Source organism: Peromyscus leucopus, chromosome 17 (genome assembly GCF_004664715.2).
Source record: "Peromyscus leucopus breed LL Stock chromosome 17, UCI_PerLeu_2.1, whole genome shotgun sequence".
NCBI classification, from domain to species: domain Eukaryota; kingdom Metazoa; phylum Chordata; class Mammalia; order Rodentia; family Cricetidae; genus Peromyscus; species Peromyscus leucopus.
In genome coordinates, this window is record NC_051077.1 from 25,965,972 (window position 1) to 26,082,235 (window position 116,264).

The window sequence follows — 116,264 nt, forward strand, 5'->3', positions numbered from 1 at the left end:
GTAAAGCAAGCTCAGATCTCACTAGGAACCTTTGTGGGCCTCCACAATTTCCCACCCACATTTTACAGATAGCTTCTTCATCTTATTTCCTCTTACATAGAACTCCTAGAGATACTATTATTCTTGAGATAATATACCCCTACCCACCCCCAAGAATTACTAAAGCACTTTCTGCCTACATCATTTATTTGGCATAGTCAGATATTACTAATATCAAACTGATTCATTTCCTTAGGGTATGACTTTATATGTACCAGCTAAATTTTTGGAAGTCAGGATAACTTTACAAGTTTTCAGCTTTTTCCCCTAGTCTTTCCCTACAAAAATCGGTGATGCTGGTATTTTAGTTTGAGGAAAGTTTTTAAAATATGCAGTATTTTTATTAAAATTTTTTGCGAGTTTCATGCAATTTTGCAATTTATTTTGATCACATTTGCACACATCTTCACTCCTTCTCCAGGTCCTCTAAGATCTGCCCTCCACTTCTCCTAATTTATATCCTCTTTGAAAAAAAAAAAAGAAAAAAAAAAAAGCCCACAGGATCCAAGTTCAAATTCAGTGTAGGTAACTTAGTGAGACCCAGATCCAAATGAAAAGTAAACAGAGGCCTAAAGATACAGGTCAGTGGTAGAGTGCTTGTCTAGCATGTCGTAAAGCCCTGGGTTCAATAGCAACTACCAGGCTGGATATGTAGCTCAGTTGAGAGAAAGTATGCCCAGCATACATGAAACCTTAGGTTTGATTTCCAGCAATGCATACCCCGCATTCAAGAGGCAGAAGGATCTGAAGTCAGAGAGAGTTGAGGCCAGCTTTAGATACATAAGACATTGCCTCAAAAATGAAATAAAATGAATACACAAGGGGCATGACATTGACAGTAAACCCGGACCCCGTAGTGAATCGCAGTGGGCTGGAAGAGTTTTATTATTATGAACTGTGTTCTGAGATACTTGTACTATTTTGTAAACTATTTTGTTGGTAATTGAGGGGAACAATTTATTGAGGAAACCCAGAAGCCTATTCTTTCCTATTTACATATCTTAAATTAAAAACATCATCCCATAACAACGAACTGTCTAAAAATATCCTTGAGCGGAACTAAAATTGACAGGTAAAATCTAACTTTGGAGCCTGGCATATTGAAAGCCCTGCTAGTTTATTGAATCTTTGTGCTGTTTTAAAGCCATTATCTGTCCATTTACTAACCTTAATACAGCTGTTAACAAGAATATAAAAAAGGAATTTGAAGACAACGGGGTTCAGAGAAAACTTCGTGAGATTAAACCCTGCTTAAAACCACCTGTTTCTACCAACCAAGAAGCGGGACAGCGTTCCAAGTGGGGACGATCGTTGAAAATACGATTCTTCCACCGACTATTCACATATGACACGCGCGCGGGTAGCAAATTTTAATTCCTGTGGGTTTAATCTCCTTGTTAAAATCAGGGGTTCGACTGTTAAGGGCCCGAGAGTTGCGTGGCAGGATCGTGGGTAGGAATGGACTACTACAGGAGAGATCCAAGGCTTTACTAGCTCTTCCATCTCCATCTGGAGCTGACGGCCTCCAGCTGGTCCAGAGAATTTAAAGCACTCAAAATACTCCGGCCCAGGCCTTCCAGCCTCCATCCAGCGGACCCGCTGAGAAGGGCGCACAGCATACTGGGATTTGTAGTTCGATACATCCCTTTGGCTACCCGGAGGAGTGTGGCATTCTGGGATGTGTAGTTTCAGGCGGTTCGTTCCGGGCCGGAGCCTCACGTGACGACGCCCGTCCTGCGCGCCTTTGGGTTCGCACTGCGGCTCCAGCCAGCCCGGGCCGGGCGAGTTCTCGCTCCCCCCCACCCCCGGGCTGCGCGGCCGTTGCCGAGGAGACGGCGCACGTCCCGCCGAGCGTTGTCCTCTCCCTCCCCACCACCTCCCCACCCCCCACCCTCCCCCCTCCGCTCCCTCTGCGGTTCCCCCGCCCCTCTTCTCCCACCACAATGAGGTCCTAAGATGGCGGTGGCTGCGGCGGTTGGCGCCCGGGAGAAGCTGATGTAGAGGAGGGCGGCCACTGGGCTCGCAGTCGGCAGTCCGGGCAGTCCGGGCATTCGTGGGCCCTCCCTGCCGCGGTCTTCGAGGAAGAACCGCTGCTGGGTGGCGGCGGCGGCTCCTTGCGTTACGGGGGGTGGCGGCGGCCACTCCGCCCTTGGCAGGAGGGGCGGCTTTCGTTTGCAGGTAAATACATGCCTGGCGCGTCTGCGGCCCTGGGCCGCGGCGGGCGGGAGAGCAGGGTGGTGCGGCGGCGCCGGGGGTCGTGCCGGACCGGGCCACGCCTGTCCCTTTGGGGTCCCGGGGGTCCCCTTGGCTGCGCAATGCTCGCCGCCCACCCCCACCCCCCCAGCTTGGCTGACACCGTCTCTGGTGAGCATCTGGGGACGCGCTGGCGCCTGCATCCTCTTGTCGCCTGCGCTCTCGTCCACCCGAGGACTCCCCCCACCCCCCCAACCCCCCCCTGGCGCGGTGCCCTGGTTGCTGCTGGAGCCCGTGCCCTTTGCAGGGTGGAGGGGGGCAAAGAGCCGACTGGCTGGCTGTCGTTGGGGGTTGATTGAGTTCCGAAAGCAGCAGGGCCTTGGCGGCCTGAGGCCTAGTGACCGCCCGCCCTCCCTCCCATCCCGCCCCACCCGCCAAATTCCATTCGGTGAGCCCCCCACCCCACCCCTTCCACCTCCCGCGGCCCCGAAGCCTGGGTGCACAGCGTCTGCGGCCGCCCGGGGATCCGCGGCAGTGTGTGCTGTGTGTCGCTGGTGTCCCCGGAGCAGCCAGGCCCCGGCCGGGGGGAGGCGTTCCTGACGCCAGCTTCTCGCCCAGGGCAGGTTAATTGAAGGACCCTTCTCTCCGCGCCCCTCCCGCGCGGCCCCTTTCGCCTATCCCTTCCTGCCGATCCAGTTTCGTCGGATCTGAAATCGGGGGGCGAGGGTGGGGGTGGGGGTGGGGGGTGGGAGCCAAGAGGTGTCCGGTGGGATTCAGACAGCGTTGCCGTGCTCGGCAGAAACTGGTGTCAGGGACTAGGTGTTAGGCCCCTATGGGGCCGCCTGCTGGAACCAACTTTTCATCCTGCGCAGCTCACCTTGTGGTTCCCCCCCTTCTCTAAAAAAAAAAAAAAAAAAAAAAGCCCATCAAAACAAAGCAACCCCCTCCCCCCCACGGCTGTTGGGATATGTGTTGTACGAACTATGGTAACGGATCGTGTGTTTTGGCGCTAGACGAAGCGGGCTTTCTGGGTGCCCCTGCCACCACCACCCCCCTCCTCCGCCCCATAACCGCTTTCCAGACGCCGCCTTCTGTGTTCTCTGGTTACTAGAGCTTCGGGTGCACCTGCTTCTGCCTTTCCCCATCACCTTCCCGGTCAGGGCCACTGGCGGCCGACCTTAATTCTGAATTTGGAAGTTGAAGGTACACCTCGGGAATGTAATGAGAATATTTTCTCATGAATGAGACTTTTTAAAAACATGATAGAGTAACAGTTTCTTGAATAGTTTGAGTAACAGGGAGTTAATGACTTAATCAGGACAGTAAACTTCTTCATGGGTCTTTAAATGGTTAATGGGGGCTGTTTTTATTATATTCCAAAGTGGATGTTATACCTTGTTTGGAAGGATCTTAAAGAGATTTGGGGTACCTAAACGTCTATGTTAAGGTAAATTTGAGTCTAAAATTGTTTATAAATTACATTTGTTGGTTATCTGAAACATTAGGTCAAAAATTTAGTGTTTTCTGTACTTAAGAGTGTAAGAATTTACTGGGGACTTTTTTTTTTCTAATAAGCAGACAACTGCTTTGAACTGTGGAAGAGAAAGGTATTTCTGAAAATTTTGTCTCTAAACAGTTGACATGGTAGTATGTTAGTTTCATTTGTATTAAAGTTGGGAACATTTCATGCTGGGGCCTGCCGTATAGAAACTGGTGCAGGATTGAAGAGTCTCTTTGCTACCCCTCTGCCTTTTGACATGCCGTTGTGGTGTATCTTCATTCTTTGTTAGAAAATAGCGGTTCCATTTCTAATAGCTAAACTAAAAAAAATTATACAGTACTGTCTGAAATTCCTTCGTCTTGCAGAATTTTTTTAAAGCTCATTCAAGTTTGAATTTATCGTTCTCAAGTTATGGCCTTTAGAATTTCTTGATTGGCTTTATCTTGCTTTCATGATCTTTTCTGCTTTTTAAAATTTGTTATACCTACAACTGACAGGCATTAATTTAGTTATATAAAATTATTTTGAACATTAGTTCGGGACATAGTGCCTTGCCACATAAGAAGTTAGTGTTGGGGGAAATGTAAGTTCAGTTAAAGTTAAAAGCAATTGAACAGGTCTGTGTGGAGGATAAGTAGCTAGGGCTGGGATTAACCTAATAGATAAAGCATTTGCCTAGCATACACTGTTACTGCCTTAGGTTTGCTCTCCAACACCAGGTAAACAGGAATGGGGTTGAATGCATGTAATCCCGGCGTTGGGGAAGTAGAGGCTGAAGGTTCAAGGTCATCCTTGGATACATAGCCAAGTTTGAGGTCTGCCTGGGATATGTGAAATGCTGCATAAAAAAAAAAATTATAATGGCTAAAGGATGAAAACTAGAAGAAATTGTTTAAAGTATTTTAGAAGTAATTCATCTTTTAAAAAATGTGTGTGTGTGTATGTATATAGCTGCAGAAAAAATCTGAATTTATTTCTCCCATGCAGCTTTAAGAAAAGCCAGGCAAATGGTATGCCCATAGTCCAGGAATTGGGTAATTGAGACAGGAGGATCAGGAGTTCAAGGCCATTCTGTCCTACACAGACAGACCCTATCTCAGGGGAAAATATATATATATATATATCATATAAAAAGAACTCAAGAAACTTTTTTTAAAGATTCGTTTATTTTACTATTTTATGTGTGAGTGTTTTGTCTGCATGTGTGTCTGTGAACTATCCGTGTGCCTGGTGCCAGCAGAAGTCTGAGATGGTGTCAGATTCCCTGGGACTGGCATTACAGATGGTCGGTGATCACAATGTGGGTGCTGAGACCCAAACATGGGCCGTCTAAAGAGCAACGAGTACCCTTAACCTCTGAACCATCTCTCCAACCCCTGTCTCTCTTCTGTGTTTGAAACAGCATCTCATGTACCCTTGGCTGGTGTAATTGAGGATGACCTTGAACTCTTGATTTACTTGTTTCTGCCTCCCAAGAACTAGGATTACAGATGTGTATCACTGTGACCTGCTAAAATATCCTATTTTAATAATTGTTTAATTTTTCCTTGCTTTCTGTGAAAGCAAACAAATAAATTCACTTATGAGGAACAGAAATGAAACTGAGATGCAGAACTACAGAGAGTTGGTTGATTTACATCTCAGTTGCAGTTCTCAGTGTTTTTGTTTTTATGCTGGAAGATGATAACAGAATAGGAAAAATGGAAGTTAGGAGAAGTCAAATGTGAGTGTCTAATGCTGAATGATTGCGTTGTGGTTGACATTTTGTGAGATAAAAAGAATTACAGTTACTATAAAATAATTTTACTAAAAGGAAAAATTAGGGAAGATGGATGAGGAATGAAAATATAGGGTAAATGACTTAATTCACTTGGGAAGACTTGGGTTTTTCTCAGTGAGATTTGTTGTGTTGTAAAAGAGCAAACAACTGTGGTGGAAGAATCAGAAAGGGATAGTCACAGTAGGGAATTTTGTGTGAAGGTAACAGGCACTGCAGAACAATACATTTGTTTATAAACTTGAGTGCTTCTAATGTACCCTTGAGTTCACTTCTAATGTGTAATGACAAAGGTTTGGGGATAAGGCATTGAATAAAATAGACAAGATGCATTACCCCATGATAGTGTATGTAGATCATATAGTACACATGCCTTAACAAAGTCTTGTCAAAAGTCAAACCAAAGTCAGTACCACTTTGTCAGGGTGTGAATAGAATCAAAGAAAGCAGGTAGTTGTTTTTCTAGAGTTAACAAAAGGAGCAAATAGGAAGGATAGTAAGGATGCTAGGAAGACATTTTTGTAATGATTACTTGGTTTGGGGGTAAGAATGCAAAAGATTAGAAGATAAAAGAAAAAAACAATCAAGGGACTAGAAATGAAAGGTCAAGAATATAGTAGAATGCAGGAGTTAGGATCAGAGAGGAAATTTAAGTTCCTGATCTTGAACAAATTGCCAGTTCAGAGTGAAAAAGGCATTGGAACAAGGAAGATAAAATAGACATTGGAATTGAGACTAAGCCACTTAGAGAAACCATATACACACACAGTTCATAAAAGCAGGTGTCTTAGGGTTTTTATTTCTGTGAAGAGACACCATGACCATGGCAAGTCTTATAAAGGAAAATATTTGAGGTGGCAGCTTACAGTTTCAGAGGTTCATTATCATCATGGTGGGGGAACGTCGTGGTGTGCAGGCAGATGAGGTACTGGAGCTGAGAGTCCTCCATCTTGCAGGTAACAGGAAGTTGACTGAGACACTGGGTGGTATCCTAAGCATATAAAACCTCAAAACCCATCCCCACAATGACACACTTCCTCCAACGAAATATACCCACTCCAACAAAGCCACACCTCCTAATAGTGCCACTCTCTGAGATTCTGGAGGTCAGTTGCATTCAAACTACCACAGCAGGGGCTGGTGAACAAAACTAGGAGTCACTATAATCAAGGGTAGGGTAGTAAAAAGTGATGCACAAGGTAGGGTAGTGGTTTTGATGTATACTTTTAAAAAGAAGAAAGATACTATTTTCGGACTATTTTTATTGAGTTAGCCAGAAGAGTGGGAAAGGAACACCTTTATTTAGAAATGATTTGAGCCGGGTGGTGGTGGCGCACGCCTTTAATCCCAGCACTCGGGAGGCAGAGCCAGGCGGATCTCTGTGAGTTCCAGGAAAGGCGCAAAGCTACACAGAGAAACCCTGTCTCGAAATGATTTGATAGGAGTTGGTGCATTAAGAGGTATTTTAGATTTTACTGACACAGAAGAGGAATGTTTTGGAGCTGATGGAGGATGTGCAGGTAGGTAGTTGGTTTGTAATCTGTTGGAAGTGTTTGATAGGAGGAGCTGTTAACCGTAGGTGTGGATTGGGATGGTATTGAAGATAGAGATTTGAGACTGATAGCAATATCAGGGGGCAGTGAGTGACTTTTGGTTGCAAGTGGGTATCTACTTATAAGAAAATATTAGATTTAGTATGTAATTGTAGAAAAGCAAGGTGCAGGGCTCCATTTCCTGAGTGCTGCAGCCAGTGAGGGGCAGGGCCAGCTCTCCCACTCTCAGACCTCAGGGCCAGCTCTCCCACTGTCACAGGCATTGAGGGGCAGGAGATGAGGGAAGGCATTTCTCCCTCATCCACTCCACCATATGGCAGATGGGGGTGGGGCCCGATGGCCTAGGCCCCCATCAACAGGGTCAGTTCTATTGTTGTGCCCAGGCTAGGTGCGAGGCCCAGTTTTCTGAGTGTTGCAGCCATTGAGGGACAGGATCACTCGTGACCCCGGACGGACCAACTTTCCCACCTGCAGGAGTTAGCAAGAGGTGAGGGGGAAAATACATCTTTTAAAAATGAAATAATGTTTGAGAAGATAGAAGTGTTTAACCTGACTTTAGCATTATATTGTGTATATTTGTATCAGAATACCACAGTGTACCCTGTAAATGTGTACAATTTTTGTTTAAAAAAATATGGATATGGTGGCATATGCTTGTCATCGTAGCACTTGGAAGACAGTGGAAGGAGTATTGCCGTGAATTCAAGGCTAGCCTGGGCTACATAGTGAGATCCAGGTCAGCTTGTGCTATAGAAGCTGTTCTCAACCTATGGGTTGTGAACGACCTATGGGTCACATATCAGATATCCTGCGTAACAGATATTGACATTATGATTCATAACAGTAGCAAAATTACAGTTAGGAAGTAGCAATATAAGGAACTATATTAAAGGGTTGTAGCCTTAGAAAAGTTGAGAACCACCATGCTATAGTGCAAGAGTCTGTCTCAAGAAATAAAATAACGAGGGGATGGAGAGATGCCTCAGCAGCTAAGAGTATTTTTTGTTATTGCAGAGGACTGTGGTTCACTTCCCAGCATCCACAGGGTGGCTCACAACCTTCTATAACTACAGTTCCAGGGAATCCAATCCATACCTTCTCTAGTCTCTGAGGGTATCAGACATACACATGGTACACAAATATATTTGCAGGCAAAACACTTAGAGGATGGTTTAGAAAAAAATGACTCCCAAAGGGAGTGGCAGTATTAGGAGGTGTGGCCTTGTTGGCGGAAGTATGTCATTGTCGGGGTAGGCTTTGAGGTCTCCTATGCTCAAACTACACCCATGTCACAGTTTACTTCCTGTTGCCTGTGGATCAAGATGTAGAACTCTAAGCTCCTTCTCCAGCACCAGGTCTGCCTGCATGCTGCCATTTCCTGCCATGATAATGAACTAAAACTCTGAAATTGTAAGCCACTCCAGTTAAATATTTTCCTTTATAAGAATTGCTGTCGGCCGGTGGTGGCGCTCGCCTTTAATCCTAGCACTCAGGAGGCAGAGACAGGCGGATCTCTGTGAGTTCGAGGCCAGCCTGGGCTACCAAGTGAGTTCCAGGAAAGGCACAAAGCTACACAGAAAAACAAAACAAAACAAAAGAATTGCTGTGTGTAATAGATTTTTCTTTGGGCTGCCAGCTCGCAAATAATGACAGGGAGACTTATTATTAATTATGAAAGCTTAGACAAAAGCTTAGGCTTGTTCCTAACTAGCTCTTATAGCTTAAATTAACCCATTTATATTAATCTACATTCTATCACATGGCATTACCTCTCTTCCATATTGCACCTCCTGTTTCCTCTGTGTGGCTGGTGACTCTGACCTTCCTAGCGTCCTCTCTGTCCCTGAAATCCTGCCTAACCTCTTTCTCGCTATTGGCCGCCGTTCAGCTTTTTATTACACCATTCACAACAATACACCTTCATACTGTGTACAAATATCCCACAACAACTGTGGCCATGGTGTCTCTTTACAGCAGTCGAAACCCTAAGACAACAAGTTCAGTTAATAAGGTACATTGTGAGGTTAAGTGCCTTTTTTCCTTTTTTAGATAAGGTCTCTTTGTGTACCCCTGGCTTGCCTCAAATTTCCAATGATTCTCCTGCATTTGCCTCACAAGTGTTGAAACTCAAGTTCTTGTCAATTCAAATTGAATGCTACATTTTGTTATAATTTATTTGTCTTTTCTTCCACTGAATCTTCAGAGTTTGGAGTTTTGTTTTTGCGTTTTCAATTTGAAAAACGTATCTTGAGTTCTAGAAATGTACTCAGTTTTTAAAACTTTTAAATGCATTTATTTATTGTGTGTGCACTTGGGCACATAGGTGGAAGTCAGAGGACACCTTGTAGAATCAGTCCTTCGCTGCATCACGGGGGCAGGGATAAAACTCAAATTGTGGCAGGTAGGCCTGCGGCGGGGGCCCGTGGAGGTAGACGGGCCCAACAGCAGCCCGCTGAGGTAAACGGGCCCGGCGGCAGCGGCCGACAGAGACATTCAGGCCCGGCAGCAGCCGGCAGAGACATTCAGGCCCAGCGGCAGCCCACAGAGGTAGACAGGTCCGGCGGCAGAGACAAGCAGACGCAGGTAGGCCTGCGGCGGGGGCCCGTGGATGTAGACGGGCCCAGCAGTGGCAGCCGACAGGGATACTCAGACCCGGCGGCAGCCGGCAGAGACATTCAGGCCCAGCGGCAGCCCACAGAGGTAGACGGGCCCAGCGGCGGCCTGCTGAGGTAAACGGACCCAGCGGCAGCAGCCGACAGGGACATTCAGGCCCGGCGGCAGCCGGCAGAGACATTCAGACCCAGCGGCGGCCCACAGAGGTACACAGGCCCGGCGATAGAGACAAGCAGACGCAGGTAGGCCTGCGGCGGCCTGTGGAGGTAGACGGGCCCAGCAGCAGCCCGCTGAGGTAAACGGGCCCGGCGGCAGCGGCCGACAGGGATATTCAGGCCCGGCAGCAGCCGGCAGAGACATTCAGGCCCAGCGGCGGCCCACAGAGGTAGACAGGCCCGGCGGCAGAGACAAGCAGACGCAGGTAGGCCTGCGGCGGGGGCCCGTGGAGGTAGACGGGCCCAGCGGTGGCAGCCGACAGGGATACTCAGACCCGGCGGCAGCCGGCAGAGACATTCAGGCCCAGCGGCAGCCCACAGAGGTAGACGGGCCCAGCGGCGGCCTGCTGAGGTAAACGGACCCGGCAGCAGCGGCCGACAGGGACATTCAGGCCCGGCGGCAGCCGGCAGAGACATTTAGGCCCAGCGGCGGCCCACAGGGGTAGACAGGCCCAGCGGCAGAGACAAGCAGACGCAGGTAGGCCTGTGGCGGCGGCCTGTGGAGGTAGACAGGCCCAGCAGCGGCCCGCTGAGGTAAACGGGCCCGGCGGCAGCGGCCGACAGGGACATTCAGTCCCGGCGGCAGCGGCCGACAGGGACATTCAGTCCCGGCGGCAGCGGCTGACAGGGACATTCAGTCCCGGCTGCAGCCTGCAGAGACATTCAGGCCCGGTGGCGGCCTCCAGAGGCAGACAGGCCCAGCGGCAGCTGACAGGGACATACAGGCCCGGTGGCGGACTGCAGAGGTAAACAGGCCCAGGGACGGAGACAAGCAGACGCAGCTTGGAACAGGGACGCCCCTAACCCCAACATCTGGGGAAGAAGCTATCTCGGTGGGTCAGAACCAGAACGAATCTGAACACTCCGTCTGAGAACAACCCAGAGCCCAGCTGCTGATCCTGTGAAACCCAACAATTTGGAGGTGTTGGTGAGACTACCCTGCTCAGCTGAAACCCATCTGGGAGAGGATTCAGATGCCTACAGCTTAAAGTCTGAGGAATCAAGATCAGCTGAGGAGTTGACAAATGAACAAAACGTGACCTGGGAACACAGAAGAAGGCGCTACCCAGACACCAAACCAGATCACCAGAATCATAAGTATATAATTCACCAATCGAAATCAGCTGCCCCTCAAGAAATAGCCCAATAGCACCAATTTAACCAAGAACCACTACTAAACCAAGACTAAAAATTAGAACAAGAGAGGCACTCTCAGACACAGACACCACCTGCACCTCACAGAGGAAGAGATGAGTAGACGCCAGTGCAAAAATACAGGCAACAACATAAAGACCTATATGGCAACATCAGAACCTAGTGATTCTACACCTGCAAGACCTAAACATACCATGACAGAAGAAACAGAAGAAATCAACCCTAAAAATGACATTAAGAAGATGATAGAGGCCCTTAAAGAAGAAATAAAACATTCCCTCAATGAGGAAATAAAAACTTTCCTTAAAGAGGAATTGAAAAACTACCTTAAAGAGGAAATAAAAACTTTCCTTAAAGAGGAAATAAAAAACTCCCTTAAAGAGGAAATAAAAACTTCCCTTAAAGAGGAAATGAAAAACTCCATTAAAGAGGAAATAAAAAACTCCCTTAAAGAAATGGAAGAAAAAACGAACAAAAAATGGGAAGAAATCAAATCAAGCCAAGAAAAAGCAATTAAACAGATGAAAGAAACATTCCAAGATCTGAAAAATGAATTTGAGACAATAAAGAAAACACATGCTGAGGGAATGCTGGAAATAGAAACCCTGACAAAACGAACAGGAACTACAGAAACAAGCATAACCAACCGATTGCAAGAAATGGAACAGAGAATCTCTGACGGTGAAGACATGATAGAGAAAATAGATTCGTCAGTCAAAGAAAACAATAAAGACAAAAAAGTCCTAACACAAAACGTCCAGGAAATTTGGGACACCATGAAAAGACCAAACCTAAGAATAATAGGGATAGAAGAAGGAGAAGAATACCAACTCAAAGGCACAGAAAATATATTCAACAAAATCATAGAAGAAAACTTTCCTAACCTAAAGAAAGAAATACCTATGAAGATACAAGAAGCTTACAGAACACCGAATAGGCTGGATCCAAAAAAAAAAGTCCCCTCGCCACATAATAATCAAAACACTAAACACACAGAATAAAGAAAAAATATTAAGAGCTGCAAAGGAAAAGGACCAAGTAACATATAAAGGCAAACCCATCAGAATAACACCAGACTACTCAATAGAGACTATGAAAGCTAGAAGATCATGGACAAACCTCATGCAGACACTAAGAGACCACGGATGCCAACCCAGACTATTATACCCAGCAAAACTCTCAATCACCATAGGCGGAGTAAACAAAATATTCCAGGATAAAACCAGATTTAATCAATACCTGTCCACAAACCCAGCCCTACAGAAAGCACTAGAAGGGAAAATTCAACCCAAAGAAGCTAAACACATCCATGAAAAATCAAGCAATAGATAATCCTACACCAACATACACCACAGAAGGACAACACAACACAACCAAAAAAATAACAGGAATTAACAATCACTGGTCATTAATATCCATCAATATCAATGGTCTCAACTCACCTATAAAAAGACACAGGCTAACAGAATGGATAAGAAAACAGGACCCATCCATATGCTGCATACAAGAAACACACCTTAACTCCAAAGACAGACACTACCTCCGAGTAAAGGGCTGGGAAAAGGTTTTCCAAGCAAATGGACCTAAGAAACAAGCTGGTGTAGCTATCCTAATATCTAATAAAATAGACTTCAAACTAAAATCAATCAAAAGAGACCAGGATGGACATTACATATTCATCACGGGAAAAATCCATCAAGATGAAGTCTCGATTCTAAACATTTATGCTCCAAATACAAAAGCACCCACATTCATAAAAGAAACACTACTAAAGTTTAAAACGCACATCAAACCCCACACATTAGTAGTGGGAGATTTTAACACACCACTCTCACCAAAAGATAGATCTACCAGACTGAAACTTAACAAAGAAATAAAGAACCTAACAGATGTTATGACTCAAATGGACCTAATAGATATCTACAGAATATTCCATCCTAACACAAAAGAATATACCTTCTTCTCAGCACCCCATGGAACCTTCTCAAAAATTGACCACATGCTTGGACACAAAACAAATCTCAACAGATACAAAAAAATTGGAATAACCTCCTGTATCTTATCAGACCACCATGCCTTAAAATTAGAACTCAATAACAACAAAAATTATAGAAAACCCACAAACTCATGGAAACTGAATAATGCCCACCTGAAACATCAATGGGTCAAGGAAGAAATAAAGACAGAAATTAAAGAGTTCCTAGAATTCAATGAAAATGAAAGTACAACATACCCAAACTTATGGGACACTATGAAAGCAGTGCTAAGAGGAAAATTCATAGCTCTAAATGCACACATAAAGAAGATGGAGCAATCCCATACCAAGGAATTAACAGCACAACTGAAAGCTCTAGAACAAAAAGAAACAAACTCACCCAGGAGAAATAGACGCCAGGAAATAATCAAATTGAGGGCTGAAATTAACGAAATAGAAAACAAGAGAACAATACAAAAAATCAATGAAACAAAGAGTTGGTTCTTTGAAAAAATCAACAAGATAGACAAACCACTAGCCAAATTAACCAAAAGGCAAAGAGAGAGCACCCAAATTCACAAAATCAGAAATGAAAAGGGAGACATAACAACAGACAATGAGGAAATCCAGAGAATCATCAGATCATACTTCAAAAACCTGTACTCCACAAAAATGGAAAACCAGGAAGAAATGGACAATTTTCTGGATAAATACCAAATACCAAAATTAAATCAAGACCAGATAAACCATTTAAATAGACCAATAACCCCTAAAGAAATAGAAACAGTCATCAAAAGTCTCCCAACTAAAAAAAGCCCAGGACCAGATGGTTTCAGTGCAGAATTCTACCAGACTTTCAAAGTAGAACTAATACCAATCCTCTTCAAAGTGTTCCACACAATAGAAACAGAAGGAACACTACCAAACTCTTTTTATGAGGCTACAATTACCCTGATACCCAAACCACACAAAGATGCAACAAAGAAAGAGAACTACAGACCAATCTCCCTCATGAACATTGATGCAAAAATACTCAACAAAATATTGGCAAACCGAATCCAAGAATACATCAAAACAATCATCCATCACGACCAAGTAGGATTCATCCCAGGGATGCAAGGATGGTTCAACATACGGAAATCAGTCAATGTAATACACCATATAAACAAACTGAAAGAAAAAAACCACATGATCATCTCCCTAGATGCTGAAAAAGCCTTTGACAAAATCCAACACCCCTTCATGATAAAGGTCTTAGAAAGAATAGGAATACAAGGAACATTTCTAAACATAATAAAAGCAATTTATAGCAAGCCAACAGCAAACATCAAATTAAATGGAGAGAAACTCAAAGCGATACCACTAAATTCAGGAACAAGACAAGGCTGTCCACTCTCTCCATATTTATTCAATATAGTACTAGAAGTTCTAGCTAGAGCAATAAGACAAGAAAAGGAGATCAAAGGGATACAAATTGGCAAGGAAGAAGTCAAACTTTCACTATTTGCAGATGATATGATAGTATACATAAGTGACCCCAAAAACTCTACCAGGGAACTTCTACAGCTGATAAACTCCTTCAGTAAAGTGGCAGGATACAAGATCAACTCAAAAAAATCAGTAGCCCTCCTATACACAAATGATAAAAGGGCTGAGAAAGAAGTCAGAGAAACATCACCCTTTACAATAGCCACAAATAATATAAAATACCTTGGGATAACACTAACTAAACAAGTGAAAGACCTTTTTGATAAGAACTTTAAATCTCTAAAGAAAGAAATTGAAGAAGATATCAGAAAATGGAAGGATCTCCCATGCTCATGGGTAGGTAGGATTAACATAGTAAAAATGGCAATCTTACCAAAAGCAATCTACAGATTCAATGCAATCCCCATCAAAATCCCAACACAATTCTTCACAGACTTGGAAAGAAAAATACTCAACTTTATATGGAAAAACAAAAGACCCAGGATAGCTAAAAGAATCCTATATGATAAAGCAACCCTTGGAGGCATCACCATCCCGGACCTCAAACTCTACTATAGAGCCATAGTAATAAAAACAGCTTGGTACTGGTATAAAAACAGACATACGGACCAATGGAATCGAATTGAAGACCCTGACATTAATCCATGCACATATGAACACCTGGTTTTTGACAAAGGAGCCAAAACTATACAATGGAACAAAGAAAGTATCTTCAACAAATGGTGCTGGCATAACTGGATGTCAATATGTAAAAGATTACAAATAGATCCATATCTGTCACCATGCACAAAACTCAAGTCCAAGTGGATCAAAGACCTAAACATAAATCCAGTTACACTAAACTTAATAGAAAAGAAAATAGGAAGCACTCTTGAACGCATTGGCACTGGAGACCATTTCCTAAATAAAACACCGACAGCACAGACCCTGAGCACAACCATTAATAAATGGGACCTCTCAAAACTGAGAAGCTTTTGCAGGGCAAAAGACACAGTCAATAAGACAAAAAGACAGCCAACAGATTGGGAAAAGATCTTCACCAATCCCACATCTGACAGAGGATTGATCTCCACAATATATAAAGAACTCAAGAAACTAGACATCAAAGCACTGAACAGTCCAATTAAAAAATGGGCTAAAGAGCTAAACAGAGAATTCACAAAACAAGAACTACAAATGGCTGAAAGACATTTAAAGAAATGCTCAACATCCTTAATCATCAGAGAAATGCAAATCAAAACGACTCTGAGATACCACCTTACACCTGTTAGAATGGCTAAGATCAAAAACACCAATGACAACCAATGTTGGAGAGGATGTGGAGCAAAGGGAACACTCCTCCACTGTTGGTGGGAATGTAAACTTGTACAACCACTGTGGAAATCAGTATGGCGGTTTCTCAGAAAATTAGGAATCGAACTACCTCAAGACCCAGCCATACCACTCTTGGGCATATACCCAAAGAATGCTGATACATACCATAAAGATACATGCTCATCTATGTTCATAGCAGCACTATTTGTAATAGCCAGAACCTGGAAACAGCCTAGATGCCCATCAACGGAAGAATGGATGAAAAAAATGTGGTACATATACACAATGGAGTACTACTCAGCAGAGAAAAACAATGAAAGCATGAAATTTGCAGGCAAATGGATGGAACTAGAAAAAATCATCCTGAGTGAGGTAACCCAAACCCAGAAAGACAGTTATGGTATGTACTCACTCATTGGTGGATTCTAGATATAAAATGAACAATCAGACCACAACCCATAGAACCATAAAGGCTATATATATATATAGCATGGAGGTCCCTAAGACGACTGTGGCTTATAATAAATTTCAGTTTTACTCAATTATTGAAAAAAAATAGCCAAATGAATGGAAACACATGAACTATGAACCAAAGGCTGAGGGGCCCCAGCTGGATCAGGCCCTCTGAATAGGTAAGACAGTTGATTGGCTTGATCAGTTTGGGAGGCATCTAGGCAGTGGGACCAAGTCCTGTGCTCAATGCATGAATTGGCTGTTTGAAACCAGGAACTTATGCTGGGACACTTGGCTTAGTCTGGGAGGAAGGGACTGGACCTCCCTGGACTGAGTCTACCAAGTTGATCACAGTCCTCGGGGGAGGACCTGTCCTGGAGGAGGTGGGAATGGAGGGTGGGCTGGGAGTAAGGGGAGGGTGTGGGAGGGGGGAGAATAGGGGAACCCATGGCTGATATGTAGAATTGAATGGTATTGTAAAATAAAAAATATATATCACAAAAAAAAAAAAAAAAAAAAAAAAAAAAAAAAAAAAAACTCAAATTGTTAGGCTTGGTGGCAAGTACCTTTACCTGCTCAGACACCTCATCAGCTCCATTTATTGAATTTTTATTTTTTAAGTCTTTAATTGAAAGGGCAATGGAAAAGATCTTTTGTGGGTATATTGTTTTTGTTTATTGTTGTCATGGCAGTGTAAGCCCCCAGGAGTCTTCTGTTTGTGCTCCCCCACTGTTAAGATTACAGGTGCATACCACCGTGGTCAGCTGTTTATGTGAGTGTTGGGGATCTGAACTCAGATCCTTATCCTTTATCAAGTGCTTTACTAACTGAGCTGACTCCCCAGGCCCCCTTAGAAAGGTTTCATAGGAGGAGATACTAGTTCCTTTGAGAAATTTATTGAATGTTAATATATTGAGAATTGATTCACATGCATTTATTTAGCTTTATACTTTTTCTCTTTACAGTTTTATTTTCAATTATGTCTGTCTGTCTGTCTCTACCTCTACCCCCAACCCCGTTGTATGTATGTGTGTATTTGCTGGTGTGTGTGGGGTGGGGGTTGGGGGGGTGTAGGTGCATGTGAGTGCAGTACCCATGAAGGCCAGAAGAGGATGGAAAATTCCTTAGAGTTGGAGGTACAGTGGTTGTGAGCCACTTGACATAGGTGCTGGAAATGGAACTTAGAGCCTGTGCGAGAGCAGTATGTGCTCTTAACCACTGAGCCATCTCTCCAGCTCCAGCTTTCTCTATTTCTTTTTTTGTTGTGGCAGGATCTCATGTAGCTCAGGCTGGCACTGAACTTGCTATAGCCTCCTGTCTCCACCTCACAAGTGCTAAGATTACAGGCATGAGTCACCATAACCAGCTCTAGCCTTATGCTTATTTCACTTCTATATTAATGTGCCCTTTAAACAAATTTTATATTATTAGGTTAATAAATATGACTTTTTCTGGGAAACCCAAGTCACTCTAGTAAAAGCGGGTAGGGACAGACCAGAGAAATGATACCATCGAAGTCCAGCTTGGTGAACTAGCAAATTTAATTAGGGTTGCTTATAAGGAGCATGGGCAGGTACATCATTAAAGAACAGTCTCTTCTCTCAGCCATTGTTAAGTATTGTAAATTCTTAAGAGAGTGGAGTAGTCATGTGCACCCCAGGAGCCTCTTTCCATGAGGGACTATCAGTGTTTCCACTGTTGTGTGGGTTTCATGCTCTGATTTCAGGATGACAACAGTCGTGTGATACCCAGAGCACAGAATTCAACACTCCACCTCTTCCGTATTCTGATACACTTTTAGCTCTCTCTTCCATAATGTTCCCTGAGCCTTGTGTGTGGGTAGGTAGGGGGAGACTCATATAGATGTATGATTATTTTCTCACATTTAGAGGTTGAGTAATGGGCCTCTTTGTTATAGCAACAGTGACATGTTCTCAGTACTTGGACTGCTTATGAGTCTCTTCTGTAGCTGCTGTCCAAAGCAAAAAGAAGCTTCCCTAGCCAAGCAAGGTTGACAGCAGCAATAGTTTATGGGCATAAACATAAATGTTGAAAAGAATTTTGATGGGAAGAATTTTTAGAGGTATATCATGTACATATCTAGCCAAAGCTTTCCCATTGGGATCTATGACTTCCTTAGCCACAGATGTTTGTTTTACAGTATCAGATTTAAGGTTTACTCCCTTTTTCTGGAGTTAAGCCTTAAGTCCTATCAGAAAGCAAGTGTTTATAAGTCATGGCACTTATACCAATGGGTACATCTTGATTGGCATGCATATGGTGTTAACACTGTTGTGACTATACCTGAATAGTGTGTAGACAACAGTTCCCAGCCCCAGCCTTCATAATGGTTTTGGCACTAAGAATGCTAGCCAGCAAGGAGTGAGCTCACTCCTAACTTGATTTCTTCATATTCTGATCTAGAACATGCTGTTTTGAGTTGTAGGGTCTTAACATCCGGTTATGGCACTCAACCAATATTAGTGGCAATGGATTGCATTTTACCTCATAGAGAGGTAGCCTGCCCATGGTATTGGTATTATTAGGAGTCTTGTAGCCTCTTGGAGTGACTTTTATATTTAGATTCCTTAACTGATGTTTTTGCTTACATAGGCACAGGTTGTTGTAGGGCTTTTCTTCACCATTTAGTCAGCACTGTCATTTATGCCTTATCCAACCACAAAACTCATAAGAATGCCTGGCCTCTGTCCCTTATGCGGGTATTTCCCCAATCTTGTGCCTTTAGTTGTGTTTGTATTTTCAGATGCTTTTCTAAATCTGGAAGGTACTCAGTAATCTCTGAAGGGCCACCATAGTCTATTCTAGGCATGTGCCAATTGGTCTTGGGATTCAGCACCAAAGAGGATACAGTACCTATAGGAATACAGTTAGTAAGATCCAATACAACACAAAGAGATCTTATGTTTGTATCAGTTGTTCTTCAAAAGGGCATTGTTGGAATCAGCTGTATGGATAGGAAACACTTTAGGTCTCTGATCTACAATCATGTATTCTCTATGAATTGTTCCATCTCCTCATCCTGGGGAATGGGTCACATTTCCTGACCCCTTGAGCCAAGGGGAAGTTGGGAGTGACAAGGTGCAGTGCTTTCAGGCCTCTTCTGTCTGTGTTGGGCTTTCCAGTCCTGACACCCTGGGACAGCTCTGCAGCCACCACATTTCCATTCCATTAGCCACACATGGCTGCAAAAAGAGCCTTGGCCGAGCACACTTTCTAATCTCAGGAGAAATGTACACAGTGTATTCTGGAGATATACTGCCTATCCCAATCCTTTTAATGTGCACCACTCTATCTTCATATCTATCTGTTGGTGGCATTGACCTGATTCCCAGGGACTGCCAGGAACCAAAGCAACCTGGTCCAAACTTGTATTAGAGCCTCAATATTCTACACATTAGCCGGGCACTACTAAGTCTTCAATCCATTGTTCAGTCTTGAATCATCCTATATAGTCCTCATCTTCTGTAGGCAACTTTGGCCACTGTTAGGGGAACTATTAGAGTAGTTTTCACCCTGGTAGATCACTTTACTCCATAGCTGTGGGCACAATGGAACTCACCTACACTTCTTCCACTCCTTTGATGAATCAATCGTTCAGGCCTAAAGCCTTCCAAAACCTCACTAGTTCAGCATTTGGCTATCCTCCGGTCATTTTTTTTTTTTTTTTTTTTTTTAACTCCTAGAAACTCGAGACACAAATCTCACACATTTGTTTTCATCTACAATAATACTCTCTGTTGTTATTTTCTTATTCCCCTCTTAATTGCTTTTACACTTTGAACCTGGTTTACATGCCTGTCTAAGTCACACATATTTGCCTGAGCCTCTCCTGCTTCTTAAAGATACTGACCCACAGTCAGGTTCAGCAATGCTACAACAGACCTACACCAGTACCAAGGTCTACTGAATTTCCTTCTTTCTTAACTCTGTAGTGAATGCAATGCAGTCTAGCCAGGTGGAATGAGGATCATATATTACCTCTCTATCATACCTCATTTTCTGCCACCTTGAAGTCCCCCTCCTCTCTCTTTTTTGTTTCATTAATCCCAAGAAGGATATTTAGCATTGATCTTATTTTTATTCTCTTTTCCTTAAGCCCCTTCACCAGCTATGAGAAATACCGAGCCAATGACTGATCTCATCATCTTCTTGATACATTTTAGCTGTCTGTATTTGGAAAGTTGCTTTAGTCCCACCAGGCCCCCGCAGTCCCGTTTCCCACTTATAAAATAATCACTAAGAAGCTTATATTAATTATAACTGCTTGGCCATTAGTTCAGGCTTAATACTGACTAGCTCTTACACTTAAATTAACTCATAATTCTTATTTATGTTTAGCCACATGGCTTGGTACCTTTTCTCAGTTCTGCCTTGTCATCTTGCCTCCTCCATGTCTGGCTGGCGACTTCTGACTCTGCTCTTCCTCTCCCCAGAATTCTTATCTGCTTACCCCACCTATACTTCCTGCCTGGCTACTGGCCAATCAGCATTTTATTTATCAACCTATCAGAGCAACACATATTCACAGCGTACAGAAAGACATCCCACAACAGCTGTCAAAGCAGAGACTAAAATGGAAGACACTAGCTGTGTATTTATTTTCTAATGTAGTTCCTCCTTTACATGCTCTGAGCAGAGAGAGTGAGTTCATCATCACTTGCAAGTCTTACCTGCTGCTGCAGCTTCCTTTAAATCCCATTGCAAATATGTTACTTTCAGGCAATGCAGTGTGTTCTCTAGTGCATCAGCCATTTTAGGGGTATGCTTATCCTCCTTTGGAGGATCACATTCATCAAGAAGGCATGCCACTGCCTAAGACAGGAAGACAGTCCCTAGGAGTTCTGCCCTGACTTTCCCTCTAGGGAGATAGCTTGCTAGTAGTTGCAAGTCTTATAACCCATAGCACACCATTCCATGCCACATGGAGAACTGCCTTATTGAGATTGCCTTTTCGAACATTTCTCCTCAGGTGGCTTAATTTCAATTGTGTGTCTTACCAAGGACACTCCAGCTGTTCCTTTCTTAGTTATTAGTTCTGTCAAGCTCTTATTTGGATACCAAGTGTTTGTTAATTTTCCTAGGTAGGTGTGAACAAAAAGTCTGTTCACCCTATTGCTCACCACCGACAAACCAAAGAAACATCTAAGTCCAGCTTGATGAGTCAATAGTTTATTAACTTACTTACAAGGATATAGGTGACCCCAAAATATTTATGTTACTAAAAGCCACTTCCCATTCCCCAGGGCTGGAAGAGAGTGGTTAAGACTTGCTGCTCTTTCAGAGGACCTGAGTTTGGTTTCTAGTACCCACATCGGGTTGTGAGCTGCAGTAACTTAAGCTCCAGGGAATCCAACACCCTTCTGATCTTTGTGGGCACTTACACATGTGTGGCATACACACACACACACACACACACACACACACACACACACACAATTTTTTTTTTTTTAAGTCATCCCAGTAGTGGAGTCCTGAAAGCTTCATAGATAAGAGTCCTGCCTTTAGATAGCCTTTCCTTTCCTACATACTGTGGGAAGTCCAAAGACCACACCAGCTGGGTCAGGATCACATGTGACTGACTAGGTGGTAGGGACATGAGAGGGCGTGAATTACTGGAATGGGAGGTGAAGGTCTAATCCCTGCCCTCTTCACTTGGTCCATTCTTGTGTGAGTCTCATGTAGGTAGATACTCTGATTCTAAGATGCCAACAGTTATATCAAGCCCGGAGGCCAAAGTTCCACAGCATGTATCTGTGACATCACAGCTAGCAGTTTCTCTTACTGTTTCAGTAGACAGGACTTTACAGTTTCAGAACATTTCTTCGTTTATTTGGGGAGGGCAGTTCATGTGGAGGTCAGAGAAGCAAGAGTCAGTTCTCAACCACGTAGGATCTGGGATCTGACTCAGGTCATCATGCTTGGCATGATCCTCACTGAGCCATCTCACTGGCCCAGGAGATAAAACTTTAATAGTCATTGAGAAAAGATTTTTCCTCCAAATTATACAGTTCTTATTTTTACAGTCATTGATCTATAAATACATCTTTTGAATAAGCTGAGTATGAGTTCAAAATTTAATATAAACTTAGAATGTGAAACGTTTTCTCTTCAAATACATTTTTAATTTGGCAGTGTTGGGATCAAATTCAGAGGCTTGTACATGCTAAGCAAACTTTATACTACTGAGTTACATCACCAGCCTTATTTTTGGTGTTTTGTTTCTGTTTTGAGATAGGTTTTCACTCTGAAGCTAAGTCTGGCATTGAATTTGCCAGTTTCCTTATCATTCCTAGTACTAGGATTTTGGGTATGGGCGGGCTACCATGGCCAGCTTCTTGCCAAAAATATTCCTAGTTTATGTTAAAGTTATGTTATTAGTTTACCTATAGAAAGCATGGCATACCCCATTTAAGGGAAATATTAATATTTAAAGAGTTTTGTTTAAATATTATTTGTGGTGTGTGTGTGTGTGTGTGTGTGTGTTCATGTGCGTGTGAGAGTGGCTGCACTTGTGTCAGGAACATGGCATACATAGGGAAATCAGAGGACACTGTTGGCTGTTGGTTCTCATCTTGCATCTTATTTGAGACTGAGTCCGTCTTGTTGTTCCCTGCTGCTGGTCCTTAAATTTCCAGGGATTCTCCTGTCTGCCTTCCACCTCTCCCATAGGAGCATGATGGGAATGTAGATGTTTTTACCACTGCATTAAGCTTTTGCCTGGGTTCTGGGGATTTGAACTCAACTTGTTAGGCTTGTGTGTTAAGTACTTAACCCACAGAGCTATCTTCTCAGTCTCTCACTTTTTCCTCTTCAAACAATTTGCTTTTAGTGCTTTTAAATACAGGCCTATTTCTATTGCATCTTTTCGAGTTCGTATTCCTTATTAATCCAAGTTATACTATTGCATCTAGAATATATTAAGTAACTGTTTAATGTTCAAATAAGTTTAAATTCAATGGACATACTTGTCTATGGATATTAATAATTATTTTAAAAGTTAAGACTATTTCTAATATAAAGTGGTGTAAACATTAAAATATATGAATCAGAGGAAAGGTTACTGTATTTCTCCTCTATAACCAGTAATTAAGTGCATGCATGATTTCCAATGTTGTTTTTCTCTCACTTGTATAACTTTCCCATAAATAAAGATGCTACATTGTCCAGCCTTCATTATTACATATTTGGACGGATGCTTAGCATTCTCAAAGCTCAGTGGAAGTAGGACTGTTTGCCTAATAGCATTTATCCTGTCATTTTCATAGGATAATAACATGTAGTTATTTTAAATTTAACACTGTCAAGGCCTAATGTCACCCACCCCATATTTAAGATAGGCTAGATATGGAGAGGTACAATAACTGGGATGTAAACAATTTTGGTTCTTGGTACAATATTGACAAAATGCCTTCCAGAAAGATGATACCGGTTTATATTCCCACAGTATCTGAAGGTTCCATTTTGCTTTTAGTATCAATCAGTATTAGAATGTATGTGAAATTTAGCAGTTTTAATAGTTTCTTATTTTAGTTTGCAGTTGGGTTTGACTACTATTTTTTATTTTGTATTTACTTTTTTCTTATGTGTATGTCTTTAATTTTTATGTAGTAAAGGTAGGTGTTGGCTGCAGAAGATGGATCAGCTGGTAAGAGCACTTACTGCTCTTGCGGAGGACTCTACTTTGGTTCTCAATTCCTTTATCAGGTAGTTCAAAACTAGCTGTAACTCCAGCTCTAGGGCATCTGTGGACATCTCCCACCCACATGTGTACATAATTAGAAGTAATAAAAAACTTAAAGATGCTAATTATATATTTTGTACATCTCTCAGATTCTCCCCCACTCCAATTTATCATTTTCTGTTGTCAGAAATCTTGGGACTTCCTTTTTGTGTGAATACAATCTGAGATGTTCTTATTTCTTTGTATTCTAAATTTAGTGAAATTTCATTTTTTTTAAGTCCTTTAAAAACTCCTATTTCCTCGACAGTTGTGTTTTTAATCTATTATTTTAGTGTTGGGTAAAGTAACCTTTCTCTGTTTGAGGAGGTTGAAGCTCTAGTGGCAGAGGTGTTAACTTCTGTTCACTTGTAGAATGAGTGATGTAGAAAGATACTGGGATATGGCTTTGGAAGTCATGGGGAAGTGTGGCTGATACTGTTTCTGTGCTTTGTGCTTGAGGGTAAGAGTTCCAGCTGAGGAAATCTGCTGAGGCTCTAAATCTTTCTGCAAATTGTTAGGAGATTGTTCTGCCTGCCTGTGGAATAATCATATGTGACAAAGTTGTGAATGATAAGATTCTTAATGTGGTACTTGTTGAATGGTAAGCAGTATAGCTGTGATTACCACTCATTACCACATTTTTCTAATTGTATCTGTCTTGGGCTAGAATGAGACTGTGTAGATAATCCTCATGCTTGCTCTGCTGGATTGACTTTCTACTCACTTGGCCTGTCATCTGTCACTAACCTTGCTTCTTATTTTATACATATTATATTGTCCCTCTGACTTCTTAATTCTTCCACATGAATTTTGGAGTAATTTTGTCAAGTTCCACCAAGAGTAACAGTGGGTTTTTTTGGGGGGGGAGTGTATTATGTTAAACTTAGACATTTAGAAGAAAAATGATACATTTACAGTATTTAGTATTGTCAGTAGAGAAGACTGTTTTTATACTTATATTCTCTTTAATACTGTCCTGTGGTATTTGATAGTGCTTTTTGCAAGTCTCCATTATTACATATTTTATCATTAAGTGGATCATTTTTCCTCTTATTTTAAAGTTGTTATTGGTGATTGTCTTTGGGTTTCTATTTCTATGAAGAGAGACCATGACCACAGCAACTCTTATAAAGAAAAACATTTAATTGGGGCTGACTTACAGTTTCAGAGGTTTAATCCATTATTGTCATGGTAAGAAGCATGACAGATTTCAGGCAGACATGGTGCTAAAGAAGGAGCTGAGAGTTCTACATCTTGATCCAAAGGCAGCAGGAAGTGAACTGTCACCGGGCATGGCTTGAGCATATATGAGACCCCAAAGCCCACCTCCACAGTGACACACTTCCTCCAATAAGGCCATACCTCCTATTAGTGCCACTCTCTATAGGCCAAGTATTCAAACACAAGAGTCTATGGGGGCCATACATGTTTAAGCCATCACAGTGATATTTTGAAGTTCTGTAAATTTTTTAGTGCATATTGTTTAAGAATACTACCTTTTTTTCTTTTCCCTATTATTACTTTGTTTCATATTTTTTCTGCTTGATAAAATTTTTGAATAGTGCCAAGTAACAGATATGTGACATTCTGATTTTATTAAGATTTTTCTCCATGTCTTAAAGAATAATGTTGACTGCTTACAGTATGCTTTTTGAGCTGAGGAGGTAGCTCACTAAATGCTTGCATTACATGCACAAGTTCTTGAGTGTGCTCCCTAAAACCCATGTGAAAATGCTGGACTTGGTTGCTAGCTAGTTAGTTTAACCTAATTGGTGAACTACAAGCTAATGAGAGACAGTGTCTCAAAGGTACACTTGAAATTGTCTTCCATTCACTGCATGTACCATCCCACAGATGAATACACACACACACACACACACACACACATGAATGTGTAAAAAAGAATAAGATACGCTTCTTTCCAGTGTTTCAGAGAATTATTAAAATAGTATATGTTCCTTGAAAAGAACATAAATGGTATGGGGTAGAGAAGTGATAGAGCACTTGCTTACCATGTGTAAGGCCTCAGGTTCCCTACTCAGCACTAAAAAGAGACCGCCCCCCCAAAACAAGAAACCCAGAATAAATATATGTGTAACTGTAAGCAAGTATTTTTTAAAGATTTTCAAGTTAATATTGTGTAAAATTTTATATCACTTTTTATCTTGAGACAAAATTTTAATATGTTGCATAATTTGTTAATCTATTATTCTAATAGATATTGTAACATTAAAATATCCATGACATAAATCCTGTTTTACTATGAATGATAATGTATGATATTATTAAATGGAGTGATTAGGATCTTAGAGTCAGAGCAAATTGAATTTAAAATTTTTGCTCTGTAACTGAATGATTCTGGTAAAATTACCTGACTGTTGAAGTGTATTTTTTTTGACTTTCCGTATTAGATAAAGTTATCTTGTTTTTTTTTTTCTTCCATCTTCATTTGCTCCTCTTTCAACATGGTAATCCAGTAGCTGGTGGAAATCCAGGATCTTGCTCAAGACCCTTTAGAAACCTTTTCTCATGGTCATTTCTACTTCTGACTCTCTGCTTTTTTTTTTTTTTTGGTTTTTCGAGACAGGGTTTCTCTGTGTAGCTTTGTGCCTTTCCTGGAACTCGCTTTGGAGACCAGGCTGGCCTCGAACTCACAGAGATCCGCCTGCCTCTGCCTCCCGAGTGCTGGGATTAAAGGCGTGAGCCACCACCGCCCGGCCCTGACTCTCTGCTTTTGTTCCAATTCTGTTGCTTCTGTTTCTCCTCTCTGACCCAGACATAATATTCAGTACCTTTATTTTCATGTCCACAAGCAAAACCTTCATAGGGTATCTTGCTGGGTTTGGTGGTCCATGCCTCTAATTCTAGCACATGGGAGGCTAAGTAGGACAAAGCCAGCATGGGCGGCATAGTAAGTAACACTGATCTCAAAAAATAGAGCAGACTATGGAGATGGTCATTAGATAGAGATGTTAGCCACAACCTGACAACTGACGTTCAGTCCTCAAGTTCTATATAGTGGGAGGAGAGAACTGACTGCTACAGGTTATCTTTTGGACTCCATACCTGCATTGTGGCATGGGTTCCCCCAATAAATAAATGAACAAATGAATGAATGAATGAACAAACAAATAAATAAATGTGATTTAAAGCCTCAAAACAACACCACCGAAAAGAACATCAAAAGCCAAAACCCTCTGCAGGGAAGATTTAGGAGTTTGGTAGACTTTAGGAAGATTAATATAACACTGTGAGACATTAGGTACTCTGAAAAATGTTTAGTTCCTTTGTTCTTTTTTATTTAGCTCAGGCTGCTCTGGAACATGTAATTCTGCCTCCTACTACTGAGATTACAAGCATGTGCTACCATCTCTATCATTCTTGCTACTTAACTCGTTATTTTTTGTGTATAGCAGATAAATCAATTTATCTGTGATATGTGGTTGACATTGTATTTTTTAAAATTCGTGTTTCAGAGATTGCTTTATACTACTAATTTGATGGAATGATTTAAACTCTGAAGTTTGGGCCAACAAGATGGTCTAGCATATGAAAAGGCTTGTTGTACAAATCTGACGACTGAGTCTCATCCCCAGACCACACAGCGCAAGGAGAGAACTGACTCCAGAAAGTTGTCCTCTGATCTCTGTACATATACTGTGGTACATATATGTCTGAATTTACATACAAAAACATGCATACACCCAATGTAAATATAAATAAATTTTAAAATAAAGCTTGTCTTTATGTGTTAAAAAGCTTAGTTTTTACTTCTTTTCAGAGAATTAATTATTAGAACCAACATGGCCACAGGAGGAGGTCCTTTTGAAGAAGTCATGCATGATCAGGACTTACCAAACTGGAGCAGTGAGAGTGTGGATGACCGCCTCAACAACATGGTAATTGATATTTTTCTGTAGATGGTATATTGTTGACCGCTGATGTCCAGTTAGGTTTTCTCATCAGTTTTGTAAATGACTGACTCAACAATATGGTAATTGATATTTTTCTGTAGATGGTATATTGTTGACCACTGATGTCCAGTGTAGTTTTCCCATCAGGTGTTTTTGCTGAAACTCTACAAAAACACAGGCAAATAGACTAAGGGACTCTGTGCTACTAATTATTGGTTGAAGTCACTTTAGTTTTAGTTAATAGAAAACATGAGTTAGCTTAACCTAAACATGGTGATTTATTATAAAGAGGTAAGAATGCTTTATGGAGTATAGTTGAGTTTTAGGAAATGAAAAAAAAGGCACTGGAAGTTGTCAACAATTGCTTTTCACCACTGTGCCTGTCTCCTCCGAACCTCTGCTAACCCAGCTTTCCCTTCCAGATCTGCCGGTTCTCTTTCTCTGCTTTGTGTCATATACTGAGGCTGCCTTTTTGAAGATTGTCAGTCATGGAGGAAATTAGATACTGACCAATTTAAAGTTATGATTAGCTTAATTTGCTTTATATACAAATTTCTTTTTCATCTGGGCTTGAAAGGATGGGCTAAGTAGTATAAAAGGTTCACAGGAATACCCATACATTGAATGGGGTCCAGAAACGGTTCTTAGAGAGACAAAATTTCTTATAAATGAGGATAGTAACTAAGAGTCTTCCAATGCGGATAATGCAGGAATGCATAGTTATTTCTGTTGAATGAATTAGATTATGTAGGTATGAGTAAATGAAAGTATTTTCTAGTTAAAATACCATTTCATTCTGTATTGGATAATATGTAGTAGATTTTTGCCTATAAAATATTAATTTTACCTATAAAATATAATAGTTATATTAATGCTTACCAGATGCTAGGCATCTAAATACTAATACATATTGTTCTAAATACTCATACATATTATTTTTAATCTTATTTTTAAGGTACCCTATTTTAAAGATTAAGAAACTGAAACCATATGAAATTAAATGATGCTTTGGGAAACAGTAATTGCTTTAGAACCTTGGTCAATTCTAGTTATATCTTTTTTTTTGCTGTACAAATTGATTGTAATCTAAAGGCCACTTAAAGATGTATTTATTTCCCTACTTAATTTAGAAAAGAACAATTTTTTGCCTTTTTGAGACAAGGTTTCACAACATAGCTTAAGCTACTCTTGAATTCTTTTAAACTCTCCAGCTTCTTTGTTCAGCTTCCTGAGTGTCGAGAGCATAGATATGTATCATAACAGATGGCTAGAAAGAATAGTTGTTAGAAGTGCTTTTGAACATCTCTGTAGTCTGATAGCTCTTGACAGACTGAAGTAGGAGAATCAGGAATTCTAGGCTAACCTGGATTGTATGATGAGTTCAAAGCCAGTCTAAACTAGAACAAGATCTTATCTCAAACAAAAAAGAAACTATTGAAAATATTTAAATTGATTTATAGGTTGGGATTTGGACTTAATATCTGTTCTATAATAGGAAAGTAATAAGCTTTTTTTTTTTTTTTTGGTTTTTCGAGACAGGGTTTCTCTGCGTAGCTTTGCGCCTTTCCTGGAGCTCACTTGGTAGCCCAGGCTGGCCTCGAACTCACAGAGATCCGCCTGGCTCTGCCTCCCGAGTGCTGGGATTAAAGGCGTGCGCCACCACCACCCGGCTGAAAGTAATAAGCTTTTTAAAGGCCAAGCTGTAATATTAGGATAGATATAATAATGAGAAAAGTGGGTTGACAGAAATAAACCTCTAAGAGATATTTGTATGTGAAAAATGTCATTGTATTTTAATATCCAAATCAAAGTTTTTGGTTTTTTGTTTTGTTTTGAGCATACCAAATTATTTTCTTGGTTTGATATAGGTCAGATTAACTTTTGATTTTACTTTTTTAAAGGAATGGGGTGGCCAACAGAAGAAGGCCAATAGATCATCAGAAAAGAATAAGAAAAAGTTTGGTGTAGCAAGTGATAAGAGGGTAACTAATGATATTTCTCCGGAGTCATCACCAGGAGTTGGAAGACGAAGAACAAAGATTCCACATACGTTTCCACATAGTAGATATATGACTCAGATGTCTGTTCCAGAGCAGGCAGAATTAGAGAAACTGAAACAGCGGATAAACTTCAGTGATTTAGATCAGGTTTGTGAACTCTTTTCAGAATAAGTTATACCATGGGAAATACTTGAAATGGATTAAGTAATATGTCTTAAGAATAAAAGATTGGAAAGAAAGTTTCTGTATGTGTGGGGAGAATTTTAAATACTGATGATAGTATTGTCTTTGGAAAGAGGCAAAGTCGTATTTTTACATTTGTCAAAGGTATTTCTTTCTGAGCTATTACTATGCTAATAGCTAGCTTAAGATACTTCATTATCAAAGTAGATATTGCTAACTGGATGTAATTGCTACTAGGTTTAGTACATTTATTGAATAAATATGAATGTGGTTGATTATCTAAAGTTTAGAATAAAACTGACTTAACAATCACCAAAATAAAGTTTAGATCTAAAGTCAAGTAGAAATGATAATAAACTCTTGACTGGTCTTGCAGAGGTAAAGAGGTTTCCGAACATGCAGAAAAGTAGATTCCAAGTCTAGTAGAATAAGAGGGTAATCCAATTTTGATAATTTAGTAAAATTTTGTAGATCTGAAGATTTAAAAAAAAAACTTTTTACAAAACCATGTCCTCATTATCTAATGGTGTAACTAAGAATGTTGGATTCTTGTAAAATGTTTGAAAGATGAATGTTTGTGTGATTTGGTTTTCTTTTTGTGTATAGAGAAGTATTGGAAGTGATTCTCAAGGTAGAGCAACAGCGGCTAACAACAAACGCCAGCTCAGCGAAAACCGAAAGCCCTTCAACTTTTTGCCTATGCAGATTAATACTAACAAGAGCAAGGATGCTCCTCCAAGTCTTCCCAAAAGAGAAACGACTGCATCAGCACAGTGCAAAGAGCTGTTTGCTTCTGCTCTAAGCAATGACCTTTTGCAGAACTGTCAAGTCTCTGAAGAAGATGGGCGAGGCGAACCTGCAATGGAGAGCAGCCAGGTCATAAAATGGGATTGTTTGGGTGGTGGTTTGCAGATGTACAGTGTACACATTTAAGATGTTTCGAAAGTATTAGGCTGTGCATGTATGAAGTTCAGTTCGGTGGAATTAGGTTTTCCTCTAACCCTCTTCAATAATGTACCATATATTTGAAATAGAATAATATTTTATTCCTTAAATGATTGGGAAATTACACATTTATGTTCATTAAAGCTTCTCTAATTGCAAAATACTAAATTGCTAATTTTTAATAAAACAGGGTTGGAATCAGTGTGATTAAGGTTTTTTTTTGTTGTTGGTTTTTTTTTTTTTTTGAGACAGGTTTTCTCTGTGTAGCCTTGGCTGTCCTGGACCTCACTCTGTAGACCAGGCTGTCCTCGAACTCAAAGAGATCCACTTGCCTCTGCCTCCTGAGTACTGAGATTAAAGGAGTGCGCCCACCACCACCTGGCAATTTGGTTTTTTTTTTTTCTTTTCTTTTTTGAATTTTATTCAAATGTGGCTATTGGGGCTGGAGAGATGCTCAGTGATTAAGGGCACATATTGCTCTTGTGGAAGACCCACATTTGGTTCCCAGCATACACACTGGACACATTGGTTCACAACCCCTGAAACTCCAGCTCCAGGAAGATCAGATGCATCTGATTTTCACAGGCTCCTGTACTCACATGCACCTGCCTACACACACGTACCCAATTAAAAATAAAGTAAATCATGAAAAAGAGAATAAAACACGATGCTGTTATTTTTGGAAAATACTTTCAAAAATTCTACTTTAACATTTTATTTTTTATAATGCTACCAATTGCTTATAAAGAAATGTAGGTATTAGATGGAATATTTAGTCGGTGAGATGGTGCAGGATCAAAGTGGTTGCTGTGAAAACTTGGCAACCTGAATGTGATCCCTGGAACCCATGTAGAGGTGGGAGGAGAGACCCGGTAGGTACCACAGACTTACCTTCTGCTCTCTACATGTGCCCCTGACATATGTGCACATACATATATTATGTGCAGATATGCCCCCCCATGGAAAATACAAATAATTTCTCAGCAATTTATTTTACAAATAAAAGTTTGGGGCCTGGAGAGTTGGCTTAGTGGGACAACCTGCACTTTTTGCGGCTGGGAGCCCTGACTGGCGTGGCGAGGGAATGAAGAAAGGACAGACCCACGGAGAGTAAAGTAGAATGAGGGTTTCTGCTGCTGCTGAGACCTGGAACCTCAGTGTGTGTTTATTAGGTACAGCACAGAGTGCGGGATGTTAACTAGTCTTGTTAACTAGTTGTTAACTAGATAGGAGGCTTCTGTAAGTGAGCAGGCTCAGGCTGTAACTATTGGAAAAAGAAGCCGCAGTTGCTAGTCTTTGTACACACTGATCTGTTGTTCATACACACTCATCCTTTGGGCTCCTGGGGAGAGTGTGCCAGTGTTTCATGGGTCTGAGATGTTGGCGTTCTCTGCATGGCTGTGCCATTCTGTCCATATTCACTTAGGACTTCACTAACTTGGGGCTTTGTCTGCTGTCTACATCTGCAGGCCTGAGGATTTAGTACCTGGAGCCCACATAAAATAGAACACTTAACTCCATGGAAGTTGTCCTCTGACCTCCACACATACACCATGGCACTCAACTACACAGACATAAAAAAGCAAACAGAATCTCTCTACAATAATAATAAATGAAATTTTAAAATAGACACCATTTTTCAGTTAATATAAACTAAAATAATTTTGAGATTACTTTTAAATTGATGGTGATTGAAATTTATTGACCATTGTTTTAATTTTAAAAATCTGCTTGATTCAAATTTTCTTGCATGTATAAATCTATATGGTAAACCTAGATATATCTTTGATCCTCCTTCATTTGAAATACATATGTATGATGCTATTGCTATGAAATTAATTAGGCTTAGTTTTATATGTTGTATACTGTCATCCTTATTTTTCTTTTTAATATTTTCCCTGCAGATTGTTAGCAGGCTTGTTCAAATTCGTGACTATATTACTAAAGCTAGTTCTATGAGAGAAGATCTTGTAGAGAAAAATGAAAGATCTGCTAATGTTGAGCGCCTTACTCATCTAATAGAACACCTTAAAGAACAAGAAAAGTCATATATGAAATTTCTCCAGAAAATCCTTGTAAGTTTTGGACTTTTTAAGTGATGTATATGTTATTTTTTATAATGTACAATATACAAATATTGATGACATTATGTTGCCACTCCAGAGGAGTTAACATATTTTCAAAAATCGTGCCATCCATTATAACATTTTTATTGCCCTTTTTAATAGTTGTATGATTTATACCACTAAAATATTTCAGGCTAGAGAAAATGAGGAGGAGGATGTTCGGACTATAGACTCAGCTGTGGGATCTGGTTCTGTAGCTGAGAGCACATCGCTAAACATAGATGTGCAGTCTGAGGCTTCAGATACCACGGTAAGCGGCTTTTTGGTAATTAAAGTGCTGGAAATGAAGATTTAAGGGTTTCCTCCATTTTTCAAGATGACAGTTTCTGGCATTCTTTAATAGAAAATATATTCTAGGAAAGAAACCCTCAAATTGTTAATGTTATATATAGTTTTTAAATATGAAAGTTGAAAGCTATGTTAGTAACATTAAAAGTAGTTTTAAAAGTTTGAATTGGAAATCTAGTTATTTCTGAATTTCAGTGTACAGAAATGTCTGTGTAGTCAGTTTTGCCCAGTACAGCTTTCCTAATTTTAAGAAGCATTGGCAAAGTTAGAATTCATTGTAGGTATACGAGCTGTTAATATCACTAGAGATACTCAGGATTATTAAGCCTGTTAAGCTTGAGAAGTTTCCACATTCATTTGCTGATGAGAACTCATTTTAAATGTGCTAAGATTTTTTTTTTTTATTTCTCATACTGTAGTACTATAGCAAAGCTAGATGTATAAAAAGTGGAAATAAAGGCTAATAAAGAAGACAGGATAATACTGACATTATTTACTCTCAGTGTAAAGGTTGTAAGATGGATTTAGTTCATAGAATGTAGTGCATTTCATAACTGATCTGCTTTTAAGCATTTTTGTTTGAACAGATGTGCCTGTAATCATGCACTGTCTGAAGTACAGGTGATATCCATTACACTATGGAAAACACTGTAGTCATGTACTTGGAACTGTTAAAACCTAGTGCTAGTACGCCTTTTCTTTGGAAAGGATAGGCACCCCTGTCTTTGATTTTTGTAATATATTTCAAAATAGCATTCAGCATTAGGAATTTGAGGGTTTGTTTCCTTTTATTATTGCTCAGCAAAATTTACCTACTTCTTTTCTCCTCCCTATCCTTTCTGTTTAAACTTTTTAAAAATAGGAAACTTGAACTTTTTTTCTTTGTATTTAGGAAATGTTCAGGGGTCTTAATCCAAACAGTTGTTGAAAAATGGGTTCTGCTGTGGGAAATTGTTTTTTGTTCATAGTGGTGCTGGGAATAATTTCTCCCTTACGTACCAGCAGAAGCAGAAGGGTTGGGGCAGACTGGTTAAAGGATTTTATTGGAGAGGTATGGGAAATGGTATAGTTGATTGTAATTTAGATTCTCAAATCCAAAGTGTTTACTGTGATGAGAATTTTCTTCGTAATCATGTAAAATCATGGCCTTTTGTAAATTATTATGTACCAGAATAAATGTTAAAATAATGTTTTAGCAGTTTTGCATTCTTGGAACTTGTCACAGATGTAATGCAACTGTTTATTTCATAGAAACTTAAAAGTATAATTAAATTTATTGCCTCTTGGGGGTGGATTTGGGTTAAATTTTTTAAAAAGTGGAATGAGACATTTTTGTATTTATTTACAAGGCTGGCTTATATGTTAAACAGGAGTTTGTGTTAAGAAATTAATATGCTACACTATTTAATAAAGGAGGCATCTTTTAGTCTGAGAATTCGGCCCTGCATTGAGGACAAACTAGGGAATTCAGCTTCACAAGAACAGGTTTCAGACATTGACGTTACTACAAGTCCAAAAGGGAAAGGTGACAGAGCTCCTCAGAATGACAGGGAACAGAGACCTAATAGGAAATGTAGCCGAAAACGTGGATTGCCCTCAAAGGTATACTTCACAATGTTAACTTGGGACGTCTTTAAATGGGCAGCTCTCATTTCTGCTTCTTCCTGGTCTGCTTCTTCTGTTAACTGCTGTTCCTCTGAACTCTATACTTTATTAACATCGTTAATAGACTGTAATTTGCTTTAGTCAAATGCTGTTGCTAAATGTTCTTATTTCTTTTCTTTTTTTGCTTTAGAATATATATCTGCATGGATAAAATATGATAGCTGACTTTGATTTACAATTATAAAGGATTAGAATCATAATTTGTTCTTTTTGCTATTGAAAGTTCAGAGTATATAAAAACATTCTTAAACCTTGGCCAATGATTGTTTTTGTTCATAATAGTAGTGTTTATGAATTAGAATGATACTTTAAATTTTTGTCTTATTATTATAGTAGTTCATTGGAGAAAAAGAAGATAGTACACGCTGTTAGATTTTCTGTCCTTAAAGGAAGAAATGCTTTTTTTGTGATTTTGGCTTGTATTTGTGTACTGTTTAAAACCGTTTCTTCTCTTTCTCCCTCTCAGAAAAAAAGGTTTAGTTAGTTGATTTGCTCATTGATATTTTAATGTTCTGCTAGATTTCCCATGATTTGTACAAAGACAATCAGGATAAGTGAAGAAAACTGTTTGTATAGCTCTTCTAATACGTTCAAGTAAAGTAGCATTTGTAAAAGCATGTGTGTCCTTTTAGCTAGAGCAAAATACCATTTTAATATTTTAGGGTGCATAAGAATAACTTTGTAAGTTTTATTACTAGCTTGTTACCAATGATCAATCTTTCTTTTGTAGTTATATTTTCTTTCTTTGGTGTTTAAAATGACAAGACTTCAAATATTTTGGCAGTTTGTGCTTTTTCATGTTTTTTTTGGGGGGTGTGTCTTTTATTACACAAAGCATTAAGCTAAGAGTTCTCCCTTCTGAGCAGAAAAGTAATTGGTTATCTTTAGACCTAATAGCATTGAAGGGGAGAAGATGAATGTGAGCTACAGTGGGTGTCCTTTAAAACTTGTCTTCTTTCTTTATACAATTGACAGGCACTGTGGCACATTGGCCAAGTCTCCTTTTCCCCTGTGGTGTTACATTTACTTTAAAAAAAAAAAAAAAAAAAAAAAAAAGCCCCATGGCAAGTATTCTTATAGATGAGAATTATTCTATCTTAAACTCGCTTAGGGATTTGTTACATTTCAACTATCCTTATTCTTGTTTTTTTTTTTTTTTTTAATTTTTATTTTGTGTGTGTATGCCTATGTTGGACCACAACATGTGTGTGGAGGTCAAAGGACAACCTGTATGCTTTCCCGATATTTTGTGAGCCTAAGGATTGACTCAGGCCCTGAGGTTTAATGCTTAGCCGTGTGACAGGCTCTAATCCACTGAGCCATCCTGCCAACTGTAGTCTTGATTCTTAAGGTCATCACAATGTAGTTTACTAGTACATAATTCATAAAATGACTGTAATTCAAATCTTAATTCCTACCTCCTGACTTAAATTTTTGTCTGCTTACAGAATCTGTCACTCTCCATATCCCTTCTGCTTCTTCCCTCCTAAGAAACCTTTTGAAATGTATTGTGTTTGAAGAATAGAGGAAAAGGTTTGAGGTCTTATCTTAGATTCGGAGCTGAAAACAACCTTTGAGTTACAGATTGATAGGAAATAATAGATATTCTAGCCATATCCATCTACAAAGGCTGATTCTAAGTTTTTTGGTGTATTTTACAGACATAACATTTTGTATTATGTAACAAAGAAGTCCTTCATGTACACCCACGCTTTATCAATCCTCAGGGACTTTCTCACCATGTTTTTGAGACAGCATCTCTCACTGGCCTATAACTGGACAGAGTAGGCTAGTGCAGTTGTCCAGTGAGTTCCAGGAATCTGCTCATCTCCACCTTCCAAGAGCTGGGTTTACATGTAGGGACTGCCAGGTCTAGCCTTTTTAAAAAATACAGGGTCTTAGGATCCAACTCAAGTTCTTATGCTTATAAGGCAAGCAATCACTTTGTTTCCCCCTTCTTCCTCCTCTTTTTTTTTTTAAAGACAGTCTTATTGTGTAGCCTTGACTAGGATGGAATAACTATGTAGACTACACTGGCCTTGAACTCACAGAGATGTACCTGCCTCTGCCTCTCAAATACTAAGAGTAAAGGTGTGACACCACACCCATTTTCTCAACTTTTTTCATAATTGATTATAAATACCAATCTGAAATGTAAATTATATGCATGTCAGTGTTAATAGCAGTAGTCAACTTCCACTAAACTTCAAATTTTATCTTAACTTTCTCTGAGTACTTAACTGTAGGCTATATGTTTTTTTGTTCTCTATTTTTTTTCTTTTCTAAGTCACAATGTAAAATGTTGTCTTGGTTACCCATTCTTAGTTACAATATTGCTAGTTCTACTTGAGAGGAGGTAGATGGAAGAGGCTTTATGTAGCACTGGTGAAGGATGTCATCTAGAAGGAAACTTCTCAAACTGTCTGTGTTCCCTGTGGTTTCTCTAGAAACCACATGTGACCAGGGAAAGTAGATCAGTGGGTTTATTTTTACTTTCAAAAGAAATCATTGAATCGCTTTAGTAATTTTTTGGGGAGAAATCATTTAAAATTTTATAATCCCAACAAAAATTTGTTAGTGTGGTAAATTTAAAACCAAATCAATACAGTAAAGGGAATATTTTATGTCAATGGATTAACATAACAGAACTTTCAAATATTTTGATGGTAAATCATTGATGCATACCATTACAATATACATTTCATATATAATTGGGCTTAAATTTTATTGTTTGGGGGGCTGTATTTACATTTCTGTCTTGATTAGTTTTATTCAGTTGTGTTTTAAATTTTAATTTTGTATATGCATGAGGTGTTTTTTGTTTTGTTTTTTATACACACAAGGGGCCTTATGCATGGCTTTATCATTCAGTCATACCAGCAGCCCACTTAGTCATTACTTCTTTTTTAAATTTTTTTTTCTTTTAAAAGGTTGATTTATTTTATGTGTATAAGTGTTTAGACTGCATGTGTGTGTGTGCATTCTCTGCATGTCTGATGCCCACAAAGGTCAGAGAGGGTGTTAGATCCCTTGGAACTGGAATTAAGATGGTTGTGAGCCTCTGTGTGAGTGCTGGGAACTGAACCTGGGTCCTCTGCAAGAGCTACAAGTGCATGTAACTGCTGAGCCATCTCTTCAGTTCCATTGGTAGTTTCTTCTAAGTAGTCCCTGTTTCAATCTGTTACGTTGCATGTAGAGGGGATGATAAGTTCTCAGTGTATTGGGGAAGTTTGGGGATGGTAAGTTCTCAGTGTATTGGGGAAGTTTGGAAATATTTTCTTTGTGTCTTATACTCCAAACTCAGCTGAATAGACATAAGTCAAAAAACTAATAAAGATATCTGATACAAAATAAAGTTTTCTGCTTTGTTATGTACTTGATGTGTTTCAGCTAGGCCCTTTTAGATAAGATAATCAACAAATATATTTAAAAAATCTCAACCTTGGTTAGAAGTTGATGTGTTCTCTCTTTCTGTCGTCGTCTCTGTCTCTGTCTCTGTCTCTGTCTCTGTCTCTCTCTCTCTCTCTCTCTCTCTCACACACACACACACACACACACACACACACACACACACACACACATTCTCATTGCTTTTGTTGTATATGTTCAAAATTATCTTCTAGAGTGGGGTAGAAAATTTGGTTACCTAGTTTTTTTAGAAAATAATCTTTTGGAGCATTAACTCTGTATAGCCTGTAATTGGCTCCCCTATTCTTTTGTTTGCAATATGTGCAGCTCCCTATGCCTTCATAGACTTTCAACCTTCTGTTTTGTAGGGTTTTTTTTTTTTCTTTTATCTCCTTGTCATAGTTTTTTGCTTTGAAATTCCCTAATTCTTAATGTGGGACATATCTGTTTTCTAGGCCTTTAAAACTATCTAGAGTTGTGTATTCAATCAAAACTATTGTCTTTGCTGTACTTTGCCACTGGCACATGAAACAGGAGCATGGATTTCAACAGTCAGAAATAAGTATTGTTGGTCTTTTTTTCCAGGCCAGAGATCATCATCAGGAGCCCATGGAAGAGACAGAAAACTTGAAGAAACAACATGATCTATTAAAAAGAATGCTACAACAGCAGGAGCAGCTGCGAGCTCTGCAGGGACGGCAGGCCGCCCTTCTAGCTTTGCAGCATAAAGCAGAGCAGGCGATAGCTGTGATGGACGATTCTGGTAGGTGGCAGTCTTAGAGTGTGCTTTTATAAGGAAGGCTCATTGACTTGCTGTATTGCAAAGTGAATGCTGTTATTGTATAATCAGATCTCCGTTGTTGACTAGTGTAGCAACCTGCAAGCAAGGCTTACTCTGTCCTGTGCTTTTCTCTGGTTATACAGAAAAGGTTGCAGGAACAACTCCTGGCTATCATACTGTACCGTGCAGACAGACAGCTCGCTCTCCTTTTCATCAGAGAGTACCTTTAAGAGGTAAAAGAGACAGGCCTGTATGTAGTACTGTTTTTTCACCTCAGAGTGATAGGGCTCTTGATGCTTTTGTTTCCATTTGGGGGGTTACTGTTTGTTTGTGTTTGTTTGATCTTAGTCAGCTAAGATTGTTCTTTATTTGCCTTACAAGGAACGTTTAAAAAAAAATCTTAAGTCAACCAGGCATGGTAGCATAACACCTGTAATTCCCACACACAGAAGGCTGAGGCAGGAAGATCAAGAATTCTTAGGGTCTGGGGAGATAGCTCAGTTGGTAAAGTGCATGTCCCACAAGCATGAGGACCTCAGTGTAGATCAACCATTGAAAAGCCAAGTGCAGTGGTACACATCTGTGGCCCCAACACTAGAAGGGGCAGAGACGGGGGTCCCTGGGATTCAGTAGTCTAGCCAGTTGATGAGCGTTGGCTTCAGTGAGTAATCTTGTCTCAAGAAGATGGAGCGTGACTACGGAAGATACCCAACATCGACCTCTTAGGTACACAGATGTGTACGCAGACTCCCTCCCCCAGTACTTCATGGTGGGACTATCTCGTAAAATACCAAAGTGGAGAGGGCTGCAGGTTTGCATGGTTAAGTCTGCCCTGGGTTCAGTCTTTAGCACCCAGAGAATATAAAAAAAAGACAAGAAGTCTAATAAGGTAGTAAATTAATAGAGCATATTTAGTAGTCAGTGTTAGTAGTTCTGTTATTTCAGTTAGATACCCAGTTTTATATATGAGCTTTTAAACTGCTGTTATACTTTACTCAGTTTTGTGAGACTCAGAAATGTTCTTTTTCCCCCTTTCCTTCAGAGCTGTGTATCATTTAAGTGACAATTGAATTGTTTAATATTGAGGTTTTTTTTAATTTTGTAGTTTTTCTTACTGTCTTCAAATCTGTTTTAAGTTTTCATTAGGATAAAAAGTAAGATTGTTTCTTGTTAAAACTCAGTAAAGCTAAGGTTTTTTTTTTTAGCTTTATTTTTAGCTGACAAATAACAATTGTGTATATATGTTTTGGGGCACAAAGCGATAAATATAATAACCTCTTAGGTTGGCTGGGTTGCTTTCTCATCAGTTCTCCTAGTTGATTTGTCTTTGAGCACTGTGATCAGGTATTTTATCTTGCTGTGTTGGTGACATAAGGTTCCTAAGGGCTGCTTACAGGAGTGGGAGTGCACAGGTGAGGACTCACCTACAGGATTATGGACAGCTAACCAGGGGCTGCCCTCCTGCACAGCAGTCTCTCCTGCCCACTGACGGCCTGCGAACCTCATGGAGCAGTGGGGCTCCTGAAGTTCCCAGTGGCCTTTCTATAGTCTTGAGTACTTGAAGCTGCATCATCACCTCATTGGATCACCGTTATTGTAGGCTACTGCTTAAGGCTTCATAGAGAAGGACGACAAACAGTGTTTCTGGCTTGGTTAGGCTTTATACAGAATTTGAATAGAAATCCATCGAATTTAGATTAAAATATGCAAATAGTTTCTTTTACAAAAATACACTATCATGAATTGCAATAAAAGACTATAACTAAAAGATTGAATTTGAACTTTATGTACTTCTTCAACAAGAATTTTGGCTTAATAATTTTAGAACAATTCTGCTACTGTACTTATGAAGTTTTGCTCAAGAAAACTGATGTAACCAGGGTTAGCATGTCATCTGTTCAGAAATACAACACACCTGCCTTGGGGAAAAGTGCTTTTCTTCCTATCTAGCAAGTTGTTCATTAGTTATCTGGATTGTAATTCTGGTGTTCTCCAAGGAAAGTTTAGACTAGAAAAGGATTTCTCTCAGTCCTCAAATGCTTCAAATGCTAGAGATTTGTTTTGTTTTGTTTTCCAGCAGAAAATGATGGTATTTTCTTTTCGATCTTTCTTTTTTTTTTTTTTTTTAAGCAGTTTGTAGCCTGTGACTTCTTACAAAATTGGAAAGTTAAAAGAGAATCAAGATGGGGTACTGGGTAGTAAAGCAATAAGTGTTGTCAAAATTGTCTTCAGAAACATGCGTTAGGAGGGTGAGGGAGTTTTGTTTTTAATGAAGATAATAAAATCTGTGGTCTTCTATTGTAATTGACATGGTTTTATGAAACACTGCCATTTTTTTCCCACATGTTGCTGCTTTTTGCCCTTTAATGGCAGAAATGGGTAGACAAGACAAGAACTGTATTCCACAGAGCCATGCTAATTTTCAGTCTGTACTTTGTAGAAAAACTTGCCCATTTCTGTAATATAGTTTTGGTTTTCTTGAAGAGGTGGAGATAGAGACCTGTCAGTCAGCTGTTTTTTTCCAGGATCTAATTTACCCACTGTACCTTCTATCTTAAGAAACTAATGGAGTCATCCTAGCTCTATCCTAACAAGTCACATTTATTAATTGGGAATACAGTCTGTTGAGATTAAAAAACACGAGTCACTTTCCTAGAGGTTAGTAGTTGTCCCTTTATTTTTAGGTAAGATATGAACTTCTAATATATATTGAAAAGTTTCAAATTATGTTAGGTTGAGCTCCCTTTGATGCTTCTTTATATTGAATATAGTATTTAATTTTGTTTTCAGTTGTTACAGAAACTACAGGAAGCTTATCTGGAGTCAGCATCACATCTGAACTAAATGAAGAACTGAATGATTTAATCCAGCGTTTCCATAATCAGCTTCGTGATTCTCAGGTAATTGGTTTATGTAGTTAAGTTTATGAATCACATTAATTAACCCAATGGGTCTCAAACCTTAGCGAACATAGATATCACCTGGCTTGAGTTTTTAAAAGTGGATATACAAAGTCCCTCAACCTCCAAAATTATGATTCTTAAGATTTGATTAGGCCCCATATGATCCCATTGCTATTCTTGATACTCTCCTTTGAGAAACTCTAGGTTAGAGGAGAATCTACTATGTTAAGATTTATTATTATTACTTTTTTATTTGTATCTGTGTACCTGAATGTATATATGTATCCTATGCATACAGAGACCAGAAGAGGGCGTCAGATCACCTGGAATTGGAGTTACAGGCAGTTATGAGCTGTCCAGTGTGCATGCTAGGACAGAACCTGGGTCTTCTGCAAAAGCAGCTAGTGCTCTTAACCGATGAGCCATGTCTCCACACCCAGAAAGGCTACTTTTAATGTGCTGAGTAGTGAGGTTTTCCTTGTGTTGACGGTTAGATAAACATTCTTTTTACCTCTTTTAAGCACTAGATGGTTATAACCTTTAAGATTTAAACTTAGGCCAGTTATAGTGGTGTGTGCTTTAATCCCCACAGTGGGAGGCAAAGGTAGGTGGATCTCTGTGAATTCAAGACCAGCCTAGTCTACTTAGTGAGTTCCAGGACAGCCAGGGCTACCCAGACCCTGCCTCAAGAAAACCAAAAACCAAAACCAAACAGAGACTTAAAATTAGTTTTAAGTCTGTCCTTGCACTATTTTATCTTGACAGCTTTTTTTTTTTTTTTTTTTTAGAAGTTTTCTGAGACAGGGTTTCTCTGTGTAGCTTTGCGCCTTTCCTGGAGCTCACTGGCCTGGAACTCACTCAAGATCCGCCTGCCTCTGCCTTCCAAGTGCTGGTATTAAAGGCATGGACCACCACCGCCTGGCCTTATTGACAGTTTTTAAGAAAGGTTTTTAGGGAAGGGTAGTATTTTCCTTTGATTTGGTATTGAAGCAAGACAAGCTGACCTCAAATTTTCCATATTTATGTGTTAGCCTCTTAAAGCACTAGGATTATAGGCTTGTGCTCCCATATCTACCAAGAGCAATTTTAGAATTATTAAGTATTTCAGTTTTATGAATTTTGTAAAATAATGGTGCATGTGTGAATTTTTAGTGTGGGATTTGGATAAGGATTGGTGAACCATTGCCTTCAGACTGGGAAAGGATGTGTGATTAAAGATGCAGTGACTCTTGTCTTGCCCACTAAGGAAATGAGTGTGGTCAGCCATTTTGGGCAGTTATCTAGCAAAAATTAGTAAATTTTTGTAATGAACCCTGTCATACCCTATGTAAGGAAGCTCTCAGATACTCACAGGAGATAGGGATAAAATTGTTAATGGAAGCATCGTGTTAATAGCAAATAGGAAACAAAATAAATGTCACCTTACTGTAAAATGCAACCTTCGATTGTCTTCATCTTAAATGATCTTTTCCTTTTTGCCTTTTCTTTTTTAAACTAAGCCTCCCACTGTTCCAGACAACAGAAGACAGGCAGAAAGCCTTTCATTAACTAGAGAGATTTCTCAGAGCAGAAATCCCCCAGTTTCTGAACATTTACCTGATGAGAAAGTCCAGCTTTTTAGCAAAATGAGAGTACTACAGGAAAAGAAACAGAAAATGGACAAATTACTTGGAGAACTCCATACCCTTCGAGACCAGCATCTGAACAATTCATCCTGTGAGTAAATCTGATTCAGCAGTGTTATGTAAAGGGCATGTAAGTATATATGCTGGCACAGTGCAGTTTTTTAGTAACTATTTGATAAGTTAATAAATAGAGTTCCACAAACAAAATTATAATTTTTGAGGAAGAAACTTGAATGTGAAACGGTCTTAATAAGCCAATATGTGGTAAGAACCAAATAGATGTTAAGTCTGTTCATTTAAAAAGAAATGAAATTGGTATAATTCATATCTAGTCTCTAGTCTTTATTATTTTACTACAGGTTTTTCTCAATCTTAGTCCCTGTCCATTTAGGAGCTCAAGTGCAGGAAATTGAAATCTCCTGGGTAACTCCAGCTGGCCTTTATTGTAACATTTCAGTTTTTGTCTGAATAAGAAATGATAGTGGATAAGAACACCATTTTTAGAATCCCATTCTTAGGCTGCAAAGATGACTCAGTAGCTAAAAGCACTAACTGCTTTTGCAGAGAACCCAACTTTGGTTCCCAGGACCCACATTAGGCAGCTCACAATTGCGTGTCACTCCAGTGCCAGGGGATTCAATGCTATCTGGTTTTTATGGGTACCTGCATGTGTGTGATGCAGAATAAAAATAAATAATAGAATAGAAATAAATAAGTCATTCAAAATAACAGAATCAGATGTTCTCTTTTATTTATTTTTTTTTGTGTGTGTGTGTTTTGAGAAAGGATTTGACCGTGGAACTTAGGCTTACTTCAAATTTGCAACATTCCTGCCTGGGTCTCCCCAAGGGCTGGGATTCTAAGTTTGCATTGCCACATCCAGCTTGGAAGAGTTGTTCTTTATTCTTCACATATATCCTGGTTCTCTGCCACTTTCAAAGAAACGTTACTATTCTGCCCTGAAACACTCATTTCCACCTCTTGATCTCAGCTACCTTCTTCTTCCTGTAGAGGATAATATCAGTTACTACCTTTTCTGAACAGAGGAAGACAACTAAGGAAAACAAAATTGGAAAGGTGTGTTTATGTCTTTGTGTCAGTTTTATATGCCAAGAAAGTCCTACTTTGCTGACTGACAGCTGACAGAAGGCTTCTCCTCCTCCTAGAAGAGAGTGTAAGAGCAGTAGTTAAAGGGAGACTGGGTAAAGAAAGAAGAGTGGAAAAAGAGACCAGTGGGAACTAGCCATGATAATTGTGGCATTAAAACAAGAAGGAAACGATGATAGTCACATTGAGAAAAAGATGAATGATCGTAGTTTTGAAGTAGTAGGAGGTAGACAAATACATAGTCTTTACTCATTACTTGCTAGGATTGGCCTTTTGTGTTCTATACATCATACATAGTGACCCTGTTTAACCTAACCCAAGACAAGTTTATCCTATTGTTCTTTTGGTGGCTTTTCTAGCATATAGCATTGTAATTCTTTCCAATTTCTGTCTTATTTTCTCCCTTTCTTCTATTTTAAACCAGTGGCTGTAATGCAAAAAGTGCTACATTGTCTAGAAGGAAGAAGTAAAAATATTTTTCCTTGTGTATTTTGAAGTGTTTAGTTGTGAACTATGCTAATAAGTAGCCTGTGTACTTAATATATATGCTTTCAGGATTTAAATCTGCAGATTTTAAGATGCTAATGAATTTTATTTTGTTTGTTTATAACTATCCAAACTGTAAATATATGCTGCTTCATACACGTTTATTTATGGTAATGGGTATTTTTTCTCTCTCTCTTTCAGTTGTGCCTTCAACTTCTCACCAAAGAAGTGGGGATAAGAGAAGCCCAGCGGCAGCTCTCTCTGCTCCTGCAGGCTTTGCACCGGTTGTCAACGGAGAGGCCAATGGCCTTACGTCATCTGTTCCTTGTCCTGCCACTTCTCTAGTTTCTCAGAATGAGAGTGAAAATGAAACTCTTCTAAATCCAGCTGAAAAACTACAGTAAAATACTTTATACAATCATTCTTCACATCTATTAAATAATTAGAATTAAATAATGAGGATTTTCTTTTTAGGTTTTTCTGAGACAAGATTTCTCTGTTTGGCTTTGGAGCTTATCCTGAGCTCAAACTCACAGAGATCCGCCTGCCTCTGCTTCCCGAGTGCTGGGATTAAAGGCATGCGCCATCACCATACGGCTGAGGATTTTCTTAAACTATTAAAAATTTGTAAGAAACTGAAGTTAATAAGATAAACGTTCTTAAGATATATGAAGAAAGGAGGGGATGTAATATATATTAATCTTATCAGTTGGCTAAAAGAATAAGACATTGTGTAGGTAGTTTCTGTAAACTGCTATTAGTTGATTATTTTTCAGAGAAAGGGTTAGAAATAGCAAGAACTGTCTATAAAATGTTTAAATATTCAAACACTAAGGCCTGGGCTCTAGACTCATAGCCCTGAAGTGATGTTATTATACAAGACTGTATCAGTGTGAGCAGAACACTTAAAAAGCTCTGCTACTTCCCCTGCAAACCAGGGATGATGTGTAAGACATTTCAGTCCGTGCTGTGGGGTTTTGAGTGATTGTCTGTTTTGTATAGGGTCTCACTATATAGCCAGCCGTTACTGGCTTGGAACTCACTCTGTAGACCAGGCTGGCCTCCTACTTTTGAATGTTAGAATGAAAGGCATGTGCCAACATGTTCAGCTGAAACTGTATTTTTTAAAGTTGACAGATGCCCTGAATACTTAATTTGATCTAAATTTGTGTGTGTGTGTGTGTGTGTGTGTGTGTGTTTTCCTGCGTATGTGCCAATTGCTATTAAGTGAAAATAACGTGCTTTTTTTTCTTCTAAAATGGTGTTAAATTTTTTTTTTAATCAGGAAGTTAAATGAAGTTCAAAAGAGATTGAATGAATTGAGAGAATTAGTTCATTATTATGAACAAACATCAGATATGATGACAGATGCTGTAAATGAAAATACAAAAGATGAAGAAACTGAGGAGTCAGAATATGATTCTGAGCATGAAAATTCTGAACCTGTTACTAACATTAGGTGACAGATTTAAGTTTCTTTTTCCTAATGTATTCATCTTAACATGATGCTTTGTGGGGGCTGGGATGGAGTAATACATCAGTGAAGTATTCATTGTTAGCTTCTTATTAGGCTTTTTCCTTTAAGTTAACTGTTAGTGTACTTATCATCCTTGCCCTGTAAAGAAAAAGAAGAAAATACTGAAGGCAATAATTTAGTAAAATTGCTGTTTGTTACTGAATGCAAGTAAATTTAAGTATAAAATTTGGAATTTTCTTTTCCTACCACTCTACTTTAGGTATATTTTGAGTTTTCAGATGCTTTTCTTCATAAACTTCTAAGTTTATGGATAATGAAAAGCAGGAGTCTGTTAAGAATTTGAGCTTAAATGGTTTAGGTAGTGCTGTTCTTAGCTTGAAACTACTTTTATAGCTCTAAGTAGGTAGACTTTTAAAAAAAATTTGTTTTTTTTTTTTTTGGTTTTTTTTTTTTTTTGGTTTTTCAAGACAGGGTTTCTGTGTAGCTTTGCGCCTTTCCTGGGACTCACTTGGTAGCCCAGGCTGGCCTCAAACTCACAGAGATCCCCCTGGCTCTGCCTCCCGAGTGCTGGGATTAAAGGCGTGCGCCACCACCGCCCGGCTGCTGCTTGTTGTTTTAAATAACTTGGCTTTAATTTCTTTCAGAAATCCACAGGTAGCTTCTACTTGGAATGAAGTGAATAGTAACAGTAATACACAGTGTGTTTCTAATAATAGAGATGGGCGATCAGTTAATTCTAACTGTGAAATTAACAACAGATCTGCTGCCAACATCAGAGCTCTGAACATGCCTCCATTAGGTATGGTTTCCTGTATTCACAGACATTTTGCCATATTACTCTTGTGAAGTAGATTATCTTTGATTTGTCTTCTTAATGCTTTAAAATCAATTACTTGAATGATACTCGTTTTAACAGACTGTCGATACAATAGAGAAGGAGAACAGAGGTTACATGTAGCACGGGGTGAAGATGAGGAGGAGGAAGAAGTAGAAGAGGAAGGAGCCAGTGGCGCTTCTTTATCTAGTCATAGGAGCAGTCTGGTTGATGAGGCACCAGAAGATGAAGAATTTGAACAGAAGATTAGTAGACTCATGGCTGCAAAAGAGAAACTTAAACAGCTCCAAGATCTCGTTGCTATGGTGCAGGTAAGTTACTTGTTGTATAATAGACAAGTTTTGTGTGTGTTTGATAATTATGTTGGTATAACTCCTTTCCTTTCCACTTCTTTGAACTGAGGCCCCTTACATACTAAGCACGGCATGTTGCCACTGAGAGTTACATCCTCAGCCCTGTATTAGTAGTGTCTTAGATGCTACTATTAAAGGCTTAGTAGCATACATGCTATGTATCAGATACTGGCCAACTCTTCCTGGTAAAGTTTAGAAATTGAGCCTGACATGATGGTGCACATCCATAGTCCTACCACTTGGGAGGTGGAGGCAGGAAGATTAGGAGGAGTTCAAGGATATCCTTGACTATATCTAAATTGGAGGTCTGCGTTGGGCACAAGAGACTGTTTCGGAAAAAAATGGGAGGAGGGGTTAGAGTAGGTAAATTGTCTTTATAAAGCATATAACACCTTTTACAACTTATTAGTGTGAATGCAGCCATCTGTATATAAAAGCCAAGGAGCATGGCTGTGAACCAGTATAGTTTGATATACAACCCTGGTTTTGCTGATGATATTGGCCTCATATAATAGATCCCAGAGCATCATCATAAGGTACTTATTAAGCAGATTGAAAAAAATGTTAATTGCCCAATGTTACATAATTATGACAGCCAGAATTTAGATTGTCTATAGCAGAGCCTGAGATCTTAACCTACTTGGTGTTAAAAAAAAAAGAAAAAGAAAAAAGAAAGAAATTCAAATGTTAGCATGTTAGTGGAGTTCAACTATTAATATATGTTTTTGAAGATAATTTATACATATGCACATGTAATTATGTAAATATTAAGACTTCTTTATTATTTAATGTGGTCCAAAGAGCTACTGATCTTTTTGCCGTTTGCTATAGTAGGTATAATTTTTCTAGAGTAACAAAAACTGTTTAACTTGTGAAATTATTCCTTTGCTTCCTTTTTCTTTGTTTCTTTCAAGTGTTTTGTTAGACCATTGCCATGTATTACTATACCTTTTAATTTAATGGAAAATTTCTAATTGCTCTCCAGAATTAGTTAATTGATATTCTAAGCAAAGTGAGTCCATGTCCCCATACCTGTGATTACATTTTTATTAGATTGGTATACTATAACTTGTTTACACATTAATAGTATTGGCTTTTTCTTAATTTCTCTCTGATAACAAAAGCTGTTGAAGAAACGAAGGTGCATAAACATGTACAAACATACAAGGAAACCTGTGCATGTAAAATGTGCGTAACTTACAAGTAAACATCTTTCGAGATATACACGTATATGATTTATTTTGGTCATATGTTTGAAGAGTATCAGGAAGACCACCTAAGCTAATGACATTGGTTGCATATGAAAGAATGGGCATCTTTCTGAATTTCTACTTTACTTTTTTAACTTATATCACATGACTGTTACCTTTTGAAATGCACGAAATAGCTTCTGAAACAAGTAATAGTAATATATTAGGCTTATTGCTGAGTATTCTTACATCGTTGTAAGAACTCATATTTGCTAATTGTTATTTATTAATTTCCCATTATTTCTTTAAGACAGTAGTTCTCAACGTGGGTCATGACCCCTTTCACAGGGATCACACATCAGATAGCCTGCATATCAGATATTTATATTACGATTCATAGCAGTAGCAAAATTACAGTTATGAAGTAACAATGAAAATAATTGTATGGTTGGAGGTCACCACAATGGGAAGAACTGTATTAAAGGGTCATAGCATTAGGACAATACGATTGAGAACTCCTTTAAGATCACAAAATAGTACATAGAAAGACTGAAGTATGAGAAATGAGCTTTGTTTTGAATTATTTCTCATACTGTATTTTTCCATGTACTATTTAATGAAAATATTTCATACAGCTTCTTCATTTCTTAAGTTACAACACGGTTCTTGCCAGTCTCCTCTTCGTATGCTCCCTGGGCTAGATTATCTTTTGATTGATACAAAGGCTAGACTAGAATCACCATCTCAAAGTCCATAGTTCTATAATTAATAAGAGTCAGGTCTAACTCATTATGATTTTATTAGAATATTGTGTCCAAAAGTTAAATTTTCAGATGTAATCTTCAGAAAAAGCATGGGTTATAAATAAGTTAAATATTTTCAAGAAAGTGCACAAGCTCATTTCAACTTCTACCAATCATTGCATTAGTTCAACAGAAGAAACAAATCTACTGTCAGTAAGATAAAAACTTTGGTTGTTCAAGTGATCACTATAGATTTTAGATAGGATATTATTTAAATAAAGGGGGGGGGTCTCTTCCTGTTTCTCAGGCTGGCCAGAAGTTCACTACGTATAACCCAAGCTGATCTTTAACTCATGGAGATCCTCTTGATTTGTTAGCCTCTTGAGTACTGGAATACAGGACTGAGCCACCATGTCTGTCTCATTATCGTTTGTATCATTACTATTGGTACTTGTTAGCGAAATTAAAGATAAAATTGAGTACATGGGGGAAATTGTTAAACAGATATTGGACAGGGATTATTTGCGATAATATAAAGGTTGCATCTTAAAATTTAGCATTGTTTCTTGCTCCATAGTATTTTTCTTAGCTTCTTTATATTTGATTGACATAAAGCTATTCTTTGATAGCTCATTATCTCAACAAAATAATAAATGGCAAGTTAATTTGTAAAGGTATCTAACACTGTAATGAAATATCTGAGGTTCATTAGCTTTTTTTTTTTTTTTTTTGGTTTTTCGAGACAGGGTTTCTCTGTGTAGCTTTGTGCCTTTCCTGGCTTTTTAAAGGAAAAAAGCTTATTTACTTTACAGTTTTGGAGGTGTTAAGGGTCCATATTCTGGCTAAGTGTTGTAAGACCATGCAAGACAGTATGTGGTGAAAGATAGGCGTTTTAGGGCCTTGGGCATATAAGGTGATCAATCCCCAGCACTACAAATAGAAATTTTTAGTTTTAGCACTTAATTTTTCATCATTAATAGAGGATATACTTCAGTTTTCTGTAGAAATTATTTAGATCCTCTACTGTATTAATTGCTTTATGTTTTATAGCCTAGTAAATTATGTAAAGTATAAAATTGATAATGTCTTTGGATTTCTAGATAGTTTTATATAATTGTACTGTTTTAGGATGATGATGCAACTCAAGTGGGTGTCTCTGCCAATACATCAAATTTGGGTGATTTCTATGCAGCAGAAGAAGATACCAAACAAAATTCAAATAATGCAAGAGAAAATTCTAATAAAACACAAAAAGATACTGGAGTAAATGATAAAACAAGGTATGGTAAGCTTTTGGTGTTTATAATAAAAATTCAGAGCCAGTTATTTAGCTAATACTTACTGTGTTGTATTTTGCTTAGTATAATTATTTTATTAAGTTCACAAATATGTCAATTTAATTATAGAGAGAAATTTTATGAGGCTAAACTACAGCAGCAGCAGAGAGAGCTAAAACAATTGCAGGAGGAAAGAAAGAAATTGATTGAAATTCAAGAGAAAATTCAAGCCGTGCAGAAGGCATGCCCTGACCTTCAGGTAATTACAAAATTCATTTCTATCAGTGTGTTCAAAATTGTTTAAAACCTAATGTCAGTTTAAAGTAGTCGGTCGTATTTACTGCTTCCTAGATGGCAGGCTGTATTTGCTAATGTTCTGATTGCTGAAATGAACGAACTAATAATGAAATGGATTTGGGTTATCTTTTTACTTTGAAAATACTACATGGGATTACTTCTATTTTTGCATTGGGCTAGTTAACAATTTTTCATGACTTGAAAATTTATAACTATTATCACATTAAGATATTCTGGCTACCTTTAGCAGTTACAGATCAGCATTCCATTTTTATTGATCTAGGATTACACAATAAAGCTTTTAAATTATCATGCATTATCTAAATAAAATAATTATGTATAGCTTTAGTTTTAAACTTATATGCTTTTGCTTATTGTATAGTATGCTGAGATGGATCAGAGAATAACTTTGCCCATGTCAGTCACATTAGATGTAAAGTTGATATGGAATAATATTCTTTTTTGAGACCTTCCTAAAAAATATTGATTAGCTTAATTTGTATGTGTGTGTTCGTGTGCGCGCGCGTGCGCATGCACGTGCATGTGCACAAGCATGTGTGGAAACCAGAGGTTGATGTCAGGTGTCTTCTGTTACATTTCATTCTAGAAATAGTCTCTCTCACTTAACTGGGAGTTTACTGATTGAAGTGCTCACATAGCCAATGAGCCCTTGAGATCCTCTTGTTTCTGCCTCCCAAAACTGGGACTGCAGGCCCATGTGCTGTGCCTGACTTTCTATGTGAGGCCTGGAGAGCTGAATGCAGGGCCTTGTGCTTGCACACCAAGCACTTGACACACTTGAACCATCTCCTCAGTCTAGTTAACTTTACTCTGGAGTTGAATTTTTGAAGAAAGAAAAAAACATCAAAGTATGTTTCTAATACTTTTTTCTAAGTTTGTACTTTTTCCGGTTTTTCTAATCTTTTTGTCCTTTGTCTCCAATATAAATAATGTCCAGAGGTGTATGTGGCAAGGTTGGGTGGAGTGTAAATCTCCTCCCCCCCAATATTTCAATATTTGATTCCTGTTGTTTTTACTATTCCTGATTGTTGCTTCTCATCACCTTTAGCCTGTTACCATCTTTGTTTTCTTCTGTCGTCTTTGGATTATGGTGGCAATTTTAGTCTCAGTAACAGATTACATATGGCACTAATGGTCTAGAGAAGTAAAATAACTACTTTATGAAATAAATTATTTTAGTACTTTATAGTAGTATTTGTTTTATATATATACATATATTCATATATGTTTGTATGCATATGTTTTGTTTTGTTTTTTGTTCATTTAGCTATCAGCCACTAGTATGGGTAGTGGTCCAACCAAAAAGTATCTACCAGCTATTACTTCAACTCCTACCGTTAATGAAAATGAGACCAGCACAAGCAAATCTGTTGTTGAACCTGAAGATTCTTCAGTAGTAGATAATGAGGTATGGTACAGTCTACTGACTGCGTGTTGCTCCTGAGTTGAATCCTAACTCCTGAATCTATAAAATAGTTTTTTTATGGGGATGATGGGGAAAGAGGTATGCTAGAGATGGGACTTTGGGGCCTTTGACCTACTGGATGGGTGATATATATGAAGTATATTTTCTGTGTCTTTTGTTTCTTTTAGTTAGGGAATGAATCCCCCCCCAAAAAAGAAAAAAAAACTATATTGATATTGTTTCAAAACAGTTACATTCTTTATTAGCAAATATGAGGAGCAGTTATAGCAAATACTAATCATTTCAATTAGAAGGGCCTAGTCTTTGGTGTCATTTATATTTGATTTGCAGAAAAATAATAGCTTTTTCCAAATAGTTCATGAAATATATTGAATATTTCTTGTTTTCATGAACGGTTGATCACTGCCTTTTTCTTATTCCTAAAATACTCTTTAGCCCTTATGAGCATCTTTAAAAAATTTCAACTTTAGTATTTTTGGGTTTTTTTTTTTTTGTTTGTTTTTTGGTTTTGTTTTTTTGTTTGTTTGTTTGTTTTTTTCTTTAGAGCTGGGGACTGAACCCAGGGCCTTGTGCTTGCTAGGCAAGCGCTCTACCACTAAGCTAAATCCCCAACCCCTCAACTTTAGTATTTTTAATTGTGTGTGAGTTGTGGGGGAGATATATACAAGTAAGTGTAGGTGCCAGTGGAGGTCAGAGATGTCAACTACCCTGAGAGCTAGAGTAATGGGCAGTTGTGGGTTACCGGATTGGGTGCTGGGGACTAAATTCGAATCCTGTGCAAGAGCGGCACACACTCCTAACCACTGAGTGATTTCTCTAGTTCCCTTTATGGATGTCTTAGAGTAATAAATAAAAACACTGAAATTAGAATATTGCTGTACTGACAATATCATTAAGACTTTTTATTCTTTAAGGCTTTAGCAAATCCAAGTATTTCTTTGACTCTGATCTTTACAATAACAGTTGTGGTCAGATATGCGAAGACATGAAATGTTAAGGGAAGAGCTACGACAGAGAAGGAAGCAACTGGAAGCTCTAATGGCTGAACACCAGAGGAGGCAAGGTCTAGCTGAGACGACTTCTCCAGTGGCTATATCGTTGAGAAGTGATGGATCTGAGAACCTGTGTACTCCTCAGCAAAGTAGAACAGAAAAGTAAGAAAGTTGTTTAAAATGTCTTTTAAAATATCATTTACCCAGATTAAAAGCAAGGCAGACTCATTTTCCTGCACAGCACAGCACAAGTCAGCTGTTTCACTGAAACAGGTATTTTGCAGCATGTGGCTAAGTATAACTCAGTTCAGCCAGCCATGTTCTGTTCTATAGCTTTTCTTTCTGTTTCAGTTACTATGATATTTGATCAGACAGTGATGATACAGATCTGTTTTTTTGCTTTTTGTATTTTTGGTTTTTCAAGACAGGGTTTCACTCTGTTTGACTGTTTCACCGTGTTTCACTGTATAGACTGCTTTGACTGTTCTAGAACTTGCTCTGTAGACCAGGCTGTCCTCGAATTCACAGAGATCTGCCTGCTTCTGCCTCCAGAGTTCGAGTGCTGGGATTAAAAGCGTGCACTACGACCTCCTGGTGATACAGATCATCTTTAAAACTTACTTTCTTTGCAAAGTTTTATACTTATAAAATGAAAAATATATGATGTTTTGTGGTGCTTTTTGTCAGACTAGACTGATACATTGTTTTGTGACAGTTTCATGTAACAGTGACTGGCCTTGACCTCCATATGGAGCTCAGGATAACCTTGAACTTGTTCCTACCTCTACCTCCTCAGTGCCGAGATTATAGGCAGGTTCCATCATGCCCAGTTGAAATACTTTTTATCTTAAATTGTGTATTTACCATTTGTAAGGTTCCTGAGGATAATCAGAAAGCCTTTCTATTTAAAACATTAAACTTTTAGAAATAAGTTTGAAGGTTCTGTATTTGGAATATTTGTAAAAGAATTAGTTATTTGTAAGATAAGTTAATTAGTTGTATAGCAGTATTTAATCTAACATTTTGAAACCCAGATATGTTGCATTCTTATCTTTTCATATCTTCAGATGGCATTTCCAGAATGTTACATGTGCTCTCCTTCCTCTTAGGAGTTTTCATACTGTGGAATCTCAATGTGCATTTTACTGAATAAACTATGTGATAGTCCATTCTGTTCTGGCCAGAGTCCAGAGCATTTCTGCTTTCACAGAGTTCTTCAGATATTTTTCATGAGCATCTGTTTTCAGAATCAGTGGTGTAAAGTCTCGCTTCTTAACCTGTAGGTTATGATCCCTCCCTCCTATGGGTTCATATGACTGAATGGAACTGAATGGAGGCAGGGCTTGCAAAAAAAAATAGTTATTTCAAACATATAAAATATATTCAGAATTAATTTATGATTAATATATTCAGCCAAAAGTATATCCAGAATTAAATGCAAAGTGAATCCAAGGTGTTCAGGTATTGACAACCTGTGTTGTAGCATGTGACTTAACTATAGCCTTGGTGCTAAGAAACATACATGTGCACTTTGTACTGCCTGCAAGGCCACCCTGCCATATTGACAAAGGCTGTCTGAAACATTTGTGTGTTATGAATCGCTGTGTTTTACTGCACATACAAAGTCTTCTGATTTTAGAAAGTTTAGTTGTGAAAACATTTAATGTTTTCCTATCATACCTCATCCTGTTAGTATCAAATTTAGTCTGTCTTTGGATTATTTTTTGTTCCAATGTTTAATTTAGAAAATTGTACTTTGAGTTGCTGACTTTTGAATTTACAAAAACAATAAGAAATGAATTTTGATTAGGACAGAATTTCCAAAATGATCTTAAACATCCTTCTGTAATTTTGTATTTCTTGTGCAAAGTAGAATTCTAAGCATTTAAAATTGAGCTCAAAATATTTATTAATGAACTCTGAAAAGCAATAAAGATGTTCTGTATACTTCCGTCTCAAATATTCCTCCTATTTTAATTTTATTTTTCTATTATGTGTACTCCTACATATGTAGGAGTGTGTGTACACCCACACATATGCCTGTGGAGGCTCTAGCCATTGGATCTCCTTAAGAGCTGTAGTTGTGGGTGGTTGTGAGCTTGTCCTATGTGGATGCTGAAAAGTACACTGAGGTTCCCTTATCAGCAGCAAGTGCTCTTAAATGGTGAGCCATCTCTCTAGTCTAATCCCCCAAAAATTTAATGCTTTTTTTGTTTTGTTTTGTTTTGTTTTGAGGCGTGATTTCTCTGTGTAGCTGGCTATCCTGGAACTCACTCTGTAGACCAGGATGGCCTCGAACTTAGAGATCCACCTGCCTCTGTGTCTTGAGTGCTGGGATTAAGGGTATGAGCCACCACTGCCTGGCCAAGATTTAATTCTTTATGTAAAAAATAAGCATGTCATCCCCTTAGTATTTTCTTTTGATAAAATTATATATATGCCAAAGAATTTTCAAAAATAAAATTCTTTGTGATTATCAGAAGATGTTTAACTTGAATAACTATTCCATACATCTGTATACTCGGGGCATGTCAAAATTTCTTGAATGGAAAGGGATCATGAGAGGAGACAGTTTAGCATGTTTAGGCCTAGAATTGTGTGTTTTAATACCATAGTCAGTAGATATGGTGGCTATTTAAAGTAAGGGTTAAGATTTCATTTTCTCCCCATCATATCAGCAGCATTTTAAGTGTTCAGTATTCATGTGTACCTGTATCTGCTGCATAGCCGCATGGGGCAAGCACTGATACAGATCATTACCACTATAGTAGAGCATTCTGTTCGGTAGCACCAAAATAGAGAGCTATCACTTAAGGAACAGCTGAGGGAAGCTTAGTTTAGGAAAAAATTACAGAAGATGTGATAATTATTTTAATTTCTTTGAAATATTATTTTGTGGAAGGCAAACTACACATTCTGTATGACAGCAACAGAAGAGAACACCTCACAGAATTACTATGATTTAGGAAATTTTGTATATGTGTATGTTTTCATACATATAAAATCTTGAGCATTATAGCTCTTAAAATATCTAGCTAATCTCCATACTGATGCCTGTTTTATGTCTCATTATCCCTAGAACAATGGCAACTTGGGGAGGTTCTACTCAGTGTGCCTTAGATGAAGAAGGAGATGAAGATGGTTATCTTTCAGAAGGAATTGTTCGGACTGATGAAGAAGAAGAGGAGGAGCAAGATGCCAGTTCCAATGATAACTTTCCTAGTTATCATCCTAGTATGAATCAAAATTCTTACAATGTAAAGGAAACTAAAAATAGGTTAGTTTCTGTGTTTAAATTTTACTTGTTTTTAAGTATCTCAGGTCTTATGACACCAGTCACTTCTGTAGTTCACCTCAACTAACCAAGTACCCTGAAATAGTAATAGTTCAGTAATAGTACCATCTACTCAAAAATAGTGCAGATCTTACAAATTAAAGATTAGTTCTACAAGTGTATTCTTTTTAGTGCAAATGCCCAGCTTAACTGTATTCTCCTGTCTTCACTAAAATGAGAATTTTCACAATCTGTCTTTAGATTTAATCATTTGTACAACTCAGGAAATCACATTACCAATTTATTTTGAAGTATTCGACTTGGCTGTTTAAAGTGGAATAGTTATGAGGCAACGTCTAGAGTGAGAAAGTGTGTAGCGCTTTCAAGCCTTCTTTGGATATAAGCATTTTCATTGGTCACCACCCTTGAACTTCTCTGAAGTCATCATTTAAGAGATTTTATGAAAGTTTCATTATGTAGCCATGATTGACTAAATAGATAGGCCATTGATAATGAGACTCAATCTCTGGTTCCATTTCCTTCCCTTCCCTAAAGGTCAGTGGGTGGGTCTGGAAGTAACAACCTCTTAGTGACATAATTGGATTTTCTGGAACCACTTCCTTCATCGGGAAGGGCTTTCTAAGAATTGAGTCCTTGTTAAAGGGGGCTTCTTCTGAAGAACAAAAGAGAATCTGTCCCTCAGGAGATTCTAAACATTTTAGGGGTAGGGGGTACCCAGAACATGGGAGTGGTTCTTAAACAAGATACATTTTTTTTTTTTTCCTAACACAAAGATGTTGCTGCAGTAGATTCCACCTAGACCAGGTCAAGAATCATTCCTAAGCTTTCATCTTTGCTCCTGTTTGGGGTAATTAAGCAAAAAATGAAAAATTTCAGGTAGTGAAAAAGTTCTGTTAATAAACTAATTGTATTGCTGACAGCAGTGGTATATCCCAAAAGTCACAGCTGCTCCTTGAAAGGATCACTTGAGCCCAGAACAATGTAGTGAGACCCTGGCTTGAAAACAAAGTAAAGCAAAAAAACAAGACAAAACAAAACAGGAAGCAATATTGTTGTTTATAGTTTCTTTAATTATATTTGTGTGTGTGTGTGTGCATTTTTGTATATGCATATGTGTCATGGTGAACAAATGGAGTGCAAGAACACCTTGCAGAGATAGACTGTATCTTTCTCCTCTGTGGGCCCTTGGGATTGAACTCAGGTTGTGAGGCTTGGTGGCAAGTGCCTGTACTGCTTAGTCCTCTCTGCTCTGCATTGGTATTTCTAGTAGTGATCAAACTTTATGAAGAAGTTAACTAGATACAGTAGTGCCACTTGATAAAGCATGATGAATGGAAAAGTGCTGTAGTCAAAAGGAAAGTTTTCTTTTGTAGAATATAGTTAGATTAGAGTGTAAGAATATAAATGAGAGAGACTAGAAAGCAGTTAAAGAATAATTGAATGGACTGGAAATCTGTGATTTTTACCCCCTTTTTATTTTTTCATGTTTAATACTGAAGAAAAAAATACTGGTCCAGAGACTAGGATTTGATGTTTGTTGCTGTATTTTAAAATTGAAGTTGTCGCATGTGATGACTTAAGGCTCTGAATTCTGCATTAGGTGGAAGAACAATCGCCCTGTTTCAGCAGATGGAAATTACCGTCCTTTAGCCAAGACAAGGCAACAGAATATCAGCATGCAGCGACAGGAAAACCTTCGATGGGTATCAGAGCTCTCTTACATAGAAGAGAAAGAGCAGTGGCAAGAACAGATCAATCAGCTAAAGAAACAACTTGATTTCAGTGTCAACATTTGTCAGACTTTGATGCAAGACCAGCAGGTAAAGTTTATCTTTGAAATGTATTTTTTTAATTTACATAGTTTTGAAGCAGTACAAAATTCTTCAACACATTGGTTAACTTTTGCCAAAATTTTCTTCCAACAGACTTTATCTTGTTTGCTGCAGACTCTTCTAACAGGTCCTTACAGTGTTATGCCAAGCAATGTGGCATCCCCTCAGGTACACCTTATAATGCACCAGCTGAACCAGTGCTATACACAGCTAACATGGCAGCAGAATAACGTTCAGAGGTAATCTGCTTGATTGAAACTATTAATACTGTATAGTGAGTGCCCAGTGAGAGTTTTACAAGTCCCTTCAAGGAGAAAGAGACATGAGCCAAACTGCAGGAGGTCTGTTACTGCGGGCCTGATTTTTGTTTATAAAATTTGTATTGAATTATATACTTAATGTTGGATAAAATATATAGTATATAAATTATACTACAGTGTTAGTGAGCAGGCAAAAATTTAGGTTCTGGTTTATACCTGTGTCTGTTAGAACGAAGCTCAGTACTTGTTCCAATGGCTAAGTTATTGAATTAGGTTACCAGAGCAAGCAATATTTGTTGTAGGGTCAGAGCAGTCTGTCTATTCTAAGTGCTATTCAGTCATTTCTTACCTATGTTGTTTTTGAATTTAGTTTGTTGATGGTACTTTTAAACTGACTTTTTGACTTTTAAAATTGACCTTTTTTTGTTGATGGTACTTTTAAACTGACTTTTAAATTACTGGCTTAACTTTTTGTAGGTTAAAACAAATGCTAACTGAACTTATGCGCCAACAAAGCCAGCATCCAGAAAAAACTAGAAGCAAAGAAAGAGGCAGTAGTGCATCACACCCCTCTTCTCCCAATTTATTTTGTCCTTTCAGCTTTCCAACACAGCCTGTAAATCTGTTGAATCTGCCTGGATTTACTAACTTTCCATCATTTGCACCAGGTAGGTAACTGAAAAACTGAAGGAAAAATAAGTAAATGCAAAGATTTTGAACTGGGTATGATATTACATGCCTAAAATTCCAGCACACAGGAAGTAGAGCCAGTAGGATTAGGAATTCAAGGCCATTCTCAGATACATACTGAGTTTGAGGCCAAACTGGGCTATGAGATCTGTCCCCAAAAAGAAAAAAAAAAAAAAGAGTTTGAAATTATAATTTATCTATTGTATTGATTTTTCTTTATTATTGTTTCAGGGTGTTTTATATGCATATAATGTGTTTTGAGCAAATTCTCCCCTCCCTATGGATTCTTCCTATATCCCACATCACCACTTTTCCCTACCAAGTCCACTTAGTGTGCTATTACGTGCATGGATGTAGGCAATCTACTGGGGTATGAGCAGCATTCTCTCTTCCTCTCCTAGCAGCCATCAGTTGACAGTGGCTTTTCAAGAAGGGATAGGACTTTGTGAACCCCTTCCCCATCTATATTACATGACTGTTTTAAAATACATGATACCTTTATTCTTTGGAAATGTCCTACATGCCTAAAATGTATTGTAGTCATATTCACTGCCCAGTCATCCTCCCTAATCTTCCAGATCCACCCTCCACCCTCTCCCAACTTTTCGTACTTTTTAAAAAATGACCAAGTCTAATTTAGCTGTAGCTGCTCATAAACTTCTCTGAGTGTGGGGCCATCCACTGGAGCTTGGGTGACCTACTGGGGGCTGCACCCTTAAAGAAAACTGACTGTCCCTCTTCCATAACGTCACTATGTCAGTAGCTCCTCAGCTAGGGGTGGGGAGGTGGGGCTTATGAACCCCTCCCTCTTCCATGCTAAACTGTTGACTGCCTTGATCTTGTATCGGCCTACTGCAGAAAGCCCAGTTGCTGTGAGTTCATGACTGCAGCAAGAGTCCAAAAGACACTGTTCGCTCTGGTCCTCCTCAAACTCTAGCTCGTAAAAACTTTTTGTCCCCTCTTCCTAAATGTTCCCTGAACTGTGTGGGGAGGGCCTGCATTATAGATGTCCCATTTGTGGCTGAGCACTTCATTGACACGTATTCTCTACTTTGATCAGTTGTGAATGTCTTGCATGAATTTTTGGAATGTTTTAGAATTGCAAGAAACACTGTTAAAGTTACATTTTTCTACATTGTTCTTCTAATGAAAAGTTAATAAGCATGACTGCTAACAAAACTCAGCTATTTATTCAGGGGAAAGATTGATCTTGTTTAAGGGCTACTGTCACCAGGCAAAACATTACAGGGGAGTGAAAGATGAATAAGATAGTACTTAGGGGAAGCCATATCTTGGTGAGTATATTTAGTGTAGGGTTTCATTTATGAAGGTGGTTTTAGGTGTTTTTATTGTTTAGTTGCTTTGCTTTGTTTTCCCTTGATATGCCAGGTACTGTATTTCACTGGGATCCAAAGATGTTAAGATTAAATCTTAAAAAGAATTCAGAATTTAGTTAGGAAGGTTAATAATGTTAATAAATGCTCATAGCAATGCAATGATTGCTATAGTAGGGATGCAAATACTTGGAGAAATGAGCAAGTTGGTTTTAGAAAAGATATATTTAAGCTAAAGGATGAATAGGGTCATTTCATTAATGATTAAAATGGGAAAAGCTTTTTAACCACTTAAGAGTTTCAAAGCAATAAAATATCATTTGGAGAATTTAGAGGTAGCTCAGTGTGCCTAGAGCCAAAGCAGGGAAGTGATTGATGTAGCTGGAGAGGGGCAAAGACCTTTTGTGGCCTGCTAAAGAAGCTTAAGCTTTATATTGCAATTAAGAGGAGCTACAGAAGTATTTTGAGCTGGGGAATAACATGAGATTTTTATTTCATGAAGATTATACTGTGGTACTATTGGGATTGGAGGGAAGGAGCTAAGAGTAACTGACTCAAAGGCTTCCATAGTGATGTTAGGGAAAGAGTGATAGCCTGATCAATGGCAAAGAATGGCAGTAATGGTAAGAAAACACTTGAAAGTATTAGAGTAAGTTAAGTGGCCAGTTGATCACAAAGGAAGAAGAATTGAATGTATTTGCCAAGGAATATAAAAAACAAAGGTTGAGAATTCTTCATGAATATTAATATCCATATTCACAATGTATTTCCTTAACAAGATTTTCAAAGCATGGGCATTAAAACTTGAACAGGCTCTTTTTTACTTCATGAATATTGACTAATATTGATAGCATACATTACTTGAGTAGGCTTTTAAGCAGTAAATGACAAGATGCATCTGTTACTCATTTCACATGTATAATATTCATACCCATGCCAAATGAGTGTAGTATCAATTTTGTAGCATTATTTTAACTATTAAGTGAAATTGTATGTAAAGTACTTATTATTGAGTCTGGCACCCTATGATAATTTGATAAGAGCATTGTTAGTTATGACTTCTAGTTCTTTTTTTAAGATTTTAACTTTTAACTTTTAATTATGTATATATGTGTGTGTTAAATGTGGGTTTGTGCACATGAGTGCAGTGACCATGGAGGCCAGAAGAGGGCATAGGATCCCCTGAGACTTGAATTGCAAACAGTTGTGAGCTGCCAAGTAGGTGCTGGGAATGAAACCCAGGTCCTCTGGAAGAAAGTGCTCTTAGGAGGTACCCAAGAGCTGTTTCTCCAGCCTCAGCTTCTAGTTCTTAAGGGAGAACCATGGATGACTTTATATCACAAATACCTCGGATGGAGTAGGCTGAGCTGTAATAGTAAATGAGTAAATGAGCATTAGTTTATTGAACTGACAGTTTGTTTTGGTAGGTTTGGACTGGATATTTAGTCAGTTAAAGCTCTTAAAAATAAATTTTAGTTTCATTTAAGGCTAAGGTACTTCTTCATTCTTTTCTTTCCCGTGTTTTTATTAGGAATGAATTTCAGCCCTTTATTTCCTTCTAATTTTGGAGATTTTTCTCAGAATGTTTCTACACCTACTGAACAGCAACAGCCATTAGCCCAGAATTCTTCAGGGAAAGCAGAGTATATGGCTTTTCCAAAACCTTTTGAAAGCAGTTCTTCTATTGGAGCAGAAAAGCAAAGGTACTTGTTTGTATCAGAATCCGATGCTTTGATAGAAATGGGCCACCAGCCCAAACCTTGTGGCCTAAGGAAAGACCTGTGTCAACAGGGCTTGACCTCTCCAAATAGGATCTGTCACCTCCAGAGCATCCATCCCAAGCTGTAGCAGTTCCTGGACCACAAATCGGTAGCAGAGGGGAAGAAAATAGCAACCGCCAGGGTTACCACGCTTGTGGGGTACAGGCCTCACTGTACCCTCTTAACAGTTGTATTTAAAGCAATAAATTAAAATGGCCACAAAAAAAAAATCTGATGCTTTTACTACTCACGTAAATTTTTAAAAATATTACATTTAGTGTGTGTGTGTGTGTGTGTGTATGTATGTATGTATATATGTGTGCACACATGCGCATGTGTGTATGGGGGGGTGTCAAAAGACAATTTGAGAGAGTAAGTAGGTTCTATCTTTATACCATATGGGCCCTAGGGATCAAACTCAGGTAATCAGGCTTGGCAGCATTAACATGCTGATCTATATTGGTGGCTCACAATTTACTTTGTGACACAGGAGAATTTTTGTGATTGTGTAGTTTGATACAGATTGGTTATATAAAAAATAGTTATCCCTCGATCTTAAGAACTGATTGATGATCGTTGTCCAACTGCCAGAGTTTTGGTCCAGGGTATCTTAAGAGATTCATATGACATCACCAGAAATGTATGATTTATTCTTGATTTGATGTTTGTCTTTAGGTTTAAAAAGTTCAGTGTTTATCATTTTAGTATTGAAAACCGATAGTAACTGCTAGGAAATAGTTGTTTGACTCATAGCCTCTGAAGGCCATTCAGATATTATTATATTGAGTATTATTTGATTATAAAAACAACTTTTAGCTGGGCATGGTGACACATCCTTTGAATCCCAGTACTTGAGAGGCAGAAGCAGGCAGATCTTTGGAGTTCAAAGCCAGCCTGGTCTATATACTGAGTTCATGCCAGTGAGGACTACATACTAAAATTCTGTCAAACAAACTTTTATCTAGGAAGTTTTGATGGTACATGATATCAGCCATAGTTAGGGTTTTATATTATTATTATTATTTTGGTTTTATCAAGACAGATTTTCTCTGTGAGCTTTGCATGTTTCCTGGAACTCACTCTGTATCCCAGGCTGGCCTTGAACTCACAGAGATCCGCCTGCCTCTGCCTCCCTAGTGCTGAGATTAAAGACATGTGCCACCAACACCCGGCTAGGGTTTTATATTCTTTCTTTCTCATGTTTATTAATTTTTAATATGATAATCTCCCTAGCTATAATCTCTGACACAGTAGTGTAAAAGAAGAGGTCTGGCTCCAGCCATCATTCTTTAGGCATTTTTACAGCTATATAAATAAATTTTTATAATTACATTAATAATCCAGACAATTATTTTGGTAGCTAACTTAAAAAAAATCTCTATAATCTTTTTTTAGTTTGTTTGTTCTCAGAGAAAATAGGCAAATTGAGCACACGTAAGGAACAGCAGGCAAGGCAGCTTACGAGAACACGCCTGCAGCCTCGTTGTTTTCATAAAAACAAACCGAAAAACCTAGAAGAACGAAAAACTTAGATAGCAGTTGGACCCAGTATTCTGTTAGAAATGTCTTTGTGATTTTTTTCTACCTGAGCCCTTTATAAATATGTAATCCACAGTATACCCCCACTTAGTAATCTGATTGGACATGTCTCAGTTTCCTAAATTAGCATTTGCCACTGTTCATTAAATCATGAACTTTGGAGGGACACTTGATGGATAAATAGATAAATCTTAGAATTCCTGTGTTACAGTCACCTAGGAATTATTTCCTCTCCCTGACATTGTTGACTCCTTCTTATTAGTTATCCTAACGGTTTTATCTGTTAAGTTCCTTGTTTCATTATGAAAGCATTAGAGCTTGACACAGGGATCAGTTGCCATTTAGAAAGGAGATTGAGTGAGTCACAAGCGATGAGTATTTATGCAAAGCTTCAGTGAACTAGGCCTCCTATTGTGATTTTTTCCACTTTATTATCCATGTTTTATATACCCTCAATATGAAAACTACTTTGATTTTGCATTAACTATGTCATTGTTTAGGATGGAACTACATAGCTTTTTTTAGCTACTTGAATTATTTCAAATTAGGTATCTTTATCTTACCAAATCTGAACTATCATAGATAACATAGATAGCCCAGGTTAAGTGACTAAAGATAATAAGGAAGCTAAGACCTAGTAGTGTTTTATAAAGGTCATAAAACTTACAGTAAAGTGCTAGCAAGTAAATATTTTAAGCCAGGCAGACCATACTCTCTCTGTCGTAGACAATCTTCTATGCAATTTTTATATTAAAAACAACAAAACAACAACAACAACAAAAAAAAAAAAACCAGCCAGGCCTTTAATCCCAGCACTGGGGAGGCAGAAGCAGGCAGATCTCCGAGTTTGAGGCCAGCCTGGTCTGTAGAGTGAGTTCCAGGATAGCCAGAGCTATAGAGAAACCTGGTCTTGAAAAAACCAAAAAAAAAAAAAAAAAAAAAAAGAAAGAAAGAGAGGGAGGGAGGGAGGGAGGGAGGGAGGGAGGGAGGGAGGGAGGAAGGAAGGAAGGAAGGAAGGAAGGAAGAAACCAGCCACTGTCTATAAAGATGAGAGTGACTGTGCACTCACTGTATTTTATAGGGACTGAAATGTGAATTTCGCTGGGCTTGGTGACACGTGCCATTATTCTCAGCACTCAGGAGCTAGAGGCAGGAAGGTCTTTGTGAGTTCAAGGCCAGCCTGGTCTACAAAGTGAGGATAACCAGGGCCATTACACAGAGAAACCCTCTCTAGAAGAACCAAAGAAGAAAAAAAGAAATGTGAATTTCATGTATAACTTCCATATGCGGAATATTTTTCTGATTTAAAAAAAAAAAACTCTTAAGAATAGAAACAAAGCCAGGCAGTAGTGGCATATGTCTTTAATCCTAGCACTGGAGAGGCACAGGCAGGGGATCTCTCTGAGTTCTAGGGCAGCCTGGATCTACAGAGTGCGTTCCAGGATAGCCTGGACTTCCCAGAGAAACCCTGTCTCAAAAAACCAAAGAATAGAAACAGACAAACCTTCTAGTTCACAGGTCATCTAAAACAGGTATTTACTGAATTTGTTCTATAAGCTAGAAATTTCTGACTCCTGAGTTAAAATATATAGGTCAGTATCTCCCAAAAATACTCTTCGTGAACATTTGCTAGGCTCTATGATAAAAAGTTGTATATTTCTTTTTTACACTTGCTCTTAAGACATTATAAGTACACTGGCATATAAAGAGTTCTGAGAAATCCTGCGTACCTATTTAATTTTATTTTGTATATTTTTAAAATAAGTGATGGCGGCATTTAGCAGATAAAATTTGAGAAATGACATTAGACCAACAGAAACTACTCAGTGAGTAATGGAGTACACTAGTGGAGTGGCCATTTGTTTTCACAAATTCCAGTTTGTGTGAAATGCTTTGAGCAACTCATGTAGATTCACAAACTATCAGCTCAATTCTTTCACAGCCTTTTCTACCATGTTTTGCTTGTTATGTCTTATATCTTTGAATTTATATTTTCTTTCCTACTCTTTACATCATAAATGTTAGTTCTTTGATTTAGACTTTGCCAGTAAAGGATCCAAGATAAAAGTAATTTGTAATACGTAGTATTTACACATTGAATGCATGTTTTTGTGGAAACATTTTTCTAGCCTGATGATTCTATTCACCTAAATTTATTCCGTATATGGAGATTTCAATAGATATAAATAAATCTTAATTGTGATGTCTAAAACTTTTTTATTGGTAAGGAATCAGAAACACCCTGAAGAGGAAGTTGAAAACACCAAGACACCATGGTTATATGATCAAGAACGGGTAGTAGAAAAACCACTTTTCAAGACTGGATTTGCAGTATCTGTAGAAAAAGCTACAAATAGTAACCGCAAAAATCCACCAGATACAAGCAGGAGAAGACGCCAGTTTGATGAAGAATCATTGGAAAGCTTTAGCAGTATGCCCGATCCCATAGATCCAACAACAGTAACTAAAACTTTTAAAACTAGAAAAGCATCTGCCCAGGCCAGCCTGGCTTCTAAAGACAAAACTCCCAAATCGAGGAGTAAGAAGAGGAATTCTACTCAGCTGAAAAGTAGAGTTAAAAATATTGGTAAGTTTTGAGATTTGTTGAGCATTTATAGTATAAATACAAGAAATGTTGGGCTTCTTAATTTGACATGCTGACATTTTTATACAGCTAGATGTACAAGTATTGTTGAGACCCACTTCAGCCATTTTTAGTTAACTCTATGGTTTTTAAATTCCTAAGTAGCATTTAATGTAAGTATTTTACATTATTTTTATTTATTCTTGTGTATCTTAAAATTTCTCATTTCATATATATACATATATATATACACATAGACATATGAGATATATATAGTATATATGTACATATCTACCAACCAGCATGTTTTCCCTTCCAGTGTCATATCCTTTCCTTCCTTCTTTCCTTCCTTCCTTCCTTCCTTCCTTCCTTCCTTCCTTCCTTCCTTCCCTCCCCTCCCCTCCCCTCCCCTCCCCTCCCTCCCTCTCTCCCCCCTCTTTTCTTTCCTTTCCTTTCCTTTCTTTTTCTTTTCTTTCTTTTCTTTTCTCTTTTCTTTTCGATAACCAACTAATTCCAATTAGTGCAGCCCATATGTGTATGGTGTGGAGCCATTCACTGGAGCCCAGGAAATGCTGATAGTAGGAACACTTTCAAGGAAGAATGATTCTTTCCCAGCAGCTATCAACTGTCAAGACTCAGCTGGGCAGATGTTCTCTTAAATTTTATGTTACTGAAAAGTTGCCTAGACTGTTTTTTTTCTTGGCATTTCAGTGTTATACCAGGGTACTACATTGAATTTTAATCAAGTCTTCTTCCTAGGTTCTTGATGAGTCGTTTAATGGGCTTCTGATTCTTAATACAGTGTTGGTTTGGTTTTTGTCTTTTTTTTTTATTATTGTTTTTGGTTTTATGAGACAGGGTTTCTCTGTGTAGTTTTAGTGCCTGTTCTGGATCTTGCTCTGTAGACCAGGCTGCAGGCTGGCCTTGAACTCACAGAGATCCTCCTGGCTCTGCCTCCCCAGTGCTGGGATTAAAGGCGTGCGCCACCACCGCTCAGCTACAGTGTTCTTTTTTATTACCATAAATAAAACCACTTTTAAAACAGGTTTACTTATAGATAAAGTAGTGCTTCGTTGAATTTTGTTACTGAATATCATATTAAAGTTCTCTTTATAGCACTGCTATGTGTACTTGCTTTTAAAAAGTAGGTTCTTCTATGCTTTTTTTAAAAGTTTACCAAAGTACTAGATTTGAAGCAGTTTTTTGTTTTTTGTTTTTTTTTTTTAGTTAAACTCTGGAATGTTGTAAATAAAGATCACATGCTTAATTTGGTTAAACCAGAGACCCATTCAAGTAGATCATGCTATTTTTCTTTGAGACAGACCCTATGAACAATCACATAGTTTTGGATTTCTTGGTTCTTTGTCCCCACAAATATTCTGGTATATAACTGAAGGAATGTGAGCAATTTTTATTGTAACGTTCTCTCATTTAGCTAGATAATTTGATGTGCTGGGGGCAGTACTCCTTAAACTTTTTAAAGTTTCATATGGACTCCCATAGAATACTGTTTTAAGTAGAGATTCTGATTCATCAAAAGACTGAGGCAGGATTATTGAGAGTTCAAGGTCAGACCCGGCTACCCACTAAAACCCTTTTTAATAAACAAGCAGACAAAAATACAGATTCTGCTTTAGTTGGTCTGGAAAAAAATCTATGTTATTGTGAAACCCCTTTATTTCTTTTTTTAAATTCCTGAGAATTTCATGTTCTGTAAAATGAAATATCAAACCCAACCCCATTTCCTTCATCCAACTCCCCACATATTCCCTAACATGTCACCTTCCCAACTTTGTCTTTTTTCCTTTGAAGGTCTAAAATTTTTTTATTTATGACAAAGTGTTGCACGATCTCTTTCACTGGTAGATGGCCTTGAATAATTCATTCAAGAAAGGTTGTTTAGTCCAACTTTATGAAACCTGTGTCCTTTGCATACTGATGGAAACACTGCCAAAACTTGTTCATATTTCTGGATCAGACTGTAGTTGTTAGAGTAGGCTTGAAAAAACACAAGAATCCTGCCCAGAACTGTGAGCAACTCTGTAGAGCTGCTGGTGACCCGTCTTGCCTTCAGATGGCCAACAAGGGAAAAGACTGTCTTTTTGGATAAGTCCAGTTAGTGTTGCGCATATGGGTGGGTCATCCACTAGAGCACAAGAAGTGTTGCCAGTGGTAGGAAACACCTTCAAAAAGACTGAGGTTTTCTCCCCCAGCAGCTGTCAAGTGCCAGTCCCTCTTAACAAAGGAGTGAGGCCTGAAGAGTACCTCTCCCGTCTGTCTGTGCCAGAGTTTGGCTGCCTTGATCTTGTGCAGGGTTACTATATCTGCTGTGGATTTCTGAGTTCTGTAACCATGTCATATCTAGAAGACAGCATTGCACTGCACTTTTCTCCATCCTTTGGCCCTTATGTTCTTGCTACCACCTCTTTCGAGACATACCTGGAGCCTTGGGACTTAGGGGATGCTGTTGATAAAGATCCTATGTAGGACTGAGTATTCCATTTCTTTTCAGCATTTTGACTAATTTTGCATCTTTGCAATGATTGCTGTCCACTGAAAAAAGAAGCCTTTCTGACCAAGACTTAGAGCATCTCACATCTATGGATATAAACAGATATTTAGAAGGCAATTTTACCGTGACCATTTAGAAAAAATAGTAGCAGGTTCGGTTCTAGGGCTTAAGACCTCCGAAGCCTTGGGATTTTGATCAAGATTATAGTACCAGGCATGAAATTTCCTCCTTTGGAGCAGGGCTCGAATCCTGTCAGTCAGTATTGCACCAGTGGGCACATCTTGCCATTCCGTCTGTATTGTGGCATGCAGGATCCAGCACTGGATAAGATCGTTGGTGTCTTTTCTCTCTCAGCAACCTTCATAGCTCTTTCTGACATTATGAAAACAAAGGAAGTTTCCCTATTGGTTTGAGATTGATATCTCTATGGCCTACAACCATAGTGTGTGCTGTCTTCAGCAGTAGGGTCTTACCATGGAATCAGGGTGGGTGTCTTAGGGTTTCCTTTTCTGTGATAAAGTGCCATGACACCAAAAGCAACTTAGGGAGGGAAAGCTCTAAGTCAGCCTTCAGTTGTAAGCCATCATGAAGGGAAGTCAGGGCAGGAACCTGGAGTCAGGAACTAAAGCAGAGGCCATGGAGGAGCGCTGCTTACTGGCATGCTCCTCCTTACTTGCTTAGCCTGCTTTCTTCCAGGACCACCTGCCCAGTGTTGGCATCGTCCGCAGGGGGCTGGTCCCTCCTGTATAGTCATTAATCAAGAAAATGCCCAAGAGACTTACCTATAGGCCAACTGAGAGCCCCACTTCCCAGATGACCCTACATTGTATCAAATTGATATAAGACTAATCAACACAGTGGGTAACCAAGGATAGCCTGTGGTATTTTATATACCTTTGGAATCTCCCTACCAATAAATTGTAGGGAGGTATCTCCTGACTTACATTGCAATTTTCATATAATAATTCATGTCCTCTGGGAGCTACATTGTCCACCAGTGCAGGGTAATTCCATGCAGACATTTCTTTTTGTTTTTGAAATTAGCTTACTAACATGGTTTCCTTCATTTTGGCTAATTCACAATCTATATCTCCTCTTCTACTCGTCCCCACCTCCATTCTTGCTTAGTCCTTTGCCCCACCTGCCCCACTGTACCCTTTTCTTCTTTCATAGCACGTGTATTCTGCTATAACTCCAATTATATTTTACAAATGGGTTTTGAGGTAGTAGACTTTAACAGGTCTTCCCATACCCCTTCCTTTGGATTGGCCTTCCTTACAGCCCCTTGGTTTTACCCATGCTCCCCAAGCCTTTCTACTCCCAGTAGTGTCCCTTCCCAACTCCAACCGAAAAATGCCCCTTCTGGCTTCCTCTTGTGCTCCAAGTTAAACACACATGGGACAAATGATTTGAAGCTAAAATTTGCATATAAGAGAGAACATGCAACATTTGTTTTCTCCACCTAAGTTACTGCACTCTTAATTCTTTTTCTAATTCTTTGCATTTAATCTGCAATCATGATTACATCTTTCTTTACTGCTGAGTAATACTGTAATGTGTTCTTATCCATTTGTGAGTTGATAGACATACAGGTGATTCTACTTCCTAACTATTGTGGAGAGAGTGGTAGGGAACTTTAAAATGCAGCTGTCTCTGTAATAGGATGTAGTCTGTTGAGGATAAGCCTAAGAGTCAGATAACTGGATCATATGGCTATTTCTAGGTTTTGTTTTGTTTTGTTTTGAAAAACTTCCCAAATGATTCCCAGCATTGCTGCCCAAGTTTACATGCCCACCAACAGTATGTAAGAGTTCCCCTGTCACAGCATCTGTACCAGTATTTGTTGTCATTAGTAATGCTGATTATGGCCATTCTGTTTTGCCATATATATGGTTCAGCTTTTTTATGTTAGGGCAAAAATTGTTATTCTGATCTTTGTACTGTCTTCCTTCATGTGTAATTTTAAAAATATCTGCCCAAATAATATTCACATTTGTTCAGCTGGCATTCACTGCCATCGTTAAGGCCCCATTTCACAGCAGAATCAAACAAGATAGCACTAAAATTGATTTACATATGGCAGAATCAAATTGTTCAACTACACTCTTGCTTTTTAGAATATAAGCCATTGATAAGGAACATTGACATTTATAAGCTCATTAGAAATATACAGACTTTTGGAGCCAGCCTGTACTAAAGAAATCAGTATATACTGTACCAAGACTCCAGAGCAACACTGAAACAAAATGATCCAGGAGACAGTTTCATCTTTAGCCATTTTATAGTCCACTGGTGTCCTGCAGAAGTGAGTCAGAAAGTTCTCCTGTTTCATTAGAAGCTGCGAGGGTGTAAGCATGCATGTTTTTTTTTTTCTAGTCAGCCTTCCAGAGAGAGAGGATAGATAGTAAGTGAGAATGGGCCACATAGCAGCCCCGTGTTCCAGGAAGCTGATAAAGAGTAGGTCCGCTCTTCCTTGAGTGGCTGTTTGGATGTATGCACGGCCTTCAGAATGCCATGGCTGATGCCTTTCCTGACACTGAAGGCATAAGTAGAAGTGCTGCTGTTCATGTAGCTGCTCCAGTCGGGCGGAGTCCAACAACCAGATATGAGAGAGTTGTGGACAGACATGAGAGATGAGAGCCTCAGGGTGTTGTGTGTCCATCATGCTTTCACAGTACTGTCTCACCTGGCCAGTGTTAATATGGAGTATTAACCTTTACTAATTCTGCTGTTCCCCTTGAACGAACTTGACCTGCTTGCTCACATTGTAATTGAAGTTATTTGAGAGGCCAAGTCTGGAGGATTGCAAGTTTGAGGCCAGCTTGGGCACCTTGTGAGATACTATCTCAATAACAAAACAAAACCCAAATGCCCTAGAGATACCTCGTTAGTCACACATTAGTACCTTAACTTAGAAATCCAGATCTTGGGTAGGAAGGATGGCTCATCATGTAAAGATGCTTGCCACCCAGCCTAGTGACCTAGGTTCCATCTCTGAGATCCCCATTGTGGAAGAATGAACAGATTTTCCAAAGTTGTCCTTTGACCTCTACATGCTGACACAGCTAAACATATACATAATAAATAAAATTTAAAATATAATATAAAAAATAAAAAGAAACCTAGCTCTTGTCTTTAATCATTTTAATTTGGGTCTTTTTCCTCCCTTTGTAAATATTATTTTAAAATTATTTATTATAATATATATTATTATTATTATTTTCTCTTCTTTGTGTGTTTGTGTGTGTGTGTGTGTGTGTGTGTGTGTGTGTAGAGAGAGAGAGACAGACAGACAGACAGACAGACAGATACTATAGGGTCAAAGTCCCCAGGTAGATGCCCTGTAGCATATGTGTGAAGGTGAAGAGACAACTCCATGTAGTTGATTCTTTCATTTCACCTTTATATGTTCTCCAGGATCAAATTCTGTTTCCCAGGCTAACATAGCAAGTGCCTTTAGGCTGAGCCACCTCTCTGGTCCCTCCCTCTTTAAAAAATTTTCTTAGATTGTTTTAATTTACATATATGAGTGTTTTACCTGCATGTTTGTGTGGGCACTACATGGCTGGTGCCATTGGAGGTCAGAAGAGGCCATTGGATTCCCTGGAAGTGGAATTATGGATGATTATATGTCGTCACTGTGTCACTGCTGGGAACAAACCCAGGTCCTCTGGAAGAGCAACAAATGTTCTTAAACACTGAGCCATCTCTCTAGTCCTCCACTCTTTTAAAGAATATTACTTATTCTTGGACCCCAACACCAACTCCCCTCTCCTACTCTTTCCCCAAACACATCCTTCTTCCTTCATGTCCTCTTTTTTTTTTTAATTATTGATTTTTATTTCACATGCATTCATGTTTTGCCTGAATGTATGTCTGTATGAAGGTATCAGATCCCCTGAAACTGGAGTTACAGGCAGTTATGAGATGCCATGTAGGTGCTGGGAATTGAACCCGGGTCCTCTGGAAGAGTAGCCCGTGCTCTTAACCACTGAGCCATCTCTCCAGCCTCTTCTTTTTTAAAACAGCTCACTGTATTTATTGGTCATTTTTCTATTTCTGTGCTAAAACACCATGACTTAAAGCAACTTATAGAAGGGTTTCCTTGGGCTCAAGCTTCCAGAGGGATGAGAATCCATTGTGGTGAGAAAGCAGTAGCCATAGCAGCTTGAGGAAGAAGCTAAGAGCTTATTTTCTGTCTTGAACTACAAGCAGGAAACAGAGAGCATGAACTCGAAATGGTGTGAATCTTTAAACTCTCAAGAGCCTGCCTTCAGTGACATAACTTTTCCACCAGTGCCACAGTTTCTAAACTCACACCACACAGTGCCATCAGCTGGGGCTCAAGTACCAAATGTCTGAGACTATGGGGGACACTCATCCAAACCACCACACTCAACACTCAGTGAATACAGTTACGGGCTGTGTTAATTAACATAGGTGTGGAGCCGACCACTGGAGTGTGAGCAACCTACCAGTGACCACTCCCTACTCCAAGAAAAGTTCCTCCCCCTCTCCCAGCACCCACCAACTGTCTATAGCTCCTCAGCGAAAGTGGAGCCTCATGAATCCCTATCCCATGGAGGATGGTTGACTGGCTTGATCTTATGTGCAACATATGCAGGTAGCTATAGCTGTTCTGAGTTAATAAATGAAACTGTCATGTCCAAAAGACAGCAAGCCACAGTGGTCCTTCCTAGTCTCTGGCTCCTATAGTCTCTCTGCCTCCTCTTCTACAATATATCCTTGGCCCTGCTTGGGAGACTAACAGATGTCCCATTAATGCTGAGCACTTAACAGTTATTTTCATAGAACTTTGACTAATTATGAGCCTCCACATTAACCTATGCCCACTGCAAAAAAAAAAAAACTTAACTGATTAAAGTTTAGAGCAGCATAATTCTATGGCAATGAGTGTAATATTTAGAAGAGTTTGAGAACATGTTTTTTAGCAAAACATTGGTAGTAGATCCCCATGTAGGGTCTATAATCTTCTAGTTGCGGACTTTTTGAAATAGGTTTACAGTACCAGGTGTGAATTCCCTCCTGTGGAGCAGGCCTCAAGTCCAGTCAGAGATCAGTTACCTCATAACACATTGCCACTATTTTACCAGTGACTTCAGATAGGTATTGCAGCATGCAGGGTCCACCACTAGGTGGGGCTGCTGATGGATTGCTTTCCTCCCCCGACTAGCCTGCATAGCATCTTTAAGCTCTATAGAAGCCAGAAGGGAGGAAGTTTCCAGGTCAGTTCCAGCTTAATTTTGCTATGTCCAGCATCCAAAATGTATAGTGTCTTTAGTAAAGGAAATCTTATCTACTTATGATAGACAGCTATTTTCCCTCTATCTTAGAGTTTTTATTGCTGTGATAAAATACCATGACCAAAAGCAACTTGAGAAGGGAAGGTTTATTTCAGCTTACACTTCTACATCAAGCCTATCAGCAAAAGGAATCAGGCAGGAACTGATGCAGCGGCTTAGGAGGAACTTCGCTTACTGGCCTGCTTAGTCTGTTTTCTTTCTTTCTTTCTTTTTTAAAAGCATTTCTTTTGATTTATTTATTATGTATACAGTGTTCTGCCTGCAGGTCAGAAGAGGGCACCAGATCTCATTACAGATGGTTGTGAGCCACCATGTAGATGCTGGGAATTGAACTCAGGACCTCTAGAAGAGCAACCAGTGCTCTTAACCACTAAGCTATCTCTCCAGCCCCTCAGTCTGTTTTCTTACTGCAACCAAGAACACCTGCTCAGTGTTGGCACCACCCATAGTGGGCTGGGCCCTCCCAAATCAATCAGCAGTACCTCCCAGATTTTGCTATAAGTCAATCTTATGGGTACAGTTTTTTTCAGTTAAGAATCCCTATTTACAGATATGTCTAGATTTGTGTCAAGTGGATAAAAACCAACCAGCATGTCCCTCTTTGTAGCATCTCAATAATAGGGTCTCTCTCTCTCTCTCTCTCTCTCTCTCTCTCTCTCTCTCTCTCTCTGAGGGGGCAGATTGACTGCATGTTTCCCTTTGTAAAGTACACAAAGAGAATTTTGTATGTATCCATAATCTATATTTAATTTCAATTAGAATTCATTTAATACTTCTCATGTGATTCAGTAATAGAGTCAAAAGTTTAATTCCATTTATGTAAATCTTGTTAGGTTAACATACCTATTTTTCTTCAGAGCAATTTGTGTTAATCAAACAACCATATGTATGGTACTCATACCGTTTTCCACAGTACTTTTGGTAGACATTCCCTTTATTAATGGACTTGTTTTATGTAACTAACAGTAATAAACTAGCCTTTAAGAGAACTCTTCCCGGTAAGTTTCATTCAGAATGGATAATAGTGACTAGGCTTCATCCTGAAAAAACAGTAAAGAAATCCTAACCTAAATTATGTTCTTAAAAATAGAAGAGGTTTGAAACCACAGAAGATATCACAGAGGCAGCACAATACTTGGGGGAACTTACTTGATATCATCAGAGCAGCTGTTCTGATCTAGGGGACATAGCAGTAAAGGTTCTTCTCTCACTTGTCTAGAATGACAAGGGTAAAATCAAAGTCTAGTCTTAAAGCTATGGTAGAAAAGATGCATGCAGCCTCTCCTTGGCCCTTCTGGTCTGCGGAGTAGTGATCTCCCGGAGATACTAATAGGCAAAGATACTAATGAACAGATATGTGGTGATCGTTTCTACCCTTACACATAAGTAAGCATTAGCTTTTGCAGCTGAGAGTAGAGAAAATACTTCCATGTTTTCGTATTGCTAGCTAGAATGTGGCTTGACCAGAAGAAAAATGGTGTCTGCTCTATACTCTTAGAATGTCACCATTAAAGCAACCCAGCATTTGTGTGCAGCCTTAGGGTGGTAAAATTTGTAGTTGGGCCAGTGAATATAACAGTGCATATAAAGAGAAAACTAGCAACCAGAGAGAGTTCATAGAGGCAGACTACCAGAACAAGCAAAATCTAGCAAAAGAATTATTTGAAGGAACTATACCGTTGAACAAAAGAAGGGCATATAAGCAGATTGAATTATAATATGTAAATTCTTTATAACTAGAGAAATGGTTTTATTAATTTTAATATTGTTTATTAAAGCAAATTACCAATTTTGAATCAAAGAAAAAAAAGAATTCTGTCTTTATATAGACCAAAATTAGTAGGTGATAAAAATCAATTGGAAGGGCTTATTTTAGAAGATTAAGAGAAAATCTTTATCTAAAGTGCTGTGAGTCATAAAGTAAAAAAGCAAGAAGCAATATTTAAACATATAATGAAGTGGTAAAGGATTTGAGAGTAGTACAGTTCAGAACAGCCAGCTTTTGTCCATCCAGGAAGGAATGGGGGACATCGCACATACATCGATATACAGGGTGATCAAATTCCTGAATATCAAAGATGAGTAAAAATCTATGTTCCCGGAGAAAAGAATAAGTTATATGCAAAAAGGAGCCTAACTGGCATCAAGCAGTCTCACATTCGATAAAAGAAAGATGAACAATACATAATCCAAATATACTGTAGAGGCAAATCCCTGTAATCCTAGCATTTGGGAGGCCAAGAAGGACTTGCTTTTTTAAAGCTGTTTAGTTCTATGTCCAATTTATTAAAACAAAGCAAGCAAACAAACAAGGGGTGCAAGTTACAGTGGGCTGGGACTGTAATGTAAGAATCCTGTGTTCAGCTAAGAGAGCAGGCTTATCTTGTCTGAAGCAAACCATGGAAACAACATATGACTCATAACAGATTAACTTTGTGTAAGGAAAGGTAAGAAGACAGTACCCTAGGTAGGCATGGCCGCATACACCTGCAACCCCAATACCGTGGAGGCTGAGTCATGAAGATTGCTGTGAATCTGATGAGCATCTGAACTACAGAGTGAGTGCCAGGCCAGATGGTGTCACAAAGAGCCCAAAAGAGACAAGACAAGGAGGGGAGGGGAGAGAAGAGAAACAGAGACACTTTTTTGTCCTTTGTTCTTTGTTTCTATGTGTGTTTCTGTGTGTATTCCTGGAGCTCAATATGTAGACAAGGCTGGCCTCTACCTTAGAGATCTGCCTGCCTCTGCCTCCCAGGTGCTGAGATAAAAGGCGTGCCCCCTACTACTCAGCTATGAGGTATACTCACAAACACATACACAAACCAATCTCAGTGTATAATTCAAAGGTAAAGTGGCTGATGCAGGAAGTTTGCTACAAGTTCAAGACTATATGTATCAAAAGAAAAAATTTAGCAACTGCTAATATATCAAAAGGATATTAGACAGTTGACTGTATAATTTCAGAAACATTCTCATGATTTGTTTCCAGAAAATCTGTATTAAAAGGAAAAAAGTCATATTCATAGTGTAGGTTAGATTTGAAGTCATTCCTAGTGAAACAAAAGAAAGCGAGTTAAGGACAACAAAGCCATTCTTCAGTGCCTATTGCATTGTAGAATGGAAACACTTCACAGACACTTCTGTCAGAATGGGAAACTAAAGAGGGACCCTTCTGCATTACCAGCCTGTTTAGTTTATCTTAGGACCAGAAATAATTGGAATAACTATTAGTAAAGAGAATACTTGTTTCTATTAGGGTTTTTTGTTTGTTTGTTTGTTTGTTTTGTTTTGTTTTGGTAAATAACTAATGTTAACAAAGTAAACTGTTGAAGTACCTCGGAACTGAATAAGTGGGCACACACTTTTCTTTGCTAACAAGAAAAGTAGTAGGCTTATAAAAAGTTGTATATTTTGGATAATATAAAAAAAGATTAAGTATAAAAACATAGCTACTTCTGAGATTTAAAAAAAATATAAAATTAAATGTAAGTCTTCTTCAAATTAAGTGCATTTAATTTTAGTCTTTTTTTTTTTTTTTGCCTTGGGTTATTTTTGAAACTGAACAACAAAAAGGCTCCAGCATATATGGAAGGATAAATACCTAAGAGTAGTCAAGAAAAGAAGCTAAGTGGGGCTTGCTTACCAAATCATTAAACATACTGTATAACTTCTGTGACCAAAAGAATAAAAAGGACTTGGAATAGAAACTAAAACAATGTCAAAAATAAGATACAGTGAAATAGGAGGGTTAATGTATTGATCAATATAATTGATTTTAATTCAGTGGGAAGAGGATAGATATAACCATCTATCCATATAGAATGAAATCTGTCCATATAACAATGAATATGAAGTTTAAAAACCTTAGGAAGAAAATGTAGTAGAGTGTTTCTGTTTTGTATTTCATAAAATTGAAAACGTGTTAGCTTGGAATCTGGAAGAGAATTCAGATCTTCTGTGATTTCTCTTAACTGTACTTTTAGTCATGGTGTTCTAATGACTATCAGAAGATAAATGAACTGTTGGAATTGATTCTTGTAATTCTTCCTTCTAAAGTTTATTCTGAAGGTATTCAAAGACATTATTTTCTATTCTGTTTATGCCAGGCCGTTATAGCGCTCTAAATTTAGTGTTACTTGTACTATTTTACTGTGGAAATCAGTTTCCCTTTCAGTCACGTTAGTTGCATCTGGTAACAGCTGTCACTTTTTTTACCCGAGGGTATGAAAGTGCCAGTGTGTCTAGCACATGTGAACCTTGCAAAAGTAGGAACAGACATTCAGCCCAGACTGAAGAGCCTGTTCAAGCAAAATTATTCAGCAGAAAGAATCATGAACAGCTGGAAAAAATAATAAAATATAGTAGGTCTGCAGAAATATCTTCAGGTATGTTCCTCTTTTTTGTTTATTTTAATCCAAGGAATTCATCTTAAATTTGAAAAGCTACACTAAAGCAAGTTTTAGTAATAGGCTTTCACAGATTTCTGTCTTGTGAAAGATTTTAATCATAGAAAAATGTAAACTAGAAATATTTTTTTGTTGCTGTGATCTCTTTAATGATCTGACACATTAAAAATTATTTTAAAATAAGTAATTGATATTAATATGGAATTCCTAATCGAAATTCTGAAAATCTTATCTAAATAGGATTTGATTTGAAATCTCATTACTTCCTTTCTTAAAACATTTGCTATATCATGCTTGTACTAAAGTGTGCGTCCCTTAATATAACAAATGTGGCCATCAAGGAATTGGTTCCTTTCTCACGATCCTCTGCCTTAAACTCTTTTCTTTTAGTGATACTGAATTAGAGCATTCCCGTGGCTGCCATGTTATCTTTTCCATATCACATCCATCCCCTTTTTGCCTCCCTCCCTCACCCCTTTAAGCTCCTTTCATTCTTAAATAAAATTTTATTTATGGAATCTCGAAATTGTTTCTGAGTCTAAGGTTGGCCACTTTTCACTTTCATTTCCATTCTTGCCTGTATAAACCTTTTCTATTATCTGAGTCACAGAATATAGTATTAAATTATTTTAGATGTTTGTGTCATCCTTTTGAGTGCTTTGGTGGCAAACAACTACTTTTATATTTTTACACTAAATTTGGTATAATACATGATAGGTGGTACACTCTCCGTAAGTGTTCATTGAATAGAGTCATGACTATCACCATTTTAAGTCAGCACCAATATTTTACTGATTTACAAAGAATAGGTACATCTCAGATACATAGAGAGAGTCGGTAAATATAGATTTATAATCTCATTTGTCTCCTTTGGTGAAAATGATCTCAGCTACCATTTGTATCATACTTACTACTTACATTTTTGTTTGTTTGTTTGTTTCATAGAATTTTTGACCAGGTCATTTGAGCCTCATAATGCCATTGTTTTGCTTCTGTTTTTCAGTACTGTTAAAAGGCTGGCAATATGAAATTGTACTTTCTTGTAAACTTTGCCAAACGGTGCCCTTAACTTAGTATATGTTCTTTGGAATTCACCCTAAGGGAGCAGAAGTGAGAAAAAAAATTGAAGGTTGTGTTGGCTGAACAGTCTGATTCTAGCTATGTATGAATAAAAATGTAAAGGAAAATAAGGATAGAAGAAAATATATCAAAACATTTGCAGTGGTTTTGTGATCTATAAACTCATTTATAGCTTCTGAAATGGATATAGTAGATAGTTGTTAGTTTTGTAGTTAGAAACTTCACATTTGCTTGTATTTTGAAATGGCTTTCTCAAGCTTATATTGCTAGGAGTTAGTAGCACTGAACTTTTTAACTATAAAGTACAGGATTTTTTTTGGAAAAATAGTAATTCTATTGTACTAGAAAAAATTAGTATTATTATTTCCACAGAAAGTTAGTTTTCCAGACCGTATTGTTGTCAGATTTAAAAAAAAAAAAAAAATGAATTCAGGCATGGTGGCACATGCTGTTAATTCCAGTGCTCAGAGGGCCGAAACAGGCATATCTGTGTAAGGTGGAGGCCAGTTTTGTCCACATACCGAATTGTCTACTAGCCAGGGCCACATAGTAATAACCTGTCTCAAAAAATTATTGAATTTTGGTGAATTAAATAGTTTTGAGTATAAAAATATACTAAATATGCTACTCATTAATATTCTAAAAGACATGTTTTTCACTTCCGTGACCCTAATATTCTCTACATTGTTTATTGATGCTTGTTGTAACTTGGCCTATAACATGCTAATTAGAGTGCAGCACTTATTGCTATTATTGGATTATGCTTTCCTCTTCTCCCACGGGAATTATAGGAGTGTCAGGGTGTTTTTATACTCCCTCTCCTCAAAAAAAAAAAAAAAACCAACCTCAAAGACAGTGCTTCACCGTGACTCTCATCATTAGTCACAGCAACTTTATAGCAGAGTTTCTTTAATGAGATTACATTCCATTTTAAATTTTAAAAGTATATATATTTTTTAAATAAAATAGTTTTGTTGCTTGTGTGTTTATGTACCACGTGCCTGACTAGTGCCTCTGAGACTGTAGTTGTAGGTGGTTGTGAACTGCCACATGAGTGGAGAATCGAACATGGGTCCTCTTAACCACTGAGTCATCTCTCTAGCCCATCTAATGAGAATGTTTCCAAATATAGCATAAACTATTCCTTGAAATAGCATGTCACTATAGGCAAACATTTTTAATTAATTGATTTTTCTCATTCACTTATTATAAGCGCTTTATGTCTTTACAACATGTACATATTTTATGTTCAACCTGTGTCTATCCTTTCCTACAGCACATGCTAAAATGCTAGAGCAGTCTAGCAAATCTAACAGAAGTGCATGTGATGAAGCACCAGGTAACAGTCTGCTTAGTTCTGGTGTCCATGTTTTTTACCTTTTTTTTATTTACTGAAGCTAAAATCCTTATGTTAGCCTGAATTTTTTGTGAGTCACAGAGCCTTGGCTCTTCTGGAGCTTTCTGTGTAGACCAGGCTGACCTTGAACTTGAGAACTACCTGCCTCTGCTTCCTGAGTGCTGGCATTAAAAACATGTGCTACCAGACCCAACTTGTTTTTTAGTTTTATGTATGTTGGTGCTTTGCCTACATGTATATCTGAGTTGGATGCCCAGGGCTAGAGCTACAGACAGTTCTTCGCCACCGTGTGGGCTCTGGGTCCTGGAAAAACAGCTAGTACTCTTAACTGTTGAGCCATTTTTCTAACCCTGGAATTTCTTTTCTTTTTTGGATTTAACTTAATATATCTATGTTTCTGAACGTAGAAACATAAAATACTCATATTCTAAAGTCTTTCATTTATAATTTGCTGTTGGCAAAACTGCCTGCCTTTCTTGTTTTGTTAACATGAAACCTAGCTAACACATCTGTAAAAGTAATAGAAACTGTTTTTGTAGTATTGTTTGAAAGTTATTTGTTTCATATATCTGAAATAGTGAAAAGCATTAAATTTTTTTGTAAGTAGATACAGGTGTTTTTATACCATAGCTATTTATTTTTCACTATCAGTCAATATTTGAAAAAAATTAAATAAAAACCAATGATTGGCATAGACTATAATAAATAAAGATCATAGAAATTTAGAAATATTCCAAAATGCTACTTTGATTCCAAAATACATATTTGTATTAGATACAGTCTTATATGAATTAGAATTACAAAAATATTTTACCTCCTACTACAGCAGTAGTGAGAGGGATTTTTTTATTTCCTATGATTCATATGATTTATAGTTATAAAAACATTTTCGTTCCTTTTGCAGCAGTATGTGAATGGAAAGTAAAGTCCTATTTGAATCCTTAGGAGTCTCTAAAGAAAGTTAAACAATGGCGAGAGTGTTGACTGAGCTGTTAAAGGCCCGGTTCGTCACCAAAATGTCAAGTGAAACAAGGACCCAGACCTACAGCAGTAGAATCAGGATTAGGTTGGCAGAGATTAGGGAGGTTTCTAGGATTAATTTTAGTTTAGGAGGAAAGACTGACATGAAATTTAAACCTTCTAATTGTATTTTAAAAAAGAGTTGAAGGTTGTAATTAATTAGGAGTAATTTTATTACAGAATAATAATTTTATCATATCAAACTATTAAGCCATAAATACACTACTTTTTTAGAGCTTTGAAAGAAACATTTTAAAAATTAAACTATAATTAACATGCTGTATATGGATTGAAAGTTTATATAACAAATAGTACCTCCTAGTCTGGATTTTTCTTCCTTGAAGTAGAGATTTCTTGGTTTTCATTCCTACTTAGTTAATGTTACTTTTATTTTAATATATCACATATGGATGTTTTGAAACTATTAAGAGAACCTTAATATATCACCTTTTAAAATGCATAGTGGTCTTAAGGAATGATAGGATAGGTTGCATGTCTTTTATGTTTGTGGGATTTAATACCTGGTCATGTAACTTAGCTAATTAGTGCAGAGGTTTTTTTTGTTTGTTTGTTTGTTTGTTTTTTAATCAGCATACATTACTGCTGCATTATCTTATCCCTATTCTGCAGAAATGATTACATCTTCATTTTCTTTTTATGCTTTTCAAATAAACGACATTCATTGAAACACTCAACTTTTTTTTATCTTTTTCTTAGAATCATTATTTGAAAAAATGTTCTACCAGCTAGCTCAGTCGGTAGAGCATGAGACTCTTAATCTCAGGGTCGTGGGCTTGTGCCTCACGTTGGATGCCAAATGTAGATGTAACCAACTGTCTTATTAAATAAGAAACACAGAACCAATGCAAAGAAGAAAGCCAAGAGATCAGAGCTAAGAGCCTTACCCTGCAGCTAGCCTCTTAAGCCAAGAGACCTCTCAGAAAGAGCGCTACTTCCTGTGTGTTTGTCTTTATATAGTCTTTCTGTTCTGCCTTCTCATTGCTTGTAAACCCAAACACATGACTGCCTCGTCACTGCCTGTCTATGGAGACTTCCAGGTCTTCTATGGTTGGGATTGAGATTAAAGGCGTGTATCTCCAATGCTGGCTGTATCCTTACACAGAGATCTACCTAGCTCTGTCTACCAAGTGCTGGGATTGAAGGCATGCACCACCACCGCCACGCTCTTGCTATGGCTCTAATAGCTCTGACCCCCGGGCAACTTTATTTATTAACATACAATTAAAATCACATTTCAGTACAAATAAAACACCACCATAGTAGCTAGATACTTGCAGTTCTACCAGTGTTCCAGAAAGATCACTGAATTTGGGTGTGGGCTGCTTTTGTCTTTGTTTCTTTTTCTAGAGAGAACACATTTCCTGTTTGTACCCTGAAAAAAGTCTAGGGCTAAGCATATGATTCAAGGTAGCATGTGTGAGGCCGTGGGACTGGTTTCCATCACTACACACCCCCACAAGAAGAGTATGACTTTAAAAGTGTTGTCAACAGTTTATGTGGCAGTATTTTAGATAAATAATATAGTGATGTAGAGTGTCTGTAAAACTGGCAACTATACTTGGGCACCTTCTGCTCTGATTTGAACCAGTTGTGTAAATATGACATTGTAGTGAAATTAACCAGTTATGGCATAATTGTGCATTATTAAGCCGCAGCATTTTTTTCAGCATTAATAAATGGATTTTCTTTTTAATTATGAAGTTCATATTACCAAAATTGTTTTAATTTAACTTATTGCATTCAGTGCTTATAGATTTCAGTCATTAGTCCCATGAAGTACATATAGTTTTCCAGGTTTTGTTTTTAATGTGGGTTTGGCTTAGTTTTCAGACCAGTTTTTGGCTATGTAGCCCAAGCTGCTAGCTTTAACTTTTAGCCCTTATGTTCCACACTGCTGGGTAGGCTTTACCACACCTGGTCAATTTTTTAAAATTGAGATTAATATTAAGTTTTAGTTAATATGATGCTGTGTGGCATCAGATATTGCTATTCTTGAATTTAAAAATTTTAATACATACTATTTATCTTGATGTTTTAAGATTATTTCTTTAAAAGCCCTAAAATAGAATTGTGTTCAGTTATAGCTTAGAAAATTATATAGATTAATAAGAGGTATTAGAAAGGTATTATATTGTTGTTATTTTCTTGATTTTTTTTTTTTTTTTTTTTATCTTCCAGAAACTGGAAGTGATTTTTCCATGTTTGAAGCTTTACGGGATACTATTTATTCTGAAGTAGCTACATTAATTTCTCAAAATGAGTCTCGTCCACATTTTCTTATTGAACTTTTCCATGAGCTGCAGCTACTTAATACAGACTACTTGAGACAGAGGGCTTTATATGCATTGCAGGTATCTGGTACCTCATTATTATTCTATCAGCTTACTCCATGTTTATATATGGTTGCTTTCTTAAGTGGAGCACATCCTTGCTCTCTATGTGTTTAGATTTATTTTTGGCTTTTTGCAGCATTTTATTTTAAATTTCTTATGTAGCTTCAGTATGTTTTAGGTTATCTTTACATGCATGTATGTGTGTGTGTGTGTGTGTGTGTGTGTGTGTGTATTTGCCTTGTATTTAATCTATGAAAAGTACTTAATTAATTTTTTCTTCTATCTGCCTCTGCTTTTAAGTTTGTAACATAAATTTGGAATGAAGTGTGTGTGTGTGTGTGTGTGTGTGTGTGTGTGTGCGCTGTATATAAATGTCTTTATTTCCTTATTTAGGATATTGTATCCAGACATATTTCTGAAAGTGATGAAAAAGAAGGAGAAAATGTAAAATCCGTGAATTCTGGCACTTGGGTAGCATCAAACTCAGAACTTACTCCAAGTGAAAGCCTTGCTACTACTGATGATGTAAGCCAATATGATATGTTAAATGTGAACATACTTTCAATATATAATAAACAAAAGTTGAAGTTATTGTCAGATTGTGGCTTTACCTAATATAGTTGATGTTTAGCTTTTAAAAAATGATAGAGAATGCTACAGTAGCTGGGCGGTGGTGGCACATGTCTTTAATCCCAGCACTCAGGAGGCAGAGTCAGGCAGATCTCTGAGTTCAGAGCCAGCCTGGTCTACAGTGTGAGATCTAGGACAGCCAAGGCTGTTACACAGAGAAATTCTGTCTCGAAAATACAAAATAACACACCCTGCAATAGCCACACATCTCTTTAATAGACATTTAAATAAGTCTTTGTTGTGTTCTTCAGAACCATGAGTAGGACAAATAGCAGTCAGATCGCAGAAAAACATGGACAAAAAAAGATGAAGAAAAAAATTTAATGTATTCTACTTAGACAAATGTCTGAATAAAATATAAAGAACATGGAAAATGGCAGGCTACTTTTATATGTTAGATACTTGGGAATGGCCTCTTTATAGGTTCAGATGTTGATTTTGGTTCTTGTATACCAAATGCTTTTTTTTAATAACTCAAGCACCTGGAGATCTCTGATTAGGAATAGAATAATTGGTTAGCAGACATCTACTTATAGGTAAAGTGCTGGAATAACATTGTTGTGGTTTTTCTCATTATTATAATGTTAACATAATGTTTTCTAAAGATACTTCTCCAAAAGGATATTTTGTCTTTTTTTGTTTGTTTGTTTGTTTGTTTTTCTTGTTTTTTCGAGTTGTCTCTTTTTTTAGATAAGAATAATTTGCTTAGAAACAATTGAGGATTTTCTCTTATTTTTTACTCTTAAACTCATGTTGAAGACAATTCCTCCTTTTTCTACTTAAAATTGTTCTTCACTGCTCTAAATCTTAGGCTACTGCAAAAAAAAATGTTTAAAAATTATATAGTTTATATTTTGTTGTGCTTGTACACATATAGTACATATATATGTATATGTTATAATGTGTATATGAATGTGTGTGTGTGTTATATGTGTTTGTGTACCTGTGTATAGAGGCCAGAAGTTGGCATGGAGTGTCTTCCTTGACACTCTATATTGCTCTCTATATTATCTTTTGAGACAACATCTCTCATTGAACCTGGTGTTTGCTCATTACTAGACATTGTGATAACTTGGGAAAGACTCAGTCCCATAGTTTTCATTTTTATAATGGTAAATAAATTAGGAAATGAATACTTAGTACTTTGATAAATTATTACAAGTAAGTGAAAGTGGTATGTTCCTCTTTGCAGGAAATGAAAAATGACACAATTGTCTATGAATTTATTCATTCATTTGGGGAAGAGGAAGAAATTACTAGATTATAGTAAGGATTATTGGATTTTATCATTGAGATAACTTGGAAAAGACTGATACAAAGTGACAGAAATTGTCTGGGTGACAGATGATAGAGATTAACTGTAGAGGATACAAAAAAGACCTTGGCTGATGGAAATTGTCTTTATATATATGATATATATATATATATATCATATCATATAATATCATATTATATATACTTATTTTTTGGAGAGAGGGTCTCACTGTGTAGCCCTGGCTGACCTAGAACTCTATATAGACCTGGCTGGTGAACTCACAGATATCTGTCTGTCTCTGTTTCCTAAGTGCTGTGACTAAAACTACCATGTCAAGCTAATGGTCTTTTACTTTAGAGAAGCTGATTATGTAAGTTTATCCATTTGTCCAAACTCATCAAACTATACACCTAAAATGAGTACATTATTATATGTTAATTGTGCCAAATAAAATATAATTTCATAAAATTATTAATGTCATGTTGTTCTTCACATATAAGACAATGAGTACATATAGTAAGTTTCTAGAGATAAAGTGTCCGTGAGAATGTAAAGATAATTTAAAATGTTAGCTATCAATTTATAATTTTTAATGAGTTGACTTTCTTATTTTTATTTAGCAAGGAAGTTCTCCAAGATTACTTAATATTTTAATTTTTTTAATGGCTCTTTAATAACTTGGGTTACATTGTGGTCTTGTCTGGGTAGAGTACTCATGTAATTTCTTTCTTTCTTTTTTTTTTTTTTTTTTTTTTGGTTTTTTTTTTTTTTTTTTTGAGACAGGGTTTCTCTGTGTAGCTTTGTGCCTTTCCTGGAGCTCACTTGGTAGCCCAGGCTGGCCTCGAACTCACAGAGATCCGCCTGGCTCTGCCTCCCGAGTGCTGGGATTAAAGGCGTGCGCCACCACCGCCCGGCTTCATGTAATTTCTTATCTCTTTTAGATGTGTGGTTTTATGGAAATACCAGTTTCTGTGTTAGATTTAATATTTATGAAATGCTTTAGATGGACTATTTAGTGATTTTTGTTTATTTAACGTAGGAAACTTTTGAGAAGAACTTTGAAAGAGAAACACACAAAATCAGTGAACGGAATGATGCTGATAATGTGAGTGTCATGTCTGGATCTTCCAACTTTGAACCTTTTGCAACAGATGATCTAGGTAAGCAGAGCTTTCTTCATAGCCTTGCATATGACTTTACATCATGATCTCTTGGCAGTCTTTGGGTAGTTGAATAAGGAAATAACTAGGATGGACACAAAAATATCCATCAGTCTAAATCCATGACTCTTGTTTATTCCTCTACCTGGGGAAAATCATCCACTCTCTAAGCTATGAAGTAGGACTTCTTGTCGAATTGGCTACATTCTTGGGAAAAACAAAAAAACCTTCAAATATGAATAATAAGAGTTTTGGGTTTTTTTAATGGGATTTTATTTTTCCTTAAGGAAAAAGATCATATACTTAGTTACTGAAAAATCCATGGTTTCTCCAAACATTTTCAATAAAAATATGAAGTTAATGGTTTGAGGTAAAAACTCAGATTTTGTAACAATCCCTTTACTTAACTGGTTATGCAGTCTGCGGCAAGCTACTTAAGTGCTGTCATTTCTAGGGTAATCTAGGGATTAAACAAATAACTGATGATGCTGTACATGAAGTGCCTCATTAGCACAATAAATGGAAATTCTTCCAAAGCTAATTCTGGGCTCGAGAGATGTTTCAGCAGTTAAGAGCACTTACATCAGATGGCTCACTTCTGCCTGTAACTCCAGCTCCAAGGGGACTAACACCTTTTCCTGGCCTCAGTGGGCTACCCACACACATGTGGCATTCACTTACACAGACACATACATATACATACACATAAATAAAAATAGGTCTTGAAAAAAGCTAATTTTCCTTCCTTGTGTTCAGATTTTTATATTTTTGAGAGTATGGGAAAAGATTTGCTTTTACATATTCTAGGAATATTTCTGTTCCAAATTCAGGTAACACTGTGATTCACTTGGACCAAGCATTAGCCAGAATGAGAGAATATGAACGCATGAAGACTGAGACTGAAAGTAACTCAAATATGAGATGTACTTGCAGGGTTGTTGAGGATGAAGATGGTGCTGCTGCCACTACCACAGTCAGTAATTTAGAAGGTGTGTTTTTAGAGTGATCAGATGTCTTAATCAGAGTTGCATATAGAAACTAAAGCGAGCTGGGCATAGCTATAATCCCATCACTCAAGAGACTGTAGCAGAAGGATTTTAGTTTAAGTCTAGTTTTGGCTACATTACAAATTTAGGACTAGTCTAAACTATATACTTGCCACTCTGTGTTTAAAAGAAAAGTTAAAGCCCTTTTTAATACTAGTGGTTTTATTACTGCTTTCCTTTGATTATAAGGACTGCTAAAACTACTTGGTTTTTCCTTTGTATTATTTTAGCATAAAATTATTATAACATTCTATAAAATATTATATGAATGTGTATATATCTCTGTATATAATATCATTGGCTTTTGCTGATACATCATTTTTCTTAAAAAGTAGAAACTCCCATTACTGAGAATCACATTTCGCCACAGCCTGTAAGTGACGTTTCTGCTGTCCCGTGTCCTAGAATTGATACTCAACAACTGGACCGCCAAATTAAAGCAATTATGAAAGAAGTCATTCCCTTTTTGAAGGTAAAAAGTAAACCAGCTTATGTAATGACTCTAACAGTGACCGTATATACTTCCTTGTAAATAGTGCTGCTAACATTAACAGGGCAAAGAAAAAAACGTGCACGTGGAATAGGACTGGGTGTGGTGTTGCACGCCATGCTAACACTCAGGAGGCCTCAACAAGCAGATCTCTGAGTTTGAGGCCAACCTGGTATACACAGTGAGTTCTAGGTCAGTTGAAGAAACAAATTGCTTTCTGAAATTGCATACTATAATTTCATTTAAAAGAAGAATTTTAAAATTTCACTCTTTTCATCTAAAGTAAAAATTTCAAAAATTGGAAATTTTAAAAATGAGAAATGAAAACATAGTTTGCATTTCACCCAGATATGGAAAACTATAAAATGTGTTGCCATCAGGCTCATTTTAAATTTTTCTTCCCATAATTTTTTTAAAAACTAGTTTTTCCATACAGTGTATTCTGATCATTGTTTACCCTCCCTCATCTCCTCCTAGATCTCCCTACCAATCCAACTCCATGCCTTCTTTTCTTTTTCTGTATAAAACAGGCAAATAAACAAACCAAAATAGAACAAAACAAACAGAAAACACGAAAAAGCACGACTACACACCTGCATATGTACACGTGTATACATACACACAGAAAAACCATAAAAATAGGAGACCAGAATATCTAAGCAAAAGGCCAGTAAGGTTTAAAAAAAATGCCCAAAGTGTTATGGGATGTCTGTTAGATATACTTGGTCTATAATGCCATTTAACTCAGATTTGTCTTTTTTTTTTTTTTTTTTTGTGTGTGTGTGTGTGTGTGTGTGTGTGTGTGTGTGTGTGTGTGTGTGAAAATGATCTGTCTTTGGTAAGAGTAGGATATACCCACTGCTGTTCTGGGTTAATCTGCATCTGTACATCTAGTAGTATGTTTTATTAATCGGGTTCACCTGTGTTTGGAGAGCTGGCTCAGTGGTTAAGAGAATTTGCTGCTCTTACTGAGGACCCAGGTTGGTTCCCAGCACTCACATGTTGTTTCACAAGTGTCTGTAAGTACAATTCCAGGGGACTTTCTGACACCTTCTGGCCTCAGACCCTAGGAACGAGTGTGATGTAATACACACACTCAGGACCCTCCCTACACACACACACACACACACACACACACACACACACACACACACACACATACAGTGTTAAAGAAGGGAAGTCAGACCCTGGGAACAAGTGTGATGTACATACAGACACTCAGCCCCCCACCCCCACCCACACACACACATACAGTGTTAAAGAAGGGAAGTCAGACCCTGGGAACAAGTGTGATGTACATACACACACTCAGGACCCCCCCCCCCCACACACACACATACATACAGTGTTAAAGAAGGGAAGTCAGACCCTGGGAACAAGTGTGATGTACATACAGACACTCAGCCCCCCCCCCCACACACACACACACACACATCAGTGTTAAAGAAGGGAAGTCAGACCCTGGGAACAAGTGTGATGTACATACAGACACTCAGGACCCCCCCCCACACACACACACACACACATACAGTGTTAAAGAAGGGAAGTCAGACCCTGGAACAAGTGTGATGTACATACAGACACTCAGGACCCTCACACACACACACACACACACACACACACACACACACACACACACACACCTACATACAGTGTTAAAGAAGGGAAGTCAGACCCTGGGAACAAGTGTGATGTACATACAGACACTCAGCCTCCCCCCCCCCACACACACACACACTACATACAGTGTTAAAGAAGGGAAGTCAGACCCTGGAACAAGTGTGATGTACATACAGACACTCAGGACCCCCCCCCCCACACACACACACATCATACAGTGTTAAAGAAGGGAAGTCAGACCCTGGGAACAAGTGTGATGTACATACAGACACTCAGCCCCCCCACACACACACACATACATACAGTGTTAAAGAAGGGAAGTCAGACCCTGGGAACAAGTGTGATGTACATACAGACACTCAGCCCCCCCCCCCCCCCACACACACACACATACAGTGTTAAGAAGGGAAGTCAGACCCTGGGAACAAGTGTGATGTACATACAGACACTCAGGACCCCCCCCCACACACACACACACACACACACATACAGTGTTAAAGAAGGGAAGTCAGACCCTGGGAACAAGTGTGATGTACATACAGACACTCAGGACCCTACACACACACACACACACACACACACACACACACACACACACACACACCTACATACAGTGTTAAAGAAGGGAAGTCAGACCCTGGGAACAAGTGTGATGTACATACACACACTCAGGACCCCCCCCCCCACACACACACACATACATACAGTGTTAAAGAAGGGAAGTCAGACCCTGGGAACAAGTGTGATGTATATACACACACTCAGGACCCCCCCCCCCACACACACACACACACACATACATACAGTGTTAAAGAAGGGAAGTCAGACCCTGGGAACAAGTGTGATGTACATACAGACACTCAGCCCCCCCCCCCACACACACACACACATACATACATACAGTGTTAAAGAAGGGAAGTCAGACCCTGGGAACAAGTGTGATGTACATACACACACTCAGGACCCCCCCCCACACACACACACACACATACATACAGTGTTAAAGAAGGGAAGTCAGACCCTGGGAACAAGTGTGATGTACATACAGACACTCAGCCCCCCCACACACACACACACACATACATACAGTGTTAAAGAAGGGAAGTCAGACCCTGGGAACAAGTGTGATGTACATACAGACACTCAGCCCCCCCACACACACACACACATACAGTGTTAAAGAAGGGAAGTCAGACCCTGGGAACAAGTGTGATGTACATACAGACACTCAGGACCCCCCCCCCCCCCCCCCCCCACACACACACACATACAGTGTTAAAGGAAGTCAGACCCTGGGAACAAGTGTGATGTACATACAGACACTCAGCCCCCCCCCCCCCACACACACACACATACAGTGTTAAAGAAGGGAAGTCAGACCCTGGGAACAAGTGTGATGTACATACAGACACTCAGCCCCCCCCCCCCCCCACACACACACACACATACAGTGTTAAAGAAGGGAAGTCAGACCCTGGGAACAAGTGTGATGTACATACAGACACTCAGCCCCCCCCCCCCCCCACACACACACACATACAGTGTTAAAGAAGGGAAGTCAGAAAGGGGAAAGAATGAGGAATCTTTCCAGATGTTAGAGTCATTTTAAGTATTTTTCCCTAAATGATTACAATATTGGGAAAATGACATTTTAGTTGATGACATTTATTTTATTGATGATATTTTAATGTTAGATAACTTTTTAATATGTTGTCTATGTTGACTTGTTAGAGACCAAGCATGGTGGTATACACCATGTAATTCCAGTAGTCAGGAGACTGAAGCAAGAGAGAATCAGGAGTCAAAGGTCAGCTTTAGCTATGAAGTGAGACACTATCTTAAGGAAAACACAACACCACAGTCACGTGCTGGTCTTTGGCCCCTTGCAGAAAGGAACTGCCTTGGCACATGAACTTACTTATATGTTTGATGTACTTAGGTCAACCTTTGGTACCATGTAGTTTAGCCATCTCATTGTTAGTAGGAGAGTGGAATTTGACCTGGAAAAATAGTGACAGGACCTGTTTAATGAATTAATAGCAGAAAAGGAATGAGAACCCTGGGATTACTTGTTACAGGTCTACTTTAGACTGACCTTGAGAAGCTAACCAGGCTGAGGTTTATTTCATAACTGACGTATAGTTTTGGTTTTTTGAGACAGTTTTTAATATGTAGCCCAGGTTGGCCTAGAACTTAAAACAGTCCTCCTGCCTCACCCCCCAAGTGAAGCATACCACCACACTTGGTCTTCTTTCACAAGGTTTTTAAGGTGCAGTTAAGAAGACATTTGCCCTAACTGGCATTGAAAGCAAGTTAGGAAGACATCTAATACCTAGAGGCATTTTTAGTTCTTGGTATGGGTGCATTTGTTGCTGATGGAGTTACTCGCAACTGTTAGAAGACCATGGCAACTCTTACAAGAAAAAGCATTTAATTGAGGGCTTGCTTAGTTTCAGAGGATTAGTCCATTAGCATGACGGCAGGCATGGCAAGTGTGGTGCTGGAGTTGTTGAGAACCCTGCTGATCCACAGGCAGAGAGAGATTGGGCCTGGCATGGGCTTTTGAAACCTGAACACCCTGTCCTCAGTAATCCTCTTCCTCCAACGAGGCCATGCTTCCTAAATCTTCTAATCCTGTCAAAGTGATCCACTCCCTTCTGACTAAGATTCAACTATGTGAGTCTCTGGAAGCCATTCTTATTTAAACCACCATAGATACATACATAGTTGAAATGATGAACTATAAACAGGAAGATAGACAAATTGAAGGACTGGTGTGCATAATTCTCCTTAGTACAGAAGGGAAGTGATGAAAAGTATTGGAACAGGAAATTTCTTTTATTAGTCATTTTCTGGTGTGTGGGTTAAAATTTCCAAACTGTTCAGTCTGTATACTGTAGAGACTAGCCACTCTTAGGGATCTTTCCAATGTCTCTCTGGAAAATGAGAAACTATGCAAGAGAAAGAAATTTCAAATTGTATAGATTTTTTTAAAAAAATAATAGTTGAGTTTATGGCCTAACCTACTAGGATTTTTCTTAGGAGCATATGGATGAAGTATGTTCTTCTCAACTTCTTACTTCAGTAAGACGTATGGTTTTGACCCTTACCCAACAAAATGATGAAAGCAAAGAGTTTGTCAAGTTCTTTCATAAACAACTAGGAAGTATATTACAGGTAAGAGTTTATTTGTATATATGTTACATCTATACCATTTGGTTAGGGTTCTATTGACGTATTCTGATATTATACAACTTATTCAAGAGTCCATTCTAATACTCATTTTGGATGGCATTTTAATATCCTCTTTACTTAGTTAAAAATTGTAAGAGGACCTTCTGTATTTTTATTTACCATGGCCATCTCCAAAGGCCTGTCATAACTCCAGTAATAATCTATTGGTTTGAAAGGGCTGGAGAGATGGCTCAGCTGTTAAGAGCACTTGCTACCCTTCCAGAAGACCTGGGTTTGGTTCTTAGCACCCTTGTCAAGGTGGCTAACAACTGCCTGTGACTTCAGCTCCAGGGGCTTAGGAAATTGCCACTCTGTTCTGTTCTGCGGTTTTTTGTTGTTTTTTTTTAAGGCATCTGCACACACTTGGCATACCCACATAGATACACATGCATACACATGAATAAGAAAATTTTAAAACTGGTTTGATATTCTACCAATAAGAATAGTTCAAGACTGAAATGCTTAGAAAGCATGCTCTGATTTAATTTTAAATAATCTGGGAAATTTTCGAAGCTAGAAACCAGCCTCTAATTAGAGAAAGTTTTTAGAGCATAGTTAACTTTTCTTTCTAACAGTTAGTATGTGTTCAATAACTGGCATTTCACTCTCCTTATCGGTTCTATTTGAAGTCTTTAAGCTCCTCTCTCCCAGATAGTCATGACATAGGTGAAGGTTATGGGTTGCTGTGAACTGTGGGCATGCCACTCTGGCAAAGCGAATTACACTGAACCTTCTATTTGTTTTGTACCTGTTACCTGACTTCCTTTATTTCCTTCCCTTCCACATTGCCTCGCCTCTAGTAATCACTTTCTAACGCTCAGATAAACTGCAGCTTTAAATTATATTAAGGCTATGGTTCCCAGCTCGAGAAGATTTTGTGTGTCCCAGGAGGCATTTGACAGTGTCGTAGATGTTTTATTTCGTATAGCAAGTAAGTTGGGAGAGAGATAAGAAGGAAGAGGAGAAAGAGATGTATTAGGTAGAGGCCAGGCATGCTGCTAAACCTATACTGAAACAATTTTCTGGTCCTAAATGTCAGTAATGCTCAGGTTGTGATACTCTTAGGTAAGTAAAGACTCCTTAATTACTCCACATAACAAAAATCATTTCCATTGTGATCACCTGAATATTTTGACATTGAGACAGTTCATTGATGGGTATTGCTACTCTAGATTAGATAGTACATTTTTCTTTCATCTTGATGGGAAGTTTTTCTATGAAATTTTGTCTTGCTTTCTTTGCAGAAGTTAAACTGATTTTTAGGTGAGGTACTATCACTTTACCTGTTAGCTAATTTAAAACTTTGGTTAGATACTAATTTACTTCACTATAATTTTCCATTTTGTTAGTATTAAGATTAAAGCACAAATTCAGTAATAATCTCAAAATTGTTCTGACTCTTGTTTAATACATAATTTATGAGGTATATAATTCATCAGTGATCTTGTACTTTGTACAAATAGGATTTATTAGCATATTACTAGAAAAATTATAATGTATTCTTACAGCAATATCTGAAGTAGTAAAAACATTTAAGATAACTTATAGATAATAAATTTTTATAAATTTAACCAGCTAGCTTATTCCAAGAGAAAGAAATAGCTATTTTAGAATGTGTTTAAAAGAGAAATTATTTAAAACTCGTAATTTTAATCAATGTCTGTGCAGCTCTTCTAAGAAAATTTGACTACCTTTCTTCATTTCCTTCCTGATTTCTTTCACAGTTTCATGTCTATTAAAGAACAAAAGCTAATTTAAATATTGCCTAGACTCTTTTCTGTCTTCCCCTTTCTTTCCTCCTTCCCCCTGCTTTCCTCCATCTCCACTTTTTATCATGAACTAGACCTTAAAGTATTGGCTGCTGATTTTTTCTTCTGAGATCTGTTGAGAAGTTTGGGGTTGCATACATTCTATTTCTGTGACTGTATGATAGTGTTTCTGTGTTGCTTTCTTTGGGGCAGTAGGTCAAGTGACACAGCAGTGTAGCTTACCTTTTCTCTAAGTAGCATAGCCCATAGTTTTGCAAGAAAGAAAAAGGGAAATCTTTTATATAAAATAGCACAGTTACTCATTTGATGATGCTCTATTTCAGCTTGAGTAGAACTAATACTTCCTTATAAACTTATTCTGTAGAAAATTTTCAGTGAGAGTGACTAGTTGGCTAATGTAAAGGAAGAAACTAACAATTTGGTACCATGTAGATTAGGAAGACAATTTATCCTCACATAGTACTTAATCTTGTTTTACAGTAGTACATATATAGTCCCAACATGTACTCTCTGGGAACTTTTGTGAGACTAGGAGTTGGTTTTACTCATTTGTGCCCAAGAATTATATTAAGGAAGTACTATATTTATACATATATAGAATATACAGTGTATATACCATATATTCTTTTCCTTCCCTGTGTATACTCTGAGTGGGGCTAGCAAGATGCCTGCTTTGTAATAGAATATTTCATAGTAATACTAATCTGTCTCTATATAGCCGTGGCTTTAGTGTTAAGTTTTCCAATACTTTGAAAGTATTAGGAACAAGGACAACAACAGTACACATGCTAATGTAGACAAGGGGAGCCCCAGGAGGTCTCAACCATGTACAAAGAGCTAACACTAAGTGAGTAGATGAGGACATAAATACAAGTAACGTTATACAGCCTGAGCAGGTTCTGCTTATGTATTTCTGTATACATACATAAATGTCGGTAGCAATATAATGAAGTCAGAGTGAAAGAGCAAGGAGGGGTATATGGGAGGGCTTGAAGGGAGGAAAAGGAAAGGAGAAGTATATTAAAATCTCAAAAAACAACTCTGTGTGTATATATGTGTGTGTATGTATATGTGTGTGTATGTATATATATATATATACATACACACATAAAATTTTAGGAATACTGGTTTTTTCTAGGCAACTATTATAGTTTAATCTTTTAAACCACCTGTAGTGTTTTATGCACAGTTGATGATCTTAAAATTATTTATTTTATCTTTAAATAGGATTCACTAGCAAAATTTGCAGGCAGAAAACTGAAAGACTGTGGAGAAGATCTTCTTGTAGAGATATCTGAAGTGTTGTTTAATGAATTGGCTTTCTTTAAGCTCATGCAAGACTTGGATAATAATAGTATAGCTGTTAAACAGAGATGCAAAAGGAAAATGGAAGCAGCTGGAGTGATACAGTCTTATGCAAAAGAGGTAACTTTCAAGTTGTGCTTGTAAGAAAAGTTGTTGTCAGCCTGTCAATACAGTCCTTGATTATTAGTAGTAAATAAACTCTCCTTTGACCTCAACAAGAACAGTTATTTTTCATAAAACCAGTTAGTCAAATTTGTAAATCAGTACATGGGCTACATACTAAACTTAGTATTCCACCATCAAGGCGAGATCAAAAGTGCAGACAGGAATTGATGCTAACTGTCAATTGTGAGGTGTCCAATTCACTTTCGTATTGCTTACTAAGAGCTCCAAAGAGGAGAGAACCCGGATCTGGTTCCTGGACAGCTTCCCTATGATGGCTGTTGCCAAATGTCATTGAGTCTCTGAGAATATGTGTTACAAGGAAGTCACTTCCAGCCAACAAGCATCTGCCCGTTGGCTAGGGCTCTCATTTTTCATCTCTAGTTTTTTCTGCCTTGTTAATTCATGACTGCATGTGATCCTGATCAGTTAGTTCTCCTGTATTGGAAAGGTTACTGGGCACCCCCTTTCCTTACCCTCTGACCACGAGAAGGGACAGCAGGCCAAGACCCAGACAGAGAAACCTTTCTAACTTAGAGTCTTCTCCTCAGTGCTCCTGGTTTTATTCTAGACAGAAATTCATTTCAACCATTGCTAAATACATAAGGGACATAAAGAACACCATAGTAGGTTACTGGAAAGAAGTCTTAGTCCGCTTTAGGTAGGCAGTCTCATGAGACTTTCCCCAGGGGCTGAAATATGAGCTAAGACTGAAAGATAGAGGAGTTCATCAGGAAGACTGGGGAAAGCTTTCCATAGAGATAGAGCTCAGTGTAGTGATTTTAAGAGAGGATAATATGAGGAGACGTGATAAAGTACATATCTATAAAGCTAATCAATAATAAATTTTTAAAAAGAAGTGATAAGCTAATGTCTTAGATTGGTGTGCATCGACAAATAATTTTGACAGTTGAGTAAGTAACTCCAATGGTTTAGATGTGAATAATGACAGGCAACAAAGGCTGATTTACTGGCTTTTTTAATTAAGATTAGAAAAACTGGAATTACATAAGTATTCTTGCTGAATTCTACTTAATTGATTTGCTGTTAGGCCAAAAGGATTCTTGAAGGAGATCATGGCTCACCTGCTGGAGAGATAGATGATGAAGACAAAGTAAGTGCCAATATGTGTCTATAAGTAATGCTTTTAGAACAAAACAAAAAATTTTTAATAATTTATTTATTTATTATACATACAGTGTTCTGTCTGCATGTGTCCTTGTAGGCCAAAAGAGGGCGCCAGATCTCATTACAAGTGGTTGCGAGCCACCATGTGGTTGCTGGGAATTGAACTCAGGACCTCTGGAAGAGCAGCCAGTGCTCTTAACCACTGAGCCATCTCTCCGGCCCCACAAAACAAAATTTTAACTGCTTTTATCTTAATATTTTTTACAAGTATGTAATTAAATGTCTTTTCTTATTACAAACTATGGTTTTTCTTTTGGCTTTTTTTTTTTATTTTTTGAGACACGTTTTCTCTGTGTAGCTTTGGTGCCTGTCCTGGATCTCATTCTGTAGCCCAGACTGGCCTTGAACTCACAGAGATCCTCCTGGCTCTGCCTCACGAGTGCTGAGATTAAAGGCATGTATCACCACCACCCAGCACAGTTTTGCTTTTAAAACAAAACTAGATTGTCAGAAGTAATTCTTTATATTATTACAGAGTGGCTATTATTGCTATGAAAGCTCTACCATGTATACCTTTTTAAAACATTCCAAGAATTAATTATTTACATTGTTTACAGGACAAGGATGAGACTGAAACTATTAAGCAGACTCAGACTTCTGAGGTCTATGATGCTAAAGGTCCCAAAAATGTAAGATCTGATGTTTCTGATCAAGAGGAAGATGAAGAAAGTGAAAGGTGTCCTGTGTCTATTAGTAAGTTTAAAGGCTTTGAGACATAATTATTCGTAAGTTTTATATAGGTCACTTATAGTTTGTAGGGATGCATTGAGAATTTTGTCAAATTCTGGTTTTGAATCCCAGTATCATTTTGACTGAATGCTGTGCATGACCTGCTGAAATTGCCTTGCCATTCAGCACCAGAGTTTCTAGTGTGCACTGGTTTGAGTCCTTCTGATACCATCCATGTACACAGTACCTGTGTCACTCGTGATGCAGTTGACACTCGCCATCACTAAGATTGCCTGGAGAGATGTGGTGATGTACAGCAGTAGGAGACTGAGGTAGTGGGGTAATTGAAGTCCAGGAGTTAGTACCAGCAACACAGTCAGACTCATCTCTACACCCACCCCCCCATCCTGAAGATTAATTTGTGAGTTGACTAAAATTTGTGTGTAATCAACTTAGATCTATCTAAAGCTGAAAGTCAGGCTTTAACTAATTATGGAAGTGGAGAAGATGAAAATGAGGATGAAGAAATGGAAGACTTTGAGGAGAGTCCTGTGGATGTCCAGACTTCACTTCAGGCTAACACCGAAACTCCAGAAGAGAATGAGCACGATAGTCAGGTATCTGTTAAAAACCAGTGCCCCTCCGCCAGGCCTGTGGTGAAAACAGGAGCCTTCTGAACACTGTCAGAGTGAATGCCCTTTCCAGTCTCATTTTCATGATTAAAATGGTTAGTAAAACTTAGTGTATTTATTTAGATCTGAAACATGCCTGCTAGGTGGCATGTATAATTAATCCCAGCACTCTGGAAGTAAAGGTCGGCAGATCTGAGGTCAAGGCCAGCCAGGGCTATAAAAGGAGACTCTGTCTCAAAAACAAAAAATCTGAAGCACTAGTTTTATAGTTAATAATCTTTGAAACACTTTAATCTTTTTTATTACAAGTTGTAAAACTATAAGATACTTTAGAAGATATAAATTTTTAAAGTTTCCTATTTTTCTCCTAGTCACAAATTAAAATAATATATAACAAGCATAAAATCGTTTATTTCCTGCCTTTACTTTATCTAGCTCAAGAGGCTATCTATACCTGATACAGTTTCTTCTGCTGTTTACTTTATGTATGTATGTATGTATGTATGTATGTATGTATGTATGTATGTATACAGTGTTCTGCCTGCACACCAGAAGAGGGCTCTAGATCTCATTATAGATGGTGTGAGCCACCATGTGGTTGCTGGGAATTGAACTCATGACCTCTGGAAGAACAGCCAGTGCTCTTCTGAGCCATCTCTCCAGCTCCCTACTTCAGTTTTTTGAGTGACTGTGTGTGTGTGTGTGTGTGTGTGTGTGTGTTGGTTAAATCTATGTTTAATATTTAGACTTTGCCAAAGTATATAAATATTTCCAGCCTCTGAACGAAGTAAATATTGTTACTGCTCCATTGTACATCCCTTGTACAGATGTAGTGATGGTCTCCATTTTTATAAGTATTCTTTGAACATATAAATTCCCGAGTATTCTATCCTGTCCTCTAGTAGCTCTCTATACAAGCCTCTCCACAGAATTTGATACATGAACTAAATGATCTTTCCTTCTGTTTTTCCCTTCTTCAAGTACTATCCCTTTCTGCTGCATTCTAGATTTAGCTCTTAGATCTGCTGAATAGTTACCAACCTAAGAATTTATTTTTCTCCATTATGTTCATCAGGTCTCTGTTTATGGAATCTAGTCCTTTGTCTTTCTCCTTTGTGGTTTGTGACCTCATTTCAGGGGTAATAAATCTGCTGGTACCCTTGTGAGAAAGAATGCATAAAAGGTTACATATTTAAAAAGTTCTTAAGTGTTGAAGGTATTTTCCTTTAGATATTGATTGTGCTGCTTCATCATCTTGGTTACAGAGCTGCTTTGCAGGTGTCCTGGGATTTCTTAATTCAAACCCTACATGTATAGCTTTGTCCTGTTCCCTACACTGAAAGCCTTCCACCCCAAAGAATTTGGAGTTTTACAGCGTTGTTGTGGTTTTTTTTCTGTTGTCTGAGTATTCGTTTGGTCTTCCCTATTTATATTTTCTTTCATTTGTTAAATTTTCTTTATTTGCTTTATTTCTCTTCTCTCTGTGGAAATTATAGATGGTAAAATAGTTAGCCCCTGGTTGATAATCTCATTTTTCTTCTCTGTTCCTTTTACTGTCCCATTGCTTTATCATTTTGCTTTACTTTCTGGGGTGTATCCTAGGTCTTAATACTTGTATTAATTAGTTTTTATTTTATTTCAACTTTCCTAACTACTCTGTCTAAACACTTTTAACGTTTTTCTGATTATTTTTTATAATGTCACATGTTTTCTTCTATACCTGAAAGCTTTAGATAGCTATCTGCTGAACCTTGGCTGTTTAAAGATTTATAGATACACACACACACACACACACACACACACACACACACACAAACACACAATTTTGAAAAAATGTCTTGAGTTCTTTGGAGTTTCTGTGTAAGGCATTTTTATAGGCAGCTCTCTTTCTGATAGAAAGTCCCAGTTGTCAATTTACATTGGTGCTTTCCTTGGTTCCTTCAGAAAAGGTTCTTCATTCTTCACCCTGGCATAGAAGTTTTGTTGTTGGCATTCTTGAGCTAAATGGGTGGAGTAGGTATCCCACCATTATGTGGACTTAAACTAAACCCCTGTTTTCAGTGTAGTTCCTTTTACCATGTCTACCTCCTTCCACTTCAACCCTTTGTGTGAAACTAGTTCAGTTCTCTAAAAAAATGTAATCTTGTACTTTCTGTGAGGTTGGACATGAAACGCTAGGAGTCGCCACTTCCTTAAAAGACAAACAGCTCCCCAGCATCTCCCCTTGTGATGCTCCTCAACCCTGCCCTGCCATTGTAGCCCTCCCTCGCATCCACTGCTTCCACTTGTGGGATGAATTCAGATTAGATTCTCCTTCTGCTACAAGCATTTGATGTGGTTCATCTTCCTCCTCTTTCTCACTTCTGCTTCAGGCTTTCAGTTCACTTAAGGCTTACAATTATAGATAGCCTTTCATTTTGAGATAAGGTCCTGAGAAAAAATATAAAAGCTTGTGGGATCTATTTTATTCTATCATTTGTTTTGTGCTTGTCTAAGAAGGAAACCTTTTTTTAATTACCCATCTTTTAATTGTTAACTAAAGGCGCCTTGAAACACTTTAAGAAGACTGTATTACATTTCCCTTTTTATAGCTCTGGGGTTGGACAAAAACCACACAGTAGTAATTACCTTTTCTATAGGGACATATATTTTTAGGTCTTGCTATTAAAACATATTTTTCTTTTAGGTGCTATCACATGATCCTGAAAAAATATCAGAAAGCACAACTGTACCATCAGACCAAGAACCAACTAGTAAGAGTAAGAAGTCTAAATAACCCTAATTTTTACACTTTTTAAAATATTTTCAGTGTGCTCAAAACTAAAAAAAGTAGCTTTTAATTGTAGGCTAATGTAAGTGTAAACACACTTTGGACTTAATGTCTATCTTTGTTATCCTGGTAAATATTTTGTGTAAAAGAACAGTGATTGATTTGATTTTTGTTGTTTAGTTTGGTTAAGTTTTTAAAAACAGCCCTGTATAGCCCAAGTTGGCCTTGAACTCTTTATGTAGTTTGAAGATAACCTTGAACTTCAGATCCTTCTGCCTCTGCTTCTGTCATTGAATTGCAGGTGCATGCACCCATATTGTGCCTCCAACAAGCAATTATTTTCCATTTATTTGTTTGTTTATGTATTTATTTATTTATTTTGCGGCAGGGTCTCAGTCTGTAGCCCTGGCTTGCCTGGAACACCCTATATAAATCAGGTTGGCCTCTAACTTGAAATATCTGCCTGCTTTTGCTTCCCACATTCTGGGATTAATGGCATGGGACCCTTGCCCAGTGCAAGTATTTTTATTTATTTATTTTTTAAATGTGTGTGTACCTAAGTATGTGCATGTGTATCACATGCATGTAGTGCCCACAGAGGCCAGAAGAGGGTACTAGATCTTCTAGAACTGCAGTTACACTCCATTGTGAACTACTTGATGTAGGTGCTGGGACCTGAACTCTAGTCCTCTGTGAAAACAGCAAGTGCTTTTTAACAGCTAAGCCATCTCAACAGCTCTCCCCCCCCCCACCTTCTTTTATTTATATTTGGCAAATACTTAGCTGTACCCAAAATTTATCCACAGTTTCTTTAGAGAAAAATGAGAGGGGTTTGTTTTAAAATAATACTGATTTTAGGGCTTTGGTCTTAAAAATCCTAATTCATTATTCCTTATTCACTGAAATCATTTGGCCTTAAGGAATTTATTTTAACATGTTCCTAGCTAAATCTGTTCAACTAAACTTGGGAGCCATGATAAGTAAAATCTGGATGGGGATCTTTTGGGTCTTCATGTCTTGACTACTCTTGTTCATGGTACTGTTTTCCCTTAGTGTTGTGGATTGAACAGGTGCTTCATTTTTCTAACGTGGAGACTTCCTTTTGATGGCAGATGATCAAGACAGCAGCTCTCCTGTGAAACCTTGTTATCTCAATATCTTGGAAAATGGACAACCTTTAAATAGCACTACCCATAAGGACTCACTCACTCCTACTGATTCATCTAAACAGCCTGACCCTACGCCATTACCCTTAACTGCAAGTGAAACCTTAGTGCCTAACGTCAAAGAAGTGAAATCTGCTCAGGAGACTCCCGAGAGCTCTCTGGCTGGAAGTCCTGATACTGAATCTCCAGTGTTAGTGAATGACTATGTATGTAATGGTTACATTTCCAAGTATTTTTGTGTTTGTATTTCTGTTTATATTTCATTTTCGACTAACACATTGAAGTATAAATTTGGGGTATGGCAGAGAACTGTTCAACAGTCAGTATTTATATGTAGCAAGTCACATAACAGTATACTAGGAAATCACACTTATAATAAGAAGTACCTAAGTTAGTTTTACTCTGAACCTTGATTTCATTTCAATTTAATAGCAAACAGGTTAGTTTGGGGATGTTTAGGTTACTTTTTAAAAATTTTTCTTAAAAGATTAATCATTATGTATACAATATTATGCCCACATGTGTCCCTACATGACAGAAGAGGGCGCCAGATCTCATTACAGGTGGTTGTGAGCCACCATGTGGGTGCTGGGAATTGAACTGAGAACCTCTGAAAGAGGAATCAGTTCTCTTAACTGCTGAGCCATCTCTCCAGCCCCTAGGTTACATATTTTTAATATAATTTTTCTTAGCAAAAATGAAGCATCATATTTGAAACTTGGTGGGTACAATGTATCCCTTCCTTTTTTGTTGCTGTTTGGTTTTTCGGGTTTGTTACTTTGATCTGGCCATTCTGTAACTTGATAGGTAGATAGACTGGCCTGGAACTTTAGGTGTTCCTCCTGCCTCTGCCTCTTGAGTGCTGGGATTACAGGTGTCTGTCACCACTACTAGCCTTTGGTTCATTTTTTTTTTTTTTTTAATTAAAATTGACTGTGTTCTTAAAGCTATTTTTCTAGTTATGACTTACAGAAAGTCAGAAAGGGAACTAAGAATGTTTCAAAAACATCAGTAGAAACTATTATAAGCTGCTTTGTTTTCTTGCCATGTACACTTAGACATTCAAAGCTCTGAAAATTAATTGATTTAGTCTTTAAATGTTGCAGCATTTATTTATTTTATGCGTATGTGTCTGAATGTATGTATGCTTGCGAGCCCATAGAAGTCAGAAGCGGTATTGGTTTCCCTGGAACTGGAATTGCAGATGGCTGTGAGCCACCACATAGGTGTTGAGAATTGAACCTGGGTCCTTAGAAGAGCAGCCAATAATCTTAACCACTGAGCCATTTCTCTAGCCCCTTTCAGAAATCTTTATTATATTAATTAGTTGACAGAGAGAGAGAGCAAGAGCAGGTGCAGGCATGTGAATGTATGCAGCACAGCCCGTGTGTGGAAGTCAGAAGACAGCCTGCCGGAGTTTGTTTTCTCATCCGCATTGTGGTCTGGGGGTGGAACTCAGGCTCAGCAGCAAGTGCCTTAACCAGATGAGCCATCTCCCTGCCCCCTACCCAGCCGATTCTGATTTGTTTGTCTTTTGAGATGTGCTTTCTATTTATTCCTGCTAGCTTGCTGTAGAGAGCAAACTGACCTCAAACCCACAGAGCTCTGCTTGCCTTTGTTTGCCTCCTGAGTGCTGTGTATGCTGTTCTGTAAACTATATGTTTTTAAATCATTCATATAAATATGAATATATAAAACTCCACCTTATTTCTAGGCATGAGTGATTTAGATTTTGATACAGAGGCAAAGGTGTTGTGCTTTTTGCTTTTGTTCATTAACTATACTTATCTTCCAGGAAGCAGAATCTGGGAATATAAGTCAAAAGTCTGATGAAGAAGACTTTGTGAAAGTTGATGATTTGCCGCTCAAACTGACAGTCTATTCTGAGGTACTCGGCTCTCTTCAGCTAAGCTTGTCTTTATAACAAATATTAGATGAAAGATTATACTTTTAATTTTCATTCTAAAGGCAGAGCTAAGGAAGAAAATGGTAGAAGAAGAACAGAAAAACCATTTATCTGATGAAATATGTGAAATGCAGACTGAAGAATTAGCTGGAAATTCTCAGATACTGAAAGAACCTGGTAAACTTTACCAATTTTAATTTTGTATTGAAAAATCATGATCACACCAGTCTAGTTTGTTTTTGAAATGTACTATTACTTCCTAGAAAATCTAAGAAGACAGTCTGTCAATTCAGCCGCTTGATTCTTTTCAAATTATATCAGATTATGTTCTCTATTTTTCAAAATCTTTAGTTTTAATAAAGTACTAGATGCAACTCTAATGTAAATGTTTTATGATTTCTTAATGCTTCAAATACATGTAATACATGTAATATCTTTCATCTCCCATGTAAAAAGTGTGTATTGAGATCCATTTCCCTTCCTGTCATTGTGTTCACATTAGTTTTGGGGGTTTGCCTTTATTATTTTAAATGTCCTTTAAACTTCTTTGTTGCAGAAAGTTAAAAAAAATATATTATTACATTATTAATTTTATTCAGATAAGCACAGTTTATTTTTACAATTGTAGTAATTAAACCTTATACTTATTTCATACACACACACACACACACACACCAATTTCATTCTCTATGGATGTAATGGTACAACTTCTGAGCTGCTCAGAGTATTTCTTGTATCAAAACCAAAGCATTTTCATCTTGTTATTTTCTTTCAATAGTTAAAATCATTTAAGTTTTTTTTCTGGAAATGAGATGTTGGACAGAACATTTAGATATATCAGAGTTTGCTTTTTAGCTCAGTTCTGCCCATCTGAATACATGGCGTCCTTATCAGCTGCAGCCTGTTCTAGGGGCCAAGCCACAGCTCTCTCTTCATCCAGCCTCATGTACCCAGGGCTTTCAAGGACATTGTTGGGATCGTGTCTGTCTTCCAGCCACTCTTCTTTTGTCTACATTTAATCTTTTTTTTTTTTTTTGGTTTTTCGAGACAGGGTTTCTCTATGTAGCTTTGCGCCTTTCCTGGAATTCACTTGGTAGCCCAGGCTGGCCTCGAACTCACAGAGATCCGCCTGCCTCTGCCTCCCAAGTGCTGGGATTAAAGGCGTGCGCCACCACAGCCCGGCCTATTTAATCATTTTTATAGTTACTTTCTTTTTCTCTAGTGGAGTTTTTTAGAGAGAAAAATATTTGCTCGGTCTCCATTCATGAAAAACAAATACTCATTCTGTGTTTTACCAGGGAATTTGAACTGAATTCACACTTTTTATTGTGGTCTTGTACATAAAGTAAAGCTTTAATGGAAGAGACTATTAAAAGTAAATTTTAGTAATATTTTAATTCACCAATTTATAAAACATTAACCATTATTCTTCTTTTCAGAAACAGTGGGAGCCCAGAGTATATGAACTGTCTTCAGGGACTCATCTAATTCTCTTACATAGTCAGTGCATATAAAAAGACACTAAATAAATATCTGTTTTGATCTGTATAAAATGTAAATTAGTTTGACACTGCATTTTTGATGGGTGTGCTAATCTCTGCCTGTGGCAGTTTAAAACATCAGAATCTGAATCCTGGACAGATTCAAACCTTGACACACTGTGGGAATTTTCTTTTTATTTTATTATTATTTTGTTGTTATTGTTATGGTCTTGACCCTCACCCTTCATTGTGATGTTTTGATATGTTAACTTTAAAATGTAGTTTTAAATAAAGTTTGAACTTATCTGTAAAGTATGCTTTTGGGAAATTTTGTTGAATTCTATGCAGCAAATTGCTGTTTTATGTAACTTAACACTATTCCGAACCAGCAGTGGTCAAGAATTGGAGAAATACATTAATTACTCTAGAGCCCAGCCTTAGACCAGTCTTCAGAATAATGCCAGTGTTACTGTTGTTGGGTCTGATGGTCTCATAATTCCTTCCTGGTCCTGTGTAAGGATAAAGTAGACTTTATAAAGGTGACCAGGAGTGGAGTGGTCATAGAACATGTTAGTAACCCACATTGTGTACGAGGTTTAGATTATGTTAGTACCTAGGACTTCACAAAATTATCTATTAGATTAATATTTTCCAGAGTTGCAAATCCTGTCTAAAAATTAACAAACAAGCATTATATAAATGTAGGGAGTATTTCTGTACAGACAAGTAGCATTCTAATTAATTTAAAATGAAAACCCAAACTCTTTCAAGTAGGATAAATAGAACTAAATTTATGTACAGAACATTAAGACTTGTAATGCCTTTGGACAAACATGCCTTTTGAGATGATAATTTAAAACCAAAGCCTAACAGTTGGTTTTGTGTGTCCTGAGGGAGAGAAGTAAGTCAATTGTTAAGGAAGTCTCTGAGCTCTTCATCACTTATAAACCAACTTTAAAAAAGTGCTTTGTCTTCTGATTCCGTCATGCTTACCACCACCCTGATTGGTATTCTCGTAGAGCCAGTTAACCGTGAATAAGTCAGTCTTACAGATTTTTACTTGAAAAGTCAGTGTTAATTCCAAGTATCTACTTAAATTTGTTCAATAGTTGTCTAAAATACCCTATAAGAACTTGTTTGGTATTCCTTTAAAATTCTCACTTGCTTGATGGCTTAATATAAATGTCCATTCAGGGAATAAAAATGACAATTTCCTTCTGAGGACTTTTATTGTATTGTTATTTAATTTAAAGTAAGACCATATATCTTGGATGTCATTCAAATTTATTTGGAAACTACCAATCCATAATCAAGGATTCTTACCCAGTTGGACTGACTTCAGGGACATTAGAACAATAATTTATATGTACAAACAAGTTGTATATTTTCCAGACTCAAAGCAAGAAACTTGATTTGAACCCTCAAGCCAGGCCTTACAATTGCAGTGCATTCTCCTCCTCCCCCTCCTTCTCTCTCTGCATGCTACAGTGGAAGAATTGGTTTAGATGTTAGCTCTTACCATGGTACCTATGGACTTCATCAAACTACTTTATTTGACTTACATTAGAGCTGCTATCTAGTCTGTTGTTTTCATATTTTAGTAGGTAATTTAGTTTTAAAATACCCAGAGATTGAGAACAGATAATGTATGTAATATGTTTTTTTCTAGTAAGTATTGCTCAAAAGTTAATTAAATTAAGTATTCCTATTTGTCTTAATTTGTAAGTTAAAACTTTGGTTAGTGATAAGAGAGAGAGAAAAAATCCCAATGAGTAAGCTACAACTCTACAAAGTTAGAGATAACGCTATAATAATGAACTACCCAGACTATGGAGGTACTCTGTATTTTGTAACATTCACTTTGGGTAAATGCTTTTTCACTGTTAATAAATGTATATCCTACATATAACTCTGAATTGCATTTTTATTTAAATTGACGTACTCACTGCACTTTAGAATTCATTCCAGAATTGTGTCTGACTTGGCAGTATTTAATATTAAAAAAATCAGGCCATGAAAAATAATAATACACTGATGAAAGGTATCACTGCAGAGTATTTTTCTTATGAAGAGCAGATTCTTGATTATTTCTCAGTTCCATTTTTTTTATAAATACTGTTGATATATACATAACAAAGAGATTGTGAGTTTGAATCTATCTTCCCTGACTTGAAAATATCTGAGAGAATATAAATATCAAGTATGATGCAAAAAAGCCTGTGTGTACTTGGGGAAGCATACTTTTTCAGATTTGTTCTAGAAGAGGGGTGTTATTGTAAAATCACCTATCATTTACGCCTAATAACTAAACCCAGCATGAGACAGAGTAAAGCAGCCTTCCACCAGCTCTTCAAAGGAGCTGGAATTCTATTCTAGCTGCCTACCTCTGACCTTAACAACAGTTGTGACCTCAAGGTCAATAGACTCATCCTCAGTGTTTTCCTGTTAGTATAGAAATGGGTTTGAGGAGGACACTGCAGAGAATGTACTGATCAAAAAGGGCAGATTATCAAACTAGTGAACCAAAATGCCCGCCTGTTTTTAAACAAACACATGTGCATTAAGTCGTTACATTTATCTATATGGAGGGATGCATGTGTACTATGATGGACATGTGGGGAGGTCAGAGGACAACTTGGAGTCTGTTCTCTCCTACCATGTAGGTCCCAGGGATTGAACTCAGGTCTTCAGCCTTGGCAACAAGCACCTTTACCCCTTGAGCCTTCTCACTGGCCCAACAAGTGTTTTTAGTGCTGTGTCTTATTTGACATTCCCCAGATTGTTGGTTTCTAGGTTTTAAAGCAGTGGGATAGGACAAAGATTGTAATATACATTTTGTATCAACTTCCTAGTGACACTGTATGTTTTTGCTGCAAGGATTAAATAGGACATCCAGGATTTTGTCAAGTCCTCCAAAGTCTATATTTCTAAGCTAGGTATGCAGATTTTTTACATGAAAAATGCTATAAAATTAATGAAGTAGCAGACTGATAAAGGAGAAATTGTGCAAACATGTTTGGGCAGAGGAAAAGGTTTATTTGTAGTTTTATTGAATAAAAATATTAAAGGCCTTTACTATTCTGCTAGCTGTCAATATCTCTTCAGTGGATTTTTTCAAATCTATTTCTCAGTAGAAAGTGTAATGTTGACCTTATTTCAAAATAGGATTAAGGGCTAGAAAAAATGCTCAGCAGTTAAGAGTGCCTGTTGCTCTTGAAGAGGATTGGAGTTCAGTTCCCAGCTCACAACCTGCAGCTCCCCCTCTAAGGGATCTGATGCTCTCTTGTGGCTCCTGTGGGCACTGCATGCACCTAGTACTCATAAACTCAGGCACATATGTACATCTAAAAGTAAAATCTAAGGGTAATGATGGAAAAAAAAAATCACTAGAAAAAGTGAATGAAGTTTATCAGTATTAACCCACATAGTGTGCCCTTCATGATTTGAGAACTTTGATTTCCATTTTTAAAGTAACCATTTAGGGGGAAACAGCAGGTAGAAAGCATGTCAAGAACCATCTGTACTAAGAAGAGTTGAGAACTGACTGACACTGGCTCTATCACTGTGGTAATGACTGGTAACAATGACTGAACAATTTCTTCAATTGTAAGGTGAGAAGATAGCGAGTATGCCTCACTGCTTAAGAGAATGGGAGGGGTTCGGCATATCAGGAGTAGGATGTCTAGCATGCACAAAGTCCCATGATCATCAGCGCTGCAAAAGGGGAGGAGAAACGGACTAAGGAGGGATGAGGAGGAGGAGAAGAGGATGAATTTGACATTAATAAAGATAATTAAAACTGAAAAGGGGGAGTCAAGTTGATGCCTGGATGTCATGTCCACCTGAGAACAATACTAAGAAGGGAAATAGTAGTTTGGGTTTTTTCATTCAGCAAGATGTTTTATTGTTTTTATCCCATCTCTCTGAGGTAGACTAACACTAAGTAACCCACTAATGTGACTCTCAATATGAATAGACCAGAAGACAAAAACTTCAAGATCACTGGAATAAAAAAAAGGCACCAAAAGGCAATTTTTTAAAAATTTTTTAGGAATCCTTTTGTCTTTTTTTTTCTTCACAATTGAAAATAGATTCTTTTCTCATAGAATATATCCTGATTATAATTCCCCCCTCTTCTCCCAGTTCCTCTCCACCTCCCCTCCTCTCTGGTCCACTCCTTTTCTGTCTCTCTGGAAAAGAACAGGCTTCTAAGAGATGATAACCAAAGATAACAATAAGATGAAGTAAAAACTATCATACCAAAGTTGGACATGGCAACCCAATAGGAAAAGAGTCCCAAGAGCAGGCACAAGAGTGAGAGACCCACTCATTCTCACAGTCAGAAGCCCCTTAAAAATACTAAGCTAAAAGCAATACTATATACACGAGAGGACCTGGTGTAGGCCCTGTGCTCTCTGCTTCAGTGTCTATGAGCTCATGTGGAAAGGTGATACTTTAAATTCTTTATGTGCATTGGTGTTCTTCTACATGTATGTCTGTGTGAGGGTGCCAGATCTCCTGAAACTGGAGCTATAGACAGTTGTGAGCTGCCATATAGGTGCTGGGAATTGAACCCAGGACCTCTGGAAGAGCAGCCGGTGCTCTTAACCATTCAGTCATCTCTCAAGCCCCACAAAAAGGATTAAATAAATTAGTTCTAACCAGAGATTATTTCTTCCAAACCTCCTACTAGCATTCTTTTTTTAAAAGGATTTTTCAATTTTCATATGTATGGTGATATTTTATTTGTACTGAAATGTAATTTTAATTTTATGTTAATAAAGTTGCCCTGGGGTCAGAGCTATTAGAGCCATAGCAAGAGCGTGGTGGTTAGAAGAGCTATGTAGATTTCTGTGTGTTCAGGGATACAGCCAGTATTGGAGACATACGCCTTTAAGACCTGGAGGGCGGTACTTACAGGCAGTGATGAGGCAGTCATGTAGTTGGGTTTAGAACCAATGAGAAGGCAGAACAGAAAGACTATTTAAACACAGACAAACAGGAAGTAGCTCTCTGCGGGGAAGTTAGGAGCACTGCAGGAGGTAAGATTTTATCTCTGAGCTCTGACCTCTCAGCTTTCTCTTTTACATTGGCTCTGTGTTTTTTATTTTAAAAAGACGATTGGTTACATCTACATCTGGCGCCCAACGTGGGGCGAATCCATTAAAAACTGCTTGGGGCCGGCTCCCTAGCCCCTGCCCAGGTCTGCTTGGGCTCAGGCCGGACTGTGAGCTGCTTGCTTAAAGCCAGTGCTACAAACAGCTCAGGCCTGCCCTGCTAAACAGGGCCCCTGCCTGTAAAGCCAAGCCTTGACTCGGCTCAAGAGGGAACAAGTGGCTGGATTTAAGCTTTAGCCAGCTATGCTTTCACTTTCACTTTCGCTTTCACTTTTGCTTTTGCTTTCTCTCTGTCTCTCTGTTTCTCTCTCTCTCTCTCTCTCTCTCTCTCTCTCTCTCTCTCTCTCTCTCTTTCTGGATTCACGCCTAGGACACTAGGTGGCTCTTTTGAAATTCGCTGGGATTTCTACTGTTCTACGCAGATTTCGTAAGTCATAAAGGAAACTATTTAAAAGACAATTTTTTTCCACATTTAAAAAAAAATGGGTTTCCTGTGTACATTGGAAGAATGGGTTTTGTTTGAAATTTTAGGCAGTCTGACAATGGAACAACTATATGAAAAGATTAGTATTATGGGAATTATGCAGTTTATCACCATGCTTATTCTCATTTTACTATTTAAAAAGATAGTCGATTTAAGTGCCAGGATAACAGCTTTAGAAAAACCTGTTAATTTTAACAGTGAAGTTGGTTCAAGTTGGGATCATAAGGTTACAGAAAGAAAGCCTGTTTTCACACAGTCACCCTTAATTTATCCTGTAACCGTACAGCAGATGCCTGATCAAATGGCTACACAAAATATCTGGGCTCCAATTGAACTGATGGATTTTAAAAGGTTTAAGGAGGCAATAGTATCTTATGGCATGCATTCCCCATATGTAAAGCAAATGTTAAACTCTTGGTCAACATATAATAGGATTATACCACAGGACTGGCGGGACCTTGCACAAGCTGTTCTGGAACCCAGCCAGAGACTTCAATTTCTAACGTGGTTTAAGGAGGAAGCTAGCAACGTAGAAAAACAATGGAGGGATAAAGGAATACAAGTTTGTCAGGATCAGCTTATTGGAGAAGGCCAATATGCTTCAATACAAACACAATGTTTATATGATGTTCAAACCCTAGTTTTATGTCGAATGGCAGCCTTGAATGCATGGGACAGAGTTGAGGAACCAGGAAAAAAACCTGAGTCATTCACAAAGGTTATGCAAGGCCCAAAAGAATCTTTCACAGATTTTTTAGAAAGACTGGCTTCAGCAGTAAACAGAATGGTCTCAGGATCAGAAGCTAGTAAGGCAATAATTGAAGCTTTGGCATTTGAGAATGCGAATGCAGCATGCAAAAGAATAATCAGGCCGTTAAAGGCAAGATCTGCACCTTTGGAAGATTGGATTAGAGAAACAATTAATGTTGAGGTTGATGAGCATGATGATACGTGGGTAGGAGAAGTAATTTCAAAAGGTTTGAGGAGTGTTAGATGTTTTGGGTGTGGAAAGCAAGGACATTTTAAAAGGGACTGTAAACAGGTCATTCCTAGAAGCAATATTTCTTCAAGGAACAATGGCAACAGAATGCCCCTTCCTTCTGGAGTATGCAGAAGGTGCGGTAAGGGAAAACACTGGACCAATGAATGTAGATCAACAAAGGACAGACAGGGTAATCCTTTGCCTCAGTTTTCGGGAAACTCCCGGAGGGGCCTCATGCAGGCCCCCATAGCAAAACCAGTTCAAACCTTTCCTGCAGCTGTAGAGGAAATCCCTGCTCTGAGCGATTAAATAACCAAATGACTATTGGAATAAATCATGCTGGTCAGGATGATGAAACAGAGAGAATAGAAAATTCAGGAGAAAACATAAAGAAAAATTTTTGGCAAACTTCTATTAATGAACAGAGACCAAAATTAACGATAAAAATAAATGGTGTTTTGTTGTCTGGTCTGGTAGACACAGGTGCAGACGTTACCATAATTGCACCAGAATTTTGGCATCCAGCTTGGCCTCTTCAGGAGGTAAACGTTCAACTGTTAGGAATTGGGACATTATCTCAGGTGAAACAGAGTGCAAGATGGCTGTATAGGTCCAGAAGGACAGAGAGGAAAATTAAAACCATATGTGGCTAACATAGCTATGAACCTGTGGGGTCGAGACTTGTTGCAACAATGGAATACTCAGATTAAAATCCCTCCAATCTCAGAAACAAATCATAAGCTAGCACATGTTTCTGAGAGAAATATTAGAAGGCATTATTTTGAGTGGTCACCAGCCATCCATATTATACAAGAACAGGGCACAACAACTGATAATCTTCCAAAAATACCAACAGCTCTACCTTTAAAATGGTTAACAGACAAGCCTGTATGGGTTCAGCAATGGCCTTTAACAACAGAGAAACTCCAGGCTTTAGAAGAGCTGGTAGAAGAACAGTTAAATGCTCAGCATATTGAACAGTCAACCAGCCCTTGGAATTCTCCTGTATTTGTTATTAAAAAGAAATCTGGTAAATGGAGAATGGTAACAGACCTTAGAGCAATTAACAAAGTAATTCAGCCGATGGGCTCTCTACAATCTGGAATTCCTTTGCCTACTCTGTTACCAAAAGGATGGCCTCTCATAGTTATTGATTTAAAAGACTGTTTCTTTTCAATACCCTTACAAGAAAAAGACAAAGAAAGATTTGCTTTCACAGTGCCTACTTATAATAATTCTCAACCGGTTAAAAGATTTCAATGGAGGGTCCTCCCACAGGGAATGTTAAATAGCCCAACTCTGTGCCAATATTTTGTACAACAGCCATTGGAAGTGATACGTAAAAAATTTCCTAAATCTATAATTTATCATTATATGGATGATATTTTATTAGCTGACTCAAATGCAGATACTTTAGAAAGAATGTTTGAAGAAGTAAAGAAAATTTTGCCTTGCTGGGGATTACAAATTGCTCCTGAAAAGATACAAAGAGGAGATTCTATTAATTATTTAGGATATAAAATAGAGCTACAAAAAATTAGACCCCCAAAGGTGCAAATTAGGAGAGATAGACTACAGACTCTTAATGACTTTCAAAGATTATTTGGAGATATTTCTCATCTACGAACTATTGTTGGGGTAAAAAATGATGAACTGACTAATTTGTTCAAAACCTTAGAAGGTGACAAGGACTTAAATAGTCCAAGAGAATTATCACCTGAAGCTGAGAAAGAATTGGCCTTGGTAGAAAAGAAAGTACATGAAGGGCACGTGGATCGTATTGATCCAAAGC

At 38.1% G+C, this 116,264-nt stretch overlaps 1 protein-coding gene across 18 annotated transcripts; it reads left to right on the top strand.

Moving 5' to 3' along the window:
• The first annotated feature begins 1,945 nt into the window (after positions 1–1,945).
• Pcm1 (pericentriolar material 1) lies at positions 1,946–108,204 on the top strand. Of its 18 annotated transcripts, none has more exons than XM_028872327.2 (41): positions 1,947–2,217; positions 27,799–27,916; positions 29,833–30,078; positions 30,721–30,990; positions 32,964–33,134; positions 33,319–33,435; positions 34,887–35,075; positions 39,132–39,309; positions 39,471–39,560; positions 42,118–42,227; positions 43,730–43,946; positions 45,650–45,848; positions 46,734–46,907; positions 47,570–47,724; positions 47,842–48,071; positions 51,175–51,326; positions 51,453–51,582; positions 52,909–53,049; positions 54,031–54,221; positions 57,139–57,336; positions 58,955–59,174; positions 59,280–59,425; positions 59,924–60,114; positions 63,002–63,173; positions 66,998–67,356; positions 79,410–79,574; positions 85,252–85,424; positions 85,800–85,931; positions 88,331–88,451; positions 89,282–89,440; positions 89,830–89,969; positions 94,650–94,784; positions 97,838–98,035; positions 99,129–99,191; positions 99,823–99,958; positions 100,391–100,551; positions 103,253–103,325; positions 104,449–104,708; positions 106,298–106,390; positions 106,471–106,585; positions 107,848–108,204. In XM_028872327.2, the coding sequence occupies exons 2-41, from the start codon at positions 27,821–27,823 to the stop codon at positions 107,871–107,873; spliced, it is 6,492 nt and encodes a 2,163-aa protein (XP_028728160.1). In that variant the 5' UTR covers positions 1,947–2,217; positions 27,799–27,820; the 3' UTR covers positions 107,874–108,204. The 18 variants fall into 18 exon arrangements, with proteins under 18 accessions (XP_028728163.1, XP_028728165.1, XP_028728166.1 ...); XM_028872329.2 differs by having other exon boundaries at positions 89,833–89,969; XM_028872328.2 differs by lacking the exon at positions 1,947–2,217 and adding an exon at positions 26,723–27,679.
• Positions 108,205–116,264: the final 8,060 nt, after the last annotated feature.

Coding starts and splice junctions, on each gene's coding strand:
- Pcm1 (XM_028872327.2), top strand. CDS start 27,821: ATGGCCACAGGAGGAGGTCCTTTTGAAGAAGTCATGCATGATCAGGAC. Junction 48,072..51,174: donor ATCTCGTTGCTATGGTGCAG/GTAAGTTACTTG, acceptor GTACTGTTTTAG/GATGATGATGCAACTCAAGT. Junction 67,357..79,409: donor AAGTAGAGTTAAAAATATTG/GTAAGTTTTGAG, acceptor TTTTTACCCGAG/GGTATGAAAGTGCCAGTGTG.